The sequence below is a fragment of the Cryptomeria japonica genome, chromosome 7, assembly GCF_030272615.1.
Source record: "Cryptomeria japonica chromosome 7, Sugi_1.0, whole genome shotgun sequence".
NCBI lineage: Eukaryota > Viridiplantae > Streptophyta > Pinopsida > Cupressales > Cupressaceae > Cryptomeria > Cryptomeria japonica.
In genome coordinates this window covers 297,319,784-297,463,962 of record NC_081411.1, presented here as the reverse complement: position 1 = coordinate 297,463,962, position 144,179 = coordinate 297,319,784, and the positions used below count along the sequence as shown (strand labels likewise).

The 144,179-nt window shown below is 35.0% G+C and overlaps 1 protein-coding gene across 7 annotated transcripts; it reads left to right on the top strand.

Moving 5' to 3' along the window:
• Nucleotides 1–53,807: 53,807 nt before the first annotated feature.
• On the top strand, nt 53,808–126,102 carry LOC131048595 (uncharacterized). Of its 7 annotated transcripts, none has more exons than XM_059207994.1 (14): nt 53,813–54,125; nt 56,727–56,818; nt 118,554–119,072; nt 119,183–121,768; nt 121,870–121,935; nt 122,029–122,147; nt 122,249–122,503; nt 122,590–122,682; nt 122,776–123,516; nt 123,602–123,977; nt 124,082–124,156; nt 124,514–124,579; nt 124,712–124,989; nt 125,120–126,102. In XM_059207994.1, exons 3-14 carry the CDS (start codon nt 118,787–118,789, stop codon nt 125,918–125,920), a joined length of 5,742 nt encoding a protein of 1,913 aa, XP_059063977.1. In that variant the 5' UTR covers nt 53,813–54,125; nt 56,727–56,818; nt 118,554–118,786; the 3' UTR covers nt 125,921–126,102. The 7 variants fall into 7 exon arrangements, 6 of the variants coding, with proteins under 6 accessions (XP_059063977.1, XP_059063973.1, XP_059063974.1 ...); XM_059207990.1 differs by having other exon boundaries at nt 56,722–56,818; XM_059207991.1 differs by lacking the exons at nt 53,813–54,125; nt 56,727–56,818 and adding exons at nt 64,462–64,694; nt 67,149–67,270.
• Nucleotides 126,103–144,179: the final 18,077 nt, after the last annotated feature.

The following is a 144,179-nucleotide window of genomic DNA, read 5'->3' as shown; positions in this document are numbered from 1 at the left end:
TTAATTCAATATTTTAGAAATTTAATCAAATCATATTCCATGATTGTAATGTTTTATATCATAGATTTTTTTTGTTTATATTCATATTGTTGATTCCATGGGCAAATAATCAATTAACTTTATAAAAGGGCAGCCACTATATATATATATATCAAAAAAAGGCATGTCTGCCAAGTCAATACAAATATTACAAAAATGTAGCATATGCCATGTCCAAATCGATATAAAATAAAAATGTAGAATATATCTACATGTATTGGCCATTCTATGACCACAACTAACACTATATGATCCTAAACTTGTGGTGGATCATCAAAATTGAGCCTCTTCGATGCAGTATGGGGCTCTGTAGATGGCTACAAAACCACAATTCAAAAGCCAAGTTAGAATTATTTTGTAGAAAATAGTTCACAATTAACAACATAACTATGCATTTAACTATAGTTTCTTTGCAATTGAAATGTAGATTACCTCATCAGCTAATCTCGGATCTAATGTCTTCACTCTCCTCTCCTTGTAAGTCTTAGGAGTTTTCTTGAAGACAAACTTAAAAGGATCCATGTTATGCTCTAACCGTGAAGGGGGCTATTGCAAATGTATATTTAATACAATGTATTAACATAAATACATCAAAAACACTTAAAAGCTATAATATAGAGAACAATGACGTACCGGTGCCTGAGATGCTTCTCAATGGACTGAGGATGGCTCACCATCGATGGAGAAATTATCGCTATTACTTATACAAAAAATGATCAAAGATTAAATAAAATTAATATAATGATAAGTATTGTAGGTTAAAAACAATTAATGTAATATATCAAATAAAAGTATGCCAAATCTTGAGTTGCTTCTCTAGTGCACAGAGGAGGGCTCACCATTGATGAAGCAGCTATGGATATTTCCTGTATGAAAAAATTATGAGATTGTAATTTAGCACGAGTTCACATGTACACATGCATATAATCATGAAACCAAGAAAATGAAGTAGAGATACATACCTCTGCCCTCTCTTGATCCTCGGGTGAATCAGGTGCATTCAAAAAATCCACATAGCTCAATGGTCATTGTACATGTAAAATAGACAAAAAACACTAATCAATCTACAAATCCCAACTAAGACAATTTCAACATTTTCAAACAATTGTACAACTAAAAATATGTCCAATTACCTTCTTCCCACATTTTGGCGTCGTCAAAGAATTATTTTGCTTAGGACGAGGCCTAGACGCGGAGGGGGTACCCTAAAAAAATAAAATTAACATGAGATATTAGTACAAATAATATATTAAACATAACTTTAAAAATCTAAAATGAAATGACTTGCATATTCCATCAAAACAATACATAAAAAAGGGTGTACAAAATATAATATTGTATAGCCTTGTAGGCCAAAATCGATCGCCGAGAGTGTGATGTCATGAATCTGGGACATTTGGTCCCCTGTCAACACCTACAAACCAAAAATTGGACCAAGCATTAAAGATAGTTATTATTTCTTGTAATTTTTTTGAATTCAAAGTGTACCATTCTATTTTAACATGTTACAAAAATTATACCTTAGGCGTCGAAGTTGCAGCTGTAGTTATTGCGAGAGGAGTATGGGATACCACTCCTGCATCCTGAAATGCATATTATTTGTATAATTTTAAATCGATGTATAAATGAAAAATTCATTTATGTAATTACAAATTTAAAGTGACTGAAAAATAAAATGCTATGAATTCAAATCAACACACCTATGTCTGTGGCTGATGGCCAAACAACATGTCCATCAACTCATTTGTCAGCGCCACATCCTCAGTCGTGCGGGTCTGACATCTACTCCCGCAAATCATGCATGAATGAGATGTGGATCCATCTGCAGTGGCCACATCATCCATCCCTATGCATATCCCCAAGAAATTGACACACACATGTTGAATGGGCTCATTGTCGCCACCTGGAGCAACTAATGGCTCATCATCCAATACAAAAGGGTGTGCTAACTGTGTCCCATGATAGATGATGGCACAAGTCAATGCTATGGCCTCTTTAAGATTCTATAGCTCCATCAATTCTTTTAGCTCTACTGGGACAACCTGATGCACCTTGGGTTTGGGTGCTAGGGGGCGACGACTCTCTGGGGTTAATTGCCTACAGGCTCTAGGTCTATCTTGGGTAGAGCCACCACTTCTACCATGGAACTCTCTCATGTCAAAATAGTTTGGCCGCACATTGAGGACAAACCCATAGTATACTTTTCTAAAAAACTACAATGATACCTCATAATTATTACAAGGTGGATCATCAAAGACCATCCACTACCTCTGTCAAAAAAGATTCTTCATCTGCACAGTGGTGCACCAATGTATGGGAAACCTCTTTGCATTAAGAGGTAACAACTGACTAGTTTTAGGATCAACAAAAAGGGCACATATTTATTGTTTACTAATATTTTTATTTTTCACTCCCTCGTATGATAACCCACTAGCATAGTATTGATGACACATATCCCTAAAGTTTCCCCATTTTGTAATTTGTGTGGAAACGGTTATGGCACCACTAGCTAATTTTTCTAGGCTAGTGGCAAGGGATTTATGATGCTCAAGATGAGATGTTTTCAATTTATTAATTAGTCTATTTATTTTAGACGTGTTTTGCCCTAACTGATTAATCAATTTCTCCTATGTATCAGGTGGAAGGTCAAAAGGAGGAGTTGGAGGTGTATCTTGTGCATTTTGTTCGTGGTTTTCAGGAGGTGCATCTTTTTGTTGTTGTTGTGGATTATCATAATCTAGTTTTTGAAACAAAAAATAAAAAAACCTAATCAAAATAAATGAAATTAAATTCAAAACGTAAAAAAAATTGAATAAAGGAGGAAGAAAAACAAAAATTAAGCAAAGCTAACATTGATCCATAGCGTTTGGTGGAGAAATGTGGGAGCCCGTTCGCGGTTTTGTGAGGAAAATGAAGGAAAAAATGTTGTGGTCGCGGGGAAAATAAGACCCAGTCATTGTTTAAAAAACTTTTTTTGATAGGTACCACGTACGCAGTTTTCTAGGACTAAAAACCACAAACATGGTCACTTTCCTAAACACACTGCGTACGCGGTATCTTTTCTTTAGGCTCGGGGACAACCGACCCAAGCGCGTACACAATCATTTCAAATTTTAATATTGCATACGCGCTGCTTGTTTTTTCATGTTTTTTTAGGCAGTGTCCACTTTTCTGACCACCATCTTTATGCACATACTCATATAAAGACTGAATACTAAGTGGTTGATTGATTATGATGATTTTTTCCCTCTCAATTGTAATTTGAAACGCTGATTTCGGGTAAAGTGTTGAAAATGAAGACAAAACTGAGAAAATACTGAGCTACAGATGCAAAATTTAGTTGTACACTCAGATCTAAGAAATATGAGTTGATTCAGGTCTACCCTACAGAAATGCCCCAAAAAAGTAGGGACCGTGGCGCTACCTCAAAGTACTCTGAATTTTTTGCACATCGAAAAGGGTTTTTCCGTCTTTGTGTGTGAAGCTTATTTTCAGAAGCACAACTATGCACCTATTTCATGCACACAGAAATAAATGGAAATAGGTTGGGAATAGGAGCTTGCCTTTGGTCAAACCTTGATTTTGGAATTAACCATGAAATTGAGATAAATGTAAATGAAATGACTGAAAGGAAATGTTCTCCTTTTGAGGGAGATGCTGAATTGTGACTGAAATTGAAATGATTATACCTCCTTGTGAAGTTTTGTTTGCCTCCACATGGAATTAGGGTTTCATGAAATAGGATGTAGATCTCCAGTTCAATACTTGATCCTTGACTTTATTGCTACTCCAAGGCTTGAAGGGAAACTAAAAATGCTACATTTCTCTTGAATGCTTGATTGCTTGTGTGTTTGAATGCTTGCTCATGTGATTAATGTTTGTGATAGATGTTCAAATGAGAGGGGAAATCCTCTTTATACCTGCATGTTAGGTTAATTGTCTAATTTTATAAAATGAGCCAACATGGAGAAAGAAATCCTGATCAAATTTGAAATGGGCAAAAGGGTTTAAGTTGGGCCCAAAATGAGGACGCCCTGGTCCTACCCTATTTTAGGACAGGGATCAAGTGTAGAACAAGTACAAAGTTGAAAATTTTGGTATTTGTGATGTGCATGAGCATAATTGAGTCTTCAATCAAGCCAAGGGGTGCAAACACTAAGGCGAAGACCCAAATATGGTTGAAAATTGCAAGGGGTGCAATTTTGTGATGCTACATTTAGCCCCCACTTTAGCAAGAGTATGAAGTCAATCATACTCTCGGTAAAGTTCAAAGGGTTCAGATTGAAAGACTTTCACCAAGTTGTCAAGGAGGTAACATACACCAAGCCCCCTATGGAATTTAGGATCTCACAACTTCAATGACAAGGTAAAATGGAAGATCATGAAAGAGAGAAAGAGAGAACCATGACTACAACTAGTAAGGTTCTCTTACTATGAGTCATGAAAATAAGGATGCCAAAAATTACAAAGCAAAAGCTAAGTAACTTTAAGTATCAAGATGTGTAAGAGAGAGAATCATTGAGCGGGGTGTATGTCAATTGCGTACGCCTTATCGGGAGCAATTGCTTTAAGGTAGGATACACCCAAAAAGACAAGCACGTTATCACAATAATTTATCCCCCAAGAGAGGACAAATAAAAGGATAATGACCACAAAACACAAAACAAAAGGTGGTTTCACCTAAATTTGGAGTAAATGTACTTTTTATGATAACTCATGTATATTATGTATATGTATATATGCATAGAATTGTCCTCATCCCCCAAAGAAAGGAAATCACCATGGAAGAAGGAAACACGTGTGTCTTTTGAGACAACATGGGAGAGACCAAAAGAGATCTCAATGCTTTGCATCATCCTCAAGTAGGAAACACTAGGGACAACATAGAAGAATGGAGAGACAAATAGAAGAATGTCACAAACAAGCGAGAGAAGAGAGAGAGAGAATATGTTGGCATTATTTTCGTTACATTATCATTGATGTCAATAGGTTTGGCAAGGCAACTGGTCAGTAAGAAGTGGCGACCGGTATAAAAGAGTGAGACATATGATAGCATCACACATGAGAGTGAGAAGAAAGAAGGAAGGCTACTGGTTCACATGAATTATGTCTTCTACCCATTACCAAGCTTACCGGTAAGGTAAAAAACCTGAGATGTACTACTCGTAAAGAGGCAATTTGTTGGTCATACCGGTAAGATGAACTAAACCAATAGGCAACCTTGGTCGACAAAGAATGACAAACCGATATAGGAATCCAAGAAAATGTGAATTTTGACAAGCATGATAGCTGGGTGCCAGGTGGAGGTATTGCACAGGTCAGTGGAGTATGCATCGATGCAATAATCTGTGAGTAGGTCAGATTTAATAAGGAACTCGTTAGTCACGAAGGATGCTAGAGATTGTGGCTCAAGGAAAGGCAAGATGGAAAAGAAACTACACTGATTCTACAAGAAGATTTGATCTTCATACCTGTTAGGTGAAGGGAACAACAAATCCATTAATAGCGAGTCACAAACAAAAGCAGAAAAACATGGTGCAGACCTCCCAAATTAGAAAACACACATTAGATTGTCCAGCTCTGTAAGTGATTGATAGATGTCATGAAGATCCTATCCTTGAAAAAGAAGATCAAATTAAATCATATTTGGATCGAGTTAAATAAGGAAAACCTAACACGATAATTTTTTAATGCATTCTTGGTGGGAATATACGAATATAAATACATGAGCTCAAAACAAAAAAGTATTGATGGTTGATGAGGAGAAGAAGATTGAAGAGAGCTGGATTGCAGTGAAGAATCATCTCCCTTAGAATTTATTCTAAGTAATTTGCAAAGTGAGTCAACAATAAAACTGGTGAGAGGGTTTAATCGACAGTGTTGAGTACCGGTATAACTGCAGCAGGTCCAACATTTGAGCAAACCGATGAAATGTGGTAGAGAAAGGCGGCATCCAAGTGTGACACAGTGAGTTGTGAGACTGTGAGAGAGGGAGAGAGAAGAGAGGCCAAGAATCAGAAAGAGTGGTCTCATAACTGGTAGTGTGAGATCCAGTAGAGAAGAAAAGACTGTCAACCAGCAGTAACCTATTTGATCAAGAGTTGCAGAACTCATTTGCAACAAGAAGCTATAACTGTATATAAATTGTATTTCAATATACGTCACCAAGTTGGAGATTGGTGCAGGAGTTGGTGCTCCTTGGGTTGGTGCCCTAAATCAGTAGGGGTTGGTGCTCCTTAGTTTGGTGCCCTAAACTTTGTAATTCAGTGTTTCACTTGTGAGGCTAGATTGGAGCAATAGTCTCCAGCAACATTTTCCACCGAGGTTTTTCCCATATTGGGTTTTTCTTGTACATCCGGTGTTGTGGGTTGCATTTATATGATTGTCCTTTTTGGTTTCCTCATTTGCTTTACTATTTTGATTCTTTAGTGATTAAGATAACAACAGGTATTCTAAAGTTGCTTTAAAAGTCAAAAAGATTAGGAACCACTGATTCACCCCCCTCTCAGTGGTACTTTGTCTTCAACAATTGGTATCAAAGCCTAGGTTCCCAATTATTTATAAACGTTGGGTAAATTCTAGACTTAGAACACAATGGCAAGAAATGAGTTTGTTTCCTCAAAAGCCCCCATGTTTGATGGATCCAACTATGCTTTCTAGAGCAGAAGAATGGAGACCTATATTTCCTCCCTTGGTTTTGATATGTGGATGTCTGTCAAGAGTGGGTTTGTTGTCCCTAGTATTCCTCCCACTGATCTGGATGCCAAGAAGGAGTATAAGAACAATGCAAAAGCCAAACATGTCATCTCTAGAGGGTTGTCTGATAATGAGTTTGTCAAGGTCATGAACTGTGCATCTGCCAAGGAAACCTAGGATAAATTGCAGAGGTTATTTGAAGGAGATGCAAATGTCAAAGAGGCCAAGCTACAAGCACTAAGGGGCCAAATTGAGGGCATCAAGATGAAGGATGATGAAAATATTGCAGGACTACCTTCACAGATTTGATGAAACTGTGAACACCATCAAACGACTTGGAGAAGATATTGCAGATGAGATCCTTGTCAAGAAGGTGCTTAGGTATCTTACACCTAAGTATGATACAAAGGTATCAGCCATAGAAGAAGCCAAGGATCTAAAGATATTTACAATGGATGAGCTATTTGGCTCACTAATAGCCTATGAGATGAGAACAACCAATGATGCTTCCTTAAGGAAGGAGGCAGCATTCAACACCACCCAGAAGGGCAAAGAAATAATTGTCCATAAAGAATCTAGTGAAGACTTTGATGCAGAAGTAGAAAAATTTGTCAGAAACTCAAGAAGGTCAAGCTTGTTGCAATAGATGAGAAAGGTCTCCTAAACAAATCCTTAGATGAGTCCAGTCAAGTTATATCTAACTTGAAATTGCACCTGGAAGAAACCAAGAGGATATGTGAAGTTACATCTTCTGATCTGATAAAGAAGGAAAAGAAGCATAAAGATTCAAAAGAAAAAATAGTGAAGCTCAAAAGGGAGCTTGAAGAAAGTAAGGAAGAAATAAAAGTAAGGAGCAAATATGAAGGCAACACCGAAGCCTTAGACAAGATGTTGAGAAAATAGAAGCAATCCAAAGATACTGATGGCTTAGGCTTTAAAGAAGGTAAAAGTTCAAACAAAAAAGACACATCCGGAAAGGAAATAAATTTCATCTCTTCATATAAAGGTGAAGAAAAGAAGACATTCACTGTAGGCAAGGATACCGGTAAAAAGACATGTGCAGATGTTGTAAATCACCACACAAACCAACATACGCAAGGAATGAACCAGAGACCACACTCATTATACCAACATGAAAATCCAAGGAGAAATGAAAGAGTTGACCATGAAGGATTCACCAGAGCTAACAACATAAAGAGAAGACCTTCGATGAGGTAGTCCTTTGTAGGACTAAGGCAACATAACCGGTATGTTCTTGACTTTCATGGTTACTGTTACCGGTGTAACAAATTTGGGCATAGGATAAGCGACTGTACATTAACCAATAAACCCTCTATGAGTTATGAGAGTAGAAATCCATTTGATGCACTTTGGGATATGAATGTTCTTTGTTATCAGTGCAATGGATATGGTCATAGGAGTTTTCAATGTAGGAAGAATAAACCAGTACCCTACAATAATTTTAAAGGTTCATCTTTGAATGAAAATGTGAAATGCTATAATTGTCAAGGTTTTGGACATATAGCAATGTTTTGTAAAAATAGAAAGATCAAGCAGAGGAAGACAAATCCTAACCAAGAACCTGTAGTTGAACCAGAGTACAAAATAACAACTGATAAGAAGAAGGAAACCAAACCAGTATGGGTTGAGAAAGAAAAAGAAAAGGCAGAATCAAGTCTGATCGTAAAGACTGCTTTGCATGCTGAAAGGAAAAAACTATGGGTTGTAGATAGTGGCTGCTCCAATCACATGACCGGTGATAAAAATAAATTTATCAAACTTGAAGACTGGAATGGTGGTTCTGTAAGATTTGGAGACAACTCATCCATCAAAATAAAAGGAAAAGGTACTCTAAATATTGATGGAAAATTGAAGGCACATGATATATATATTATGTGGAAGGCCTAAAGCACAATCTACTAAGTGTGAATCAAATGTTTCACAAAGGTTATAAATTCAGCTTTGACTCAACCGGTTGCTAGATAAAGAAAGACAGTACAAGTCAGGTTGTGGCAAAGGGAAAAATAATAGATGACAATGTTTACAACTTGAATAAATGTTATGAGTCCCGATGCATGATAGGTCAAATTGATGAAAGCTGGTTGTGGCATTGAATATTAGGCCACGTAAACTTTGATAACTTAGTTGCAGTAAGAAGAAAGGGGTGTGTGAGGAATATCCCACCCATCATCAAACCGGTAAGCACATTTTGTGATGAATGTGTGAAAAGAAAGCAGACTAAGGTGAGCTTCAAGATAAAGGAGCACAACACCTCAAGACCACTTGGGATTGTGCATACAGATCTGTGTGGTTTAACTAGGACAAGAGCACTTGTCAGTGAAAGATATTTTATGCTCTATATTGACAATTACTAAAGAATGAAATGGGTCACTTTCCTACAAGATAAGTCACAAGCTTTTGATAGATTCAAGATCTTTAGGAAGATGGTAGAAAAGGAAAGTGGGTGCAAGCTAAAATGCCTAAGATCCGACGGGGTGGAGAGTTCACATCAAATGAATTTGAAGATTATTGTGAAAAACATGGAATTAGAAGGCAATACTTATCCCCTAGGACACCATAACAAAATGGAGTAGTAGAGAGGAAGAACGAGACAATCAAGGAGATGGCCAAAACCATGTTAAATGAGGCCAGTCTTCCAGACACATATTGGAAGGAATTTGTTCATACTGCTACATATACTTTGAACCGGGTTCAATTAAGAACAAACAACAGAATGACACCTTATGAGCTATGGTATGACTAGAAGCCATCAGTCAAATACTTCAAAGTATTTGGAAGTAAGTGCTTTATCAAAAGAGATATGGATTATCTAGGAAGTTTTGATTCCAGGAGTGATGAAGGAATCTTCCTTGGTTACTCATCAAATAGCAAGGCCTACAAATGCTATAACAAAAGGCTAAGAAAAGTCATTGAGAGTGTGCATGTAAAAGTTGATGAGGATATGCACAAAGTAAGTCAACCACAGGTAAATCAGTATGATGATTCTGGTGATGAAGGTGAGGAAGCTCAAACAGACAATGAACCAGAAGAAGCATCCAAGAAGGCTCCCAACCAGTATGTGTAGTTGAATCACCCAGAAGAGCAAATTCTGGGAAATAATAATGATGGTGTGCAGACTAGAAGAAGACTTATCTGGAATGATGAACCAATCAAATTCTGCCTCATGAATGAAGTAGAACCTAAAACATTCAATGAGGCCAGCAAGAGACATGAATGATTGGATGCCATGGAAGAAGAACTGCAACAGATTGAGAAGAACAAGACTTGGGAATTAGTTCCTAGACCGGAAGACAAGAACATCATGGGCACCAAATGAGTCTACCAAAATAAGATGAATGAAGAAGGTAAAATCGTTATGCATAAAGCTAGACTAGTGTGCAAAGGATACTCTCAGGTAGAGGGAATTGACTTTGAAGAAACAATTGCACCAGTAGATAGATTAGAAGCAATTAGGATGTTTCTAGCCTTTTCTGCCTACAAGGGTTATAAATTATATCAGATGGATGTAAAATCTACCTTCCTAAATGGAAATTTGGAAGAAGTGTACATGGAGCAATGAGAAGGTTTTTTGTTACATGATGATGAAACATTTGTGTGCTGGTTGAAGAAGGTCATATATGGTTTAAAGCAAGCTCCTAGAGCATGGTATTCAAGATTGGATCAATACCTGAAGGAGCAATGATTTAAAAAGGGGAGTGCTGACAACAATTTATACATAAATAAAAATAGAAACCACATGATGATTATGGTTGTGTATGTAGATGATATTATTTTTGGAGGTAATAAGGACATCCTATGCAAAGAATTCGCTGATCAGATGCAGACAAAATTTGAAATGTCAATGCTTGGTGAATTGACATACTTCCTTGGTTTGCAGATACTACAACAAGATAAGGGAATCTTTATCTCACAAACCAAGTATGCAAAGGATTGTTGAAGAAATTTCAACTGGAGGATTGTAAACCGATAAGTACCCCCATGGTGATCGAAAGAAAATTAAGCAATAATGATGAATCACCGGTGGTGGATTAGACATTGTATAGATCCATGATAGGCAGTCTATTGTATCTAACTGCCTCTAGACCAGACATAGTACAGGAGATGTGCATGGTGGCCAGATTTCAAGTTGCACCTAAGTAGTCACATATGAATGTTGTAAGTAGAATATTTAGGTACCTACAAGGGACACTCAGTTATGGATTGTGGTACCCTAAACAAGGGGAATTCATCTTGGAAGCATACACTGATGTTCATTGGGCAGGATGCATTAATGACCGGAAGAGCACAAGTGGTGGTGCATTCTTCCTAGGTGACCAGTTGGTCTCATGGCATAGAAAGAAGGAGGACTCGGTCTCTCTATCCACTACTAAAGAAAAATACATTGTTGCTACTACATGCTGCTCTCAGGTGCTTTAGATGAAGCGGACCCTCAAAGATATACAGATAGAAATCACTGACCCTATTCTCATCCAGTGTGATAATTCGAGTGCAATCAACATAAAAAAGAATCTAGTGATGCATTCCAGAACAAAGCACATTGCTATCAAGTATCATTTTCTTAGAGAAAAGGTTGAAGGACATGAAGTAAGGATGGATTATGTCCCTACTGGAGAACAAGCAACAGATATTTTCACCAAACCATTGCCGGTAAGTACTTTTGAATACTTAAGACACGATTTAGGAGTTGTGTCATATGCCTTATGCACTTGAGAAATGAAAGATTTATATGGTTTAGGGGGAGTTCATAGCAGCATCTATAACTCTTGAACCACATTTTAGTATTGGCTACAATAACTGGTAGCAGGTATCGATCAAAGGGGGAGTGTAGAACACCCTTTGTCATTGTGTCAAAGAGGGAGAAATGTACCAGTATGAAGTGTCTTGCAATAATTTGACATCAATGTCAAATGGGGAGATTGTTGGCATTATTGGCATTAAGTTATCATTGATGTCAACTAGTTTGGTAAGGTCACCGGTAAGTAAGAAGTGGTGACCAGTATAAAAGAGAAAGACATATCACAACATCACACATGAGAGTGAACAGAAAGAAGGAAGGCTACTGGTACACATGAATTATGTCTTCTACCAGTTAGCATGCTTACCGGTAAGGCACAAACCCGAGATGTACTACAGATACAGAGGCAGTTTGTTGGTCATATCAGTAAGATGAACTAAACCGGTAGGCAACCTTGGTCAACAAATAATGACAAAATGAAATAGGAATCCAAGCAAATGTGGATTTCGACAAGCATGACAGTTGGATGCCAAGTGGAGGTATTGCATAGGTCGGTGGAGTATGCATCGACGCAATATTCTGTGAGCATATTGGCTTTAATGAGGAACTCTCAAGTCACGGAGGATGCCAGAAGATTGTGTCTCGAGGAAGGCAAGCTAGAAAAGCAATTGCACTAATTCTACAAGAATATTTGATCTTCGTACACCTGTAAGGTGAAGGGAACAACAAAGTCATTAATGGCGAGTGACAGAGAAAAGTAGAAAAATGTGGTGCAGACCCTAAATTAGAAAATGCACATTGGATTGCGCAGCTCTGTAGGTGATTGATCGATATCATGAAGTAACTATCCCTAAAAAGAAGATAAAATCAAATCATATTCAGATCGAGTTAAATAAGGAAAACCTAACTTGGTAGTTTTTTAATGCATTCTTGGTGGGAATCCATGAATATAAATACATGAGCTCAAAACAGAGAAGTATTGATGCTTGAGGAGGAGAAGAATATTGAAGAGAGCTGGAGAGCAGTGAAGAATCATCTCCCTTAGAATTTATTCTAAGTAAGTTGCAGAGTGAGTCAACAAGAAAACTGGTGAGAGGGTTTAACCAACAGTGATTGAGTACTGGTATAACTGCAACAGGTCCAACAGTTGAGAAAATTGGTGAAGTGTGGTAGAGAAAGGCGGCGTCCAAGTGTGACATAGTGAGTTGTGAGACTGTGAGAGAGGGAGAGAGAAGAGAGGCCAAGAATCAGAAAGAGTGATCTCATAACTAGTAGCATGAGATCCAATAGAGAAGAAAATAATATCAACCAGTAGTAACCTATTCGATCAAGAGTTGCAGAACTCATTTGCAACAAGAAGCTATAAGTGTATCTAAATTGTATTTCAATATACATCACCAAGTTAGAGCTTGGTGCAGGGGTTGGTTCTCCTTGGGTTGGTTCCCTAAAATTTGTAATTCAGTGTTTCACTTGTGAGGCTGGATTGGATCAGTAGTCTCCAGCAGCATTTCCCACCGAGGTTTTTTCCATATTGGGTTTTCCTCATACATCTGGTGTTGTGGGTTGCATTTTATGATTCTCCTTTTTGATTTCTTTATTTTCTTTACTGGTTTGATTGTTTAGTGCTTAAGATAACAACAAGTATTCTAAATTTGCCTTAAAAGTCATAAAGATTAGGAACCACTGATTCACCCCGCTCTTAGTGGTACTTTGTGTTCAACAGAATCTATGGTTCTAATGAAGCTAATCAAGCATGTCATCCGCCCCTAATCTTGTTGATCATTATTTCTGGAAGGTGAACAACACGCAATAGGAGCAACATCAAGCACAGTAGATGGAGTAATCAGAAGTTTCAAATAAGGACCATGCTCTAATGATGGATCACTTTGTTCATTACTAGGAGCTAGGATTAATTCTTTCGAAAATTATTTAAATAAATCACTGTCAACATCAACATATTCATATTCATCATTAGAAGTATTAGGATCAACATTTTCATTATTAATAACACTCTCACCTATTTCTTCATCAATATTAACAAAAATAGGAGCTCTAATAGGAATATAACTTGAACCATCATTTGTCTTAAGCATTTTGCTTCTTGGAGAATTAGGTTTAACATCCTCATTAGGAGAAAATGGAATCAAGTCAATAGTAGGTGTTTTAGGAGAAGAAATGGTTTGAGAATCAAGTTCACGAGCTCAAGCATGATGTCTCTATCAGCATTCTCTCGCACGACGATTTCATTTAGTTTTAGTTGAAGGTTGTGAAGGTTTAGGTTCATCAGGTATAGGTTTATTTTCTTTTTTTAAAGAAGGATGGTTGGGTTGAGGTCTTTTAGGTTGAATAATAGGAGAGGTTGGTCACTTCTCTTTGTAGGATGTAGGAGGTAGAACCGCACCATATAAAGGAGGAATGGGAGGTGTGGGAAGGAGACCAGGTCCATCATGAGGAGGAGGAATAGGTCTACTCTTAGGAGGAATAGATCGATGCTTGGGAGGAGGAGCATTTCTATCCTTGGGAGGAAGAATGGACTCATCCTTAGGAAAAGAAATAGTTTTTTCCTTAGGAAGAAGAATATCTCTTTCCTTAGGAGAAAGGATACTCTTCTCTTTAGGAGAAGAAATAGGTACCTCTTTGGGAATAAGATTATTTCTTTCCTTAGGAGGAAGAATAATCTTATCCTTAAGAAGAGGTATATGATCATCAAGAGGAAGGCTAAGTGTTGGATTTCTAGGTTTACTCTATGATAAAATCATCTCATTTTTCCATTTTTGATATGATTTAAAGAGAGCATCACTTCTAGGTTGAAGAGGTTGGAATTATTTGGACCAAAAATAATCAAGACAAACATCTCCATTGCTCATCATATTTTGGTATATGCTATGATTAACAATTATGATTTTATCATTATGAGGATTTCAAACACTTATGAATAGTAGAAGCGATTGCTTTCATGGAAGAGAGCCAAGGATGCCCCAAGTTCACATGAAATTGATTGGATGTAGGAATGATAGAAAATTTAACATCTAAGCATTTAGTGCCAACATCAATAGGAAGTGTGATAGAACCAATAGAAGGACAAGAGAAGCCATCAAAAACTTTAACTAACACATCAGTATCATCATATATCACTCGATGCAATTGCAAAGTATAAATAAATTCTTCAGTTATCACATTAACCATGCAAGTTGGATCAATAAGCACTCATCAAGAGGGTATGCCTTTGATTTTTGCAGATATATATAATGGGCTATCACTTGCTTCAATAGTCTCACTAGGATCAAATGTAATGCACAAGTCCTTAGGAGGTTCTTTTTTTTCTACAAGGTTCGCCATATTATTAGATTCAAAGCCAACATCATTAGGAGAGAAGGAAAGACAATTGGTCTGAATCACATTAGTAGAATGGGAAGGTAAAGGACAAGAGGTCAAAGAGGAAAAATGCACAACAACTCGCATTGGAAAAAAATAGAGCGCGTGGGCATGAGAAAAAGTGCTCCTCTGCGGTATTCATGGAAGAAGATGGTCTTGAAGCTCCACCTGAGATTAAATTTTCTAAAAATAATAACAGGCATTCTCTTGTTAAATCTATCAATAGAAATTTTGAGGGGATAGAACAGGATACCCATAACTTGGGAAGGATGGAGATAGTCTTCCCTCCCCCCGATAATTCCCCCAATTTACCCGATTCTAATCAATTTTAGGTGCTTGCTATTCAACCTGAACAAACAAAGGATTTGATTGATTCCTTGGATTCCTGAGGAGAGGGATATTGCCCCCGCCCTTGTCAAGCCAGTGATACTACGATGTTTACCCCTCCCAAAGCTAACAAGTTGATTAATCCTGGCAGTCTTTTTTATGAGATCGTCCCTATTGACCCAACGGTTGGTAATTCCAATCCTTACGACACTCCCACTCTCACCAAACTTGGAATAACTCAGGTAGATAACTCGCATGATGGATCCTAATTGGGCATTCATGAGTCCAAAGTAGAGATTGACTTAATTTCTAACTAGTCTATCACTAATGGTGAGGGGGCCTAGGAGAGAGGAGCTTTGGATGAGGAGATTTAAAAAATAGAAGCTAATACGAGGAGATAAAGAGGAATACCTCTAGGATCCAAGAGTAAAAACTCTCCTCTGCATAATAAATCCAACTATAAATCTAGCATGCCTAAGTGTTTTAGCATCTTCCAAGCTGCCAAGGAAGACAATTAAGATTTTGCTAACCGTGAAATGCATTTCATGGAATATTTGGGGGATGGAATCTCCCGACAAGAAATATATTGTTAGAAGAATATTAAACCAACATAAAGAATTGGATGTTGTTATGCTTCAAGAAGTCAAGGCCATTAATTTATCATTGGATGTTAATTTGAATTTTGTTTTGAAAGATGCTCTGAAGTTTTGTACCAAACATGAAAAGGGGAAGGGGGGAGCTATGATCCTCATCAATCCCAAATGGAAAGACTCAATTGTGTGTTCCACAATATCCCCATGTAACAAAGAAGTCTAGGTTTCTGTTAAAAATGGTAAAAACACTTTTAGTATTTGTACAGTTTACACTCCTAATGATTATAGGGAGAGAGCCAATCTATGGCAATGGCTTGCATCTTTATCAAACATCCCATGGATCATGGGAGGAGACTTTAATATGGTTGAGCACCAAGAGGATAAGATGGGAGGTTACAAATTGGATTGGAAAGGCAGAGAAAAGATTAATTGGGACAACTTGAAAGGGATGAAGAGATTGTATGATCCATTAGAAGGTATGAAATCTTCCCACAAAGGAATTTGGTTTCCCTGGTGTAACTACCAAAAAGGGCATAATAGGATCTACTCTAGACTTGACAGATTTTATGCTGATAACGATTTCTTTTCTTTTGCACCCGATCAACATGGTTGCCCAGTGGGGGTCTGACCTTCCTCTCTTTGTGACAATCACCCCATTATTTCCCAATTTCTGTTTAGAGATGGTATCAAGGATCAGATTGAGGGTAATAACAAATTTATTCTGAACACAAAACTGTTAGAAGATCATGATGTTCTCATCGCTATCCACATTGTCTGGCTCTTTAACAAATGGAATTCTCACTCTAATTCCTATATTGCAAGATGAAATGCCTTTGTGATTGGTTGACAAAACGTACTTAAGATTGTGGGCAAAAAGAAATCCAAGGATGTGAGGCAAATATAACCTATCCTCACCTCCAATTTGCAAAAGGCAAAAGAATAGATCCAAAATTATCTGAGTAGTGATGTCCTTTCCTAGTTGGTGGCTATGGCTAGAGATAAACTTAGGAAATTGCAACATGACAGAGCATTAGGAGCAAGGGTGAGAGCCAAAATGCATTGGTTGTGGCAGGGAGATAAAGGTTCTAAGTTTTTCTTTAAGTATCTTAAGAAAAAACAAACTAGAGAAAGAATTGATAAGTTGAGGGTAGAAGACAGAGAGATCTCTAGTGGGGAAGGCATCATGGTAGAATTCCTGACCTTTTACAAAAATATTTTCTCATATAAGGACTCACATACCTCTCTTCTTGCCAGGGAGAGACGTCTCTCTCTCATTCTTAAGCGTCTTTCACCTGAGGAAAATCAGAGGCTAAATCATCCATTTTTAGTGGAGGAAATCAAGAGATCCATTAACTCACTTCACAATGATAAGGCCCTAGGCCCTGATGGACTCTCCATTTAATTCTAGAAAGCTAATATCAAATGGATTGCAGATGACTTGTTGGAAGTGTATAAGGAAGCCATTGAGAAAGGTTCCCTTGGGGCTGATATTAATAGAGGCCCTATTAAATTACTTCCTAAAGAGGGGGATAAGGCTCTCATAAAAATTTGGAGGCCTATCACTCTCTTCAACGTTTCCTATAAAATTCTAGCCCAAATGCTAGCTATCAGACTGGAAAATATCCTTCCTAGACTTATATGTGCCACTCAGGTAAGCTTCACTGAAGGCAGATACATAATTGAAAACCTGATCACTAGTTGGGAGGCAATAGAATGGGCCAATAACTCAGGTCAGATGATAGCTATGTTTCTTCTTGAATTTGAAAGGCCTATAACAGGGTTGAATATAAATTCATCATCATGATGCTTGAAGCATTTGGTTTTCCTGAGGTATTTTGTCACCTTATCCAGGTCCTCCTCAAGGATGCCCATGCACAAATTGAAGTTAATGGTTCCATCTCATAGGCATTTCAGCTTAGTAGGTCTATTAGGCAAGGATGTCCTCTTTCCCTCACCCTCTTTTTAATTGCCTTAGAAGATTTGTACTACCTGTTAAGAGATGACACCTTATCTCCTAAAGTAAAAGGAATTACTCTACTGGATAAATCAGATCTACTTAACATACAGTTTACAGATGATACTGCATTATTTCTCGAGCTATCTAAGAGAAACATGGATTATTTATCCTTCAAACTTAAGATGTTATGTGATGCATTTGGTGCAAAAATTTCACAGTCTAAATCTACCCTACTTAGTTGGTCTGATCACCCTCCTGATTGGCTTGCTCCCTATGGGTTTCAATGGGGAGGACCTAATAAGATTGTCAAATACCTAGGGATTATGTTCTCAGTCTCTCCTTATCTTAAGGATATGTGGAGTTGGATCAAAAGAAAGATTGAAAGGAAACTCACCAAGTGGAATAACCACTACCTCTCACTAGTAGGGAGAATACAAGTTTGTCAAAAAATTATCTTCTCATATAGTATCTACTGTATCTACTACGCATCGGTGTTGATATTCAGTAATTACCAAATTAATGATATTCAAAAAATCATCAGGAATTTCCTATGGTCAGATGGAAATAGGAATATAAAGGTTTATTTAGTTAAGTGGCAGTGGTGTTGTATGGACAAGGCAATTGGGGGATTGGGGATGAAGGATCTTAAAGCTCAAGGGACTGCTTTAGCAGCTAAATGGATTTTCCATGCATTGGAAGGAAATGAGCCATGGAAGATACTTATTATGAATAATATCAAGTTGGGTGCTCCCAAAACTGCTAAATCCTAGAAATCCCTTCCTCTTAGTGACCTTTTAACTAGAAGTTTCCCTGTCTCTACTATGGGCTCCTCGGTGTTCAAGTCAATTTGGAGGGCATGGGAGAGCGTTAGGCATAATATAGCTAATAGTTAGGCCATTAGGGATGATCTCATATGTGGGGAAAGGTCAATTTGGTGGAATTTATTCCATAATGGTAAACCCCTAACCCTTACTCAAGGTTGTTCGGCCATAAATTGGGCTAACAGAGGCATTTGTTGTTTCAAGGATATATTTTTGAATAATGATCTCATCTCATGGGATGACCTCTCTGGTAAGTATCACCTCCCTGCATCCAATAAGAGAACTTATAACATCATGTATAACACATGTGTTGCTTTGCAGCTTCCCAAAAGATGCGTAAGTATTGATAACAGGTTTGTAGACTTCTCTTGGTTTGACGACACTAAGCTATGTAAGTTGAAATTCATTTCTGTTTATAACTCTCTTATGCACAATGATAACATTATTAAGCACATTAATTCTTACTAGTATTATGACTTAACACCCATGCAATGGGGTAAGTTGTTTAAAATGTTTTGGAGCAGCCCGTTGGCTCCCAAAAAGAAGACATTCAGATGGCTACTAATGATTGATAAGCCTCCTATCAGACCAGATCATAATAGAGATGTTATTTTTACCATATGTAAAGTTAATGAAACTACTAGACATATATTCTTTGATTGTATCATTGCTAAGGAAATCTGGTTAAAGTTTGGATTTTCACTTCCATTGCATGTTAGCCCTCTTGATATTGTTACTGGTTATATTAAAGGAATTAAAAAAGATAGCAATTTATTTTGGAATCTGTTATCTTGCAAAATTCTTTGGTATATATGGAAAATCAGAAATGAAGAAAGGTTTCAAAGTAAAGAGAGGGTCCTTACTAAGTCTTGTCATAGACTCACACACTACTTTGTCTCTTCACAGGTGGATTTAGTGGTCAGGCTGAACAAGGAGAAATTATGGAGTTTTTGAATGGCGGCCACACTAGGATCTTCATTCACAAGCTCTCTCATGGATACACATGGCATAGAATAAATGTTGAGGGTACTCCTTTTGTCAGCACTCTGGACGCCCTTCTGGAGGAAATAAGGGGCAATAAAGCCCTGATTCGTCAATAGATGATATACTCAGCCAGGATGAGAGATGATCAAAGGTTGGTTTGGATGGAAGGCCCCTTGGGATGGGTCGCATGGATGTAAATAGACAATAGGATCCACATACAAACAGTCTGACATGTTAGCATGGTTTTTGAGGTTTTTCACTCAGTTATATTCTCAGATATGTACTCTTAATTTTTGCTCTATAATCAATATTTAAAAAAAATGTACAAAACTCATGATATCATCCAGACTAGTGCCTTACAAACATATTTAATACAAATAATGCTCATTGTTATGGGGCTTTCTTATCTATGTAAGAAAAACAGACAAGTTTGATGGAGATTTGATAGAGTTTAAATCACAAAGTGCACTGCACAAGCATTGCTTTTAAAATGTTTTTTTTTTTTTTTTTGTTAATGTTTGGAAATCTTTTTATGATATTTATCTTAAATTTTTAAGAAAAAGAATAAATGATTATACTTTTTTCTATTTTAATTTTATTTTTAAAATTTGACATCTATAAAATATTTTACATAAATATTTATTAAAATTAAAAATATGCTAATGTTTTTACTCTTAAATTAAAATTTTTAAAAATATAATTATATATAAGTTCTCCTTCAATGTTTATCCATTGCATTTTAAAGATTAAATTATATTTACCTAGACATGAAAAAGCCATGAAAGCCATTCGAATTTTTTGATTCAACACAAAATGATTTTTACTCTTTTGTTTCTTCATTGCTTTTTTGAGAAAGAATTTTTGATAAGTTGTTTTAAACCAGCAATAAATCAAACTTAAAGTGAAATTTAATTAAGAATTTGAATTTTGAGATGTCATTCATTTGTTGCTTCTCAATTAGATTATGTAAGCCAATTTTTATCATCAACGTTTAAAATCACATTGATTCATCATCCATATGAGATGTTAAGGAAGAGAAATTTAAAGAAAGAATAACGAGCACTTGCATCAAAACAAGGGGCAAGGGTTATGCCAATAGTAAAATATATTTTGAATAATATATTAGACAGTACAAAATAGCTTGGTGCATTTTTCACAGTTCAAACAAAAATAATGACAATGGAAAATAAATCACAAATAAATTTTTGAAAGATAAATGAATTCTTTTGGCAATTTATAGAGTCATTCCATTTCAACATTTGATAGATAAAATAGTTTCTTAACATGTGTTTTTTTAATCTAGCATTTGTTGTACTGCTAAGGAAATTTATCAAATTGAAGGGTAAAGGAGAAATGGTAAATTATAAACCTTGAACCTTAACTATAAATGTGAAACATTCACATATAAACCTTACGTACAACCATAGATTCAATGAACCATGCATATACCACAAGTGTTAATTGTAAACCTTGAATCTTGTCTACCATAAGCCTTAAACAACACATCATAGGATATAAACTCCCCCCTCTCTCTCTACATATATAATCTTAAACAATATATTATAGGATATAATCTCTCTATATATCTTGAGACTTCAAACACCAAATTATAAGTAAATGCAATTTTTCAAAACACAAATCTTAAATCCACCCTAAGCCTAATTAAATTATAATTTTATTTCAAACTTAATAATTACCTTGATTTCACTCTATACTTGACCCTAAATTATATTATTATTTTTACGATTGTAATATTATTATGTTATAATTAATATTATTTTATTCTTATATTTTTTTATATTATTTCTATATTTTTTTTTGCTCGGTAATAATTTATATTTTATTGAAATTCAAAATAAGGTTCACATAGTAAACTTTATCCAAACACAGAATCTAGAAAAGCTAGTACCGTAATAAAAAGTCCACCCCACCAAAACGGCTTTAAACAACTAGCTACCCATCCACCTAGAATCACCCAAAGATACTAAAACCAGATTAAAAACCACCATACAAAACAAGGCACATTGCCCGTAAAAGAAGAAAATGACAACTCACTGAACTTTCCTCCGACGGTTGCCTCTCGCCACCCTGGCTCCATTGCTCTCTGACGACCTTACCGGCCTTGGCCATAATATTTGTCTCGGCTCCTGCTCTGCTTCTGCCTTCGCTTGCACAATGAAATCCTCCAGGTCTTTGATTTCCACATACAGTTTGAGGGTGTCCCAGCCCCTTCTGGCCTCTTAAGAGCGGTGATATCTGCACATTGTCACCTTGCACTCTGTCCTCTACTCACGGGCATCAAAACCCACTCTCGGTTGTGCCCATTCCAAGAAGGAATCCAAACCTATCATATAGTCCTTGTGAATGATTGTCTACATAACTTTCTTCACCATTGGCGTGTCCTCACCCAATTCCAGCCCCCAAGCCATAACAAAGTAATAAATATCCATTCTAGTTTTAAAATGGAATTTGAGCTGGCTAAAAGCCCCCTCAACCACATAGGCTACGCTTTGTGCAAGCAATTCATCATAAAATTTGAACAACTTCTGAAACTGGCCAATGTTAATGTCTCCAAAAAAGGCAAAAACCAGTTGCCTACTTCTTAGAGAGAAATCAACCTCCATATGAGCTTCAAGACCATAACCCTACAGAGCAAAATGGCATACGAGAACTTCATAGAAATCTGTTTCTAGATTAAAAGCCTTCATACCAATACTTCAAAGAAATGAAAATGAAATAAATGACTACTCATGCAATAGTAAAGGCATCACAAACAAGATTCCATGAAACACTCAAGCGCCACCATCCTTTCATTGACTTCTAACATCGTACACTTCATTCATGATGTCATTAATAAGAATGTCTGGTTCCACCTCTAGTCTGACATTACAAAAAAATCCTCCCACCTGAAATCACCCACTTCCGTAAAGGTGAGAGCCCACTTGGATAGAGTGTCTGCTTCGGCATTGCCAACACGTTTAATGTGGCTTTATTGGACTTCCTCAAAATTTTCCAACTCCTCTAGGATATTATGGATCCACTCTTGTAAGTGCCATGTGTCTAAACCTTTCTTCATTAAAGAAAATTTGATAATTAAAGAGTCACCTTCTAAGTGCACTTTCCTAGCGCCAAGCATCTTGCACATCCTAATAGCAAGAAGGGGTGTTGTTACTTCAACCAAGTTATTCGAGCCATTTCCCAACCTCTTGGCCCCAATGGCCAAAGTATCCCCTTTCCAATTCCACATTATAACTCCTTCCCCCGAAGGTCCCGAGTTGCCTTTAGAAGCCCCTTCAAAAATTTCTTTCAACCAACCCTCCAATAGTCTTTCCCATTTCACAGGCTCCTCAACTTGGTTGGTTTGAACCCAACTAAGCCCCTTAACGGGCATTATTTCTATATTATTATCTTAATATATTTAATATTTTATATCGTCATATATTAATTTTTTTTTAATGGGAATATATATTTTTATATTATTTCTATATTATTATCTTAATATATTTTATATTTTATATCATCATAAATCAATTATTTTGTTTTGATGGGTAATGGGCTGAAGCCGATAAGGTGTACATACCCTACCCCCTTTGGGATTTGAACTTGTGATTTCTCTTTCAAGAGCACAAGTTCTCCACCACTATGTGCATCATATATTAATTATATATTACTATACTAAACATATTGATGATCAAATATTAGTAAAGTAACAATTTAATAAATTACAATTTATTTTTTATATGAAAATATGTTAAGAATCATTAAAAAATTAACAAACAAATATTTTTAAAAATAACATGAAAAGTAAAAAAATTAATTAAGATGACAATCTTTTGAAATTAAAATAGAATAACTATTTAATTAATGAATATTTTCTTTTCTTTTTATTCAATAACATTTTAAAATTTATGAAAATATTACATAATTAATATTTTTGTACAAATTTTGATTAAAAGAAAATTAATATTATTATTTTACACACATATAACCTCTTTGCTAAATTATGAAATGGCTTTCAAGATTTGTGCTTTTGTAAATAAAATAAGATTATGGTTTTTCTATTTTTTTTATTTTAGAAGAAGCAAACAATTAGCTTGTTGCTTGCATTTCTAACTCATTCTGTCAAACACTCACATGCCTTTTGTCTTTGCTTCCACATTTTATCTTATTAGTACTCGTTGTTAGGATAATACTATTGCAATCGGTTGGACCAAATTTTCATTAACTCGTTATTTTTTTTAATTTTTTTTTTATCGATAATCGCTTTGGTCTGGAGCTACGAACCAGTGGGGCCACAGAGAGGGACCTCATCCCCGAGAATATTTCTTGAATTATGAGGTATTAACAACTCTAATTTACTATCTGGAATCAACTCATTATCACTTTGAACATCCTTATCTCTCCATGTACACCTTATCTCTCCACTTCTACTCTCCATTTGATCATCTTATCACTCTGCATCCTTATCTACTCCTTATCGCTTCGCTTATCACACCTTATCACTCCATGCATGCCTTATCTCTCCACTCTTTATCACTCCATACATCTCCCCTCCTTATCTCTCCACATCATCTCTCCTTATGTCCCCCCCTTCGCCACATCATCCACCTCTGCTCCGTGCAAACAACTCCCCCTACACCGCAATGTATCTTGCCTCCAACTGCACGGGCCACCAAGCACAACTGCCACCCACTGCTTCCTGTTTGCATGCGTAAACCAACCAACACCTACGTTCATATTCAGAGGGGTATTAACACCCCCAAATCAACACTACCAGCTTGGGAACGCCTGGGCACGAACATCTGCGTGGGCCACTAGAGATGTCATGGGGACATCCACTGCAACAAGCAAGGTTCGAGAGTTTCGAACCTGGAACCTCCATATTGACACGAAGTTGCAACTTCCGTTGCACTGCGGGGTCATCCCCCATTAACTCGTTATTATTAAAGTATTTTTCCACCAATTATTTCTATGAATTTTTTCTTTTCAATGGTTTTTTTTTAATTTTTCAATAGTCAAGATGCATGATTTTTAAGTTTTCAAATTAGAGAAATTGTTTTTCTTCAATCTAATTGGCTCAAATAATTTGGATCTTATTACGAGATTTCCTGGATCCACTTTCTACATGATTTTTTTAAGGCAAATTTTTAGGTTATCAAAATAATATTTAGTTCATCTCATATATATCATTTCAATAAAATAGCATAATAAATTTTACCCTATTATTGAAATTATTCCCAAATCCACTTTCTACATGAGTTTTTTAAGGCAAATTTTTAGGTCATTAAAATAATATTTAGTTCACCCAATAATATCTAGGTCATTAAATTTTTAGGTCACGAGTTTCACCTAATACTCATATGTGTTGATTTATTTGGTTCAATAATAGCATAGTATCAATTCAACTAATAATATATATAATGCATATTTCATGTTAACAAAAAATATTTATACTATAACAAATATATATCATTTCAATAAAACAACATGCCAAATTTTGCCTTCATTATTGAAATTATTCTAGATTTTTAGGTCATTAAAATAATTTTTAGTTCACCTAATAATATTTAGGTCATTAAATTTTTAAGTGATGAATTATAATAATATATATTATGCCTATTTCATGTTAACAAAAAATATTTTTACTATAACAAATATATATCATTTTAATAAAATAGCATAACGAATTTTACCTTATATGATATTTAGCTTAATCATGTGCTCAGTTTTTTATATTAAAATATATTCTAATTAAAATAAGATTTTAATCTCTGCAAAATATATTAGACCTACAGACTTCTGGTTTTGATTTTTTTTAATAATTTTTATAAAGTTAAGATGTATGATTTTTAAGTTTGTAAATGATAGAAATTATTCTTCTCCAATCTAATTAGTTTGAAAATTTTGCATCTTATTACCGGATTTCACGGATGCACTATTGAATTTTTTTATGTATGTTAACATAATATTTGGTATGTTTAAATTTTCTTATGAAATTTATTTTACACATCCACCAAATAAATATTTAACAATTAATTTTGACTTGAATCTTTTATCTTTTAAAATTTATATAAATAAATACATAAATACACACACACACACGTGCTATATATATATATATATATATATATATATATGTAGCGTCCTAAAATTGCGACACTTGCAATTTCGACTGCATTTGGGTCTTCACGATGGCGACGCAACACTGAACCTGAATGGAGACCCCGAAACCTGTTTATGACATCAAAAACTGCATTTTTCAGCACCCTGGCCTGATCCTCCTTGCACCCTGTTGTCCCTGGAGGTGGGACCATGGTGCCCAGCGCCCTAGTCCCTGGCCCTATTTTGGGCCCGGTCTCTTATGGGGCTTCGAGTCTTTTAGTTTGCAAATTGGAAAATAATGTTTCCTGGTTGGCCTAAGGTCGGAAAAATCAGTCTTTCAACCCTAATTGACAAATATATAAACTACATTTCCTCTCCCATTTTGGTAGATGAAAAGAGGAAGGACATATGTGTACAAGACGCGGAAACGATATTCAAACATTCAAGCATTCAAGCATTCAAGCATTCCTTCAAGCAATTGAGCATTCTAAGTCTCCATTCAAGGCTAAGTGTTGCATTCAAGACAAGGATTCAACCATTGAAGAGGAGATCACATACCACATACAACATACAACATACAACAACATTTACACCTTCGCATGTAAGAATACAAACATTCTTACAACAAGGTACTAGTACTTGTTTACATTACAATCATTTACATTTACAGCATTTCTCATTTCTTGGTTAATTCCAAAACCGGGGTTTGACCTAAGGGCAAACCCCTAATCCCTAACCCCCCAATCATCCTCTCTTTTTTGTGTGTAGGTTGCAGGTACGTGGCTTTAATTGAAGATCTGGAAACCTTGTGCAGAGACGAACAGATCCCCCTTCGTTTCGCGGATTTTTCGGAGGACCGTGTGCACGTCGGGCGCCATCGTCCCATCAACTTTCGCTCAAATTTGCAGGACAGCATCGTCTCGACATTTTACTGCTAATTCCAGGTCCGCAGCTTCATCCTATATTCCTATCTCTGTTTATAAGCGAATCTTTCTCACTTTACATGCATTCCTAGCTCAATCCTTCTATCTACATTCTTTACAAAAGAGGGTAGCCTTGCTGTCATAACCCTTGAAACTCATTTAGAATCCAATCCTGCATTGTGTGGGATTGGATCTTGTGGGTTTCAACCCCTCTTTTGAGTGTAAAGTCTCTCCTAAGTGAAAACCGTCAACCCTAGTGACCTCCTTTCTCTCTCCTTAGAGTGGTGGGGGGAACACTTAGGGTTCGATCGCGATTTTCCGCTTTACAATATATATATATATATATATAAACTAATTATATAATTTTTATTTATTTTTTATCAATAAAAGGCCAAGGCCAAATAATTTTATTAATTAAAAAAATAGTTACATTTACACCTCCATTCAATGTGGGCACTGGTAGGAAAGAATCGACGGAAGAAAACCTCCGGTCTAGCCCAGATCCCTCAAGGATTAGAAAAAATATAAGATTTAAGTTACAGAAAAGGAGATAAAAGATCACAAAGGGATCTTGTCCAAAATAGTCGTAGAGATTGCATGTGAAAATCCTTTGTGTAAAATTGAGCAGTAGACTACCCATCTCTTGGGGTGATCCTACTACTTGTAAGCAGCAACCCTTTCTTTACTTGAAAAAACAGGGTGAAGCATGCTCTGCCCTGTAAGCTGCACAAAATCTTGAAATATTTCTTACTAGAATGTTAGAAAAAAAGAAAACCAAACAAAGCTCAGCTTCTAATCCAATCTAAATTAACCACTGAACATACCTGCCTGGATGGTCACCCTGTTATGATACAAAACTTAAGATATTGGTCCCAAAAAAACTCCAGAAACATAATGCGTGGTCAATGATCAAGACCCATCGGAGATTAAAAGAAAATCTCAATATATATTCACGAAGCAAATTCCATAAATATTTCTGCACAGAGAGCGCGGGGAGCTACCCTCCACCATAGAATTTAATTCAAACAAAGAGCCTTCCAAGCCCTAATTGAGTGTCATGGGAAAGCTTAAGTGAGATGAAAAAAAATTATCAGATCGACCCTAATCCTACTGAGATTATTCTGGAGATAACTAGGAAGAAACTAAATTTGAAAGAAAGATGAATATTGAAATATACATCTGAGTCTATTCATCTTAAAAGTTTGAGTAAAAAGGCAGGTTTTTATGAATATATATGAACATATATATATATATATATATATATATATATATATATATATATATATATATATATATATATATATATATATATATATATATATATATATATATATATATATATATATATATATATATATAGAAAGCCTGAAGGTAACAGAGACCGATAATACACAGAGAAAAAGATGTTGCAAAGCAAGAACAAATCTTAACAAGATCTCAAAGCTAAGTTAAAGCATCCCAATGTCTTTATGGCCTGTAACTTTTGAAGATCAAAACAAGAGGCATACCACCAAAAAAGATCAAAACTACACATAAAGATCCCTGAAAGCAAAGACCTGGATGCTTGCCTTCTAGAAGGAGCTTCAGCCCTTCTAGCATAGATAGCACAATGGGCTACCATCCATCATAGGTTTCGATTTAAACAGAGATCCCTTCATGCCCTGAATGAATGTCATGGGAAGCTTTAAGAGAAATGAAAAGAAACATCCAAGCGGGTCCAGGCCTAAAAATTTAGAAATAACTAGGAAGAAACAGAATTTGAAAGCCCCACATTTTTGTATATACATAAGCATATATACATATATCTATATAAATATGGATATATAGTTGTATGTCTATATATATTCAAAATATAAATCACAAAAGCAGCAGAAAGGCAATACTGCCTAAAGTTCACTGAGAAAGTTTTAGCAGAGCATAAACGTATTTATGAGACATCTCTATCACAGAGCTTTTTAAGCTAAGTAAAAATATCCACATGAAATTGTTATGTTACTGCTAAAAAACAAAAAAAAGGAGTTCTTCGATAACACAACAGAAACTTGGAGGCTTGCCATCCCGAAGGAGCTTCAACCTTTCTTGCCTGGCCTGTGGGGAGGCTTGGAGCTAGAGCTCTCTAGTTTTGATGATGAAGGGCCAACAGGGGTATGTGGGATTGGCACATTATCATGGATTACCGTGATATTCTTCACCTCCAAATAGTTAATCAACCATTTCTCATGAGGAGGTTTCTTAAATCAAAGAATCCAAGAGAGGAAAAGGAGATTTCTGCTTCTAACAGGACGAAGAGCTTCGAAGGCCACAGGGTCATCGATTACCAAAATGGGGTAGCGAGGAACTGGGTTATTCATTCTAATAAGGATATCATAATCCCGAGGTTTGAAGCTGTGAGTTCCTCATCTATGTTGATCACCACCCTCTCTAATTCACCGAGGATATCTTTAATGAAGACCTTCTTGCATAGTTTCACCACAATATCCCTATCTTTCTCAAAATGCATTGCAAGGGCTAAAAACATTATTGCAATGTCCAGGTTTGTTCTAGTTCGGTACTCATTCATGACGAATTCCTTCCCTAGAAATTTCATTACAGCTCCAGAGATCAGAGGGTTTTGTTGGAGGAGAATGCCTTTCATTCTCTCATCCTTCATCTCGCCTACGAAAGCCATCTGGCATTTCAACCCTAGAAGCCTAAGAGTGGTATCCATCGAAGTTTAACTGAGAAATGACAAGGAGGACCAGCTTGGCATTATAAATAGAACTCACACTCTTAATGCTTCACAATGAGCAACTTCATAATGAGTTGATACGATGCAAGGAGTGCAATCTTCAAGGATCAAGGTAATAATTACCACCACCTAAAGCCATTAGGCAAAGGGTACCTCTGTTGGTATTTTGGTATGGTTTTGTCATTGATGTCAACACCTACTGAAAACTAGCACTTTGAGATCCAACAACATTCACCGGCAAGCAAGTAACTATTGCATAGTTACTGGTATATGGTTCACCGGCAGGATATAATGTTCACCGGTATTTGGAATGATATGGAAGACACTTGGTAATGTCGAAGACATCGTGTGGACACTTTGTTTTGAAGAATTAATCATTGGTATATTCATATTTGCATATTTGCTTTTACCGGCAAATAGGTCCAGGTTATCTAGGGTTACACTGGCAGGTTTATCTTTTCTAGATCAGCATGGCACGCTATGGAGATGATTTATTATTGATGTAAATGCATTAAGCCAACATGTTTAATCGGTTATTGCATCAGATATTATATTGTTTGTAAAGCGATTTTATTGTAATATCTTGTAGAGCCAACCTACTAAAATTGGTCTTAGGGTATGGTATAAATGTAAGATCTTATTTGTAAGATCAAGTGTGGAATGCGAAAAAAAGAATTGAGTGAAGGAATATGCGAGATTAAGTAGAGGTATACACGAAGACATCATTTGAAGGTGAAGCTAGGTTTCTGTAGAAGCATATCAGCATTACATGGGTACTGAATCCAGCATATGAAGATGCTATTTTGTGCAGTACATTCTTATTGGATTTAACCATCCAACTGTAGTTAGTGTGACTCCCATTTTGTGATTGAGCAGTGAGCTCTAGGCTGTTGGCCTTTCTGCATGTGTAGACCCCATTTATGTACACTTACTATCTGCAGTAGTATCATCTGATTGTGGGTAAGGTTTTCCACAGTGGTTTTTCCCCTTACAGGGTTTCCACATACAAATATTGGTGTTATGTGTCGTGGATGACTTTATGTTTATGTTTCATGCATTAATCCTTACCGGTATAGCAATTTACTGTTAACACTGTCTACCAGCATGCTTAACTGGTTTACCGGTATTAAGTATCAAGTTGGTTAATTAGTTTTTGGTTTGAATTCATTTGACAATTGATTCACCCCCCCTCTCAGTTGTCTCTGAGACCTAACAATTGGTATCAAAGCTTAGTCCTCTTTTGCAGAAGTTTAACAACTTGAGGAGATCCAATGTCTACTAATTACTTCAGGAAGGACAGTCCTAAACTTGATGGAACCAACTATGGGATATGGAAGATAAGAATGGAGACACATCTAAATTGCATTGGTAAAGACATCTGGGAAGTTACAAAGAATGGTTATACTGCTACTGTAGCTGGTCAGATTGCTCCAACTACCTTAGCTATAGATGAAGAGAATGATTGCAAAGCAAGAGAAGCACTTTTGAGCGCATTATTAGATCAACAAATCATGGGATTATCAGATAGGTCTACTGCTAAAGCTATTTGGGATCATTTGGAAACACTGAATGAAGGAGATTCCATAGTCAAGATTGCAAAACTTGAAAGCTTTCGAGTCAGGTATGAACATTTGAAAATGGAAGAAGATGAAAGGATTTCTGCTTTTATGGAAAGAGTAAATGAAATTATTTTGGGTATTAAATGTTGTGGAGGAACTCTGAGTGAGGATGAAATTGTTTCAAAAATATTAAGAGGTTTGCCACCGGCATATAAAATGAAGGTTACTGCTATAAATGAGTTGAGAACAATGCCTAATACATCAGTAACTAGGGATACATTGATTGGAAAACTTTCAGCCTTTGAAATTGAGGAATTTGGTCCTGTTGCTACTATAAAAACTGATTTGGCCTTTAAAGCATCAACATCATCTGCTCCATCATTTGACAAATCAGATTGGAGAGCCTTTTATGCAAGAGAACTTGAAGAATCCAGAAAGGAGAATGAAGAGCTTGAAGAACTTAAAGCACTATTTGCAAGGAAAATGCCAAAAGGTCCAATTGGAAGTAAGTATGAAGGTAAATCACCCTTTAAATGTTTTAATTGCAATAAGATTGGTCATATGGCTTCAAGATGCCCTGATAGACATGCTAGACTAAGAGAAGAAGCTAGAAGAACATACAAGCCTAATCCTGAATATTAGAGATACAGATTTAAGAAGAACAAAGACAAATCTTGTTACATTGCTGATGAAGGTGTGACTGATGATTCTGATGAGGATCCAACAGACAATGGATGGGTTTTTGTTGCTATAACAGAAGATCAACCGGCACCTACTGCTCAACCGGTAGAACAAGCCCTAGAAGCTAAAGTTGAAGCAAAGGATGAATGGATCATTGACTCGGGATGCTCACATCACACGATTGGAGACAAAGGTAAATTCTTAAGATTTCAAGAATACAATGGAGGTTTAGTAAGATTTGGAGATGACAAAGCCTGTTCAATCAAAGGTAAGGGTTCAATATCTCTTGATGGTAAGCATAACACTGACAATGTCTACTGTGTTGAAGGATTAAAGCATAATCTTTTAAGTGTTGGTCAATTAGTTGAGAAGGGATTTCAATTACAATTTAAAAATGGAAAATGCAAAATCATGAATAGAACTGGTTTGGAAATTGCAACCGGTAATCAGACTAGAGGTAATATCTTTCATTTAAATAACAATGAAAAGGCATGCTTGATTGCACATATAGATGAAAGTTGGTTATGGCATAAGAGACTATGTCATGTAAACTTTGATTGCATGGTAAAAATCAGTACTTCTAAGGCAGTAAGAGATCTACCTAAAATTGTGAAACCTTAGAATACAATTTGTAAGGAATGTCAATTTGGAAAACAAGTTAGAGCTAGTTTCAAAAGTATTCCAGAAAAATCCAATAATGCTCTTGATTTAATTCACACTGATTTATGTGGTCCAACTAGAACTAGAAGCTTACAAGGTGATAGATATTTCATGCTAATTATTGATGATTATTCTAGAATGTGTTGGGTTACTTTTCTCAGAGAAAAATCAAAAGCACTTGGAAAGTTCAAACTATTCAAAGCAATGGTTGAAAATGAAACCGGTAAGAAAATCAAATGTTTAAGATCATATCAAGGAGGAGAATTCACATCTAAGGACTTTAATACATTCTGTGAAGTGAATGGAATCAGAAGATAGTTATCAGCACCTCGGACACCACAGCAGAATGGAGTTGTTTGAAAGGAAAAACATAACTATCTTGGATGCAACAAGAAGTATGTTATCAGAAGCAAATCTACCACATGTGTATTGGAGAGAGGCAGTTAGCACTACTATCTATACATTCAACAAAGTTCACATCAAAGGTGAAACTGGTAAGACCCCTCATGAACTATGGTTTGGTAACACTCCTACTCTTAAGTATTTTAGAATTTTTGGAAGTAAATGTTATATTAGAAGAGATGAGTATATTGGCAAATTTGATCCTAGAAGTGATGAAGGAATATTTCTTGGTTATTCATCTAAGAGCAAGGCATATAGATGTTTTAATAAGAGATTGCAGAAAATTGTTGAGAGTACAAATGTAAAGATTGATGAACAATTCAAGGGAACTTCAATGTATATAGACTCTGAACCGACAACAGAAATTATGACAAATGAACCTACACTGAATCCACCAGTACAGAATGAAGATCCAGTTACTCCGGTATCATCAGAAGATTCCACAGTAATTGAAGAACAACAACAAACTAAGACACCCCGGTATGTAAGATTGAATCATTCTGAAGATCAGACAATTGGAAACAAATTTAAAGGAGTTATGACAAGAGGAAGATTGGCAAATGAAGAGGTATGTCTTATTTCTCAAATTGAACCATCATCTATCAATGAGGCATGTGAAGATAAATTTTGGATTAAAGCTATGGAAGAAGAATTAGGATAAATTGAGAAAAATAATACTTGGACATTAGTTCCCCAGCCTAAAGATAAAAATGTAATTGGAACCAAATGGGTATTTAGAAACAAACTTAATGAAGATGGTAAGGTTGTCAGAAATAAAGAAAGACTAGTGTGTAAGGGATATTCTCAGAAAGAAGGAGTTGATTATAATGAAACCTTTGCACCGGTAGCCAGAATTGAGGCAGTTAGATTATTCTTGGCTTTTGCAGCTCACAAGGATTACAAAGTTTATCAAATGGATATTAAATGTGCATTTTTGAATGTAGATCTTGAAGAAGAAGTATATATTGAACAACCTGATGGATTTTCTTTGACAGATGACAATGATATGGTTTGTAGGTTAAGAAAAGCTCTGTATGGATTGAAACAAGCCCCAAGAGCTTGGTATGCAAGGTTGGATAAGTATCTTTTAAAGATTGGTTTTACTAAAGGAAATGCAGATAGCAATTTATATTAAAAAATAACTAATGATGACATCTTGATTATTGAAGTATTTGTTGATGATATAATCTTTGGAGGAGAAGATGGATTATGTAAGGAATTTTCTATTAAAATGCAGCAAGAATTTGAAATGTCTATGATTGGAGAAATAAAATTCTTTTTAGGTTTGCAGATTTCACAGACTAATAAAGGTATATTTTTGAGTCAATCCAAGTACTTAAAAGAATTGCTGAAGAAATTTGGGATGGAGAACTCTAAACCGGTAAGCACACCTATGACTACAAATGACAAATTATCTCGAAGGGATGAATCTACACCTGTTAATCCAACTAGATACAAATCAATGATAGGAGGTTTACTGTATTTGACACAAACCAGACTTGATATTATGAATGCAGTATGTATTGTTTCTAGATTTCAAAGTAATCCTAGGGAAAATCATGAATCAGGAGTGAAAAGGATTTTCCGGTACTTACAAGGCACAACAAATCTTGGATTATGGTATCCTAAAGATGAAAATTTTGACCTATGTGCATACACAGATGCAAATTGGGCAGGAGATGTGGATGACAGAAAGAGCACCACTAGAGAAGCATTCTTTCTTGGAAAGAGATTAGTTTCTTGGTTGAGTAAGAAACAGAGTTGCACATCTTTATCAACAGCAAAATCAGAATATGTTGCAGCAGCAACTAACTGTACACAGGTATTATGGCTTAAGCAAATGTTGAAAGACATAAAGGTAAAATGCAAGGAACCCATTACTATATATTATGATAACACTGCAGCAATTGATATATCTAAGAATCCGGTATTACATTTTAAAACTAAACATGTTTCTATCAAACTGAATTTTCTAAGGGAAAAAGTTGAAGAAAAGGAGATAAAACTGGTTTATGTGAATACTAAAGAACAACTTGCAGATATTTTCACAAAACCTTTGCCTAAGGAGACTTTTGAATATCTCAGAGATCAGCTTGGAGTCATACCACCACCGGTAGAGACTTAGACAGTTGATGATTGTCATCAATCGACAGAATTAAAAAGACAAATCTTTTATTCTGGTCTTTGATGAGGAAGCTACTTCATAGGGGGAGTAGTTGGTATTTTGTATAAAATTAATTTTTGTAGCTTTGGCATTTGATGTCAAAGGGGGAGAGATATCTATGGAAAAACACATTATCTTTTGAGGAGAGATTGGTATTGAAAATAAATCCTTGGATAAACTCATGTTGCTCCCAGGGGGAGAAATTGAGATTGTTGGTTTTTGGTATTTGGCATTTCTGTTTTGGCACTTTGATGGTTTTTCCATCTTGTGTTGCCATCAATGCCAAAGGGGGAGATTGTTGGTATTTTGGTATGGTTTTGTCATTGATGTCAACACCTACTGAAAACTAGCACTTTGAGATCCAGCAACATTCACCGGCAAGCACTATTGCATAGTTACTGGCATATGGTTCACCGACAGGATATAATGTTCACTAGTATCTGGAATGATATGGAAGACACTTGGTAATGTCGAAGACATCATGTGGACACTTTGTTTTGAAGAATTAATTATTGGTATATTCATATTTGCATATTTGCTTTTACCGGCAAATATGTCCAAGTTATCTAGGGTTACACCGACAAGTTTATCTTTTCCAGATTAGCATGGCACGGTATGGAGATGATTTATTATTGATGTAAATGCATTAAGCCAACATGTTTACTTAGTTATTGCATAGGATATTATGTTGTTTGTAAAATGATTTTATTGTAATATCTTGTAGAGTCGACCTACTAAAATTGGTCTTAGGGTATGGTATAAATGTAAGATCTTACTTGTAAGATCAAGTGTGGAATGCGAAAAAAAGAATTGAGTGAAGGAATATGCGAGATTAAGTAGAGGTATACACGAAGACATCATTTGAAGGTGAAGCTAGGTTTTTGTAGAAGCATATCAGCATTACATCGGTACTGAATCCAACATATGAAGATGCTATTTTGTGCAGTACATTCTTATTGGATTTAACCATCCAACTGTAGTCAGTGTGACTTCCATTTTTTGATTGAGCAGTGAGCTCTAGGCTCTTGGCCTTTCTGCATGTGCAGACCCCGTTTATGTACACTTACTATCTGCAGTAGTATCATCTGATTGTGGGTAAGGTTTCCCACCGTGGTTTTTCCCCTTACAGAGTTTCCACATACAAATATTGGTGTTATGTGTTGTGGATGACTTTATGTTTATGTTTCATGCATTAATCCTTACCGGTATAGCAATTTACTGTTAACACTGTCTATCGACATGTTTAACTGGTTTACCGGTATTAAGTATCAAGTTGGTTAATTAGTTTTTGGTTTGAATTTATTTGACAACTGATTCACCCCCCCCCTCTCAGTTGTCTCCGAGACCTAACAACCTCAACTGTCAAATCATTGAGGGAACATCACCTCGGCTTTGCAAAGAGCTGTCAAGAAGATTTGATGGAGAAAGAGAGTTGATGTATGATGTCTAACCATAACGTCTCATACGTCTGCTGCAGCTTGCTAAATATAGGGGTTCATTAAGGAGAAATAGAGATGGGGATAGTTGGGTAAGATTTAGTCCTAGAGGAAGGCAGTATCTACATGAATAATAATACCTACATATCCGTGACACATATATCTGAATGCGAGATATGCCAGCAGGTTTATATACCCATGCTTATTAATGTATGGTATTGCCTCCTTCTAGTCTTAAAACTTATCCAAACGAAGCAAAAAGACTACATAAGGCTAAATTTAGGAGTAATAAAGTCATTAGGAGAAAAGGAGACCTGTGGTGAAATACCTATATAAATGCTTAAACGTCTATATATAAGAGGGTTATATCTGAATAAGTGTGTACACACACACACACACACACACACACACACGTGTGTGTGTGTGTGTGTGTGTACATATATGTATAGGTATATATATGTATATGTATATACATATGTACATATACAGATATATGTATATGTACATATGTATATATACATATGTATATAGATATACATATATATACCTATACATATATGTGTGTGTATATATATATATATATACACACACACACACACATATATGTATATATATGTGTGTGTGTGTGTGTGTGTGTGTATATATATATATATATATCTGAACCATATGTATATAGATATGAAAAGGTAAGAATAAATATACATAAAAATATATAAATGTATATATATTAAGAAGTATGATTCTAAGTATATATAAATATGTATAAGAGACATATATACCTACAAATATATGTGGGATATGTATAAAATAAGGATTTAAGCAGATATTCAAGGATAAAAATAAATATATATATATTTATATAAAAATATGTATCTCAATATCTATATGTAAGAATGTAAAGATCTATAAACTTCCAAGAGACTTATATATATATGTGTGTGTGTGTGTGTGTGTGTACATACATGTATATACATATATACATACATGTATGTATATATATATAGATACATGTATGTACATATATACATACATGTATGTATATATATATGTATGTATATATATACATACATGTATCTATATATATATGTATGTATGTATATACATACATGTATCTATATATGTACATGCATATACATACATGTATGTACATATGTACATACATGTATATATATATACATATATATATACATACATGTATGTATGTATATACATACATGTATGTATGTATATACATCTACATATACATGTACATATATACATACATGTATGTATATATATAGATACATGTATGTATATATATACATCTACATATATATATATATATATATATATCTATATATATATATATATATATACATATATATATATATATATATATATACATATATATATATATATATGTAGATGTATATATATAGATATATATGTATATATATACATACATGTATATATATACATGTATGTATATACATATATATATATATACATGTATGTATATACATATATATATACACATGTATATATATATACATGTATATACATGTATGTATACATATATACATACATGTATATATATATATGTATATACATACATGTATATACATGTATATATATACATACATGTATGTATGTATATATATACATGTATGTACGTATATATATATATATATATATATATATATATATATATATATATATATATATATATATATATATATATATATATATATATGTCTCTTGGAAGTTTATAGATCTTTACATTCTTACATATAGATATTGAGATACATATTTTTATATAAATATATATATTTATTTTTATCCTTGAATATCTGCTTAAATCCTTATTTTATACATATCCCACATATATTTGTAGGTATATATGTCTCTTATACATATTTATATATACTTAGAATCATACTTATATATATGTGTGTGTGTGTGTGTGTGTGTGTACATATATATAAAATAAATATATATCTGTCAAGAGAATATTAATACATGCCACGGGGATGAGAGTTTATCTAACCCGGTTAATGCTGAAAAGGACCCTAGACTGCAAGAGTGAGAGATTATATATATGTGTGTGTGTGTGTACACACACACACACACACATAGATATAGATACATACATACATACATATACATACATACATACATACATATATGTGTCTGTGTGTGTGTGTGTGTGGGCACACACACACACACACACACACACACACACACACACACACACACACACACATATATAGATGTCTGAATCAATGTGGGTATCTATATATGAAAATTCCCAGATGAGAATATTCAAAAATATTATAAGAGGAGCCTCTCTTCGGGCTTGAGGATGGAAGGACTAGATGGATGAGAAGGAGAGGCATATATATCTAAGGTTGAGTATTTGTGTATTAATGTCAAAGGATTAAGCCTTACTACCTGAGTTTATGTCTGGAAATGTAGATATATGGGCATACTTAAATGTATATATGTCTGAATGTTTATACATATATACAGAGGACCAAGGAAAGATCTACTTGTGGGGGATTAATGCAAGACAACCAGAGTCTGGGCAAGAGAGACATAAGGGGATGGAAGGAAAGACAAGCTGACGAACACTAGGGCAAGAAAACAAAAGAAGGGATGGCCTTAGGGTGGCTCAGAGAGGAGTTTGATGCCATCCGCTCCCATGTTGGTTAGCTCATTCGCTCTTTTATTGCCTTCCCTATAAATATGATTGACTGTAAACCTGTCAAAACCTTTGCATAAGTCAATAGCCTTTGACAGCAAAGTGTTTAGTCTCCAGTTAGGCACGCTGCCTTTCCTTGGAGCATTGACAATTATAGCCGACTCTCCTTCAATATCCAAGTTTTTAACTCCTAGTTTCCTACACAAGAGCAGACCTTCCACCAGGGCCATCAATTTCGCCCAATTGTTGGTTTTGATGCCAATCGGGGAAGCAAGGGTGGCTATTTCTTTGCCTTCCCAATTATGAACAGAGCATCCTATCCTTGCTTGCCCTGGATTGCCACAGGATGCCCCATCAAAGTTTAATTTCACCCATCCTTCGCCTGGGGGCTGCCATCTACATTCAGCTCTTGATGGAAGACTTGCAATAGGGCCATCCCCTACAAAGGGAGGGAAGGATAAGCCCTCCCAACGTTTTTTCATCTTTTCATCCTAATAAGTTATAGAGGCATTCTTAATTATGCCTGATGAAAGTCGATTGCTCATGAGTTCAATGATAGCTGACTCTATCCTATTAATGATTTTGAGAACCTCTAGTTTTTCATTCTTAAAGAGACTTCTATTTCTTTCCTTCCATAGTTCCCACATTATGGAATATGGGAGAGCTATCCATAAACCTTCAAAGAGACATCCTCGCCTAAGTTGAGGCCAAGCTTTGAGTATTCCAAAGATGGTATGGGGTAAGGCTGCAGACCATTCAAGTTTGTTGGTGAACCAGACCCAACATTGGTGAGCAAAGGGGCAATTGAGGAGGATATGATTGGTGTCTTCTTCGTCTGCCTCGCAAAGAGGACATCTACTGGGGCCCTCATACCCCATTCTCCTAAATTTGTCTGCAATTAGGAGCTTGTTCTGAATCACAAGCCAGGAGAAAATACCAGCCTTAGGCAGACAGTATCTATCCCAACAAAGTTTCAAGGGAAGCTTAGTCATAGGTCTTATAAATGCTTCGGAGATATGCGAGTATCCATCCTTGGAGTTGTATTCCCCTCTTAAGGAGCCATCCCAAACTAGCTTGTCCTCATTATGACCTAAGGCTATGTTCCTTGATTTGAGAATTGCCATAAGTTTATTTTTATCCCCTTCCGGGATATCCTCATCTTCCTTCTCGATCCACTGCCATCCAACCCCTTCCTCTAAAGGGGAGATATAGTTGATTAATAGGGGTCCTCTATGTGACTCAAGGAGGTTACGGGTGGCACCAAAGTCATGGATATTTTCAATGCCTTATACCCACCCCATGAATCAAACCAGAACAGGGCTTTATCCCCGGACCCTAGGTTCCAAGTAAGTCTGTCAGAAATAATCCTCCTACAATCCAGCATGAAATTCCATAGGCAGGACCCTCTGGGAGGATTGGTTTCTCTGAAGATTTGGATATGATTCCTTCCACTAAGGTATTTGTGGTGCAACATTCATGCCCATTTGAGGTGGGGGGTTCTGAACATTCTCTAGACCAACTTGGCACCCAAGGCTCTGCCCCGATCATAGAGGTTTTTAATGCCTACTCCTCCTTCTTCTTTAGGTTTGCATATCTTGTCCCAAGATATGAGTGATATTTTTCGGTTATCATTAGCACCTTGCCAAAAGAAAGTTCTGAGATGCTTGTTGAGCTCGACAAGTTTGGAAGAAGATAGATGTTGGATCGCTGACAAGACCGATCTGACCAAGGTTGCCCTACCTGCAGATCAAAGCTATTTTCCTTTCCAAGTGTTAATCTTAGACTTGATTTTATCCACCAAGTTGTCCCATAATTTTGAAGGTCTCCTTCCCTTGTCAAGGGGAATGCCTAGATATTTACAAGGAAGGGTTCCTTGACTGATCTCCAGGACATTGCAAATCTCCCTTCCTAAAAAGGGGTCTATATTGAACATAAAAACTGCAGATTTAGCCAGATTCACCTCTTGACCCGAGGCTAACATATAGGAATTGAGGATGCCTTTGAAGGCACTCGCTTCCCTCGCACTTCCTTGACCAAAAAGCATCGTGTCGTCAACAAATTTCTGGTGGGTGAAGGGAGGGAGGCCACTGGTAATGGGGATTCCTTGGATCCCTCCCTTCTCTTTGGTCTTAGAGATGGATCTTCCTAGGGCTTCAGCCATGATGATGAAGAGGAAGGGGGACATAGGATCTCCTTGCTTGAGCCCTCTTGAGCTGCTGAAGAAACCTTCTAGAGAACCATTAACCAAAATAGAGAATTTAGAGGTGGATATACATTCAAAGATTAGGTTGATCCAGGATTTGGAAAAGCCAAAGGCCTCCAAGCATTTACATAGGAAGCGCTGGTCAACTTTGTCATATGCTTTACTAATGTCTAATTTGACTATTATGCTTGGGGCTTTGTTGAGATGGACCAAATGAATAGCCTCTTGGGATATAATAACCCCATCATAGATTTATCTGTTCGCTACGAAGCCGATTTGTTCTTCACTAATGATAATGGGGAGAAGATTCTAGAGTCTGGATGCTAGGGTTTTGGTTAAGAGTTTATACAAAGTGTTGCAAAGGGCTATTGGTCTGAATTCATTGAAGCTTTCAGGATTCTCTTTTTTGGGGATGAAAGTGAGGAAGGTATTGTTGATTTCTTTAAGAATCTTACCAAAGTTCCTCACACCTTCTAAGGCTTCCGTGATCTCTGTCCCCATAAAACCCCAACTTTTTTGGAAAAAGATGGTGGGGAAGCCATCCGGGCCCAGAGCCTTATCCGAATACATCTTCATAAGGATAGATTTAACCTCCACCTCAGAGAATTTCTTTAACAGGACTTTATTGTGGTCGTCGTTAATGAGTTTTGGAAGATTCTTGATGATATTGAGTTGGCCTCTAAGGTTGGAGCCTTTAGTATTGTTTAAGATTTTATCAAAGAACATTACTGCCTCAGAGGCAACATCATCCGGTTCAGATAGGATGGAGCCCTGGCAATTCTTGATTTTAGAAATTCGATTAACCCATCGCCTCTGCTTTGTACTATTGTGAAAAAACTTGGTATTCCAGTCCCCATCACTCAACCAAGTCTCCCTAGATTTTTGTTTCCAGAAGATCTCTTCACTTGACAGTATCTTTTCATACTCAGAGAGTAGTGATTTTTCCTCAAGGAAGAGATGTTCATCCATCCCCTTCTCTAGAACCTCAATGTTAACATTCTTAAGATCATTTTCTATTAAGAGTTTTTTATTGAAAATATTTCCAAAATTTATCCTATTCCACTCTAAGAGCTTCCTTTTGATAAGCTTTAACTTGCTTGCAACAATAAACATCTTTGATCCTGAGAAAATAGAGCTACTCCACCAATTCTCAATGAGGTTTAAAATGCTATCATCTTTGAACCACATGCTCTCAAATTTGAAGGGGCATTTTCTAGGGGAGTGGTCAGATAATAAGTTTAGTTGGAGTGGGAAATGGTCAGATCTTGATAAAGGGAGAGGCTCTGCATCCAAGGTGTAATTAAGCTTTGGGAGCCCCCCATGGATAAAGAACCTATCTAATTTTTCAGCAATGTTACAGAAACCAATCCTTTTGTTGTTCCAGGTGAAGGCATTCTCTGCCGTTTGGATTTCCAACAGGGAATTCCTATTAATCCAATGATTGAAATTTGCAGCCGCTGGAGGGAGTTTTTTGCTGCCTCCTCTTTTGTCTTCTACCTTAGTGATGGCATTGAAATCTCCACCAACGATGCATACATCATTTGGGAAACTTCTAAGGAAGGACTCAAGTTCCATCCACACCCTAGCCTTATCCCTATTCTGAATAGGGCCATGAACGTTAATCAATTTGAATCTTAGGTTATTTTTATAGCTTACTACTTCTCCTCCTATCCAATTTTTCTTAATCTCTAAAGATGTAAACAAGATGAATCTAGAGTCCCAAATGATAGCTAAGCCCCCTGAGGCCCCTATGGTAGGGGAATGCTTGATCTGTCTTACACCTAGTTTTTTCTCAAAAAGGACAATCTCAGAGGAGTTCATTTTAGTTTCTTGGATTAAAATTATGTTTGGTTTAGAATCAGAGATGCAGCGCTTTAAGATGCGTTGTTTGTTAGGGGCATTCAGACCCCTAACATTCCATGTTATGATTTTCATGGCTCTGTGGGGAGGAACTTCCCCTCCCCTGCATTAAAAAGAGTAGATATTTTAGACTGACCCCTTGCTTCTCCATCTTTTGATCTTAGTTTAGCAAGGGATCTCCTACCTCTTCTCTTACTGAGTTTAGCACAATCAGGAGAATCTTTACTTCTTTCAGAGCTAAGAATGCCTAGAGTGTTAGGATTATCATTTTCTAAGTTATCTAATGCTATAAAGAGTTCATCTGTTTCTAAGTCGATTCTGGCAATATCCACTAGATTTTTGACATAGAGATCCCTTTGTCTTTCCAATTCCTCATCATCATAGATTTCATCAATCAGTTGATCCATAAGGTCGTTTACTACTTCATCCCCTACAAATTTGGCAATGATGTTAACTTCCCTAGCCACTCGATCACTCTCGGATTCTACAATTGTATTAGAAATGGCCTTCAAAGGTGGAGGGTGAACCCCTACCTCCTCAAAGGCCTCCATACTTGAGACTTGAGAGATTGGTTGACCTTGCAAGGATGCCATTCTTGATACCAGGGAACGCCTATCCATCTCCGTTGATTGCGCAGAGGAGGTTAGTTCCATTAAAGGGGGAGACCTCGAGGGACTCAGCCTCTCAGGTGGGATGAGAGAACTAGATGATGACATAATTGTTAGTCCGAGCTGCCCCTTCCGAGGGAACAAATCACTGATTTCACCTTCTTCCAGGTCTCGATCCCTAAGCCATGAGTCAACTATAGGTGGATTAATAGTTGGCAATGGAGGAAGAGGGGAACGAGAGGTCTTAACAGGAGAGCTATGAGGACATAGGTCCGTAGTGAGATGATTAGGGTTAATATTAGTCGTATAGCCCTCTGAGGTGAAACCCCCTCCTTCCACAAATTTGAATGGGGCGCCATCAGAGTTGAGAAACGATTCAAGGAAAGGTTTCTTAGAGGGGATTTTCCTTGGAATAATATCTTCGAAAGAGCCATTATAAAAGGGTAATTCTAGGGTTAAACAAACATTATCGCATTTCAAAATTATGGGCTCTAAAGATTTAATGTTAATATTCATGTTAACGATCAAAAGTTGGTTAAAGAAGCTAAGGGCTGATTTTTTAACTTCTACAAATTTACCTATTTTGTTGCCTATTATTCTTAAAAAATCATTATTTCGCAATTCTATAGGAAATTTATCAAGTGAAATTGCTCTATTAACCATGCAGGAATTAAATTGAGATGGAAGAAAGAGGGGTTGCCATTCCCAGCAATCAAACCCAAGACCCTTGAATGATAATATGTCCCCGTTTAGCATAAAATTTCTCAAACCCTGATTACCACATTCAATAGCTAAGAAATTATCAGGAAGGATATCAATTTTTACTTGGTTATTGAAAGAAGACGACAACCAGTTAGCAATTCATTCTAATGGGATCCCCCAACCTTTCCATCGAGCAAAGATCATTCGATCGTTGCAATGCATTTGATACCTGGCCTGAGTATGGGTATCAATTTCAATGACCATCCCGTTAGGAGTAGCTGGAGGATTTGAAGGTAAATCCATCATAGGATGCTTAACTTCCTTTGAATTGTGATGATTCATGAGAGAGTAACGGCCTAGGGTTTCCATACCCTTTGATAATTTACCCAAGAGTTTTCGTGGAGGAAAAATATGGCGAGCAAAGGAGCTATTTGATTGGTTAGGTTTTACAAAACCCTCCTCCCGACAATGATTGGAATTCTACTTGTGGCAATTTGGTTGCCCTAATGCCCTTTTATTTCTGTGGCTCACCAAATGCCAATTCCGATCCCAGCCCTTGCAGAGAGGAGGGGGAGCCTTAACCGTTTCAACCAGAGAGTATTTTGTTTTTGCAAAGAAGGCCTCTTGTTCGCGGGTCTGTGATATGACCCTGCCAGGTTCCTCAGTCCCGAAGTTATTAGCCAAAATAGAGAAATGATTTGCAAAGCCTCTATAAATTCCCCGCGGCAGATAAGAATGCCCAAAAATGGATGTCGATGCATTGCATCAGTTTTTCGCTCACAGAGCCATCGCAGTTTTTCACAAAATCATTCCTTTTTCTTTTTCTTTGTCCGAACGGGTATCATGATACTAGAATGAGATTGATAATTAGAAGATTTGTACTAATTATATAATTTTAGTTATCCTCATATGCAATAAATTAATAATGTAGTACTAATATATATAATAATAAATTAATAACTAAAAACAACATAATAATAAACATATAAAAATTTATACAATAATGTTATAATATATTAATAATATAATAATAGAAATAGAATATTGTAAGAATCCTAATGTTTGTTTATATGAATATCTCTAAATGAACTTTAACATATTTAACCTAAGCCTAACCTAACACCAACTTTAAACATAACTCTAATTTAACCATAATTCAAACTTAATTTTTGAAGTGTATTTAGTATATCTTAGCTAATTAGCATATATTAATAATATAATAATTAAAATACAATAATATAAGAGTCCTAATGTTTATTATTAGTTCCTGCCATACTATTACAATGATGCAATTTTTTCCTCTAATTAATTTGACCAATCACTACATAGAATTAATTTTATTTAAATAAAACTACTACAGCTTAAGATTAATTTTTATTTAAATAACTATCAAAATTTTATTTTACTCTTTTCTTATTGATTAATGTAAGTAAAAAAAAATCAGTTTTTCCATTTATTTTTTTACACTAATGTATTAATTACACTGCAATAATTACATAGTCTTAAAAGTCACGCCACAAATTCCGTGGAGGCAATTTGGAGTACATTAATCTTGACCCATACGCAAGCTTATCATAATTTCATGGGAATAAACTTGCTCACATGTAGAAAATTCACTCAGCTTTAACCATTTTTCCTCCGAGGGAGATTCTGGTTGAGTGAACATTTTAAGTACATCGCAATTATTAGGGGAAGAGCACTAGTAGCCGTCATAGCTAACTTTGCACACCTATAGATCCTAAACGATACATCGGATTTCAATTTTTTTTTTGGTTGTTTTCGTATGCGACTTAACTGCTTAAAGCTATTGATTAGACTTTTGGGTAGTAACGATTCGATCTCTATGGGTCATTATGCATCGAAAGGTCAAAAGGTGGTCATTTCAAAGTGATGACTGATACTTCACCTCTTTTAAGCCAATACCCACACATGAAAACACCAATACATGTTTATTATATGCCTAATAAATAATATATTTATCATATATTTACAACACAAAAAAAACGTTTTTAAAATATGTAATGAATATTATAAAAATATGTTTGAATATAATAAAGTTTTTAATGGGTGGTCGAATATTTAGTTGACCATCCATGACCGCCTTCCCACGTACCGCTCACGGCCCCACATGGCACAAATTATCGCTACCTACATTGCCCTAAAAACTTACGTAAAATAAGTTTACAGGGCGGATTTTCGTCTGATTTTTTCTCCCCGTTGCGGTTTCTCCTCCCCGTCATCGACACTCCGTCTCTGCAATGCCTCGGCTCCATCTTTGCAATGCCTCCTTTCGGCTCCAAGTAACGGTCACCGCTCTTCCTTCATGCGTTATCGATGTCCAGTGATGGTTTAGCTCCTTTGTAGCTGCATTATGCTTTGTCTATTGATGATTTCTTTGTATGTGGGTTAGGGTTTCATTTCAATGGTATGTTACAATTTAATACTGTCGGAATCCTCACAAAGAATGGTTAGGGTTTCATTATTTATGATTTCATATTATGGGTGCGTTGTTAAATTGTGTCTCTCTATTTATAATTCCAATATAATTACAGAGAGTACACAAAAAATTGATTATTGTTTATAATTATTCAAAATCCCTTCATTATTTATCATTTTTTTTATGGGTGGGTAGTTAAATGGTGTCTCTCTGTTTATAATGTCAAAATAATTACATAGAATGCAACAAAAATTGATTATTGTTCATAATTATTTGAAACCCCTTCTTTATTTATCATTTTATATTTATGGGTGGGTTGTTAAATGGTTCTCTCTGTTTATAATGACAAAATAATTACAGAGAATGTAAAACAAATTGATTATTGTTCATAATTATTTGAAACCCCTTCATTATTTATCATTTTATTTTATGGGTGCGTTGTTCAATGGTGTCTCTTTGTTTATAATGCCAAAATAATTACAGAGAGTGCAAAAAAAATTGATTATTGTTGATAATTATTCGAAACTCCTTCATTATTTATCATTTTTTTATGGGTGGGTTGTTGAATGATGTCGCTCTGTTTATAATGCCAAAATAAATATAGATAATGCAAAAAAAATTGATTATTGTTCATAATTATTCGAAACCCCTTCTTTATTTATCATTTTATTTTATGGGTGGGCTGTTAAATGGTTCTCTTTGTTTATAATGCCAAAATAATTATAGAGAATGCAAAAAAAATTGATTATTGTTCATAAATCTTTGAAACTCCTTCATTATTTATCATTTTATTTTATGGGTGCGTTGTTCAATGGTGTCTCTCTATTTATAATGCCAAAATAATTATAGAGAGTGCAAAAAAAATTGATTATTGTTGATAATTATTTGAAACCCCTTCATTATTTATCATTTTTTAATGGGTGGGTTGTTAAATGACGTCTCTCTGTTTATAATTCCAAAATAATTACAGAGAATGCAAAAAAAATGATTATTGTTCATAATTATTCGATGTTTCATTTCAATGCTTTGTTAGTTTAATAATACCGAAATTCTTACAGTATAATAATGTCGAAATCCTCATAGAGAATGGCAAAAAAAATGATTATCTATTTGTTTTATTCGAAACCCTTTCATTATTTATCATTTAATTTTATGGGTGTGTTGTTAAATGGTGTCGCTCTGTTTATAATGCCAAAGTAATTACAGAGAATGCAAAAAAAAATGATTACTGATCATAATTATTCGAAACACCTTCATTATTTATCATTACAATAATGTGTATGCCTGACATTGGCTATAAGGTTGGTGTCCTCATATATGTGTGTGTGTGTGTGTGTGTGTGTGTGTGTGTGTGTGTGTGTGTGTGTGTGTGTGTGTGTGTGTGTGTGTGTGTTATTGTTGACATATAACAACCTTCTCACATACACGTTATGGGCCACTTGGCACCAATTATCACCGACTACATTGCCCTAAAAACTTTGAGAAATGAAGATTTTTTGAGGCATTTTCATTGTTTGCTCTGCCTTCAATTTGTTAATGTACTCACTGTAAATAATATTATCAGGTATACACTGTATTACTTTCAATAAATTTCATATGAGAAATACAACATCATTCAATTATTAGTCATTTGAGAAATGAATTTGCATCTTAATACAATATCAACAATATATAGTTTTAATCACATCACAGTTACATTTTTCACTCCTGCATCTTGTGCTTTTAGTTTATCTCCTTGATATATAATGTCTCAAGTTCTGTACCTATATGGTTATTGTTCACACACACACACACACACATATATATACAACACCATTTTATTTTGTTTAAAGATGTTCAATGATGGATTTGTACTCATTGGTACCTGCAAAAATTGATTTGTTTTTTCATCATTTATCTCAATGGCATTGAGGGTTTCATTTCAATGATCTGTCTTTGTATATATATTTATACAGGCATACACTGTAGCATTTTTATTTTGTTGAAAGATATTCAATGATGGAATTGATCAATGTCTAATAGAATATCAACAATATCCAGTTTTCAATCACATAACAGCTACATATTTTACAAGTTTTATGCCTATATGGTTATTGTCCATATCTATGCACACACACACACACACACACACACACACACACACACACACACACACACACACACACACACACACACACACACACACACATATATATATATATATATATATGAAGAAACACACACAATAGCATAATATGTTCTATAATGATGGCTATTTCGAGTTTTGTGGATATATGGTTATTGTCTGTATAAATGTGTAAATGTATATGGACAATAACCATATAGCCACAAAACTTGTTGTAATCAACAACATATTCCTTGTTCAAGGGTGCTCATTCAGATTGGTACACTTTGAATAACTAAATTCCTTCTGCAGTCAATGTTAAATGTTCTAAATAAATCTTTCAGTTTAAATTATATTGTTTTCAGTAAACCAACATTTCTTTCAAAATAGTCACTGTAAATAATATTAACAACCATATTGGATGTCCAATGATGGTTTATGCTCCTTCGTAGCTGCATTATGCTTTGTATACTGATGATTTCTTTGTATGCAGTTTACAGTTTCATTTCAACGCTCTCTTACAATTTAATGTGCCTATATGGTTATTGTCCACACACACACACACACACATATATGTGCGTGCACGCGCGCGCGTGTGTGGGTGGACAACAACTTTATAGCCACTATACAGTCACTGTAAGTAATAGTACCAGTCATACACATTATTGTAATGATAAATAATGAAGGGGTTTCGAATAATTATGAACAATAATCATTTTTTTTTGCATTCTTTGTAATTATTTTGGCATTATAAACAAAGAGACACCATTTAACATCGCACCCATAAAATCAAATGATAAATAATGAAGGGGTTTCGAATAAAACAAATAGATAATCATTTTTTTTGTCATTCTTTGTGAGGATTTTGACATTATTATATTGCAAGGATTTCAACATTGTTAAACTATAACAGAGCATTGAAAAGAAAACTATATCGCAAAATGAAGCAAATAAAGTGGAGTCAAGTTCACACTATAATGAAGCAAAAAAATTGGAGTAAAGTTCACACTATTAATGAACAATAACCATATAGGCACATTAAACTGTAAGAGAGCATTGAAATGAAATTGTAAACTGCATACAAAGAAATCATCAATAGACAAAACATAATGCAACTACGAAGGAGCTAAACTATCATTGGACATCCAATATGGCTATTAATTAAAGTGAATATATCGAAAGAAATGTTGGTTTATTGAAAACAGTATAATTTCAATTGAAATATTTATAGCATTTAACATTGACTGCAGAGGGAATTTAGTTATTCTGTATGTACCGACTTGAATGTGCGCCCTTGAATAAGGAATGTGCAAAGGGTATTTGCAGAGCTCAGGAATATGCAATGAATTGGATTGTAATGAAAGTGACATGAATTTTTTTGTCTTATAATATAATTCGAATGTGCAATGCATTCTATTGTGGTAGCTAGCTATTTTCAAATTTGAATTTTTGTGGGAAAAAGTTAGTCATGTCATATTCAATATGCAGTCCTCCATTGCTTCGAATTGTTCAACTTTCTTCAATGCTTTGAATGAAACTTGGTTTTTTAATTTGATTTTATGCAAATTCTTGGTTACTTGGGGAGCCTTACATTAGTTGTTTCAAATGCCAATCCATTTAATGCATGAAGTTGTGAAGTGATATTTGGAAGAATGTACACTCGAGTGTCTAAGAAGTCTAAAGTTGATTGTTTTTATGTCATGTAATGTACCAATAGCTGTGCATATGTAATTGTAATTGGAGTACATTTGTACTTTTTAGCCACTTTCATAAAGTGGCAAATGTAAACATTAAGTTTAAAAAAAAATATAAATGTTTATTATTTGTGCAAGTTGTTTCGTATTAAAATAAGAAATGTACGAGTAGTTGTTTATTTTTTTAACTTTTTTGTTGTCAACTACTAATTCATTTGTGAACATGTATTGGTGTTAAAATAAATATTTACATAGTTATATTAATAATACTAATATAATACTTTTCAAGATATGACATAATTTTTTAATTATTTTTAAATTTTATCATTAAAATAAATATTTTTAATTATGTATTTTTTAAAAATGAATGGTTTTTATATCTTTAGTAAATGAAATAATATATTAAAAATTTTATAATGATTGAATTATCATACAATTATATTTTATATCATAATATAGTATAAATAATAATTAATAACAAGATTCCTATTTAATATGTTTTATGTTTATAATTACTTATTTAATACATTATATTTGTAATTTTTTATTGAATATATTTAATTTAAAGTAAATATATTAAAAAAATATTTTTTTTCAAAACTATATCAAGATGTTTTTTTTTTTTATTTAATAATATCTATGACATGAAATGTTCAACATTTTGTTGATTGAAAAAATAATAAAAAGAAAGATTTTTTATTTTTTTACTTTTGGCGGCACTTGTTTTTTATATCTAAATAATATTTAGTTAGGTTATTAGAATAATATTTAGTTCACCTAATATATCATTTCAATATAATAGCATAATAAATTTTACCTTCATTATTCAAATTATTCAGGGATCCACTTTCTACATGAGTTTTTTAAGGCAAACTTTTAGGTCATTAAAATAATGTTTAGTTCACCCAATATTATTTAGGTCATTAAATTTCTAGGTCACGGGTTTCACCTAATACTAATATGTGTAGATTTATTTGGTTCAATAATAGCATAGTAAATCAATTCAACTAATAAAATTAAACTAAATGAAATTATTAATATACTTTTTATAATAACTTAAATTTAATCAAATCAATTTAATTAAATAATATAATTTAACAACTTAATAATTAAATCAAATAAATTAAGTAAACTAAACCAATTAAATTAAATTAAAATAAATAAATAAACTTAAATTCATAAATTAAAATATTTTAATATTATAATATTATATAAATAGTAAACTTAATTTAGTATTTTATTCTAAATAAATAGAATGCTAGACCTTAACCTAATTTAAGACTAAACCAAAATAAACACTAACAAAAAATCAAATTAAGCCATAAACAAACCCATAACAAAATTTTAAACCACAACTCTAACCTTGCACCAAATTGTACATTAACAATTAACCTAATAATTTATCTTTAAATTTGACAATTCGACTGTAATAATTATCTTAAATTTTAGCAATTTGACTCTAAACCAAATTGTACCATAATATTAACATTATACTAATTAAATCCTAACCATAAACCAAATTTATCATGTATAAATTCTGTAAGATAAGAAGTTTATATAATATATGAAATAAATATAGTACAATTAAAATATTAAAGTATATATTGATTAAATTAGTCCATATCAATTTTACACATTATCATCATCAAAAAGTGGTAAATTAGTCAACCTAAGTTTAATTTTTAGCCATCTAATTGAATGTAATTAACAACATCCTTTTGTGAGTGCATTTTTTTAATTTATGAAATGTCATGAATTTATTGTGCATCTTTTATTTTATTTAATACAATATTTTCAAGAATTTAATTTAATTTTTTAAGAAACTTAAATATAATCATATAATCATAATAACATTATAATATCTATATGTTAACCTTTTCAATTATAAAAAAATTTAAAAGAAAAAATATATAACAAAATTATCATTAAAATATTTTTATTTTTAATAATTTTTATTACTAAGTAATTTATTTTTATTTTTATTATCTAAAAATTTAAAAATTATATTTATTTATATTAAATATCAATTAGGAATATTTTTTTAAATTTTTTACTAAATATGATTTATCAAATTTTTTAATTGATAAATTTATTTTTAAAACTTAAAATTAAAAAAATCTTTTAATTATCTTTAATAATTATTAAAATTTTAAATAAAAAGCTAAACATAATAGTATAGATATGAAAAGAGTAAAATAATTATAAAATGTCAAAGAAAAACTAAAAATAATGATCTTACATGTACATGCTATTTTGTTTTAAATATAATGATTTTTAAACAAATTAGTATAGGCATAATAAATCTTTTTAAAAATGATCGCTGGTAGCGGATGGAATGGAAACGTTAAAAAAATTAAACGAGAACGGAAACGCTAAAACGGTGGACGTGAAAGGCAAATTCAAAAATAAGAGGAGGATTTAAGATGGTTGTGGGCCCGACCACTTGAAATCAGCGTTTCGAGTGTGCCGGCAACGTCACCTCACCATATTGTTTGTACGAGCTTGGTAATAAAAGCAGGTAATAGACGTGTCTGTACGAGCTTTCATGTCCTCGTTAATGCAAATGCAGACTGAATTTGATTGATTTTTAAATGCCCGCCGGAATCCGACCTCAAAAAATATTCCAGCGTCTTACAGTAGATGAATCCGATGGGCATTCCCACCATATATAGCCTATTGGCTAATTAGGCTGAACAAACACACTGTCATTTTCCTCTCCACCCATTTTTCCCAACAATTGTCGAAATTTCTCTACAACTTTTTACCAACTGGCCACGTGAAAATGTCCTCCCTTGTCGTTGACAGACGAAACTATAAATGAAGTGCACTGTGTACTTACTCGTTGCCAGCTAAGATTGAAAATGAAGCGCAGTGTTTTCCAGGTGAAATGTCCTTCCAGTAGTAATTGAGCATTAAATGACGTTTAAATATCTTATTAATAAAATACGGCATATGGAGAGTGGGTATGTAATTGTTGTCGACTGCTCATTCGCTTCTACACAAACATCATATTTCTTTTTTACTGTTTGCCATGTGAAATGTCCTTCCTCTATTAATTGAGCATTAATGATATTTATCTTCAAATCAAAATACGACATATGTAACTGCTATCGCTAACTCATAGACTTAGATGTACACAATCAATGCCACCATGGATTATTATCCTGAGCGACTTTTCGTACTTTACCTTCACTGCTGCGCATTCAATTTCCCAGTTTTACTGTGGGCAGTTTAGAAAAGGCTTGTTTGGGCAGTTTAGAAAAGGCTTGGTATTCAAAATAAAAACAGTAAGAGGAGCGGAAAAGGCATCCGTCGTACAAAAGAAATAGACGTGGATGGATAGATCTCACAGAGGCTAGTATCCTGTTTGACATGAAAAATTGATGTGGTTTACAGAAAATTGCTTTACGTTTAGTCATATACATGAACATGAAAATTTCTTAAGCTGGATACGACCCTTCTTTATTAGATGCTGTTCCTCATCACAGTTACCACTTCATTCAAGCTCAAGCCAGGTTAGACGTTTTGTTATTCCAATTCACTCTGGCGGTTTTCAGAGTATTCTGCAACCATCTCAACGAACATTTGGTAGTGCCGCTTACTGGAACCATTTTTCAGCTCAGCAGTCCTCCGGGTATGTTTTCACAGTTCTGATATTTGCAATAGACTAGTAAGAGTATTCTACTGTGCTCATTGTCTATATATGTCATGCACCGATACAACACGCTATCCCTTGTTGTGCTTACAAAACGATTTACTCTGTCAGTTATAATTTCAGATTGCTTACAAACTAGCTGGCCTTAGGTAATTTTTTTTTGTTTGTCTCGCTCCTTTTGCCAGGCAAACCCAAAGTGGGAAATAACATAGAGATGGCACCAACGTCCTACCTCGAGAGGTTGAATTTGCGGCCTCCTGTGCATCTCACCCAGTAGCTCTATTTTCCTATATATTCTCGACTTATCTAGTCGTTCGTCTTAATCATGCTCGCTTGAATTTGGGTTTGTTTATTGTGAAAAACCCTTTGGGCATGGTATATTAATCATCAAGGATTATAGAGAGGCTTTGTTTCATCTCTACTTTTATTATACTATATTGTATGGATATTAGTAATACTCCTCTCGATTGAAGTTTGTACAGTAGGTTTCACTTCATATTTTCTGAGAAAAATTATACGTCAAATCTAGAAGCTCAAATCTTACTTTCAAGACTTTTGAGTAGCACTTTGTTAAAGTGTATGAAGAATGATGCAAATACAAATATGTTCATATCATTTTATGGTAGCTTTGAAATGAAATAATTTATGAATTTATACTAGTATTCTATTTTATAGAGGGTCTACAATATCCAAAGTGTTATGATAGTAAAGGGTATTTTCAAGCTCCTCTTCATTGAGTTTAGTTTGATTCTATTATTTGTGATTTTTTATGACATTTAATATTTTTTTGATAAATCTTTATATTGTGAAATGTGATATATTCTCTTTTTCTATCTAATGATAATATTATATAAATAATAAATTTATAATTTTGAGTTTTTAATATTATTTTTTCAATTATTAATGATATATGAACACTATATTTGCACTAATTTCAGTTTTTAAAAAAGGTTTGAAAGTATGTTATACTATGATCTTGAGTGTTTTAAATTAGAAGAAACATAAGTAGACTATTAGAATTTACAACTGCATTGCCATTTCCTTTCTCACTATTAATCTTAATACTACAATCTCTGTCTACGATGTTTGTTGTTTTGCTCAGCTTTGCAATGACTTCTGCAGCTGTTCTAAATCTTTATTTTCTACCTTCAAGATTCGTATCTTGAAGAGGCACTCTATTGTATTTTTTCCTTTTGATTAATATATACATTTTTCCAATAAAAAAAGATATTAATACTTTTTTTTATCTTTCACTTTAATGTTTTCAATGATTCTTGTGAATTTATATTTTTTCTTATTGTACAATAAGATTTAAAATGAAAAAAATAATAATTATATCAATTTATATCAATTACCTTTTCTAATAAACTTAAAAGGATTTAAACAAATTTAAAATATAATAAAATAAATATTAGAAATATACTAAAATATAAAAATCAGATAAAACATTATAAAACTTAAAAGTAAAAAAAAGTTATTTACATTGAATTGAAGAATCGTCTTTAATGTACAAACAATAATATTTGATTCTTACATTAGATTATAAAGAGCCTTAATTATATAAGTTCTCTTTTATGTACATCCGTCGCATTTTTAAAATACTGGAGTGTGTTTAACATTGAAATAGCTGGTCTAAGGAAGTACACTAAATTTTTTTTCTGCCTTTCGTTTCTTAATTACTTTCTTAAATAAAGAATTAATCTTCTAATACAAAAATAAAAATGAGAAATTAAATTGAACGTGAAATTCTACTAAGAATTTGAATGGTAGTTAAGGCGGTCTTTACAGGAAAGGGAACTTTTAAGGGAGAGCGGTTGGGCTGCACAATCGTAGTGTCATTTTACCCTCCGCCCTTTCTTAACAACAATTTTCCAAGTTTTCTTCCAAACTTTCTTCGAAATCAGAGGGCACTGTCTACTTACGCACCGTCCTTAACCAAAATGAGATTCTTATTTTAATTTAATTTTCGTTTTCCGTGCCACTTTTTAATGCTTTTAGGAAAAAAATTAGCCTAAAGCCTACCTTCACCCTGTTCAAGCTACATGGCTAATGAGGCTGATATTGACATGAGATGGTTTACCTGCCATTTGAGGTTGTAAGACTAAGATATTGACTGAATATGTAGACCTGCAACATTGACCGTAGGTGCGCAACATCCACTCAACCACAGTTTATAGGCCTAACTTTTTGTACGATGCTCAGAATTGAAACTTGTAAGACTGCCAAATATGAAATACGGAGCTTAGAGCTTTCTAAGCATTCAAGATAAAATGTCGTTTTTACGAAAATAATAGGAGAAGAGTACCAGTAGTTGAGTATGTATCAATTGTGAGGGGTTGTTGATATCTTTTGTTTCAAAAATTGAATAAATAAAACTTATTGTTTGAAACATAAAATATCAATTTTTGTTAGGAGATGTACAAAATATACTAAATGTCACAGGTGGTGATCACAATAAGATTCTTTCAGTTTTTACAAAAAGAAAAAAAGAAAAAAGAGAGGATTATCTCAGCTCATACAATTATAATCCAACTTAATGCAGACTCAGATCGGGTGATACATTTTATCTTTCCAGTTCAGTTTTGCAGGTTTAACGACATTGTGCAACCATCTCAGTAAACATATGGTAGTGACGATTACTGGCTCTAGTTTTCAGCTCAGCAGTCATCCGGGTAAGTTTTCATAACTGCACTTTGTATTAGTGATATCAATTTTATTTTGCTCCTTTTTTATATATGTCATGACCTGCTTCACAGTTAACTCCCCTGCACATACAGTTTCCTTTGCTTCCTCTCTGTCGATGCGTCTACCCATTCTAGCATTGATTATCCAAGCCATTCGCACCTTCACTTTCCCTCTATTATAGGGTGTTCCTTGCGCTTCTCTCTTGCCTCTCGACATTCATTCAGGCTACACCCATTTTTTTCCATCCACACTCGTGGTCCACTCACCTTTGAACCTTGGTGTTATGCTTTCCTTTGCATGACAACAAATCGCCTTTCTTACAGTCTCCCCCAAGGTACCCCATTCACGGGTGGTTTCATCTAGTTTCCTTCAGATCTGTACCAGCATATGATAGCCACCAAGCATGCCAACCAGGGTGAACTACAAGAAAAAAAGATGGAGCTTCCGTGCATACGTCCATGCAATCAGTAGATGACCTTAACTGACCCTCAAAACCTAATAATTGCCCATAGAACAGCCAATGTGACAAACTACAAGGCATGATGCACCCACACATTTATGGCACTGGCTACCCAGGCAGCAAAATGGCATGGAGCATCCCCATAGCGACTGACATTTACTGCATTTACTTCCTTTGCTGATTGGGTGTCCTGTCCAACAAGTACAGAAATCCTCCAGTTTTAGATGTTAAAAGCAAAATAGTTAGATGAAAATTTTTTAGGTGAAAATAAAAATAAATCATTGTTTAATTTTTTAATGTTAAAAGCAATTTTTTTATATACAGAAATCTTTCAGTTACAAAACATTTTGGGATGAAAATTTGCAAGGGGTTCATGGCAAAATAATTTGTGTAAAGTAAATGCTTTTCAACTCATAAAATAAATCTTTTTATTAGAAAATATTTAGAGTATAAATACAATTGCACATTATTTAAGAATTCTTAAAATTGAAACTAGTTTTTATCAACATTTTATATATTTCAGATCATATTTTATAAAAATAATGTCTTTATATCATTTTTGATATTTTTAATAAATAAGTTTAAATTATTAAAATCTAATATTTGACAATTTAATTTTGATTAATTATTTCTTATGAATACTTTCTACTTAACTTTGCATTAAAAAACAAACAGAAATAGTACATCCTTCACGATGTTGTCTTGATTCTTGAGGTAATTTATGGTTGTTAATAAATGAGACATTTAAAAAGCAAAAGTAAATTTACCTTAATTGTGTATTAAAAATAATTTCTTTAAATAATCTGTCTTATTATAATACTAATTAAAGATTTATAAAAAATAGTTTTGAAATGGAAAAGATTTAATGAAGAGGTTTATAACAATTTTACACCTTATATATATTGAATTGTATATGATCTTTAATAAATCAATAATATTTTACTCTTAAATTAGATTATTAAAAAAGGCTTAATTACGCGATTACCCTATGTGAAAAAATGGTCCCACTTCAAAGATCAAGGGCCTAAAATTTTCTACAAGCTTGCAACACGATTCAATGAATCGCTACCTTACATGTAAAAAGCCACCTTCAACATGCGATATGAAGTGGGCCATAGTTTTTTCATTCTACGCATTTTTCTCCGGATACTTTGCGAGATAAGACTAATCTTCTTAATGCTACACAAGATTCTCTTCCATTAGAGTCAACTAATCAAGAGAAAACCTACTCATTTTTCAAACTAACAAAAGCCAAATACTTTCAACATTTTCTTTATTGGTGTGGAAAGATATATCTCCAAACTTTCGTAACACTGGCCGTCGAATGTATCTGTAATACAAGTGGATCTTGAGCTTCCTTCCCAGTTGCTCTGTCATTGATCTTTGCACTGAAAATTACATGAATTTCAAGAGAGGGATGTATAATCAAAGATGAGCTATGTAAATTAATAATGGTGAAATTGAAAGAAGGAACTAATAACAAATTAGCAAGATCAATCTTGTAGAGATTAAAATTGTTTTACCTTTCCTTAGACTCTCACTGCAAATCTTTCAAGCAATGTATTCAGGGTGAGGACGTCTCCATCACGCAATCTGTTCAACGATTGTAGTATTTCGTTTATACCGCCAATTGCTTTTGTCTGAAAGTTTCAGAAGCCTTTTTCAACACCTTACAGCAACGGGCATTCTGTCAATAAATATCGTGTTTGTTTGTACTTCCACATTTTACATACATGTCTACTAGAGCATATTTAACCTTCCTTTGATCAAATCCCGTGTCTGGTATGTATTCGATTAATCGTACCCTGTTCTGCTACAAGAAGCTAACGCGGCTGGCGAAGAATTCGGATTTACACCTGTGATAGGCATTTGCTCAACAGTTTGTAAAGCCGTTTCAACAAATCCATTCTCTGCGATTATTGCAATCAGACTAATCTGTGAGATGACATCTCCTAAACCCATTCTATTGAATAGTTTCACTCGCCTTGTTTGTGTCTCCACTTTTGCTTTTATGCCAAACAATGCCCTTCTCCTGTCAAACATCCGCCTTCATTACGCTTTGATGTTTTTTTTTCTTCTTCGTTATTACTGGTAATCTGAGACCGCGTTCATTAATATAGAGTAAGCCTATTTTTCTGATTTGTTTCATCTAGAAATGCCAATAATCTCCATTAGAACCTTTGACAGTATTTTAAATAACGGGAACGGTACATAAAAATGAGAACAATTACTTTTGCTTAAGTATTGTCCCTTCGTTATTACTGAACATCTGAAGCAGTGCGTATTACTGTATTGCAAGCCTATTTTCAGATTGTTTCATTTTAGATGCACCTAAAGAACATTTTCTTGTGTTAAAGTGATGGTAGAGATCCACATCTCTGAGAACGAATTTCTACAATTTAACATTCATAGCATTCACGCCTGAAAACAAATACTATTTGGCAACCAATATTTTTCGTGTAAAAGGGCTCCACGTAAGAGGTTGAACACTATTAAAATTATGGGGAGGATAAGGACTCGTGCCCACTTCATCCTCCTTGCTATTCTCATTTTTTTTCTCATAAATTTTAAACCACTGGAGTTTATTTTTAAATCTACTTCCTTATCCCCTTAAATGTGCATAGTTCAAATAAATCCATCCACCTGTAAATGCCACATATAGGTATTTCAAGGTAGAAAGAAAAGGGACATAGTAAATGAATAAAGTAATTTTATTGTAAAATTTTAGGTGAGGAGGGTAGGGCTCACCCAGAATTTACATAGGAGAAATCTAATTTACTAAATATTTAATTTTTTTAAATTTTTTTTATAAGAATTAGGTATTTTTTCTTTAGAAAAAAATGTTATAAGAGAATAAACAATTAGTAGTTTATTTGTTAGGAAATTATTAGTATAAAGTAGATAATTATTAAATTATCTTATTTTAAAGAGGATTTGTTGTTTAAAATGTAGGGTTCTTATTGTCTCAATGCATGTATATTTATTGTTTTGAACTTTAATTGTATTGGGAAATTATAGAGATTATCAATTAGTTAGAAGCATTCAGAAAATATTTTCTTTACAATTATGCATATAAGATTCTCACTAATCAAAGGAAGAGTAGCTATCACTCTCCTTCAACTCTATCTTCTCTCAATATCCCTCTCTATTCATATTTATTTCTCCCTTTGCTCATATCTTTGTATTGCAAAAATAACATGAACTTTTTAGTAATAGATCATGATCATCTTCTTGATTCAAAGATTGATTTAATTTTTATTTTAATCTCTATAAATGCTCACAGTCAAAATTTAAAATGAAGGGCACTATGTACTCACTTGTTGCCAGCTAAGATTGAAAATGAAGCGCATTGTCTTTCATCATCCTTTGATCGTAGACCTGTAACATCCGCTCAACTCAAGTTTCTAGGGCCTAACTTTTTGTACGATACTTGCAAGACTACCAGATATGAAATATGTAGAGTAGGAATAGAGCTATAGACAAGGGTTTCTCATGATAAAACATGGTGTGGCTTTTGCGTGACCAAAATTAAGACTTGACTAAATGAAACACATTAGAGGCTAGAATGAACATAAATTACTTTACTTGATTCTAGCTTGAACTCCCATTTTATCTCAGATCGTTGTTGTCATAAGAACCTTAAACCGCGTATGAAATTATCCCAACTTAGGACAAGTTGAGGGCAGTTGATGCAATCTATCGTTACACACGCACACTAGGCGGAAGGAAATGGCATATACCATACAAAGAAATAGACATGTTCATGGATGGATCCTCATCCAAATACGACTCCAATTGTCACTATTCAACCCACCACATCATGCTCAGATAGATCGCATTGCCCTGAATTTTAGGGCAAGAAGTGAATTCCCATATAATTGTAGGGGCTTGCTAGCCCTTAAAATAGTAGAGGGCTAGAATCCCCTATATAATTGTAGGGGAGCTTACTCTAGCTTATTCTAGCAGGTTTATCCATAGAATAGTAGGGCATTGATTAATTTAGAATTAATAAGCTTGTAATTATAGTTGCTAAAATCGAGAACTTTACTATTCATGAACACTAGTCAAGATTCTAGAACTATTTTAGTTACTCTAGCCCCCTACTACTCTAAAGGGCTAGCAAGCTTCTTAATCTATTGCTCGCATTGTTATTCTAGCTTACTCTAGCCCATATTGCAGCAGGTTTATTAATTCACTTCTCGAATTTACGAATGAATTATGGGCCCCCCTACAATTCGGTTAGGCGATTATAGAACTATTTGAGTTACTTTAGCAAACTGATACATTAGAAGAGGGATAGCCCCCTACAATAATCTACCTCCAAGTTATTCTCGCATATTCTAACGTATTCTAGCCCCCTAATATTCGGCAAGGGCTAGCAGGTTTATCCATAGAAAATAGTAGGGCTGAATTAATTGACTAATTAATGTAGTGGGGCCTACTCTAGCAGACTGATTAATTAAGTTGGGGGGAGGGGGGAATTATAGAGAAGGGTTATATTGCCTCCCACCAATGACACTATTCTGGGGGTGGGCCGAACAACCTCAACATTTCCCACCCCGATTATCCACGTCATGAACAAAGGCATAGAAATTGCTTCCAAGGGCAAAAGCCCTATCAGCAGTAAGTAATGGAAGCACCTGAGTCAGCGCCAGTCAAGCCTTAGATTCTGAGCTGTCAATATTTTGTTCTCGACATGTTACGTCACTATCTCCTCCCACTCGGGAATGATTCTATGATAGGGTGGGTGGGAAACTATAGTTGGATATAGATCGAGAAAAACAATCTTTCAAAACTATTGGCCTAAATGCACCAACGAATAGGTCAGGGCCCTCCCACACGATAATTGAACAGGGTGGGTGGGAAGCCCCTTCTATCTCCCCCCACACATGATAAAGGCCCACCCCAATGAGAATTGAATAAAGGGCCGATGCGAAAGCAGGAATGTTTCGGTAGCCAGCCCATTTCTAGATATCCTATAGCTCCAAATGCAGATGCCTACTCCCTTTTCTCCCCTCCTTCTGTGAATGAATCATTTCTGATGGCATGGCTTAGTCCAAGTCGAGCTTTTTATACATAGGTAGAGTGAATCTATCCCTTTGAATGCCCTTGGGAATGAGACTGATTGGGACGTGAAGTTGAGTGCTCCTCTTAGCCTCTTGTACCACTCTTTGTCTGAAGCGAGAAAGCAAATAGCGCGATCTTTACCTCATATAATTGTAGGGGCTCCAGCTATCTAATCTATCTCATATAATTGTAGGGGCTCCTTCTATCTCCCCCCACACATAATAAAGGCCCACCCCCAATGAGAATTGAATAAAGGGCCGATGCGAAAGCAAGAATGTTCCGGTAGCCAGCCCATTTCCAGATATCCTATAGCTCCAAATGCAGATGCCTACTCCTTTCTTTTCTCCCCTCCTTCTGTGAATGAATCATTTTTGATGGCATGGCTCCGTCCAAGTCGAGCTTTTTATACATAGGTAGAGTGAATCTATCCCTTTGAATGCCCTTGGAATGAGACTGATTGGGACGTGAAGTTGAGTGCTCCTCTTAGCCTCTTGTACCACTCTCTGTCCGAAGCGAGAAAGCAAATAGCGCAATCTTTACCTCATATAATTGTAGGGGCTCCAGCTATCTAATCTATAATTCCTTTCTATTCCCAATCGTCGTTTATGATCCACCTAGACCAGAAAGAGCGAGAAAATACTCTAGTGCATCTATTGACACAGAGAACGAAGTTGCTTGATCAAATTCCACTGATAAATGACCTGATGCATCTTAATTACATTTTTGCATCACTATATACGTGGTAGAGTTGCCTCCATTCCTAGCTGAGTAGAAGGGATTCGATCCGGTAACAAAGAGGGACCCCCTGCTACCACCTCGAGTAGGTTTCACCATGGTTCCCTCCCCTTTCTCGAAACTGAGAGGAATGAAGTAGTTTGACCTCCGCACCCTATCGACCCACCTAAGGTTTAGTCTTTGGTTCTTTAATTGCAAGGGCTTTCTAGGACTGGAAGGCTCTGGAGTTGGCTTTGAACTTGTTGGAGAGTTCGGACTGGAACAAGCTATGGAGGCAAAAGGGATGCTCATAAGGAAGTTGTCATTGTCTCGGATGCTGGTGATGATGGTAGTTATGCCCTTTCCTTGTAGGTATAGGTTCGACGATGTTTTGACAGGGGCTTGACAAAGCCATAGAATTGTAGGGGGCGCCTTCCGTTGGTGTCATCTCACGTGCGTTGGCAGGCCCTACTATCTATAGGCGATTGCCCCTACAATTTTATGGGCCCCTACAATTCTATGGGGGTTTGATGACTTAGATGATAGTATTTCTTTACGCCCGGTTCATTGTTTGTTGTTCTAGATTTGCCTGTCCCTTACGATGCCACTAATTATTAGCACTACCCCTACTATTTATAGCCTATGGTTATGCCAAGGTATATAGGTTTTCCAAAGCATATGTTTTAACCTGGTGCAAGTGTTCCAATCAGTGATGTTGCCTTACTCGTTACAAATCCATATTCATTTCCTTTACCTTGTACCATATTCGTCATTGACTCGACCTCTGGGGCAAACCTTATAGAATGGGATATAGAATGGTCAAACTAAAAGGTGATAGGACAACACGACCACCCATAGACAAACAACAACAACCCATATCCTTTTCTATATGCGGAACCGGTTGAAGGTCTTGTTTTCATGGCATCCCTTTGTTCGGAACCATAGACAGTCCTTGTCCCTATTTAATAGCCATAGTAGAAGAGGGAGTAGAAAAGGAAACAATGGAAAACATGGGCTACGAAATAGACAGTTGAGCATAGGCATAGGTTAAGGCATAAATGACATAATGGGTAAAGGCACCATAGGAAGGTCACACGCAGATTCACCAACATTTCACTCCTCAGTATCCCTTCCAGTTAGAGTTGGTCCAAATCCCTTTAAAGTTGGATCCATTTGTGTTGATGCGATAAGATGCTACTGGTAGCTAAGCGTTTGAATCTTCTACTCTGCAGGATTGCAAGTGGCCTTCAACCGAATAAATCAAATCAATTTGTAGAACTACAATTGATGTCAACTCGGTCAAGTACAATTGCTACTTTGATTAGGCGCTGAGCTATGCATGGACGCCTAACATGACACAATCATTTAATGATGTGGTTTACAGAAAATTGCTTTACGTTTAGTCATATACATGAACATGAAAATTTCTTAAGCTGGATACGACCCTTCTTTATTAGATGCTGTTCCTCATCACAGTTACCACTTCATTCAAGCTCAAGCCAGGTTAGACGTTTTGTTATTCCAATTCACTCTGGCGGTTTTCAGAGTATTCTGCAACCATCTCAACGAACATTTGGTAGTGCCGCTTACTGGAACCATTTTTCAGCTCAGCAGTCCTCCGGGTATGTTTTCACAGTTCTGATATTTGCAATAGACTAGTAAGAGTATTCTACTGTGCTCATTGTCTATATATGTCATGCACCGATACAACACGCTATCCCTTGTTGTGCTTACAAAACGATTTACTCTGTCAGTTATAATTTCAGATTGCTTACAAACTAGCTGGCCTTAGGTAATTTTTTTTTGTTTGTCTCGCTCCTTTTGCCAGGCAAACCCAAAGTGGGAAATAACATAGAGATGGCACCAACGTCCTACCTCGAGAGGTTGAATTTGCGGCCTCCTGTGCATCTCACCCAGTAGCTCTATTTTCCTATATATTCTCGACTTATCTAGTCGTTCGTCTTAATCATGCTCGCTTGAATTTGGGTTTGTTTATTGTGAAAAACCCTTTGGGCATGGTATATTAATCATCAAGGATTATAGAGAGGCTTTGTTTCATCTCTACTTTTATTATACTATATTGTATGGATATTAGTAATACTCCTCTCGATTGAAGTTTGTACAGTAGGTTTCACTTCATATTTTCTGAGAAAAATTATACGTCAAATCTAGAAGCTCAAATCTTACTTTCAAGACTTTTGAGTAGCACTTTGTTAAAGTGTATGAAGAATGATGCAAATACAAATATGTTCATATCATTTTATGGTAGCTTTGAAATGAAATAATTTATGAATTTATACTAGTATTCTATTTTATAGAGGGTCTACAATATCCAAAGTGTTATGATAGTAAAGGGTATTTTCAAGCTCCTCTTCATTGAGTTTAGTTTGATTCTATTATTTGTGATTTTTTATGACATTTAATATTTTTTTGATAAATCTTTATATTGTGAAATGTGATATATTCTCTTTTTCTATCTAATGATAATATTATATAAATAATAAATTTATAATTTTGAGTTTTTAATATTATTTTTTCAATTATTAATGATATATGAACACTATATTTGCACTAATTTCAGTTTTTAAAAAAGGTTTGAAAGTATGTTATACTATGATCTTGAGTGTTTTAAATTAGAAGAAACATAAGTAGACTATTAGAATTTACAACTGCATTGCCATTTCCTTTCTCACTATTAATCTTAATACTACAATCTCTGTCTACGATGTTTGTTGTTTTGCTCAGCTTTGCAATGACTTCTGCAGCTGTTCTAAATCTTTATTTTCTACCTTCAAGATTCCTATCTTGAAGAGGCACTCTATTGTATTTTTTCCTTTTGATTAATATATATACATTTTTCTAATAAAAAAAGATATTAATACTTTTTTTTTTAATATTTCACTTTAATGTTTTCAATAATTCTTGTGAATTCATACTTTTTCTTATTGTACAATAAGATTTAAAATGAAAAAAATAATAATTATATCAATTTATATAAATTACCTTTTCTAATAAACTTAAAGAATTTAAACAAATTTAAAATATAATAAAATAAATATTAGAAATATACTAAAATATAAAAATCAGATAAAACATTATAAACTTAAAAATAAAAAAAAGTTATTTACATTGAATTGAAGAATCATCTTTAATGTATAAACAATAATATTTGATTCTTACATTAGATTATAAAGAGCCTTAATTATTCTCTTTTATGTATATCCGTCGCATTTTTAAAATACTGGAGTGTGTTTAACCTTGAAATAGCTGGTCTAAGGAAGTACACTAAATTTTTTTTCTGCCTTTCGTTTCTTAATTACTTTCTTAAATAAAGAATTAATCTTCTAATACAAAAATAAAAATGAGAAATTAAATTGAACGTGAAATTCTACTAAGAATTTGAATGGTAGTTAGGGCGTCTTTACAGGAAAGGGAACTTTAAAGGGAGAGTGGTTGGGCTGTACAATCGTAGTGTCATTTTACCCTCCGCCCTTTTTTAACAACAATTTTCCAAATTTTCTTCCAAAAACAATTAGCCTAAAGCCTACCTTCACCCTGTTCAAGCTACATGACTAATGAGGCTGATATTGACATGAGATGGTTTACCTGCCTTTTGAGGTTGTAAGACTAAGATATTGTCTGAATATGTAGACCTGCAACATTGACCGTAGGTGCGCAACATCCACTCAACTACAGTTTATAGGCCTAACTTTTTGTACGATGCTCAGAATTGAAACTTGTAAGACTGCCAAATATGAAATATGGAGCTTAGAGCTCTCTAAGCATTCAAGATAAAATGTTGTTTGGGTTTTTTACGAAAATAATAGGAGAAGAGTACTAGTAGTTGAGTATGTATCAATTGTTGTGAGGGTTGTTGATATCTTTTGTTTCAAAAATTGAATAAATAAAACTTATTATTTGAAACATAAAATATCAATTTTTGTTAGGAAATGTACAAAATATACTAAATATCACAGGTGGTGATCACAATAAGATTGTTTCAGTTTTTAAAAAAAAGAAAAAGAAAAAAAAGAGGATTATCTCAGCTCATACAATTATAATCCAACTTAATGCAGACTCAGATCGGGTGATACATTTTATCTTTCCAGTTCAGTTTTGCAGACATTGTGTAACCATCTCAGTAAACATATGGTAGTGATGATTACTGGCTCTAGTTTTCAGCTCAGCAGTCATCCGGGTAAGTTTTCATAACTACACTTTGCATTAGTGATATCAATTTTATTTTGCTCCTTTTTTATATATGTCATGACCTGCTTCACAGTTAACTCCCCTGCACATACAATTTCCTTTGCTTCCTCTCTGTCGATGCGTCTACCCATTCTAGCATTGATTATCCAAGCCATTTGCACCTACACGTTCCGTCTATTATAGGGTGTTCCTTGCCCATTTCCTTGGCTGGCTTCTCTCTTGCCTCTCGACATTCATTCAGGCTACACCCATTTTTTTCCATCCACACTCGTGGTCCACTCACCTTTGAACCTTGGTGTTATGCTTTCCCTTGCATGACAACAAATCGCCTTTCTTACAGTCTCCCCCAAGTTACCCCATTCACGGGTGGTTTCATCTAGTCTCCTTCAGATCTGTACTAGCATATGATAGCCACCAAGCATGCCAACCAGGGTGAACTACAAGAAAAAAAGATGGAGCTTCCGTGCATACGTCCATGCAATCAGTAGATGACCTTAATTGACCCTCATAACCCTCATAATTGCCCATAGAACTGCCAATGTGACAAACTACAAGGCATGATGCACCCACACATTTATGGCACTGGCTACCCAGGCAGTAAAATGGCATGGAGCATCCCCATAGCGACTGACATTTACTGCATTTACTTCCTTTGCTGATTAGGTGTCCTGTCCAACAAGTACAGAAATCCTCCAGTTTTAGATGTTAAAAGCAAAATAGTTGGATGAAAATTTTTTAGGTGAAAATAAAAATTAATCACTGTTTAATTTTTTAATGTTAAAAGCAATTTTTTAATATACAGAAATCTTTCAGTTACAAAACATTTTGGGGATGAAATTTGCAAGGGGTTCATGGCAAAATAATTTGTGTAAAGTAAATGCTTTTCAATGCATAAAATAAATCTTTTTATTAGAAAATATTTAGAGTATTAATAGAACTGCACATTATTTAAGAATTCTTAAAATTGAAACTAGTTTTTGTCAACATTTTATATATTTCAGATCATATTATATAAAAATAATGTCTTTATATCATTTTTGATATTTTTAATAAATAAGTTTAAATTATTAAAATCTAATATTTGACAATTTAATTTTGATTAATTATTTCTTATGAATGCTTTCTACTTAACTTTGCATTAAAAAACAAACAAAAATAGTACATCCTTCAGGGTGTTGTCTTCATTCTTGAGATAATTTATTGTTGTTAATAAATGAAACATTTAAAAAGCAAAAGTAAATTTACCTTAATTGTGTATTAAAAATAATTTCTTTAAATAATCTGTCTTATTATAATACTAATTAAAGATTTATAAAAATAAGTTTTGAAATGGAAAAGATTTAATGAAGAGGTTTATAACAATTTTACACCTTATATATATTGAATTGTAGAATCATCTTTAATAAATCAATAATATTTTACTCTTAAATTAGATTATTAAAAAGGGCTTAATTACATGATTACCCTATGTGAAAAAATGGTCCCACTTCAAAGATCAAGGGCCTAAAATTTTCTACAAGCTTGCAACACGATTCAATGAATCACTACCTTACATGTAAAAAGCGACCTTCAACATGCGATATGAAGTGGGCCATAGTTTTTTCATTCTACGCATTTTTCTTCGGATACTTTGCGCGATAAGACTAATCTTCTTAATGCTACACAAGATTCTCTTCCATTAGAGTCAACTAATCAAGAGAAAACCTATGCATTTTTCAAACTGACAAAAGCCAAATACTTTCAACATTTTTTGTAATGGTTTGGAAAAAAGCGACCTTCAACATGCGATATGAAGTGGGCCATAGTTTTTTCATTCTATGCATTTTTCTCCGGAGACTTTGCGTGATAAGACTAATCTTCTTAATGCTACACAAGATTCTCTTCCATTAGAGTCAACTAATCAAGAGAAAACCTATGCTTTTTTCAAACTGACAAAAGCCAAATACTTTCAACATTTTCTGTAATGGTTTGGAAAAAAGCGACCTTCAACATGCGATATGAAGTGGGCCATAGTTTTTTCATTCTACACATTTTTCTTCGGATACTTTGCGCGATAAGAGTAATCTTCTTAATGCTACACAAGATTCTCTTCCATTAGAGTCAACTAATCAAGAGAAAACCTACGCATTTTTCAAACTGACAAAAGCCAAATACTTTCAACATTTTCTGTAATGTTGTTGAAAGATATATCTTTTTCATATCTTCAAACTTTTGTAACACTGGCCGTCGAATGTATCTATAATACAAGTGGATCTTGAGCTTCCTTCCCAGTTGCTTTGTCATTGATCTTTGCATTGAAAATTACATGAATTTCAAGAGAGGGATGTATAATCAAAGATAAACCATGTAAATTAATAATGGTGAAATCGAAAGAAGGAACTAATAACAAATTAGCAAGATCAATCTTGTAGAGATTAAAATTGTTTTACCTTTCCTTAGACTCTCACTGCAAATCTTTCAAGCAATGTATTAACACATTAGAGGCTAGAATGAATATAAATACTTTACTTGATTCTAGCTTGAACTCCCATTTTATCTCAACTTAGGACAAGTTGAGGGTAGGTGATGCAATCTATCATTATACCCCCATTCACTTTGCCAAGTTTTATAATGGACGGTTTAAAAATTACTTGTTAGGTAAGCTGCATTATTAAAAACACACACACAGACACAAGGTGGAAGGAAAGGGCATCTACCATACAAAGAAATAGACGTGTTCATGGATAGATCCTCATCCAACAGAGGTGTTGTCCTACCATTTCGACCAATCTAACATGAAATAATGATGAGGTTTAAAGAAAATAATAACATCATTAAGTCACACACATCAATGACAAAATCTCTTTGCCTTTAGTCACATACATCAACATCAAATTTGCTTTAGCTAGCCCCATCCGCATCCATCTGCACTTTAATGTTAGATGGTGATTAGAATAAGATTCGTTCAACTTTCACAAAAAAGAAAATAGAAGATTCTTTCAGTGCATATAAATGTACACCAACTGAATGCAGGCTCAGATCTGATGATACATCTTTCAAGTTTAATTTTGCAGTTTAATTAAATTCTTTTGGTTGGAAATGGACTCATCATGAGAAGTCTTCATACTTACATTCTCTTTTTCTTTAAGGACTTCCCTTCTACCTTATGTTAAGATGTTATATTTAGAATTTATAGAATATTTTAATTTATAAAATATTTTAAGTGCTTTAATGTGGCTAATATTTATATTTTATGATTTTGGTCATTATTTATGTTTATTATTATTTTTTTTGGATTTCTTTTGAAGTGTCATGTTTAAAAATTATTTAATTTGTTAGCAATTGTTTTAGATATCTTTTGATGGTAACATTTTTCATTGTGTAGCTTGCAAACATTGTTGTCACCCACATAATTCTAGGGACTTAGGAATACTCTCAATCCACCATCAAGACTTGCAACTTTGTGCTAACTTAATTATCTAGTTCCTTGAAGGTGAGGAAGCTTGGAATATCCTCATTCAACATTGTATTTTCCATGGAGTACCAACTTGGTGTAGCTTGCAAACATTTCTGTCTCTCACATAATTCTACCTAGATTTAGGATTTCTCTCAATCCACCATCAAGACTTGGAACTTTGTGTTGAATTAATTATTTGGCCTCTTAAAGGTGAGGAAGCTTCGAATATCCTCATTCAACATTGTATTTTTTATAGAGTACCAACTTGGTGTGGCTTGCAAATATTGTTGTTTCCCACAATTGTAGGGATTTACGATTACTCCCAATCCAACATCAAGACTTGAAACTTTGTGCTAAATTAATTATTTGGGCCTTTGAAGGTGGGGAAGCTTGGAATGACCTCATTCAACATTGTATTTTCCATGGAGTACCAACTTGGTGTGGCTTGCAAACATTGTTGTCTCCCACATAATTGTAGGAATTTAGGATTACTCACAATCCACCATTGAGACTTGGAACCTTGTGCTATATTAATTATTTGGGCTCTTAAAGGTGAGTAAGCTTAGAATGTCCTCATTCAACATTGTATTCTTCATGGAGTACCAACTTGGCATGGCTTGCAAACATTGTTGTCTCCCACATAATTGTAGGGATTTAGGATTACTCCCAATCCACCATCAAGATGTTTAACTTTGTGCTAAATTAATTATTTGGGCCTTTGAATGTGGGGAACCTTGGAATGTCCTCATTCAACATTGTATTATCCACGGAGTACCAACTTGGTGTGACTTGAAAACATTGTTGTCTCCCAAATAATTGTAGGGATTTAAGATTACTCCCAATCCACCATCAAGACTTGGAACTTTGTGCTAAATTAATTATTTGGGCCCTCAAAGGTGGGGAAGCTTGGCATGTCCTCATTCAACATTGTATTTTTCATGGAGAACCAACTTGTTGTCTAGCAAGTGGAAAAGCCTTAAGATCCATTCTATTCTCATTATGGACCCATTTAAGTATAGACAAAATTTGTTTTTAAACAAATCTAGAAGTCTTGCGAAGCCATCAAGTCCAAGTTTATCTAGGTTTGTAATGATGTTTGTAATGGTATTTCTATTAATAAGTAGTTTGTTTAGTGGTTGCTAGTTTTGCATCTCAAGATTGGCATTTGGATAAAGCCCCTTTGGATTGATATTTGAATTTTTATAATAGACACAATTTTAAAATATACCTTCTACTAACCACCCTTTGCCACTTCAAAGTTTCTTTTTTTTTATTTAAAAATATATTTAATTATTCATAAAAATAAATAAAAAACTAAATAAATAAAATCATGGTTAAAGTTACACATCTTCCTTAAATTTTCATCCTAGAATAAAACATAACTATTTTGAAAATACATTAAAAAGGATAAAAATACATTTTTGTTTAATAAACTTTGCAATGATAAAATGAAAGGAATAATAGGCATGCATACTACTTGAATCTATTAATTTCTTCTTTCAAATATTAGAAAGTAAAAGTTTGTACTTAATTATGATTTGAATAATATTTTTAAACAGATATTTGTACTGAATTTTAATTCATAACTACTAAATAGTTATATAAAATTATCTTATATTTAAATTTAAATTATTATGGTTTTGATATTATGAAGACACAAAAATTATTAAGATGTATTATTGCACTATTGTATTGTGATTCTTTCTATCAAGGTTTAAACCCCCCACTAGGGTGTCATTTGTTAGTGTGATTAAGCACATTTCCTAACTAGTTATCGGTTAGCACCTATTCACAGATGTTAAGTTTACTTAGAATGTCTTAGTTATCACATGACACAATCATTTAATATTGTTCATGTTAGTTATCTTAGGTATCCTCATATTAGTTTATTTATTTAATTTTGTAATTGGGTAGTTGTAACTACTCTCTCCTCACTTGCCTTTATAAGCAAGCATATTTGTACATTGTAACATATCAACTCATAACAATTCATTTCAGGTGCATCTCAAGCATTCCTTCTTGATCTCCATTGTTCTTCATTGCTCAAGTTACAACACTATCATGTGTGATTGGATAGTTTCTTGGTTGATCAATTGAAATATGTGCAAATTTGTGGGATAATAATTTCTTCGATACCTTACTAGGTGTTCATGTTGGAGATTAGGTTCATTATATGTGGCCTCATTGGTTCATAGATCCAATAAAAAATATTTACCCCCTTTTAAAAAAATACTTATACATGTAGAAGTCCTGTGAAGCCATCAAGTTGAAGATTATGTGGGTTACCAATGACCTTTGCAATGGTCTTTCTATTAATTAGTCTAATTGGTGGTCACTAGATTTTCCTCTCAACATTGGCTTTTGGATAAAGCCCTTTGTGGTTGAGCTTTAAATTTTTGTAACAAAGTTAAAATGTTGCTAGATTTTAACAACAATCACCAAAAATTTCTATATTAGACTAAGCCCAAATTAAAATTTTAGCTCTTCAAATATAATTCTGAGATATACCAAACAATTATTCATCTCATTCCTCCCCATATGGTTCACTATATTTGGGTTGTGACTTTCGATTCCTATGAGGAAAGTGAGAATGGTGGTTAAGATAGTAAGGGCCGCTAAGAAGATGCTTGGCGTAGGAATGACTCAATAAAGACCCCATTTCTTCCAAGGAATAAGTAGGACAGTGAGGAAGTCGAAAGCAAATAAGGACTGCCAAGTGGAGTAAGAGGGTTGTAGAGAACAACCTCTCTTAGGCTTTGGTGTAGAAATGGCTCTGATAGGCTCTACCTCCCTCCCAAGAATGGGATGAGAATGGCACAAAGGTTGACATGAGCCGCCAAGCAAAGCAAGTAAGTCTCTTAGGCTTGGTGTAGAAATGGCTCAAGGGAAGTCCCCATTCCTTCCAAGTATAAATAGAGACTAATATAAAGTCAAGTAATGTAAGGAATGAGAATGGCATAAAGGTTGACCTAAGCGGCCAAGTAGACCAAGTCTCTTAGGCTTGGTGTAGAAATGGCTCAAGGGAAGCCCCCATTCCTTCAAAGCATAAAGAAATGTAGAGGAGATGGCTCAAGGAAGTCAGTCTCTCTCAAGATTGGGTTAATTGGCTCAAGGAAGCCAGTTCCTCTCAAGATGGACAGAGATGGCTCAAGGAAGCCAACCCCTCCAAGTGGTAATATATGCAATAGAGACTAGGTAGTAATCTCTCTAACATTTATCATTACTTTAATTTATATGATTATATGTTTGGTACTACTAATCTATATGCAGGTTTATCCATGAATGAAGACAAAAAAGGAGGAAACTTGAGGACAAGCAAATTCAAGAGGGGGAGATTGTCATGTCCCCATTCAATACTTACAGAAAATAAGAATTGATGTACGATTGAATAAGTTTTGATTAAAGATTTAAACTTGTTATTAAAAGAATATCCTTAATGCTAATCAATACACATCAATATCATGAGAGGAAGTGATTGGTTAATGAAATGATTGCTATGAAGACAGGATCAATAGAAAACAATATGGAAGGACAATCGACGAGTGAGGAATCGGTAATAAATATTCCCCAAGTGTTAATAGGAATAGCAGTTTGTAAGAAGAATGAAAGCCAAGCAATAATCAATCGATGATCATGAATATCGATCATACACATGATTGTTAATGATTAATAGGTAAAGCTATGATATGCAGATCAATAAAGTGACTAAGATGTTGATAAGCATTAGCAAATATTAGTTCGAGACAATGATCAAGAAGATGGCAACCATGAACTCATTGCATTCTGAATCTTATAAAGGCAATACTCTCGATATATGATTAGAAGATTGGTCACCATAAGAATCCTCGAGGCACAGCATCCGACAAGAAGAAAGGGACTAAGGACAACAAGCATACACATTATCGATTAACAACATTAGGTAGACAAACAAATCTCAGTCATGGAAAATGGAGAATTATACAAGCCTAATTAAGAATAATGAATGAAACGTGTCGATAGAAGTAGCAATCTGGTTAGCATCAAGCAACACCCTGAAGACGTGATACCCCTTAATTATATTCTCAGGTCAATAATCAAGGATATCGAATTGACTAATCGATGTTTAGTTATAACATATGATGATAACAACAGTTGTTAAGAAATCGTTAATAATCGATTATGGGTGGCAGCGACTAGAATAATTATATAATCAACTAATGCAATTTGTATAAATGGAAACAATGTGCATTTGAAGAGACATAGGACTATCTTTTGAGCGCATTGTATCATCTCAATTTGCAAGGTATATGGACGCGATCTATCTCATTCCATGAGGCATCGGGGAAGGAAGTTGGATATACTACTTTGTACATTTCTGAGGCCCAATATCGTTTACAAATTGACCAAGGATTATTCATATCAGTTACAACATTGTGTATCCATAAAATTAGAAAATAAACATTCATATTGCCATTGCCATTGTCAACATCGACTTTTAGTTCAATTGCACGTCTTTATTGTCTTGTTTGATTAGCAAGTAATTTACACCCAAATACATATTGACAACAATTCACTCCAACATAAACTTAGGCAGCCCGTGGATTGTCCAATACCAAGTAGTGTATATTTGTATTCTTATTTACAAATATCTAAGCTTATTGTAAGGATCAATCATTAATTAACCCATAATTAATATATTGTCTAATAAGGGACATTACACCCTTGACCATTGTTCATTAGATGGATAAAATAATACCATCAAGAAGCCCTTTTGGTTTTCCACCAAAGTTCAAGAATCTTGGACTTTTGTAATGAATTATTCAAGTTGTTTAGGTTTGACCCATTTTCGTGGTATATGGTTTTGCTACTAAAATGACCTTGGCTCCCTTATGAATTTATCTAGACTTGACACACTTTAAGGGTAGATATTCTTTTTAGCATTTGTAAGGGAAATTTTCTACTATTTTTATTAGTTTTATAGCTAAGATCATTTCTCAATTTATATTATTATTTGCTACAACATGTTTATATAGATCTAGGTGCAAGTTAACAAGGTTGCACTTGAAATTTCTCATCTATACATGCTTGTAGATTAGTGGGGTAATTTTCCATATATAGCTGCCAAAATGGCTTCTCCTTGTACCTCCTTCTAAGTTCACAACCCTCCATGTTGGTTTAGATTTGTCTATAGCTATTCTATTAGAGGAGACCATAGATGCCAACCATGTGGCTCTTAGCCATCTTCAAGAATCAGTGGGGGTCATACTATCTATGGGTAGTAACAACATTCTAACATTTAATTGACTTCTTCACAACACATGGGTGTGAACCTTTTCTTTTGCTTAAGTTTGGAAAATTTCCTTAATTTATTCTAATAAAAAATTCTTTTAGTTTGCTGAACTTTGTCAAGTTTCCTTAATTTGATCTAATAAATTCTTTTATTCACGCTTAATAGCCTACGGATGATGATCAAGAAGAGGATTCTTCTACTAGTTGGGAAATAGTTTCTAATGACTTCATCCTTGCTAATGTATGGGGGTCATCTAGATGAATATGTTTCCCCCTAATGATGTATGCCACATTACTTAATAATTATATTAATTTTTATTTAGACTTTACCCACTAAACTTTATTTTAGGCATAGACTTTGAAAATACACGTTCTACCAACCACCCCTTCTCAATAAGAAACACATTATTTTTTCTCGTAATAAAAAATTACATATAATCATTATTTATAAAAATAAAATAAATCTAAGCAAAGTTATATACACACTTTAAATTTTTCATCTTAACAAAAACTTAATTATCTTGAAAAATGTAAAAAATGATAAAACTGCATATATCTGTGTGTACATGTATATATATGTACATACATATATACATGTGTACATATACATACATACACATATGTGTGCATGTGTATATATAGACATACATATATATGTGTGTGTATATATATATGTATGTATGTATGTATGTATATGTATGTATGTACATATATATATATGTATGTATGTATGTATGTATGTACATATATATATGTACATACATACATATACATACATACATACATACATACACATATGTGTGCATGTGTATATATAGACATACATATATATGTGTGTATATATATATGTATGTCTATATATACACATGCACACATATGTGTATGTATGTATGTATGTATGTATATGTATGTATGTACATATATATATATATGTATGTATGTATGTATGTATGTACATATACATATGTACATACACATACATACACATACATATGTTGACTTTGAGTTTGTGTATGGTAGGATAATATCCCTTTTATAGATACCAAAGTGGTGTCTCCTCCTACCTCCCACAGAGTTCACTCCTCTCCATGTGGGTCAATATGTATATATAGCTATTCTATTAGAGGAGACCATAGCTCCCAACCATGTGGTTCTTAGTCATCTTCAATAATCATTATGGATCATACTATTTGCGGGTGGTTACAACATTATCACCTATAATTGACTTCTTCACAATCACATGGGGCATGTTACTTTTATTTTGCTAGATTCTAGCAAGTTTGCTTAATTGGATCTAATAAATTTTCTTATTCATGCTCAATAGCCTATAGATGATGATCAAGATGAGAGTGCTCTTATTAGCTAGGAACCACTATCTTATAGCTTTATCCTTACTAATGTATGGGGTCAACTAGATAAATATGGTTCTCCTCAATGACTAGACTCACATTACTTAATAATTCTATTCATTTTATTTTTACATTTAACCCACTAAACTTTATTTTAGACATATAATTTTAAAATATACCTTCTACCAACCACCCTTTGTCACTTAATTTTTTAATTTTATTTAATAAAAAATTATATATAATTATAAATAAAAATAAATAAAAAACTAAATCAAATAAAATCATAGTTTTTTTATTGGCAATAATTTATATGCTTTTTTAGCTTTAAAGTCCATTTTTGTATTGCTGAAAAACGGTGAAAATCAAGGGTTTATTTCCCACCACAAAAGAAAATGTAAATCAACTTATTTTTTTCCTGATTTTGATATCCGTTATAGATGACATATATATACACTGTATCAAAATAAAATAAAATTGATGTATATTTTCTTTGTTATAGCATTTGGAAGTCGAATATACTGGAATTTGACAATTTTTGTCTCCACCACAATTTGTCTATTCAATTTATGATAATCAAAAAACAAAAAATACCTTTTTGAAGAAGACTCTCTCCTCTTGTGAACCATATTTTTTTCAAACTTTTTTGAAGTTATTCGATATTTTTTTGTTTTTCAAACCAACCTCTCAACGAACAAAAGAATACCTAATTGTAGTATTTTTTATATATATATACTAAATGTAATCAAAACATTATAAAAATTAAATGAGTAGAATCGTGACTTCGATCTCTACAAAAAGGGTATTTTTATTTTTTTTAATAAATTTAATTTACCTATTGAATTTTTTTGCAGAAGTCAAAAGTTTTAGAAAATCAACATTTTTGTTGATGTGGCTGGCACTTGGCATTCCACATAGATAGTTTCGGCTGTAAAGGTTTTGACCCGTTTTCAGCCTTCAAAACCCTTACGAACGGAACTATGGAGGCCAACGCGACCAATCGCTTCAACCCCATATAAAATAATGTGTTTTTCTAATAATAATCAATTTCAATCAAGTGGGAAAATAATAAAAATGATTTTTGAATAAAGTGGCACAATTTGTAGATTCCACCTTCAACATGCGATATGAAGTGGGCCACAATTTTTTCATTCTATGCTTTTTTTTCCAATACTTTGTGTTCGTGTATGTGGACTCCTGCTGGACTCCACTAATCTTCCCTGCCTCCGTAACTTATCTACTCCAACCACCGTATTTACTTCTCCTTCTCGTATCTTCTTCTACTCTGTCTTTTTTTTATGCATCTATATGGTTCGAGTTCAAGGCGCACATTCCAGAAATGTCTTTTATTGCTGTGAACAAGGCTTTGTATTAAGTGAGCAGAAAATGTGATACTCTATTTTTTGGATGAATGATTTTGTAATGTCAAGAGAGCACTGGCAGCTCTGTTTAATATTAAGGCATAATATAAACTGTTGTATACTCTGTTCTTCCTTATTGTTCTTTCTCCCCTTCAAAGTGGTATCAAAGCAGGAAATTAGAGCAAGGTTTGTGGATTGTTGAAGAGTGTAGAAGCTTGAACTGGAGTAGGTGATTGCTGGAAAAATCTTTTCTGCTATAGCAAGAAGACAAAGAAAAACAAAGAAAAGCAGAGGCAAAGTTTTATTTTGAAAAATTATGGCAGGAACAAGTGGAAGTATTTCACAACCACAGATTCCAATTTTTAAGTGGAGTATTAAAATTAAAACTTTATTTTGCTCCCAGGGCATTTGGAACTTTATTGAAAATGGGTTCCCTGAACTAGCAAATCAACAAGCATATGAAGCATTTTCACAAGCTGAGAAAGATTTGCCAGAGGAAAACAAGAAGAAAGATGCAAAGGCACTATTTTTCATTCAACAAGCAATGGAGGAATCAATCTTTCCAAAGGTTGCAGCTGCCACAAGATCAAAGCAAGCATGGGACAGTTTGCAAACAACATACCAAGGCACAGGCAAGGTAATAATGGCAAAATTACAAATACTTAGAAGGGATTTTGAAAATCTGCAAATGAAGGACTCAGACTCAATAGATTCATTTTTCACTCATGCAATGTCAATAGTAAATCAGCTAAGGTCCTATGGAGACACTATTGAAGATCAAAAGATTGTAGAGAAAATACTTAGAAGTCTGCTGGCAAGTTTGATGCAGTTGTAATAGTCATTCAAGAGGCCAAAGATCTTTCTCAACTATCAGTAGATGAATTAATGGGGTCACTTTTAGTGCATGATCAAAGAATAAATCGATCAGGGGACATCATCATTGGAAAATGCATTCAAGACTCAACTTTCATTTGGGAAAACAAGAGGGAGATCAAATCACAACAGAGGTAGAGGAAGTTTTACACCAAGGGGAGGAAGAGAAAATATACAATTTGAAAGTACAAGACCAGCATCGAGCCCACATGCCCATTCTACACCAACAAGAGGAAGGGGGAGCAATTATTCTCATAGCCATCATCAAGGAGAAAGGTATGCTAAATCAAACATCCAATGTTATTATTGCAATAAATTTGGGCATTTTGCATTGGAATGTAGAAAAAAATAATTTGATATGAACAAGCAAAAGACACACTTTACAAATGAAAACTAGACAAACACTAGTGAGCAAGACACCATATTGATAACATGCAATGTAGCACAAGAGAGTTCCAAAGAAGTATGGTTCCTAGATAGCGGTTGTAGTAATCGTATGAGTTGTAATAAGGAGATGTTTGCAACAATGGATGACTCAGTAAAATCAGAAGTAAAATTGGGAAATGATCAACGAGTTTCAGTCATGGGCAAAGGGTCAATTAACATAAGAACTAAGCAAGGTGAAGAAAAGCATATTTCTGATGTATATTATGTTCCTGGATTGCAACACAACCTCATAAGCATTGGATAACTAGTGCAAAAAGGATATAGAATATACTTTGAAAATGGTGAATGTGTGATTCTAGACAAGAAACCAATCAATAGGCTGATTGCAAAAGTAGAAATGACAAAAAACAGGATGTTTCCATTAAGAATTCAAAGTGAACTATTTGTAGAACCACAAGGATTACAAAAGGTTGCTGAATTAGCTTTCAAACCCTCATATAAAAATGAAACTTGGTTATGGCATTTAAGGCTTGGGCATTTAAACTTCAAAGGGTTACAGCTGTTATACAAGAAGAAAATGGTATATGGGCTGCCACCAATAGAGCCACTTAAGACCACATGTGAGAGTTGTATATTGGCAAAGCAACATAGAAAACAATTTCCAGTTGGAGAGTCTTATAGGGCAAAACATCCACTTGAGATAGTACATTTAGACCTTTGTGGACCTATGCAAACACCTTCCATAAGTGGAAAGCTTAATTTCTTGACATCTATTGATGATTTCAGTAGAAAAGTATGGGTTTATTTCTTGAAATATAAATCAGATGTATTTGCTATTTTTAAGGAGTTCAAAACAAAAGTTGAGAAAGAAAGTGGATACTATATTAAAACATTGAGAACTGATCAAGGTGGAGAGTACATATCAATTGATTTTCAGAATTTTTGCAAAGAAAATGGCATAAATAAACAATTTACAGCAAGGTATACTCCTCAACAAAATGGAGTAGCTGAGAGAAAGAATAGAACAATTATGGAAATGGCACGAAGTATGATAAAAGCAAAACATCTACCAATTGAGTATTAGGCGGAAGCGGTTGCATGCTCGGTATACATATTAAATAGGTGTCCAACAAAAGCAGTGATAAATAAAACGTCAGAAGAAGCCTGGAGCAAAAGGAAGCATAACATAACACATTTAAGAGTTTTTGGTTGTGTGGTATACTCTTTAATACCTCAAGAGTTGAGAAAGAAACTAGATGATAGAGGAGAGAAGTGCATATTTGTGGGATATAGTGAACAATCCAAGGCTTATAAGTTGTACAATCCTATCACAAAGAAGCTGATTATAAGTCATGATGTTGAGTTTGTTGAAGATGAAGCATGGGATCGCAGCATAGACAAAACAACTACAGTTGCAACGAGTGTTCCACAAGAGAATGAAGAGAATGAAACTTAAGTTGAGAATCCTACTATACAAGCAAATGTACCTACAACACCTTCTAGAGCACCTAGCACTCCAAATGCTACAACACCAGCAAGTAATAACAGCAGTGAATCTTCTAATCCAACCCTTGCATCACTAAGATCAAGATCCATAAACACTTCAAAGAAGACACGTAGTCTAAGGGAGATTTATGATGAAATCCAAGAGGCTGAAAATGATGATATATGCACTAATTTTGCATTCCTGATACAAACTGATCCAATTTACTTTGAAGATGCTATTAAAGATGACAAATGGATTGCAGCCATGGATGAAGAATCCAATCCATTGAAAAGAATCAAACTTGGGATCTGGTTGAGCTTCCTAAAGACAAAGATGTGATTGGAGTTAAGTGGGTTTACAAAACAAAGTATAATGCTGATGGAAAAGTAGAGAAACACAAAGCAAGACTAGTGGCTAAAGGCTTTGCACAACAACTGGGTATAGACTACAATGAAACATTTGCACCCGTGGCAAGATTGGATACAATAAGAATGGTCTTATCTGTTGCAGCTCACAACAAATGGAAAGTTTTCCAAATGGACGTTAAATCAGTATTTTTGAATGGTATTTTAGAAGAAGTGTATGTAAATTAGCCACCTAGTTATGAAATTTTGGTACGAGAACATAAGGTATACAAACTGAAAAAGGCCCTATATGGTTTGAAGCAAGCTCCTAGAGCTTGGTACAACATGATAGATTCTTATTTTGTGAACAATGGTTTTGGCAAGTGTGGCAATGAACCAACTTTGTATGTCAAAGAGAATGATAAAAAAGAAATCTTGATAGTTTGTTTGTATGTAGATGATTTGATATTCACAGGTAATATGTCCATTGACTCATTCAAGACAGCCATGAAAAAAGAATTTGATATGACTGATTTGGGGCTCATGAGATACTTTCTTGGCATGGAGGTAAGTCAAACTGATCAAGGCATTTTCATATGTCAAAGCAAGTATGCTAATGATTTGATGAAGAGATTTAAGATGACAAATGTGAATCCAACACCTACACTCGTTGCTTTGGGTTTAAAACTTAGCAAGGATGACAAAAGTCCTAGTGTTGATGCAACTTTATTCAAAAGATTAGTTGGCAGCCTCATGTATCTAACCGCCACAAGACTGGATATTATGTATGGGGTTAGTCTGTCTTCTAGATTCATGGATAAACCAAAAGAATCACATTGGAAAATTGGAAAAATAATTTTAAGGTATATAGCTGGAACAAAGAGTTTTGAGATTTTATATACAACTTTAGATGACTACAAACTGATTGGATATACAGATAGTAATTGGGGAGGTAGCATGGATGATAGAAAAAGCACTCCTGGGTATATCTTTCATCTTGGTTCCGGTGCTATCGTTTGGGCATCAAAGAAACAACCCATTGTCACCCTCTCATCAACTGAAGCAGAGTATGTTGCAGCCACATCAACAGCTTGCCAAGCAGTATGGATGAGGAGAGTACTTTCAGATTTGGGGCATCAACAAGAACAACCTACTAAAATCTATTGTGATAATAATTCTGCAATTGCCTTATCTAAAAATCATGTCTTTCATAAACGGAGCAAGCATATTGATACAAGATATCATTTTATTCGAGAATTGGTGAACAATGGTGACATATATCTTCAGTTTTGCAGGTCCAATGAACAACTAGCAGACATTTTCACAAAGCCACTTGCAAAGAATGTTTTTGAACACCTCAGAGAAGGAATTGGTATTGTAAACATATATGGCAGTGAAGATTAAGGGGGAGTGTTGGCGTACGTGGACTCCAGCTGGACTCCACTAATCTTCCATGCCTTCGTAACTTATCTATTCCAACCACCGTATTTACTTCTCCTTCTCGTATTTTCTTCTACTCTATCTTTTTTTATGCATCTAGATGGTTCGAGTTCAAGGCGCGCATTCCAGAAATGTCTTTTATTGCTGTGAACAAGGCTCTGTTTTAAGTGAGAGCAGAAAATGTGATACTTTGTTTTTTGGATGAATGATTTTGTAATGTCAAGAGAGCACTGGCAGCTCTGTTTAATATTAAGGCATAATATAAACTGTTGTATACTCTGTTCTTTCTCCCCTTCACTTTGCGCGATAAGACTAATCTTCTTAATGCTACACAAGACTCTCTTCCATTAGAGCCAACTAATCAAGAGAAAGCCTACACAATTTTCAAACTAACAAAAGCCAAAAACTTTCAAAATTTTCTGTAATGGTGTAGAAAGTTATATCTATTTCATATCTTCAAACTTTTGTAACACTGGCCGTCGAATGTATCTGTAATACAAGTGGATCTTGAGCTTCCTTCTCAGTTGCTCTGTCATTGATCTTTGCACTGAAAATTACATGAATTTCAAGAGAGGGATGTATAATCAAAGATGAGCCATGTAAATTAATAATGGCGAAATTGAAAGAAGGAACTAATAACAAATTAGCAAGATCAATCTTGTAGAGATTAAAATTGTTTTACCTTTCCTTAGACTCTCACTGCAAATCTTTCAAGCACTGTATTCAGTGCGCGGACGTCTCCATCACGCAATCTGTTCAACGATTGTAGTATTTGGTTTATACAGCCAATTGCTTTTGTCTGAAAGTTTCAGAAGCCTTTTTCAACCAGTCGAATTTTCTGCACCTTACAGCAACGGGCATTCTGTCAATAAATATCGTGTTTGTTTTTGCTTCCACATTTTACATAGATGTCTACTAGAGCATTTTTAACCTTACTTTGATCAAATCCCCTGTCTGGTATGTATTCGATGAATCATACCCTGTTCTGCTACAAGAATTCGGATTTACACCTGTGATAGGCATTTGCTCAACAGTTTCTAAAGCCGTTTCAACAAATCCATTCTCTGCGATTATTGCAATCAGACTAATCTGTGAGATGACATCTCCTAAACCCATTCTATTGAATAGTTTCACAATGCCCTTCCCCTGTCAAAAATCCGCCTTCCTTACGCTTTGATGTTTTTTTTTCTTCTTCGTTATTACTGGTAATCTGAGACCGCGTTCATTAATATAGAGTGAGCCTATTTTTCTGATTTGTTTCATCTAGAAATGCCAATAATCTCCATTAGAACGTTGACTGTATTTAAAATAACGGGAACGGTACATAAAAATGAGAACAATTACTTTTGCTTAAGTATTGTCCCTTCGTTATTACTGAACATCTGAAGCAGTGCGTATTACTGTATTGCAAGCCTATTTTCAGATTGTTTCATTTTAGATGCACCTAAAGAACATTTTCTTGTGTTAAAGTGATGGTAAAGGTCCACATCTCTGAGAACGAATTTCTACAATTTAACATTCATAGCATTCACGCCTGAAAACAAATACTATTTGGCAACCAATATTTTTCGTGTAGAAGGGCTCCACGTAAGAGGTTGAGCACTCTATTTAAATTATGGGGAGGATAAGGACTCGTGCCCACTTCGTCCTCCTTGCTATTCTCCTTTTTTTTCTCATAAATTTTAAACCACTGGAGTTCATTTTTAAATCTACTTCCTTGTCCTCTTAAATGTGCATAGTTCAAATAAATCCATCTACCTGTAAATGCCACATATAGGTATTTTCAAGGTAGAAAGAAAAGGGACATAGTAAATGAATAAAGTAATTTTAGTGTAAAATTTTAGGCGAGGAGGGTATGGCTCACCCAAAATTTACATAGGAGAAATCTAATTTACTAAATATATAATTTTTATTTTATTTTTTAATAAGAATTAGGTATTTTTTCCATTTTTTCTTAAGAAAAAAATGTTATAAGAGAATAAGGAATTAATAGTTTATTTGTTAGGAAATTATTATTTTTAGTATAAAATGGATAATTATCAAATTATCTTATTTTAAAGAGGATTTTTTGTTTAAAATGTAGTGTTCTTATTGTCTTAATGCTTGTATATTTATTGTTTTGAACTTTAATTGTATTGGGAAATTATTTTCATAAAATATTTTCTTTACAATTATGCATATAAGATTCTCACTAATCAAAGGAAGAGTAGCTATCACTCTCTTTCAACTCTTATCTTCTCTATATCCCTCTCTTCATATTTACTTCTCCCTTTGCTCATATCTTCTTATTGCAAAAATAACATGAGCTATTTAGTTAATAGATCATGATTATCTTCTTCATTCAAAGATTGATTTAATTTTTATTTCAATCTCTGTAATGCTCACAGTCAAAATTTAAAACGAAGGGCACTATGTACTCACTGTTGCCAGCTAAGATTGAAAATGAAGCGCATTGTCTTTTATCATCCTTTGACTGTAGACCTGTAACATCCCACTCAACTCGAGTTTCTAGGGCCTAACTTTTTGTACGATGCTTGCAAGACTACCAGATATGAAATACGTAGATTAGGAATAGAGCTATAGACAAGGATTTCTCATGATAAAACATGGCGTGGCTTTTGCGAGAAAACAAATATTTTCGGAGTTACAAGTGTCATGTGCCTAAAATTAAGACTTGACTAAATGAAACACATTAGAGGCTAGAATGAACATAAATTACTTTACTTGATTCTAGCTTGAACTCCCATTTTATCTCAGATCGTTGTTGTCATAAGATCCTTAAACCGCGTATGAAATTATCCCAACTTAGGACAAGTTGAGGGCAGGTGATGCAATCTATCGTTATACCCCATTCACTTTGCCAAATTTTATAATGGATGGTTTAAAAATTACTGGTTAGGTAAGCTACATTATTAAAAGAAAAAAAACACACGCACACTAGGCGGAAGGAAATGGCATATACCATATAAAGAAATAGACGTGTTCATGGATGGATCCTCATCCAACAGAGGTGTTGTCCTACCACTTCGACCATTCTAACATGAAATAATGAAAATAATAACATACATTAAGTCACACACATCAACGACAAAATCGCTTTACCTTTAGTCACATACATCAACATCAAATTTTCTTTAGCTAGCCGCATCTGCACTTCAATGTCAGATGGTGATTAGAATAAGATTCATTTAGCTTTCACAAAAAAGAAAATAGAAGATTCTTTCAGCGCATATAAATGTACACCCACTGAATGCAGGCTCAGATTCGGTGATACATCTTTCCAGTTTAATTTTGTAGATTTCAGGGCATTGTGCAACCATCTCAGTAAACATTTTGGTAGTGACACATATTGGCTCTAGTTTTCAGCTCAACAGTCATCCGGGTACACTTTCATAACTACACATTGCATAGTAATATCATTTTACTTGTGCTCATTTATTATAATGTCATGCCCTTCCCTGTTGTGCCCTGCTTCATAGTTAATCTCCCTTGCATAGACAATTTCCCTTTCTTCCTCTCTGTGGATGCCTTTTTCCACTCTGGCATTTCTATTCCAACCTTCACCTTCCCTCTATCACAGGTTGTTCCTTCTCCATTTCCTTGGCAAGCCCTTTTGTCTTGCCTTTTTAGTTTTTAACATTTATTCAACTTACCCGCATTTTCTCCATCCACACTCCTGGTCCACTCACCCTTGAACCTTGGTGTTATGCTTTCCCTTGCATGATAATAAATCGCCTTTCCTTACGGTCTCCCTCAAGCTACTCCATTCAAGCCCTCCATTCACACGTGGTTTCATCTAGTCTCCTTGAGATTTGCACCATGTCCATAGGGTAGGCACAAAGCAAGACGACCATGATAAAATAGAGAGCTAGAAGGAGAAAGAAGATAGATCTCTTGTGCATACGTGAATGCAATCAGTGTATGACTTTTCTCAATAGACACTCTTAATTGCTCATTCAACAACCAATGTTGACAAACAACAAGGCATCATACACCCACACAATTATTTTGTGCATGCTGTCAGAATGGGCTTAGCTAAATCTCATCCTAAAGATCGACTGAAATTGGAGAGTAAACCTAGGCGGTAGTTGGAAATGGACTCATCATGAGAAGTCTTCATACTTACATTCTCTTTTTCTTTGAGGACTTCCCTTCTACCTTATGTTAAGATGTTATATTTAGAATTTATAAAATATTAAAAGTGTTTTAATGCAGCTAATAAATATTAGGTATATTTTATGATTTTGTTCGTCAATTATGTTTATTATTTTATTTTTTTTGGATTTTTTTGAAGTGTCATTTTTAAAAATTATTTAATTTGTTAGCAATTGTTTTAGACATCCTTTGATGGTAACACCTTTCATTGTGTAGCTTGCAAACATTGTTGTCACCCACATAATTCTAGGGACTTAGGATTACTCTCAATCCACCATCAAGAATTGCAACTTTCTGCTAAATTAATTATCTAGTTCCTTGAAGGCGAGGAAGCTTGGAATGTCCTCACTCAACATTGTAGTTTCCATGGATTACCAATTTGGTGTGGCTTACAAACATTTTTGTCTCTCACATAATTCTACCTAGATTTAGGATTTCTCTTAATCCACCATCAAGACTTGGAACTTTGTGTTAAATTAATTATTTGTCCTCTTAAAGGCGAGGAAGCTTGGAATGCCCTCATTCGACATTTTATTTTTTACGGAGTACCAACTTGGTGTGGCTTGCAAACATTGTTGTCTCCCACATAATTGTAGGGATTTAGGATGACTCCCAATCAATCATCAAGACTTGGAACTTTGTGCTAAATTAATTATTTGGGCCTTTGAAGGTGGGGAAGCTTGGAATGTCCTTATTCAACATTGTATTTTCCATGGAGTACCAACTTGGTGTGTCTTGCAAACATTGTTGTCTCCCACATAATTGTAGGGATTTAGGATTACTGTCAATCCACCATCAAGACTTGGAACCTTGTGCTATATTAATTATCTGGGCTTTTAAGGGGAGGAAGCTTAGAATGTCCTCATTCAACATTGCATTTTTCATTGAGTACCAACTTGGTATAGCTTGCAAACATTGTTGTCTCCCACATAATTGTAGGGATTTAGGATTACTCCCAATCACCATCAAGACGGTGAACTTTGTGCTAAATTAATTATTTGGGCCTTTGAATGTGGGGAAGCTTGGAATGTCCTCATTCAACATTGTATTTTCCATGGAGTACCAACTTGGTGTGACTTGCAAACATTGTTGTCTCCCAAATAATTGTAGGGATTTAGGATTACTCCCAATCCACCATCAAGATTTGGAACTTTGTGCTAAATTAATTATTTGGGCCCTTGAAGGTGGGGAAGCTTGGCATGTCCTTATTTAGTATTGTATTTTTCATGGAGAACCAACTTGTTATCTAGCAAGTGGAAAAGCCTTGAGATCCATCCATTCTCATTATGGACCCATTTAAGTATAGGGAAAATTTGTTATTAAACACATCTAGAAGTCTTGCGAAGCCATCAAGCCCAAGCTTATCTAGGTTCACAATGATGTTTGTAATGGTATTTCTATTAATAAGTAGTTTATTTAGTGGTCACTAGTTTTGCATCTCAAGATTGGCATTTGGATAAAGCCCCTTGGGATTGATATTTTATTTTTTATAATAGACATGATTTTAAAATATACCTTCTGCCAACCACCCTTTGTCACTCCAAAATTTCTTATTTTTTGTTTTAATGAAAAATTATATATAATTATTCATAAAAATAAATTAAAAACTAAATCAAATAAAATCATAGTTAAAGTTATACATTTTCCTTAAATTTTCATCCTATAATAGAACATAACTATTTTGAAAATACATTAAAAAGGATAAAAATACGTTCTCTTTTAATAAACTTTGCAATGATAAACTGAAAGGAATAATAGGTATGCATACTAGAATCTATTATTTTCTTCTTTCAAATATTAGAAAGTAAAAGCTTGTACTTAATTATGATTTGAATAATATTTTTAAAGAGATATTTGTATTGAATTTTAATTCATAAGTACTGAATAATTATATAAAATTATCTTATATTTAAATTTAAATTATTATGGTTTTGGTATTATGAAGACACATAAAAAATATTAATATGTATTATTGCACTATTGTATTGTGATTCTGTCTATCAAGGTTTAAACCCCCACTAGGGTGTCATTTGTTAGTGTGAATAAGCACATTTCCTAACTAGTTATTGGTTAGCACCTATTCACAGATGTTAAGTTTACTTAAGATAGCTTATCACCCTAAAATTCTATGGACTCACCCTACAATTCTATGGGACCATTTTTTAGCCACATTAATTCACTAATGCCATTTGCTGCATTAATTCACTAATGCCATTTTCTTATTCTAGCAAGCTAATTAATCTACGGCTTGCCCTACAATTCTATGGAGCGCATTAATGAACACATTAATTTTAGATTAATTAGTAAAGTAATAAGTTTTCTATAATAAGGGCTAGAATTGAGCTCGCCCTACAATTCTATTGGGGCTTACTCTAGCAGGCGTCATTAATGTCAATTCTAGCCACTATTTAGCGAGCTTCAATCAAGCCCTACCCATAGAATTGTAGGGTTATTCTAGCAGGCATACATTAATTGACTTGTAGATTAATGCACCCCAGCCTTCGCCCAATTCTATGGGGGTAGGGTGAGAAACTTGCACTCGATAGTTGTCCTACTATTCTATGGGGGCCCCATACTATTCCCCTCAAATTCTATGGGGGGTTCGCCCTACAATAACTATAATGGCACTTGAGAGGTGTATATATAGATGAATATAGATGCGTCACTATTTGCAAAGGTTCATAACGGAACGATGCTAACTGGTAGATTCATCCAACACTTCTCTCTTGATGTCATATCAAAGCACGCACCAAACGTAGAGTGAACTTTCTTTCTCTCCCTCAGAGCTATGATCTCTCAAAGGATCGGGATACGACTCCAACTGTCACTATTCAACCCACCACATCATGCTCAGCTAGATCCCACTGCCCTGATTTTAGGGCAAGAAGTGAATTCCCATATAATTGTAGGGGCTTCCTAGCCCTTAAAATAGTAGAGGGATAGAATCCCCCATAGAATTGTAGGGGAGCTTACTCTAGCTTATTCTAGCAGGTTTATCCATAGAATAGTAGCGCACTGATTAATCTAGAATTAATAAGCTTACAATTATAGTTGCTAAAATCGAGAACTTTACTATTCATGAACACTAGTCAAGATTATAAAACTATTTTAGTTACTCTAGCCCCCTACTACTCTAAAGGGCTACCAAGCTTATTAATCTATTGCTTGCATTGTTATTCTAGCTTACTCTAGCCCATATTATAGCAGGTTTATTAATTCACTTCTCGAATTTACGAATGAATTATGGGCCCCCCTACAATTCGGTTAGGCGATTATAGAACTATTTTAGTTACTTTAGCAAACTGACATTAGAAGAGGGATAGACCCCTACAATAATCTACCTCCAAGTTATTCTTGCATATTCTAGCGTATTCTAGCCCCCTAATCTTCGGCAAGGTCTAGCTAGTTTATCCATAGAAAATAGTAGGGCCGAATTAATTGACTAATTAATGCAGAGGGGCTTACTCTAGCAGGCTGATTAATTAAGTGGGGGGGGGGGAGGATTATAGCGAGGGGTTATATTGCCTCCCACTAGCAACACTATTTTGGGGGTGGGCCGAACAACCTCAACATTTCCCACCCCGATTATCCATGTCATGAACAAAGGCATAGAAACTACTTCCAAGGGAAAAAGCCCTATCAACAGTAAGTAATGGAAGCATCTGAGTCAGTGCCAGTCAAGCCTTAGATTTTGAGCTGCCAATATTTTGTTTTGGGCATGTTACGTCACTATCTCCTCCCACCAGGAACGACACTAAAGTATGGTGGGTGGGAAACTATAGTTGGATATAGATCGAGAAAAACTATCTCTCAAAACTATTGGCCTAAACACGCCAACGAATAGGTTGGGGCCCTCCCAACCGGGAATTGTACTGGGTGGGTGGGAAGCCCCTTCTATCTCCCCCCACCCACAATAAAGGCCCACCCCAACGAGAATTGAATAAAGGGCCGATGCGAAAGCAAGAATGTTTCGGTAGCTAGCCCATTTCTAGAGATCCTATGGCTCCAAATGTAGATGCCTACTCCTTCCTTTTCTCCCCTCTTTCTGTGAATGAATCATTTCTGATGGCATGGCTCCATCCAAGTTGAGCTTTTTATACATAGGTAGAGTGAATCTATCTCTTTGAATGCCCTTGGGAATGAGACTGATTGGGAAGTGAAGTCGAGTGCTCCTCTTAGCCTCTTGTACCACTCTCTATCCGAAGCAAGAAAGAAACTAGCGCGATCTTTACCTCATAGAATTGTAGGGGCTCCAGCTATCTAATCTAGAATTCCTTTCTATTCTCAATCGTCGTTTATGATCCACCTAGACCAAAAAGAGCAACAACATACTCTAGTGCATCGATTGACACAGAGAACGAAGTTGCTTGATCGAATTCCACTAATAAACGACCTGTGCATCTTAATTACATTTTTGCATCAACATATACGTGGCAGAGTTGCCTCCATTCCTAGCCGAGTAGAAGGGATTTGATTCGGTAACAAAGAGGGACCCCCTTCTACCACCTCAGGTAGGTTTCGCCATGGTTCCCTCACCTTTCTCGGAACTGAGAGGAACGAAGTAGTTTGACCTCTGCACTCTACCAACCCACCTGAGGTTTAGTCTTTGGTTTCTTTAATTGGAAGGGCTTTCTCGGACTGGAAGGCTCTGGAGTTGGCTTTGAACCTTTTGGAGAGTTCGGACTGGAACAAGCTATGGAACCAGAAGGGATTCTCATAAGGAAGTTGTCATTGTCTCGGATGCTGGTGATGATGGTAGCTATGCCCTTTCCTTATAGGTATAGGTTCGATGATGTTTTGACAGTAGCTTGACAGAGCCATAGAATTGTAGGGGGCGCCTTACATTGGTGTCATCTCACGTGCGTTGACAGGGCCTACTATCTATAGGTGATTGCCCCTACAATTCTATGGGGGTTTGATGACTTAGATGATAGTCTTTCACTATTTGTTGTTCTAGATTTTCCTGTCCCTTACGATGCCACTAATCATTAGCACTGCCTCTACTATCTATAGCCTATGGTTATGCCAAGGTATACAGGTTTTCCAAAGCATATGTTTTAACCATGTGCAAGTGTTCCAATCAGTGATGTTGCCTTACTCGTTACAAATCCATATTCATTTCCTTTACCCTGTACCCTATTCATCATTGACCCAACCTCTGGGGCAAACCTTATAGAATGGGATATAGAATGGTCAAACTAAAAGGTAATAGGATTGCACGACCACCCATAGACAAACAACAACAAACCCATATCCTTTTCTATATGCGGAACCGATTGGAGGTCTTGTTTTCGTGGCATCCCTTTGTTCGAAACCATAGACAGTCCTTGTCCCTATTTAATAGCCACAGTAGAAGAGGGAGTAGAAAAGGAAACAATGGAAAACAACAAGGGCTACGAAATAGACCGTTAGAGCATAGGCATAGGTTAAGGCATAAATGACATAATGGGTAAAGGCACCATAGGAAGGTCACACGGGGATTCACCAGCAGCATTTTGCTCCTCAGTATCCCTTACAGTTAGAGTTGGTCCAAATCCCTTTTAAGTTGGATCCATTTGTGTTGATGCGATAAGATGCCACTGGTAGCTAAGCGTTTGAATCTTCTACTCTGCAGGATTGCAAGTGGCCTTCAACCAAATAAATCAAATCAATTTGTAGAACTACAACTGATGTCAACTCGGTCAAGTACAATTGCTACTTTGATTAGGTGCTGAGCTATGCATGGATGCCTAACATGACACAATCATTTAATATTGTTCATGTTAGTTATCTGAGGTGTGATTATATTAGTTTTATTCATTTAATTTTTTCATTGGGTAGTTGTAACTACTCTCTGCTCACTTGCTTATATAAGAAAGCACATTTGTACATTGTAACATATCAAGTCATAGTAATTCATTTCAGGTGCATCTCAAGAGTTTCTTCTTGATCTCCATTGTTCTTCATTGCTCAAGTTGCAACAATATCATGTGTGATTGGATAGTTTCTTAGTTGATCAATTGAAATATGTGCAACTGGGTAAAAGCACAAAACTATGTAATTATAACTAAAAAATTAATTTTAGTCAAACATATGGCCTATAGAGATTCATTATAGCTATATTATATATGGGCCACAATTTTTCCAATTGGAATTATCTACTAAATGTATATTTTATATCACTTTGGGTCTAATTATCAATTTTTTTTTGTTGTTGAAAAAATCGATGTTTCAACAACTACTTTTATAAATAATATTTTTTTGAAATGTAAAAATACCCTTTTATAGATCTATAAGTGAAGTTTCCAAAATATGTATCTTTTAATATTTTTTTAGTTTTTATATTTTATATTTTATTTTTATTGAAAGTAGGTCATCAACACTAAAATATAAGGTTAATTATCTTGTAAAGAGTTATATTTTAGTACACAACTTTTTGAATTTATTGAAAAATATATATACATAAAAAATAGTTAAAAATATAGTTTTGAACTAAAGTTTCAAGTTATCAATATACACAAAAAAATTGAAGAAAAAAAGGTAAAATCTACTATATAAAGTGTGATGCCTTGTGTAACTTCAATTTTAGTATTTTATCAGTAACTAAATTATAGTATTTACTTTATAAGAAAGTATATTGAAACAATTTTTTAATTTTTTTTAAAATTTCAAACATAAAATACACAAAAAAATCCATTTTATTAGTTTATATCATTTCAAAATTCAAACATATATTTCACTTTCTATTGATTCAATTTAAAAAGTTGAATCAACATTCGCCATTTCTTTTATGAAAGTGTGACACCACTTTGTGCTATTACCCAATTTCGTGGGATAATAATTTCTTTGACACCTTACTAAGTGTTCATGTTGGAGATGAGGTTCACTATATGTGGCCTCATTGGTTCATAGATCCAATGAAAAATATTTACCCTCAGTTAAAAAAATACTTATACATCTAAAGTCTTGTGAAGCCATCAATTCGAAGATTATGTGGGTTACCAATGATCTTTGCAATGGTCTTTCTATTAATTAGTCTAATTGGTGGTCACTAGTTTTTCCTCTCAATATTGGCCTTTGGATAAAGCCCTTTGGGGCTAAGCTTTAAATATTTGTAACAAAATTAAAATGTTGGTAGATTTTAACAACAATCACCAAAAAAATTCTATATTAGATTAAGCCCAAATTAAAATATTGGCTCTTCAAATATAATTTTGAGATATATACCAAACAATTATTCCTCCCATTCCTCCCCATATAGTTCACTAAATTGGGGTTGTGACTTTTGATTCCTATTAGAATGAATTGAATTGTTATCTTGTAATGTCATAACATTGTGACCCTAGCAATTTTCGACCATATTAGGGTCCTCACGCATGCAAGGTCAAATACCCTAGCCTAATCAGAGACTGGAGACTAATCAACCCTCAGAATCTGCTTCTTCTTTGGCCTCCGCACCACCCTGTCTAGACTCGGGCTTGGAGAAAGGGGTAGGACAGGGGCGTGGCGCCCCTATCCACCCTAGGATAGGGGCGTGGCACCCTTATCCTCTTAGGATAGGGGTGTGGTGCCCCTGTCCCTGCCCTATTTTAGGGTAGGACCCTTCCTAGCCCTACATTGGGTGGAAAAATTCCCTGATGTCGGCCTATGATGAAAATGAGTTTCGTTAACCCTAATTGGCAAGTATTTAAGTTTCATTTTCTCTCTCATTTGGGTAAGTTGGTTAGGTTGGATAAGTTGAATGAAGTGAAAATAGGCGATCAAGCGTTCAAGAGCATTCAAGCATCCCTTTCAAGCATTGAGCATCTCAAGACTCCCTTCAAGGATAGGTGTTGCATTCAAGTCAAGGATTGAACCATTGAAGAGAAGATTCATTCTAACATTTGATTCCACAGAAGCTTCATTCCACACTCCGATCTCAAGTTATTAGCAGTTCTTTGTCACTTTTGCACTACATAATTCAATCAATTCTTTTTCCTTTCAAATAGGAAGAGGGGATTAACTTGTCATTCTCATTTCACTTAGAATTCTATCTTCATCATTGGAAGTTGAATTCAGTGAATTTTCCTCTTCTCTTCCAATCTAATTAGGTGAAAAGTGTTTGAAGGGAAATTTGTAGTGAAACTCTCATCTCTCCTTGGAGGGAAAGGATATTTTTCCTCTTGATCTCTCATTCACACATTTTTCACCCACTAATACATTTTGGTGAACCCGACGTTTTGCATGCTTTCCTTTGAACAAAATTTGCATATTTTACATTTGCAAGTGTAAAATTTCTACAAAACTTAGTGGTTAAATCATTAAAAACCCTAGTTTTTAAAATTAAAATTGAGCTTGTGATTTGTAAAAATTGCTTGTGGTTATCTTAGATCTGAAAAAAAATTTGTTTGTCAAATTCAATTTCCTCATTGTCTAGTTCAATTTGCAATTCAAATTTACAAAATTAAGCGGTTACTTGTTAAAACCCTAATTTTAAAAATATTCTTGAACTTGTACAAAAGTTGGATTTCCATTTAATTTTCAGATTTCTGATTGTTCTTAGATTTGTTTTCATTTCTATAATTCAAATTTTCAATTTTCCTCCTTTTTCCCAATATTCAAATTTCAAAATTAAATGGTTAGGTCATAAACCCCTAATTTTCAAATTTAATTGGATTTTGTGCAAATTTCAATCAATTTTATTCCAATTCAAATTTCTAAACATTTTCCAAGGTGTCCCTATCCATTAGGTTTGACATTATTCAAATTTGCTATTCAATCCCTTTTTTTCATCAAAACCCTAATATGGTCCTATTTTTACATTCGAACCTTAATTTTGCCCATCTATACATTGTAAAATTCGTCAATTTTTTGGGGTTAGCTTTAAAATCATCGTAATATTCATCCCTAAAAATTTTGAAAAAAGTTGGTCGAACCATGTGTGTTCCCACGATAGTCGGCTTTTTTCCTGAAATTTCGGGAGACTGTTATGACTGTGTTTACTAGCCTGAATCCAAAAGATTGGCTGACTTTGTCAATTTTTGATCCCTCTAAAATTGGAAATACCTCTAAAATTCAACATTTCAAATTTTCAGAATTTTTTTAAAATTAAAAGGTTAATTATAGTTTGCCCTGATTTTAAAAATTCTAATTTTAAAATTAAGTGGTATTCCCTTAGCCCTAATTTTAAAATTTCAGTTTCTTTTTATTTTTTGAAATTGTGTCAGTATTTTTGTAAATTTTACATTAATCAATATTATAAGCTTTGTTCCAAAATTCAAAATTCAAATTTTCCCTCCAGTGCATGAGTTTCACCACTATTAGTCCTACCTATACTATCCCCGTTAGACAAAGCATTAGAATTATGGCCTCCAAAGGTTTAATTACTGAGGAGATGGAGCTTACTTTGGGTGACTTCTTTAATGAGGATCATGCTAATTCTTCCCATCCTAATCATGTGCCTATTCACCCCATTGATGAGACCCATGATTAAAAAGAAGCTTTCACTAGGGTCTCTATAGATCAACTTTCCATATTGGACAATCAATTTTATAACTTTCAACAATGGATGTCCCAAGAATACCCTAATAGTGAAGCTCTTCCATTAATTGAAGGCCTTAAGCATACGATTCAAAGTGATAAGAACAGAATTGATATATTACACGACATTGCACATATTGTTGACTCTAATGTCATGCCTATCAAGAGTTGTGCTGAAACCCTAGGTTATTCACAACCTCCAACACAAGTCAATCCTTCAATTCCTTTGACTACTCTTATGACTATTATTCCTACTTTTACCTCCAACATCATGGCTACATCAACTCAAAATGTCATTCCTACAACCATTGGTCAGGGGGCAATCCCTCTAATTCATTTAATCCTCCATCTTTACCTATGTCTTCCATAAGTATTCCTACTATTCATCAACCAATCAATGTGACACAAGGGGGCAATTCCTTCAACAACTTTGTTCCTCCTCTAAGTGTCCCTTTTACTACCCAATCATCACCTATGCCTTCATTATCATAATATCCCACCACCTTGCTCTTAGTCCATACCTTCTTTCAATAACATCACACCACCTTCTCAATCGTTTTATGTCTCACATAGAGGGGCGGGAGCGGGGGCGGGGGGAGGTAAATCAGTGCAAGCAAAAAGATAATAAATCTGATAACAACTTTCACCAACTTAAAAATTAATAAGCATGCAAGAAATATAGCCACATAAGGAAACATCCAACAAAGCATGTAAACCATAACACAATGATTTTTTAACATGGAAAAACCATGGTGGGATTAGTACCCACAGGGATCTTCTATATGCAATATAGAGATTTGACCGGTTAAGGTCATACAACCACCCTGTTAGGGGCACACTCGGTTAAGAGTGTTTTAGCCCGGTTAAGAGCTATACAATAAGGCTTGTTAGGACCCTGCCCTATTAGGAGCTACCCACGTTACTGGGATTTACAAACACAAGCTAATGTGTCACCTGGTTAGAGGATTTCACCTTCGGACCTACTAGGATTCTACTGCACTCTATTAGGAGTGACCTTGTTAGAGGATTTTCTTGCTGCAACTGTTAGGAAGACAACAAGTGCAATTGATATGAAGTTAGCACCTCTGTGTCTGTTTAGATTCGCTTCTGCTCAACTTCTATCATCGATTAGACATCAATACCTAACTTTTCCTTCAACCGCATGATCAAATTCTCACTCTTGATACATGAAATCATTCAACTTACATCTCCTTATAAAGAAGTCCGTTAGGTCGGTTAAGAACCTTGGAACAATTCTCTAGGTTCATGGAATCTAGTCGCCTTTTACATTTTCCCGCTCATTACACTTTTCTTTTATTGGAAAAAATATTCTAACTTAAAAACATAACAATAAATCTATTGGTTACCGATCAAACTAACTCTACTATACCAGTTCTCTGTTCTTTTTGACTGTGACTGGAAAATCCATCATAACTCTTTCAATACATCGAATCTATTGATGCGGTTTGGAACATAGGTGCATGTTCCTATCTCCAACATTCCTGTAAAACCGCAATATCTAACTCTTCACCAATCATTAGTACTAGTCACTTTATCATCGCTCCATTCATGTTTACTAGTTGACAACAACTTAGTAGTTTTGTTGTCTAACTGATTGCGCTACCGATTAGGCTATACCAGTTGGTCTAGATGACCTAGATGACTAAAAAAACATGGTTTCCATCAATGACAACACAAATAGATTCATCAAAAAACCTATTACAACTATATCATCATCATCATCAAGTCAACACTTAGGACACTTTTTTGGTCCCCCATCTTGGTGTACTTACCTGTAGAATTTTCTTTTCTCTTGAACATTGTTTTTGTCTGCTTCCTCATATGACATTCCCTGCATATTGTATTGGTAGGCTTGATAATATTCACTACTTTGGTCTATTAGACAACTCCCTCCTTTGTCTTCCTTTAGATGATAAATATTTCAATGTCCTTGTACCTTCTGCAATTAGTCTTCCAAAGCTTCCTTTTTCTTATTTTACATCCATTCTCATGAAATGCAAGTCTGTATCCTTTGCTGCACATTTGACTAACACTAAGAAGATTATGTCTCAATCCCTTAACATAGAGAACATCCTCTATTTTTTTCTTTTCATCGATGGTTATAGTTCCTTTACAACAAATCTAAATAGCCTCTTCACCACCAAACTTGTTTGACCCACCATTTGACTTTTCAAGATTGATAACTTCCCTTTTTCACTAGTCATGTGATTAGAGAAACCCCTATCATTCACCCATGCATTTGGTTCTTATTTTCACATTTTTTAACATTATCATCTTTTACAACTATAAACAATGCTTCATCATTTGAATCATCACATTGTTCTTCTTTAAATGAGTAGCTACTTTCCTTGGAATATAAACTTATTTTAGGTTTATTCCACTTAATTTTATCATCTCATCTTCTATTGTTATCTTCTTTAAAAGTACTTCTAGATGCATAGTGACCAATTATCCACAATTAAAACATTTGAGATAACCTACCTTTATATTTTTCAATGCTTTTCTTCAACCTCCTTATAAAGTTTGCCTTTGCATTATCCAGTTCATCATCAAGATCAGCATTGTCTTCCACTCTCTTACTAGATTTCAAAGTAGATTTCTTCTTCGAATTATCTACTTCAATATCTTTCATATCAAAGGCAGTGAGTGCTCCATATAAATTATCCATAGCTTACTTCTTAGGAACAAATGATTTGGGAAGGGTTCTAAGTACCTTCTTTACTACCTCATCTAAATCTAATTTACCACCAACACCTTTGATTTCACTAACCACTTTAGTTACTTAGTGCATATAGCTATCAATAATTCATCTTATGACATCCTTCGACTCTCAAATCTGTTTTTGAGGTTCTCAAACATTTTTTTTGCTTTATCTTCTTATCTCCTTCATATATGTTGTTGAGCTTCTCCCAAACTTATTTGGTAGATTTTTAGTCTGTCACTTTCAAAAGCTATGTATCAGACAATCCACTTAAGATTGCATTTCTTTCTTTTACATTGTTCTCATTCATTTTCATTTAATCTAGAGTAGTACATGGAGTAGAGGGAGGAGTATAACTATCTATAATAGAAGCTCTAAATTTTGAATCCCATAGAGTTCAAATATGATTCTATCCTCTTTTTCCAAAATGAGTAGTTTGTGCCATCAAGCTTGATAATCTTGTAATATCCATCTTGTGCTATCCCAAACTTTCCTCAATTGATTAAGCTTCTTCTAGAGGAACTTGGCTCTAATAGCTATTGTTGAATACCCCTTACGACTAAGAAGGTGGTGGTCAGTCAACCAAACCAAATACTTAAACTTTATTTTCGCAATTCGCAATCAATTTAACCTTACTCTTTGTACTATGGTGAAAAGTGATGAGGGGAGATCAAGTGGAAAGCTTTACTTCCCTCAAAAGAGGCATGAAAGTTTCAAAAAGGATTCCCTTCAATTTTTCACACACATTACATTTAAAAGAGGGGTTGAATTCATTAGATCCAATCCATAATGATAAGAGATTGAATACTAAGTGAATTGTAGTAAAGTTTGGAAAGTAAATTAACTGTCTTTTATAATAGACTAGTTGAATTAGGCAAATTGAGACTAAGTGTAGAGATGACAAAGAAATAATTATATCTTGAGATAGAGATGTGGGATGAAGTTGTGCCCCTGGAATTAGTAGTAGAATGTTGAGACGAAGCTTCCTTGCAAAGCTGAGCAAAAGTTAGAGGGACCATGTGCAATTTGCACACAGTCCTTCGAAAAATCTGCACACCAAAAAGGGTTTTTCCATCTCTGAAAATGAAGCTTAAACCTGCAATTACATCGGCACACCTGCAACCTTTGTAGATGAATTTTCTTGAATGGATATGTGAAATAGGATATCTTGAATGTTGATAGAAATCTCCTCTTCAATGGTTGAAACCTTGACTTGAATGCAACACCTAGACTTGAAAGTAGACTTGAAATGCTCAATGCTTGAAGGAATGCTTAAATGCTTGAATGCTTATGATCGACTACTTATCATCGACTTATCCACCTATGATCAAATTTTGCAAATAGGAGGGGAAGTGCTCCTTATATACTTGCCAATTAGGGGTATTTAGGTAATTTTGCGTCTTGGGCTGACATAGGAATACTTTTCCAACTCAACAATTAACAAGCCCAATGAAAGCGAGGACCAAAGGGGGCCCAAAATAGGGCTACGACAAGGGTACCACACCCCTTTCCTGCCCTGATTTAGGACAAGTAGCGGCTAAAAGATAGTGCACCATGATGGAAAATGTAGGTTATTGATGATCTTTAACTTACCCCTTTCTCTTGATGAAGCTCGTAAAGGCATTATTAAGTGTAGACCTAAAGAAATTATGAAAAAGGGCATTTTGAGCTCCACTTCAAGAATTTTAACCATTAAACTAGTGATCCTATAATGAAGCCCTCCTTCATAATTGGTCTAAGAGGAAGAGGATAAAACCCTTTACTTTGATTGTACAATTTTACATCTATTGGTAGAAGATAAAAACACACTTTTTCAAACCTTAGAGGATGGGAAAGAGACTTTCCTTCCTTGTGTACCAACTACATCAAGCCCTATATCAGCATTCTCTTCATCTATATGTGAAATTCATTGTAATGAAGGCGTCCTTCATAATTGGTCTAAGAGGAAGAGGATAAAACCCTTTACTTTGATTGTACAATTTTACATCTACTAGTAGAAGATAAAAACACACTTTTTCAAACCTTAGAGGATGGGAAAGAGACATTCCTTCCTTGTGTACCAAATACATCAAGCCCTATATCAACATTCTCTTTATCTATATGAGAAATGCAATGAATGTAGAAGGATAGTCCTTGGAGGAAGCCCCATCCTCAAAAAGTCACCTTGAAATAAGTTCAAATTTGAAATAATATTAAGATTGTTAATGGGATTCAATGATACCACTAAAGACCAAGTCTTGCTAAATGTAGGACTTTAACATCATAAAAAATGAAACCATATCATATATATTTCAAAAAGATATTAAACAACCATTTTTTATAACTATATATTTATCAATAAATAAATAAATAAATGATGCTTTCTTTATTAATATTGACACTTATTTAAGTTAGAAATATTCTTATATATTATTATAGTAAATGTTTCTACACATTTTTTATTACTAGGAAGAAAAATTTTCCACTCAAGGAAAAGTAAATTGACTTTATGCTCGCTTCAACTTTTTAATACCCGTGGAATTTGTGTAAACTTAATTGAATTGAACAAGGCATAAATAAAAGGTAACCGTCTTGGCATGTAAAAAATAAGCAATGTGCATAGTACAAACTACATGATGGTAATGGGAAAGGAAAAAGTGAAAGTAGGGATGCATGTCACTTTAGTTTATTGTTTTGTTTTCGAAAGTACGCATGATTTTTATTTGTGAAATATCAACAATTTAAATTATTTAAATTAAAGATAAAATTGAAGGTTTTTTTTATGTTGTCATGAAATGATATTTTTTTAAAAATTAATGTTAATAATTATAAAAAAAATGAATAAGATGAACGGCTTTAACAAAAGTTTATTACATTAATAGAAGTTTAATAGTATTAATATTTTATTATCTATATTTTTATATTATTTGATTGCATAAAATAAAAAATCATTTTAAATTTAACTTTTAAATCTTTTATTTAATTTAAATATAATAGTTTATTAAATATAATATCAAATTAAATAATCCTCCTAAACATTTAAATATTTACACTTATTTTTAAATAGAGAAGTTTAACCCTCCATTTATCACATTTAATATTACTAAACTGGATCAAAGTGAAGTTTATTAGCGCATAGATCAAATGCCATTATTTACCAGATTAGAAAAGTTGAGGTAAAATGAAGTTTTATACCTTTTAAAGAGCTCAAAGAATAATAATTAAAGCAGTGTGAAGAATCATTTAAACACTGGCATGAATTCACGCGCGTTAGTCGCATACATCAATGTCAAAATTGTTTTAGATGGTGGGTATCATATTTTTCACTTTATTCTCGGATGGTTGGCATCATAACATTCTTGCTATGCATATAATTGTAAACCCAACGTAGTGCAAGCTAAGGTCAGGGCATGGGATACAATGTATCTGATTACACCCATTTCACTTAATTGTAGTTTTACTTTTTCGAAAGGCTAGCGATACTAATCATTTGATACGTAAGTTACAAGGCTTAGCTAGTAGGAATTGTAGTTAAAAAGGAATATGTTACCGTTTCACAAACTCGAAAATGCTGTAATAGTAGTTAGGAACTCTTGGGGATTAAAATATAGTTCTTCATTTAACTAAATTGAATTGTGATGTTCATTTGAAGTTTCAAAGGGGGAGACTCATTTTGGATGATTATACTTGATTTTCAAGACTTGATGTGAAAAAATTATGTTCATTAATTTGATTAATTTGGCACAAGTATCAATTTTATGTTAATTTTTCATATACATAATCAAATCAAGAAACATAAAATTGATAATGATATGGATTATGGAAATCTATTAGCATTTGTAAGTTATAAGTGTTTCTACTAAAAGCATTTTTCTTAGGAAAGCGATTCACGTAAAGAGGGTCTAGAACCTTAGACCCATATGACATGGCTCCTAGTTGTCAATATGACCAAGAGTTGGATGCCAAATAAAAAGTTAAATAAAAAGAGATTTGATGGGGCTAAGCCCCCATGACCAAGGACATAAGGGATTATGACTAGAGGCTTCGTTTAGACTAGGCAAGTTGTAGATCATGTATATGACCATGGGTTACCACCTAGATCAAAAATAAATAAAGCAACTTGTCTATCCTAGTTTGAGTGGGAGGGAAGACTTTATCCAATAATTATGGGGCTACGAGGGTATGTGGAGAATATATTGGAAGTTTTGGTGTGTATATATTAGTCACATTCTCAAAGACGATGCTTAAATAAGTTTAGGTTTGAAAATAATTTTAAGATCATCTTATAAAATCTTACAAACATATTCTAAAAAGACAAAAGAAACATACTTCTCTTTTAAAATAAAATAATTATCATATAAAAACTAAAAATATCCATCTTTCCTTATGAAAATATACAAACCTATACATTTTATCAAATTATTTATTAAACTAATTAAAATTATTAACTTATTATCCTAAACATTTTATTTGGGCTAACTTTAAGCAATCTTTATTACTAGGTAGATGATTCCTTGTGTAAGAAAAAGTAAATAGCATTATTCTCCACCTAAAAATTTTATCCCCGTGGAATTTGTATGAACTGAATAATCTTGAAGGCATAAAGAAAAAGAAAAAGTGCATTATCATTGAAGTAACCATCCTCACAAGTAAAGAACAAGTTCGTACTTCAAACTTATGATGATAAAGGGAAAGGAATATTAAAAGAATGCATGCATGGGATTTGAACTTATTCTTTTGTCTTAAAAAGTTTACATGATTTCTTTTTAATACTAACATTTTAATGTGTGATTTTTTAATTAATATTATCAATGATATAATAATTTGTTTTCACTATAAAATGTTTAATAAAAATTATTTTTTTAATTTATTAATAATTATTATAAAATAATTTTTTTTAGTAATCTTTTTAAAAATATGGTAATATATTTTAATTACTTACTCATATGAAAATAAACTATTGTTTTTGAAAAAAAAAAAATCATAATAATCTATTAAATGTAATATCAAATTAAACAATTCTCCTAAACATTTAAATATTTATTATTATTCTTAAATTAAAAAATTAAAAAGTTCACCCTTTCTTTATCACATTCAATTCAACTAAACTGAATCAAAGTAAATTTTATTCAACACAAAGATCAAAATACATTATTTAGTAGATTAGAAAAGTTAAGGTAAAAGAAGTTTTATAGTTTTAAGAGGTGAAGAATAAATGTTAAAGCAGTTTGAAGAATCCAAGCCGTGGCATGAACCACGTAGGTTTAGTCACATGCATGAGCATCAAATAAATTTAGATGGCCCCGCCCTCGCTTTGCTTTAGTCTCAGATGCTGCCTGTTCATCATTACATTCTTCCCACACTGCGTATAAATAGATGTATCCCCGTTGAGTGCAAGATAACATGAGGGCAGCTGTTGTATTCTGTCTTTGCACTATCATTGCTTTCACTTTTTCAGTTTGGTGGGTATTCTTCTTCAATCATCTCTACAAAAGTTTGGTAGTGGAGCTAAAATTTCATGACCAGCAGTTGTCCAGGTACACAATATTTTCCTATCTACTTTTTGCAGAAGATCAGTGATTTCAGCTTAGTTGTACTCATTTTATATATATGTTGGTAAGCTTAGGTAGTAGGAATTGTCAGTATGCCGGAATAGAGTATGTCACTGTTTTACTCACTTTAAAATGCCGTAACAGTAGACATGAAATTGTCAGTTTGTTGATTAAAAAGGTTTTCCTTGTCCGTTGTAATTTTAGATGAGTTAAAAATTAAATGCTGTCTAGAAATTGCTAAACTAATTGCTGCAAATATTTTTTTCTTTTACCAGTTGTTCTGCCTTGGGATGTTGGATTCTGCAACCTCCTTTATGTGTATCACCCGTAGTTCTCATGTGTTAAGATTAAATTTATATTGTAGGCATGCAAATGGGTAGTTTACTCAACGATCAAGGAAGATGTTTCATTTGTACATGTAGAACCTGTAACTTTATTTTATTAGTCTGTTAAGTAGTTTTATTTTATTTTATTTTTTGATCGATAAAAGGTTGAGGTCAAAGAATTTTATTAATTTAAAAAATAGATAGATTTACATTTACACCTCCATTCGGTGTGAGCACCTGTAGGAAAGAATGGAGGGAAGAAAACCTCCTGTCTAGCCCAGATCTCAAGTAGCTTTATTTTATTAGTCTGCTAAGTATTAATTCAATAATCCCATAATATATGTAATAGCTAAATTTCTATTATTTCAGGTTATGAGTATGTGTATCTATACACCTCATCCTGAAATGTGTATTTTTATTTATTTATTTATTTATATAGCTATTATAAAAGTAAAAAGGGTGCAGTAGATAATGAAAAGATTAAGAGGGTTAATACTGCATTTTTTTTTCTCAACCATTTACTCAAAGAATAGTTTTAAACACTTTCATATTACATACATATTTGTTTCTTTATATTATTTTCTCTATTACAATAGAATAAACTTTTTTCTTAAGAATAATTAATAAATGATGAATGATAAATTAATGATGAATTAAGGGTCAACTATTAGAAGAATAATTAGGGGAATATATTTTTAGTGTCTACACTAGACATGCAACCATTAAATATTCTACCAAATTCTTTATTAAACTAATTAAACTAATTAATATATTATCCTAAATATTTGATTTGAACTGATGCTATGCATACTTTATCACTGGATAGACTAATTTCCACCATTCCTTGGTATTATGTTCCATTTAAAATTTCTATCCCCATGGAATTTGTATGAATAATTATCAAAGGAATAAAGAAAAAGAAAAATGCAATGTCATTGAGTAACCATCCCGTCAAGTCATACTTGATGATTCAAATAATTATCAAAGGGATAAAGAAAAAGAAAAATGCAATGTCATTGAGTAACCATCCATCAAGTCATACTTGATGATAAGGAAAAGTTATAGTAAAAGTAGGCATGCCTATTATTTGAGCTTACTCTTTTGCCTTTAAAAGTGTTAATGATTCTATTTTCTATATATATATATAATTCATTTTTCTATTTTTAAATGTTATATAGAAAAATTTATGATTTTTTTCAATAATTTTTTGTAAAAATTAAAATTAATATAAATTTGATAGTATTATTTATATTTTTATTATTTAATTATATAAAGATAAAAAATTATTTTATTATGATTTTTTTTAATCACAATAATCTATTAAATTTAATATCAAATTAAACCTATAAACATTTGTTATTATTAGTTTTAAATAAAGGAGAGAAGTTCTTTCTTTATCACATTTAATTTAATTGGATCAAAGTAAATTTGATTAGGACATAGATCAAAATGCCTTATTTACTATATTAGAAAAGTTGAGGTAAAAGAAGTTTTATAATTTTAAATAGGTGAAAACTTAAATTATACCTTTGAAAGAGGCGTTCAAAACAATTATTAAAGTAGTAAAGCAGTTTGAAGAATCCAAGGAGTCACGTAGCTTTAGTCACATACATTAAATTGTTTTAGATGGCCCCGCCCTGGCTCAACTTTAATCTAAGATGGTGCCTGCCCATCATTACATTCTTCTTTCACTTCATTTTGCAAACCAACTTCATGTATTTATGTGACTGTTTATGAGCATTTTCTGTTTAAATTTAAGTAGCTAGAGTGTTCTCATGTAAAATTCTAATTAAGGGAAAAAGGATATGTTATTTTAGTGGAGCAACAACTGCTTAAAAAAATGAAAATAAGCTTTGAAAAAAAGGGGGCTATCACCATATTTTTTTTCTCTCCTATTTATTTCTAAAATTTTATTTCAAATACAAAATAATTTAAAAAGATTGCATAAAAAATAAAAATAAGGAACCATTTGACTATCCATGAATTGCTCTTTAAAAAGTTGAACAGCTGCTGCTAGCCAAAATAAGCTATACAACAGCATAGAGATATAGATATACCCTTAACTGCAAAAATAAACGTATCATAATATTCTCATTCAACCATGTGAAGGGAACTTTCAGAGTAGCAGTCATCCAGGTACGCAATATGTTCCAAACTACTTTTTGCAGAAGATTAGTGATTTCATCTTAATTATACTTATTTTCTATATATTTCACTAGGCTTAGCAAGTAGGAATTGTCATTATTCTAGAAAAGAATGTCACTGTTTTACTGACTTAAAGTTGATGTAAAAGTAGATGGGAAATAGTCAGTTTGCTGATAAAAAGGTTTTCCATGCTTCTTGTAATTTCATATGAGTTAGAAACTAAGCGTTGAGTCAAGAAATTGTAAAAGTAATTGCAAGAAATAATTTATGTTTGCGTCACGCGTTTTGCTAGACAAGGTCGAGGGTTTGTTTACTGTTGAATCTGCTTTCCATCTGCTATCGCATATTGACTGGCAAGCTTATATAATATTTATATTTATTTGAGTCCATCAGATAAGAGTGTATGAATATGGAGGTGACTGAGAGGGCTTTTTACAATTAGTTTCAGTTCAGATTTTGAGGGTCATTTTTAAAAGCATATACAGACTCTTTTACACACAGTATGACTTTAAACTTTTCCCAGTCAAAACTTAAACCATAATCTGGACTATTCATAATTTTGTATCGATAAATATAGCTTGATTTATCTTCATCTTCATCTACTGTTGCATATCCAAGCTAAGTTTTTGGGTATTTTTTCATTTATCTGAAGCAGTGCAGTCGTGACTCTTGTGAATTCAATGTTTATCACGCTCATAGTTATTTTCTCGCTCAGTTTGATATTTAGTTTGCATGTCTCGCTCGGTTAGATTTTAGTTGAGTTGTGTTGTAAATGTTTTTGATTAAAAAAGCAGTTAAAACTGGGGGCTGACTCGAAAGAAACAGACAAACCATTACCAGCACGCGTTGCAGTCACGCGGCAGTCAGCCAACCCCAACTCTAATAATAAAAAACAAAAACTCCCTGCCGCTATTGGATAACCCGAGATTGAAACCAATCTCGTCCAACAAGAGCCATAACCAACAGTAAACCATCATAATGTTAATACTATAACAATTGTTAAAAGTAGCAATATTACCATGGAAACAAGCGTTCGAGCAACAAAAACTAAAGAAAAAAGGCAGGAAACCAACCATACAACCTAATTATCAGCACCCATGTGCTTAGAGAGCATGAGCCCTGTCTAGTCATCAGCCAGAAACTGGAATAGTTCTGTAGTGGTGTCGCTTCCCAGCCCTTTCAGATCCGCTTTATCCTGGTGGAGCAAGCACAGAGAGGTAGCTGACAAGTGCATCACTTTGACAACGAATTTCCCAATCTTGTTGACATAGGACTCTAGGTGCTCCAGCTTTTTCTTAACACCATTTAGATCTTCAGAGATAGCCTTGCCTCCGCCTCTTTCTTCTCCCCTTCATCAACAACAGTCTTCCCGTCGTCAGAGTGTCTACCATCCTCCTCTAAGGTGTGGGGCAAGGGAGTGTTGGATTGAGGGGAGGTGTTCTTGATATCCTCATTGATGGTCTCCGAATCAGGGACATTGGTGCCTAAATTGGAGGAATCTGAGCCCTCCGTGGCTTCCAGATCCTCCTCCCCCTTCTCACTTTCCGCTTTCTCATAATCCTCCTCTTCTTCATCGGCATAATGCTTTCTCATGACCATTTGCTTCATCCTGGACTTGTTTATGTGGGATATGCGTGGGGTGATACCCTTCTAAGCATCAGACTCAACAAGGAGGATTTTGGGCTCCTTTTTCGGTTTCTTGGAGGTGGGTTTCACAGTAGAAGGGTTGCATTAATTTTTTTCCCCAATTTTAAGGGGGCAGAGGGGGCCTTGGTCAGGGGATTGAGTCATCGGCTTTTTCGAAGACTTCTTGGAGCCTTTTTAGAGCCTTCAAGGGAACCCAGAATAAAGGGGGCGGGTTGAACTGAGATAGGTTTAGGAGGGCAGAGGGCCTTATGAAAGTTGTAAAGCCTAAACATCAACCCCTGGTGGAGGATGGTAAAATTACCCTCTTGGCTCATACAATTGCGAACATCTTTAATAGTAGACTCGAGCATGCAGCAAAAAAAAAGGAAAAGAAATGGTGTCATGGTTGCGGAAGTGGTTTAGCAACGGGAAGTGATAATAGTAGAATACACCATACCTTCCCTTGAGGGTGAAGTATTTCATTATGATTTTGTAAACCTGATCCCACGGGTAGGGTAAACATTCCTTGTTGAAGCCCCCACGTAATATGGTCGGTTCCTCGCCCTTTTTGAAGAAGCGTTTCATGTTGTTTTCGTCCGCAACCCCACTAGTTTTCTTCCATTTCCTTCCTTAAGTGGAGAGACACGTAACCTGGGCGATAACTTCTTCATTGATTTCAAATGAAATGTCCTCCATGACCACCGTCCTATCCTTCCAATTGTTGACAAATTGTATGGAAAGGTCTTCGTTGAATCCCTTCATGGTTTCCATGAACAGGATGATTCCTCCTTGCTTAGCATACATCCAGTCGCACGGGTCATTGCGAAAACAGTCATCAATTATGTCCGGTTCAACCCGGACTAAATCCTCTCCCATGCCAACTTCCTCCAGAGTGAAGTTGAGATACAGTGCAAGCCTGAAAGGAAAAATGCAGAGAGGAAAACCAAAGCTGGAGTTAAGAGAAAACAAATGGTAATTAGCCAAAATAATGTGCAAGGTGTAATAATGATTTTTGGTACAGTTTCCCAAGCCCTACGTCTGCCAGCTTCGAGAAGCATGCGAAGGGACACCTCTAGAGATCTCCGCCAACTTGCAAAGATCATCATTATGGCAAGTAGTAAGGTTCCATTTAATCTAATAATTAGGGTCCTTGTTGTTATTAATGATCAAAAGTTGGCACTCCAACCCCTCGACGATGCAGAAATAGGTGGCCAACCAAGTCAGCATCAGGTAGAGAAGGTGGGGACCACTAGAAGCCAGCAAGGCGAAGCCCGCCCAATTTGAGTTTGAAATTCCTGCAAACAGCATCGCATAGCAGCCAACCCAAAGCAACCTATTGAATAAAGGAAAATGGCACGTCATTGCTTGATAGAGGCGATTTGTTCGTTCCCAATAAGGTCCTTCTGCTTGTCAGTGAGAGAATTTAGGTGCCTCTAGCACCTCATTCCTTTTATCTCTAGTCTCGTCGCAGCCAGAGAGTCCGCCACCCCATTCTCCTCTCTATAGATATGCTGAATTTGAAAATCTTCCAGCTAGAAAATCATGGACCAGATGTCTTGGATAACATTTTTATTCTCCAGCAGATCCCTGAAGCGACTTTAGTAGCCTCAATAATCAGGTTAGAGTCCCCTTCAATGATCAGTTTTTTGGTTTTGGTGCCCAGGGCCAGCTTAAGCCCCCCAACAAGAGCAAGGGCTTCCACCATGTTGCTCGAAACAGAGTCAAAATTTCCTGCATAGGCCAAAACTAGGTCGCGCAGGCTATCCCTAATAATTCCTCCCCCTACTGCTGAACCAATACGAGCAGCACCATCAAAATTGAGCTTGAGCCAAGGAGGGGGGGGGATGACCATCTGGTATTGAGCCTCTCCATCTTTTTTGAATTGTCATATCGAAGGAAACTATCTGGCATCTTCCAATTTTTAATCCACCTTCGGTCCAAGGCCATAGGGCTGGCATTTGGGGTTCTCCACTTGTTGATGATGGCATTCTCCCTGGGGTAATTCTCAGCTAAGTCAGTCATCGTGTCAACGGAGCTGCTGGTGCCATGGAAAATCCTATTATTTCTTTCCTTCTAGATATGCCAACAGACATAGGGAGGAATGGGTCTCCAAAAAAGAGCAGACATGGGGAGGAATGAGTCTCCAAAAAAGAGTGACTGACGGGTGAGCAAAAGGGCACTTCCAGTTGTTGGTAAACTGCTACAAGTCTTCCGAGAAAGTCCAAGCCAAATTGAATTTCTATAGAACTTTGTGCCAAATCCCAGAAACAAAAGGGCAATGGATAAAGAGGTGATTTATGCTTTCCTCCGCACAACTATACATAACACATTTGTTGGCGAGCATAAATCCCCTCCTCTTCAGATTAAAAATAGTAAGGACCTTCTCGTGAAGGGTCGTCCACCAGAAGAAGTTAATTTTAGGGATGAGCTGAGAGTTCCAAACTTCTTTCCAATTGTAATAGTCGTTGAAGGAGGCAACCAAGAGATTGTAGGCCGATTTAACGCTGAAAGACCTTGAGGGATTCGCGGTCCAAACAAGTTTATCAGTGTGAGTGAAACAGGGGATCCTGATCCCCCAAAGAAGGGATTGCAGCCCTTCAGCCAGATGAATCCATTGGGCGGTATTTCCCAGACTATCAGCAAGCCTTAACCAGCAGCGGGAGGGAGAGATGTAGTTGCTCACAAGGGAGCCAATCGAATCCTTCAGAGGGATTATGAGACAATTGAACCAGGAGGAGGCAAGGGATCTATCCCCAATCTAGTTGTCCTCCCAAAATCTAATTTTTTGACCACTTCCAACTGGCCACTTTAGACCTTGCTTGAGAAGTTTCTTGATCTTAACAAAGTTGTTCCAAATTTTAGACCCAAGAGGGAACTCATTGGAAGATAGGAGGGAGGGCAAGGGGGTGTGGTTGAAGTACATGGCCCTCATAATCATGCTCTAGTCCATTTTGCCCTTCATAGGGATCCATTCGATTTTAGTCAACAAGGCTTTGTTCATATCAGAGATTTTTCTAATTCCAGGGCCACCCATGCTCTTTGGTTTGTATATCTTTTCCCAATTGACTAAGTTGATTTTGGTCTTCTCCTCCAAACCCATCCACAGAAAGCTTCTTTGGATTCTCTCAAGTTTTTCAGCCATAGAATTGGAAATCTTGAAAATAGAGAGAAAGTAGACAGGGACACCTTGAAGGGAGGCCGCCAGAAGTTGGAGTTTACCTACACTACTCAGAGTTTTTCCAGTCCAGCTTGCGAGTTTATTTTGCATTCTTTCTAGGATTGATTCCCAAAAGTGAGGGGTGACCTCCTTAGTAGTGAGGGGGAAACCCAAGTAGGAATCAGGGAGATCAGTAGCACTACAACCTAGGATTTGGGTAAGTTTACCCTAGAGAATTATGTCCGTGTTAAAGAAGTAAACTTTGCTCTTGCAATAGTTAATCAGTTGATCAGAGGCATGGGCATACTCTCCCAGTAGATGCTTCCACTCTTTAGCCTCTATTACAGATGAAAGGCCGAAAAGGAAGGTGTCGTCCATAAATTGCTGCATAACCATAGGGGGGAGAGTGGAAGCAACCTTTACCCCCGAGTTTCTATTAGTCCCGATTAGATTGGAGAAATTCTTACTTAAGACTTAAGCTACCATAATGAATAAATAAGGTGAGAGAGGGTCTCCTTGACGAAGCCCCTTCCCAACCTTGAAGAATCCCCAGGGGGTGCCATTGACAATCATCGAATAGTGAACGCTTTCCACTGCCATCCTGATAATATTATAAATCTTCCCTAAAATCCCATCTTAGAAAGGACCGCATACATGAATTTCCAATTAACCTTGTCATAAGCCTTAGAGATGTCAAGTTTGAGAGCCATACCTAGGTTGCGACTTTTCTCCATGGAGTGAATGACCTCATGAGTAGTAATGACAGCATCAAGGATCTGCCTGCCTGGAACAAAACCTCTTTGAGAGGGACTGATGCATTTATCAAGCAAGGGTTTGATTCTGTTGACAATAACTTTAGAGAAAATTTTGTAAACAGAGTTACATAGGCTAATGGGCCGATAGTCAGAAACAAGTTTCGGATCAGGAACTTTGGGCACCAAAACAATGAAGGTGTTATTCAACTTCTTCAGGAGTTTACTAGTGCGAATGAAGTCCTTAGTAGCATTATTGAGATCATACCTCACAGTTTCCCAAAAAGTCTGGAAAAAAGCCCGGGGGAAGCCATCAGGACTAGGGGCCTTAAAGGCATCCATAGAAAAAATCGTTGCTTTGACTTCCTCATCGAACACACGGCTTATCAGCGGCTCATTATCAACATCATCCAGGACATGAGGAATGAGATTGAGGAGTTTATCACTGATTTTAGTAGGTTCCCTCATCCTATCATTCGAGTAGGCATTAGCAAAGTGAAGAGAAGCCCATTGACCAATTTCATTATGCCCCATCGCTTCCTCATTTTTGTCATTCAGGATGGACCAGATAGTGTTCCTCCTTTTATGCTTTGAGGCCGATCTTTGAAAGAAAGAGGTGTTTTTGTCCCCCTCAGCTAACCATTGGATCCTGGATCTTTGCTTCAAGTAAATTTCTTCAAGATTCATGATTTCTTTCCACTTTTGTCTCCATCCCTCTTCCTTCGTATGAGTGATCCTAGAGGAAGTCCCCTCCGCAATGGTCCTCTGGAGGTAGTCCAAATTGGTTTCAACCTCCTTTTTTCTCTTGAAGATATCCGCAAAGGAAGAGAGGCTCCAGGATTTCGCCTCCCTTTTGATAATTTCCAACTTTTTAGAAATTCTGAACATAGCCATCCCTTGAATAGTGGAGTTCCACCAGTTTTGTATACATTGCTTGAAATGTGGGTGGGAGTGTCACATAATCTCATACCTAAAGGGTGAGGGACCGGAGGTCAGCTTGTCAACCCAGGAGAAGAGGATCAGGGAGTGGTCAGAGATAGTGCACGGGAGAGATAAAAGCGAGGAATTAGTTCCAAAGTTCCATTTGGCAAAGATCAGAAACTTGTCCAGCTTGACCTAAATCAGATTGGAGCCTTTTCTATTGTTAGACCAGGTGAGCTGGTTCCCTTGGAGGTCAAGATCAAGTAATTCATTATTTCTGATGAAGTCAGCTAAGTCAAGCATTCTCTCACTGTAGTTCGTTAGGCCTCCAATCTTCTTTGAAGGATAGAGGGGGGTGTTGAAATCCCCGACTAGCATAAACAACTCCTCCTTATTGTTAGTCAAGAAGGTAGTGATTTCCTCCTGGATCAAAGCCCTTCCGTGTCTGGTATTAGGAGCATAGATATTAAAAAAGACCCAAGATAAGTTATTCATAGTGAACCTGGTGGAAAGAAAGTTGTGAGAAGAGCCAACTGCAAAACCGTTCAGCTTGCTCTTATTCCAAAGGGTAGCAATTCCTCCTCAGGCACCATTCGTCTCTCCATAATGAAAGACAACACCCGGTCATAAACTATCGACAAGCATAGCAAAATTTTGGTAACTCATTTTCACCTCCTGGATAAGTATAATATCAACTCTATTGGTGAGTATGCATTGTTTAAGAGCATACTGCTTTTGGGGGCTATTTAAGCCCCTTAAGTTCCATGAGAGGAACTTCATTTCTTACTCTTTTGTGTTGTCTCCATGGTTAATTTCCTTCCACTAGCAATTTCCTTGGCCATTACCTTAGTTCTAAGGGTCCTCTCAGAGGGTCTGCCTAGTTTAGAGTCGTTACCCACATGCGCCTTCTTATTTCCCCTAGTTTTTCTTTTTGGTTCCTGCCATTCCCCCTTATCTTTGTCCGCCGGCGAGGACTAGACTGAATGGCTACCAAAAGAAAGAGTAGTAATATTCCCAAAGGATCTTGTAGTAGACGAGGAGGTCGGGTCCAACCCAAGCCTAGATGTGGGCAAGGCCCCAATGCAAGTGCTCTAGATATTCCTCCCCCAACTTCCCTTTGGGTTGGGTAGTAGATTCACGATTGCTGGCAGAGTGGAGGTAATGAGTCCTATCTTCTCCATGCTAGTCGCCTCCGCATTGGGACCTTCTTGATCAACCTTCGCTTTGGGGATCTCTCCTTCTTCTAGCTACAACCCCAAGCATCTCCTCGAGGGGGTAGGGGTCTTCTTAGAGTCAGGGGTAACTATCATGTTAAGAATACTCAGCCAAGAAGGGGTAGCCCTCCTTAGAAATATCTTGAGGGCCTGCCTTTTCTATCAAATCCTCGGTCTGACCCACAAAGTTTTCGGACGCTGGGGGGTTACCATTCTCGGTTGTCTCCCTAATAACAATACTCGGGGATGACAACTTCTCATTCATCTTTTACCTCAGGAGGTTGAGTAGTCAGATAGCCCGCAATAACATGGCCACGTTTACCACATTTTTGACAATACAGAGAGGCGTTCTCATAGACTATTGCCTGTGTCCATTTACCCCATTTGGATTTGAGGGCAATGAAGTTAGGGAGGGGGTTGTTAACAGCATACACAAGTTTGGACTTCTGCATTGTCACATTGTCGACAACAACAAATTGGTCGAACGAGTTACCAATCCACCTGAAAATGGTATCATCCCAAAATTCCAGGGGGAGGCCAAGGAGTGTGATCCACACCGACGCCAGTGTAAGGAGGTCCGCACTTGGGTCAAACCCCGACTTCCACTTGGAGAGAGTAAGGCAGTGCTTACCATCAGACCATGTACCAGACATAACATAAGTGAAGTCTTCCTCTGCAGTAAATCTAAAAAGGAAGAGTCCGCCAAGCATGGCAGAGATAGAGACACTACCTTTGGTTTTCCATCTAGAGCCCGCCCATCTTCTAACCATATCTATAGTGGGTCTGAAGGCTAGGAACCTTCCAACCAGGCAAAGGTGGAGGGATGAAGCAATATTATCCATGATACCATCGGGGAGGCAAATCTCGGGGCCCTCCTCACCATTAGTGACTTTTGGCTGCAACGTCAAACTTTCTAGCTTGGAGTTCCCCTAAAGGGCACCTTTTCAGGAGTTTGCTTGATCTTGCCTAGACAAAGGACCCACCTCCAGAGTCTTAGGGTCCTTTTTGGAAGAATCCAAGTTGGGGGCCACCAGAGGATGCTTCACGAGGAGGGGGGCCTCATGCAGGATCTTGTTGCAAGCAACAACAAAGGGAGCCCACCCATCTCCTTGGGTGCGCAACACAAGAGCCAAATCCAAACAAATCTGCAAGTCAACCGGAGGAGGGTCAGGTACCAGGGAGGACAAGCCCTCCCCAGTAGAAACACCAGGCATAGCAGGAATTCAAAAAGTTGCAGAGTGGGAATCGATATACAGTTGTGTTGTAAATGTTGAGTACCAATAATAATATCTATAAAATGTTATTTTCTACATTTTTTCATCTGAATTCTCTAGATAATAGATTGATAAATAATGATATTTTCTCTCATGAGTATAAGGCTTTCTATGAAACTAATGATATTTAAAAATATTTCGATAGTCAACAAAATTCAAGCATACACATAGATTTGATAATGATGGCTAGTTGATGTATTTGATAATGATTTCTATTTGATTTGCATGCATTGGAATGGGTATTGATCAAATAAGCTAGATTTTTTTTTTGGCTTGACTTATAGTTTTGAAGGAAAATTGAATGATTGTTTCTATTAGAATCATTGTTCCTTTCTTGATATTAGATGATTCAAAATAAATGCAATGAATGTCTTGTTATACATAACTATAAAATCATATCACAAATGTATGTGAAAAATTAGCATAGGATTGAAGTATAAGAAGGGACTAATAATCTAAATATTTGGTTATTTTATATTTTTTTTACATTTAAATGGATCAAGGTCATAACTGTAAGGATTATCTCACATTCATGAACTCAACCTAGGTCAAACAAATAAAATCTATTTGATTTATATAGTTAAGAATTGAATTAATGATAAATTGATAATCCAATTGAATTTCAATATTGTTAGATTGTGCGAGCCATTAGACCTAAATAGATCTAATGGCAAAGAAAGTTGACACAAAAAGATTATAGTGCTCACGGCGAAGATTTGTGCAACTAGCTCCACAATGGTGAGTTGATAGCAAATTAGGCCAAATGAACTCTACTTGAGTGAATATGCACATAAGGGTGGGTGTGACAGTAGATAGGGAAATATAGTGGGATTGAGATGAGCTTAGTATAATGCATGCATGAACACAAATAAGGGTTGTGATAGGATAAATCTAAACTTTTGTGAGATTTCAAATACATAGGTTGAACAAGAACATTGAGTAAGAGATTTGCTAGAAGCACAAAAATGAAAGGGAATGAGAATGTATGGGCAAGAAGATGATTTAGGAGTTTGAATTTATTGTCTTCAAGACTATGTTGAGGGAGCAACAAAGTGCTATACCATTGTTTTGCAAGTGTACTCTAAAATTTCTATCTATTTGTTTAATTATTTGTGTCTATAAATCTATTTAGTAGTTCAAGTAGATATCAAATAGAATATTTAAATAGAAAATAGAAATAGCTCTTTATGTAAAAATTAAATATAAATAATTTATTTGTGTTTAATTTTTTTAAAACTTGTATGTGACATTAGTTTGAAAAATGAAATACTGATTCAATAAAAGGTAAAGTTAATGATGATTAAATTAAAATAGTTCCAAAATATAAAATAAATAATTTGTTTGTCTTTTTCATCTAATTTTTTACCTATTTTTATGCTAATAAGTCCGTGTAGAAATTTTGATACATATTTAAAAATAATATTCATATATATCTTGCAAAAGAATATATTTCTGTAATCTAAACTAATTAAAAGAATTAATATAATTATACAAATTAATATTTAGATTAATTAATAATTATATAAGTGAATATATGGTAATGTTTATATTTTAAACTAACATAGAACATAATTATCTAAAAGATTTTGAAAGATATTAATTTTTAATTATCTATGCATCTTATTTAATATATTAATATAAATATCTCAAATTCATATTCTTTATCAATTTAAAATAAATATAATTAAAATATCTAAAACAAGATTTTAAAATTTATTTGCTCTATAATTTGAAACATCTTTTATATGCAAATGTTAATTTTTATATAATTAAAAAATTGATTGTATTATTTAAATTTTTATCCATTTTGAAATATTTGTATATGATTTATTATATCACTTAGGATGCTTTCTAAGATCATTTCGACAATATTTTATTTTTTTCCCTATTTTGTCCTTAAAATATCTATTAACATAGAAAAATTAACAGATTATTTAGTAAGGAAAATACTCGTTCCGTTTTTAAAGATTTCACGTGCCTGACAAATATTTTCCTTTTTTAATGTGGTAGGCAACGAATCTTCACACGTAGACGGAGAAGCGCATAAATGTTTGTTTGCTTAATGCATATGGTGGTGCAATATTCTTAATTTGGAGGAAGCGATTCCACCAAATTGTGGATATCTTTTTAAGTTTAGATTGCTTGGTGAAAAGGTTAATTTGGCAAAATAAGGGTAAGTAGACCTTGACCAAACATTCACTAGCAAACACATTCAAACCTCAACATAATAAGGCGAAGTTGCAATGACTTCGGAAATAGAGGCCGTGCCATGTTGTATAATGGAGTTGGTTGAGAGGAGCTACTGCACTAAACCAGGCTGGCGTTTAGCAACTTTTCAGGAAGCAAATGAGAACCTTCAAATGATAAAACAACAGGGTCTTCTCAAGGGAGGGGAAAGAGCTCGTCTTCTGGACGGCTGGATAAGTGGCTCATCATATTCAAATGACATCCAAATGAGAGATGAGTTCAGAAGCTGTTTGGGACACATGCTCATCATACAACTCCACCCATCCATAAGCTATAGCGCGGGTATATTCTTTTCTTTATATATCTTATTCTATTTTCAACTCACATTCAAACGATTAGTGAGAATATTGCTACTCTTGTGCACTCAACTAGCGTTACAAATTCTTCTTCAGGTAACTCAAATCATTTGAGAAGCATATATGCAGATGTGAAAGTCGACCAAAAAGGAAGAGAAGCGGCATTATTTTTGTGTTCTGAAGACTGGAATTATGAAGTTGTGTACTGGTTGCTCAACTTTTGGGAAAAAAAAGAAATTTTTGAGTCAGTAGACGTGAGAGAGGGCAACATACCTTTCAGCAATAAAACCAAATTTGTAGAGATGAACAGGCGGATATGCCATATTGGCAGAATACTTGGCGAAGAGGGACTCGCCGGTCGGAAAGCAGCGAAGAGAAAATTCTCCAAAGATTCAGTTGAAGAAGTGATGTTTAAAATGGTAAAGTCCTGTTGGGACAAGTTCAGTCAGGAGGATAAGAAGATCCTAGGGCAAAACTTTTTACGTCGAAGTATAGATGAATTTATTAGTAATATAATAAGGCAATGCTCGGAAGTGAATTGGTTTGAAAATTTTGCTTCAGAAGGAGACATGTCAGATGCTATCTGGCATTTTTTATGGTTCTATATTTCCTCCTCTATTGCAGCAGGAACCATACGAAGTAGTATTGGTTTACTAATCAAGGAGTGGGGCAATGATGAGTGTCAGACTAGAAGCCCAAGGAATTTTATTATATCTTCCGCCATATTATTTCATCTCTCCAGATATGAAGAAAATAAGGTGCGGAGCATTCTCCTCCAGGCATGCAAGGATGCAGCAGATGATGGGCAATATTTCAAAGCTACGCTGCAAAATCCACAATCGGCCTACTACGACGAAGCTGGAAATTACGATCTTCTCAGCAAGATTTTAATCTATGCAGTTGACAATAAGGATAATTTTGTTGTAAACAAGGTATTAGAGTGGGGCGCCCAGCCACAAGTGGACGTTGGCCCAGACCAACAGAATAGGGCTCTATATTTTGCTATACAAAACAATAGAAAAGATATTGTGAAAAGTCTTTTCGACAAATGTCGTTCCAAAGAACAGTTCGCCAATGTAGCGGATGAGGATGGATGGACCGCTCTTCATTCGGCATGCTTTACTGGTGATTTAAGCATTTGTGAAATGGTTCTTGAATACGGAGGAAGGCCGGATGTTCCAGACAACACAGGCTGGTTTCCCCTCCACCGTGCAGTTTATAATAATAGAGAAGAAATTGTGAGAAGTCTTTTCAACAAATGTCATTTGAAAGAAAAGCTGGTCAATGCAAAAGATAAAGAAGGATTGACTGCTCTTCATTACGCATGCCGAGATGCTGGCGTAAGCGTGTGTGAAATGGTTCTTCAAAACGGGGGAAAGACGGATGTTGCAGACAATAAAGGCCGCCTGCCCCTCCACTATGCAGTTGAGAGAGAGAATGAAGATATTGTCGATATTTTGATTCGGGAAGGGGACAGCGATACAGTGCACAGTGAAGTTAACCAAAAGAGGGCGGAGTTGGTTACTTGGAAAGACAATGATGGGGTGAGCCCTCTGGATATGGCCGTTAAGGAATATAACATAAAGGTAATGGGGAAGCTATTGTCGGTTTCTCAACAACTGCTAGAGACTTATTTTGATAAGGCGGACTCTGAAATACTTCTGCGTAAGTTTGCCTCTGAAGGCAATTTGGAAGCTGTGAGAAAACTCTTGGAGAGAGGAGCAGATCCACGTGCTTGCGATGAGGAGGGCCGAACAGCTTTGCACTACGCTTCCATGTGTGAACTTGGCTATAATGCAGATAAATTGACTGAGTTAATGCTTCACAAATGTAGAAGCGAAGAAGAGAGTGAAAAATGGGTGGAGAAGAAAGATAATAACGGTAAAACGGCTCTTCATTTTGCAGCTATGAAAGGACACCAATGGCTCTGCCATCAATTTTGTAACATAAACAGAGAAATCCTACAAATCAAAGATGAAACTGGGCGAGGCGTTTTCTATGACGCGGTTCAAGGAGACCACCACGATAATCCTAATATCATTTGGCAACTCCTTCAAATTAGTGGAGTAGACGTCGAATCCATAGTCGACAACAGTGGATTGACATTACTACATGTGGCCGTTTCAGAGGGCAGAATGAATATAGCAGATTTCCTTCTCAGACAATCAAAGAAGCCTAAATTGTATGTGAGGACACCAGATGTCCTCGGACAGACGGTTCTTCATAAAGCCGCTAAAGTGGGGCACGCGGATACCATAAAAGTTTTGTTGCACTGGGGAGCTCACCCTCTTCTCGAAAGAGATTGTGATGGGCGAACGGTATTCCACTATTTCGCGCAACCACAATTAACTGGAGACGATGGAAAAGCAGTTGCTGAATTGCTGTTAAAGAAGTGTGGATCCGATGAAAAGAAATTGCTTTTGCTGTGGGCCTCTGCTGCAGGGTTAGGCACTGCAGACCAACATCTAAGCGATTCTCCACTCAAAGAGTTTCTTTTAGAACAAAGGAAGCATATCACTGTAAAAGTAGGACAGGAAAACAATTTATTAAGGACAGCTGCACGTCTGGGTGATATTGACATGACCAAAGAACTGCTTTCTAGGGGTGCTCAAATCGCGGACATTAAGGACCACAACTGGAGAGAAAGACTAAAACCAGAAGTGAAAAATAATGTCCTATCAGGTATTCAATATAATTTTCAATGTTCTGCTTTATTTTATTCTTTTTTATGTCATATCAGACACCCGATATTTTGTTATTATTGTGCACTCGGTTGTATGCAGTTTGCAAGCAAATTGAACGCATTGCAGAACAGGGGAATGATAAACCAACAACATCTGACAATCTGGGTAAAATATATTCTATCTTCTTTTAAGAAGAATATAAGTTTTCTAAAATATTTTTTTAGCTTAAATCTAAATTTGTTTTTCCTAATTTTACAGGAAGAAGTGACTTTGCTTATGGTCTTGCTGCGTTGCTTCTGAACCCTTACCTAAAACCTCCTATTACGGTTGGTATATCCGGTAGTTGGGGTATGGGAAAGTCGAGTTTGATGGAACAGGTAAATTTAAAAAGCCACATTAACAAAAATAAAATAATAACCTTCTGCTTGCTCGAAATTTAAATATGTTTGGACTAATAGTTAGCTTTCGTTCACTTCAGACGGAGGGCATTTTGTTGAAGACAGCTGCACAACTGGCAGTTTTGCCATCCGAAACGACAAGTTCAAGTTTTCCTGGTTTTCAAATTTTAGAACATACAGAAAGGGGGAAAAAGAAATACCGCCAGATTAAGACAGGCATAGATTTATTGGTCGACGAGACCAAAGTAAAAAGTAAATTCTTTCAGAGTCTGAAGAATAAAATAGTCGAATGCTGCATGAAGATAAAAAATAGTATATCCGGCAAAACGTCGAAGGTAAAATTTAAATGTGAAAACTAGTATGAAGTATTTCCCTTCAACCTTTTTCCGTTAACAAAATGTATAATGTGGTTGTTTATTAGGAAGGAGATTCACTTCGTAACTTTTTAAGAAAGTACGATCCTAGATATCATCATATATTTAAATCACTAGCTGCTATGGATAGCACTGGCATGGTAAATCTCTTGCTTGAGAAAAGCTTCATTATTGCCTTTGGTTCTAATCTGGGTAATTTAATTGTCTAACTGTTTTTCAGTTTTCGTTCTCAGTTTAAAGAAAAAGGCCAACAGTCACAGTCTGTAAATGATTCTTCAAAAAAGGAAGGTGCAGAGTCCGAAATTGATTCTTTTTCACAGGAAAGTGTGCCTGCTGTATTAACTGTGCGATACAATGCATGGAAATACAGGAATGAATCAGAAGCTTTAGCAGGCATGGCAGTGGAAATCACAAAAGAAATGGAAGGAATAATGACAGATGCCCAGTGGTTGAGCACATGTTTGAGAAACACTTGGAGAAAGCAAAAACAGGTTATCTTGATTGAAATTATATTTCCATGCCTCTTTGCAGTTCTATTGGCCACCTCGTTTACTTTGATTGTATGGGTGCTGCTGGAAAGATACAAAATCAAGGAATCGGTGGAGCTAAAATACGCATCTCTTCCTCTAACCGTAGTCATTTTGGTATGGACTCTCGTAAAGAAAGTAATGAGCACTGTAAATCCAGTGAGTATTCAATTAATGAATTATATAAAACTTCCAGACCACAATGAAAAGCTTGGTTATCAGGAACGGGTAATCTCTGATATTAATTTCTTGAAAGAGGAAATTAGCAAAAACCCTATTCCCTTGTGCAAAGCTGCTTCGGATTTCATAACAGGGCCTTGCAATATGTCATTGATATCTTCGAAGTATAGTGGAGAGAACTTGACTAGGTCGAAGCCCAGTGCTAATCTTAGAACAATTGTATTTGTTGATGATCTTGACCGATGTCAGGAGTCTGTCATTCTTCAGGTAAATTTACAAGTAATATATTTTCAATCCAAATGTTTGACTGTGTCATTGGCATTGTTGTCACATAATTTTGTATGCTCCACAGGTTTTATCAGCTATTAATCTTGTATTAGCTGTCTGCAAAATTAGCGTCGTTCTTGGAATGGATAAAGACTTGATCCAACGGGCAATAATGAAAAAATATGGAGATAAATCTCTGAAAAATAGTAAGTTGGCAGATAAATATTTACAAAAGATAATACAACTTCCATTAGACCTCCCTGATCCCAGTGAAGTCCAGTCAAAGAAATTTTTGGAAGGACAGTTGGGAGTGTTTGAAAAGGAAAGGAACAAAGGCCATATGGAATCAGAAGCAGATGGAGAGGATGATTCTGTAACAGAAATAGACGAAGCTTACAATGCCCTCTTTTCTACTAAACTTGATTTTGAAAAAATATTTGGCTCGACGACTCCTATCCCAGGTGAGAAATGAAACAAAAGCAAAATTTTGAGGATTTATATATGGCTTCCTATTTAATATATGTTGCAACTGGAGCATCTGATCGGCGCTACTTGTTATTAACAGATACACCAGAAGTTACACAACAAAAACAAAAAGCTGAAACAACTATAATAGATATGGAGGTCGAAGATGGAACAAGTAATTATCTCGCTACATTTTAAAACTATTTTGATACCAAAGCTGCATCAAAGGTTTAATTCTACTCTGCAATTCATGCTCACTTAGTTGCTGTATAACAATAGAAAAACCGCAATTATTCGGAATAAATATAAATGAAAATTGATTAATAAAGAAGAAACCATATGAATTCGTAAATATTCATTAAAACTGGTTATGTTTCCTTACCAAGCTATCGGTCGTTCATCAAAATATATTAGCACTGAACATATTCTACACTATAAACAAGCTTGGTTTCATTGTTGAAAAGGCCATTCGTAGAAATTTTGTTGATAATGCCAGTGCGAGAGCTAAAAATGTTTTGGTATTTACTGACAGATGCTAGTAGCTCACAACACAACACAAACAAAATAGAAGTTCCGCCACAATCAGATACAACTGAAGGTAATTTAAGTGCGTCTAAATTATAAATAGAATAGTTAATTAATAAGCATACAAATTCCATTAGTATTTGAGTCAAATTTCATATTTAATATCCACAAATGTGCAGTCTGTAAAAATATAATCTTCATGCAGGTGACCAAAGTTTTGAAGAGTTAATTCCCATAAAGGAGCTGCTGTTTGTAAGATACAGCGAAGGAGAGCGAGGAACCTTTTGTCACTTTGAAGAAATGACTACAGATATCCGAAAATTGCCTCGAGAGTGGAAGCGTTTTCTCACCTACCATCGACTTGTCTGGAATATCTTCCTCATAAACAATGAAGCCAGGGATTTGGATGGATGGCAGGTTCAGCTTATTACTTGGATATTTGTATGCTGGGAATTTGAGGAAAATATGAATATTCTTATGGAGGTGTATATATCTGTTCTCTTTCTTACACAACTATATCTATATCTATTTCATGTCAAATTGTGTCCGTATATGTAGGTATTGTCCGCATAATCTATGTTACCACCGCATGTTGTTTTTTTTTCTTTTGCAGAATTGGGACAGACTTCGTGTTCTTAAAGGAAAAGAACCTTCATTACGAATGGTTGTGGATCATTTTATAAGTAATGAGAGGTGGATTATTGCTGACCATAAAAGTGAAAAGGAAAGAGATGGAGCTAAAGTTTTAGAGAATTCTGTAAACAAAGATACAGCACCACAACATTTGGAAGAAGACAAGAAACAGAAGGGAGTTTCCATCAATGAAGACAATCCTAAAAGAAGCAACTTGGAGCCATCAGAACCGGAAGTTCCTAAAGATCAAGTGATTGCACCGATGGAATCCCAGGGATATGTCTCTAATGATACAAATTATTGTGAAACTAGCACTAGCATACAAGAAAAGAAATTGAAGGAAGCTATGACTGAAGAAGATGTCAGTTCGGAGAAAACATTAAAACATGAACTAGATGCCCTCAAAGAAGAAATGAAAGAAATGAAAAACCAATTAGATAGAATTGAGAAGCTGCAAGCAGAACAGGCAGGTTCCCTAAAGGTAGAAATGTTTGATAGAATTGGGAAGCTGCAAGTAGAACTTGAAAAGCAGGTAGATTCCATAGTCAAGCAACGACAGGTTCGGTGGAGTGAGAAGAGCGCTGAGGAAAAGAAATTGAAGTTAGAAAATTGGGGGAGATTGAAATTCGCATTACAGAGGTATGATGTGTCAATGAAAGGGATACAAGTATTTCAAAGGTTTAGGTTTTATTGTGTGGCTGGGTATCTACCATGGCCAGTGCCTGAGAGAAAAATTGTAGATATACAAGATGGAAGTAGCAAGCATGGGACTTTAGCTTGAGTTTATGGTTTAAAGATCACTGGGATCTAGGGAAGTGCCTGCAATTCTAGGCTACTTCTAGATTGAGGGTAGATATGATAGTTGAGACATTTGATTTAAAGAGAATTAAGTTGCACACTTGTGAAAGCAGTTGTAGCCTTTTGCACATGATTTTATGGCATGTTCATATAGTCTTTTTTACACAGGATTACAATTTTATTGTTATTACTAAATTTCCTTTTCTATGATTCGGTCATTAGCAATTCTTTTTCATGTCCCTGACATTCAATAGACTAGAAAAAAACTTGTTAACTCTAAGCATCACCTTTCACGTCAACCAGAAAACTGGTAGCCCACCTCCCCTTCCAGACTTACAATGATGAGAATTTCAAAATGATTTCATATTTATCTGCATTAAAAAATTTAGAGGGATCATTCCCATCTAATAAGTACGATTCTTCAACGTTGTGAGAAACGGGGTTTAGAAAATCCACATCCATCTTGCAGTTGTAAATGAAGTAGAAAACAAGTTTGTTTATTGAGAGGGGCATTTTGTATACAGACTTGGTTGCTACACATTGGCTTTTACTAAAATAACACATGCCCCATTCCAAAAGCATTGATATGTGGTTATTACGCTTTTTCGAATTCTTCACAACATAATAATTCGATTTGTTTTTCACAAATGCATTGTGATAGAATTATAACTCTTTTAGCGTTAGAGTAATTTGCATCTTGAGTGGATTTTGAACAAACTATTGCATTCATTTTACGATATTATGTTATTTTAAAGGGATCAAATTTGATATATGATTGTATTTGTTTATTTTTATTTTTTTTAAATATAATTAAAATTTCAGAAATATTTTTATCACATGAAAGTGGAGATTTTTGGTTGGAATAAAAAATTTAATATGATTATTTTTGCTATATATTTAATTTATATTTTTTTAAAGAAAACATATTATTATTTATCAATTATGAAGATAGTAATTCATTAATCAAGATAAGGTGGTTTGTGGAAAAGTACAACCTTAGATTTTAGATGCAATGAAACCCAAACAAACATAAACAAATGACATAACCTGATCAATAATAAATGTATATTAAATTGCTTAGCCACGAGAAACGCGTAGGAGGGGGCACAGTCTTCATTTTTATCTCATACATTAGTAAGGGTAGTATTGTCATCATTAGGCTCCCAACTTAACATCTTCCTCCTCTTGATATTTTGTAGGTATATGAGCACAAACATAGGAAATTACCAACTCCATGCAAGGAAACAAACCGAAATCTATCTAGTTAGAAGAACCACTTCAATTAGAAGTGACAAGAAGTGGGTGAGAAGGTTGATACAATCCATAGAGAATAATGAATTCTCCTATAAGTGTATGCAAATATACAATACATTTATTTATCCAAGGATTGCCATATGAGTTTAAGTGATAGTACAAAATTAACAATAATAATAACACTACCAAAGCATATCAACACAAAATATACATTGAGAAATCATTTCAAGAAAAAGAATACATGGGAAAGAGGAAAATAATCTAAAAAGATAATATACACAATTTATTTGCTAGATCTCTTTTCCCTAATGAGAAATGGATTCTTCCGGGCGATTTCAATATCCCTCTCTAATCTAGAGAAATTTGGGGGTATACATATCTCTATTGATAGTAGACACAACTTCGCTAACATGATCAACTCTTTGAGCCTTTTGGATCATGATCTTGTTGGGGCCAAGTTCACTTGGTCCAACAGACGCAGTGGAGAGGATCTTATTCAGGTTAAGCTTGATAGGGGTCTTATCTCTCCTGATTGGCTTCGGATGGCCTCCTACAAACTCAATGCCTTGGCCGTGTAGGATCCGATCACTTCCCCATTTGCCTCTTGGTTTCTCTGGTGTCTGGAAGAAAGGCGTACCCCTTCAGATTTGAGAAAATGTGGTTGATGGCCCTTGGAATCCAAGATAAAATTATGGAGTGATGGAATATTGTTATCTAGGGAACAATTGTGTTTCATATAGCCAAGAAGCTCTCCAATGTCAAGTCTTATATTCAACGTTGACACAAATCCACTTTTGGCAACATCTTCAAAGCTAAAGAGAAGTTCAAACTCGATCTTGAGGAGGTTCAAAACCATATTCAAGTTTACAAGTTTGATAAAGATGTCTCAAACAAAGAAATTGCTATTTTGACTAAATTACATGACATTATCTCCAAAGAAGAGGAATTTTGGAAGCAGAGATCTAGAGCTTTATGGCTTAAAAGTGGTGACAAAAACAATAAGTTCTTTCATATGACGACTCTTAAGCACAGGGCTGCTAACAGAATAAACAAAATTCAAACCGAGCAGAGATGGGTGGATAAGCATGATGAGATTTGCTCGGAAGCCATCAGTTTTTTCTCTAAGATCCTTTCAGTGGATGACCCTCTTGATCCTTTAGCTCAGAATGAAATCTTGCAAGAGATTCCCTCCATCATCTCTTGGGACACAACCTTGGAGCTTTCCAAAATTCCCTCCCCTAATGAAGTTTGCAATGCAGTTTTCTCTTTTGAAGGTAACAAGGTCCCCGGACCTGATGGTTTCCCTCTTTTTTCTTTCAATTTTTTTGGTAGATTATTTGCTCTGATGTGGTCGCTGCTGTTCAAGAATTTTTTGAATCTCGTTCTCTCCTGAAGGAGCTGAATGCCACCTTCCTGGTCCTCATCCCTAAGAAAGTTGACGCCTGCTCTTTTCAGGATTTTAGACCTATTAGCCTTTGCAATTATATATATAAAATCTTCACCAAGATTCTAGTACTCAGGCTTAAGATTTGTATCCCCTCTTTAATTTCTAAGCATCAAAATGGGTTTGTCCCTGGGAGGTAGATCCTAGATTCTGCTATTGTGGTTCATGAGAATATCCATTCCCTTTCAATCAATTAAAAACTAGTTTTTTTTTTTAAATTGGACCTCCTGAAAGCTTTTGATAGAGTTAATTGGAGCTTTCCCTTCCAAATCCTCAGGGCTTTTGGATTCGGAGATAACTTCATCCAGATAATTGAGAAATGTGTTTCCACCCCAAAATTCTCTGTGTTGATTAATGGATCTGCCTCTGGTTTTTTCTTAGCATCTAGGGGCATAAGACAAGAGGATCCTCAATCTCCTTTCCTTTTCATTCTGATGAGTGAAGCTCTCAGTAAAATTATTTAGAGGGAGGTCAAAAATGATAATATTACAAGCTTACGACCCTCTTCTCAGGCCTCCACATGCTCTCACCAACAATTTATTGATGACACTCTCTTGATGGGGGAAGGTTTGGTTAAGGAAGCCAAGAATTTAAAAAAGACTCTGGATACTTATGAGCATGGTTCGGGGCAAAAACTTAGCCTGGCTAAAAGCTCCATCTTCTTCTTTAACACCCATGAACACAGGAAAGTTAAGATTGCCTCGATTATTGGCTGTAAAGTTGGAACTTTTCCCAACTCCTATCTAGGACTTCCTCTCTGCCAGGGCCTGACTCCTGACTCTTTTTGGGTGAATCTTATAGACAAATTCCAGAACAATTTGGCTGGGTGGAAAGGCGCTTTGCTAAGCCAAGCTGGCAAGCTCCAATTGCTCAAAGCCTCGCTTCAGAGCCTCCCAGTTTATGATATGACTTTATTCAAAATACCAGCCAAAATCGCTGATAAATTGGAAAGAATTCAAAAAAAGTATTGTGGACTGGAATTGAATCTAAGAACAGATTACTCCTTGTGGCTTGGAATCAAATTTGCCTTCCCAAATCCATGGGAGGTCTTGATATCCAGAACCTGAGAGACTTCAATCAAGCCTTGATGGCCAAGAAACTATGGAGATGTCTTAAAGAGAATAATGAATGGACTGATATATTCAAACATAAATATCACATTTCAGATATCCAAAACACTTTGGAAACTTATGATCTTCCCAACGCAACTTCTGATTTATGGAGCAATTTCATTGGCTCCTCCAAAGTTATCTTGCATGGTTGCAGATGGATGCTAGGTAATGGTACCAGAATCAGATTTTGGGATGACTGGTGGACTGGTGATGCCCCCCTATCGGACTTTGTTTGGGCTTCTCCCTTCAAAGAATTATGCCTTGGAAAAATTTGCGTCTGGGTGGCTGATTACATTAGAAATGGAGGTTGGTTGGACCTCATTTTTGTTGATAATGCTCTGATTCCTATGCAACCTTGGTTGAATTGTATTCACATCCCCTGCTCTCAAGGGGAGGATGAAGTGTATTGGAATTTCTCCTCTTCTGGGAAGTTCAAGGTTATTGATGCTTATAAGTTCGTCTCTAGAAGCTTCTCCCCCACCCTTTTGAGCGGGTATCTGGAATAAGCACTTAATTCCTAAAATTAACATTTTTTTTTGGTTGTTTATGTAGGAAAAGATCTCTACTATTTATAATCTTTGCAGAAGAGGTATTCCTCTCTCCAATAGATGCTTTCTTTGTAAAGAGGTGGAGGAAAATGCTGGCCATCTGCTGCTTCATTGTGCCTATGCCAAGAATATCTGGAACCACTTCCTTAACATCTGGAACACTGACTGGGTCTTCCCTGATACTACCCAGCGAATGTGGTTTGAATGGAAATGCCCCTCTGATAATCGGGCCTTAGGAGTTCTCTGGAATTTATCTCTTCCACATATTGCTTGGGGGATCTGGAAAGAAAGAAACAATAGAGTCTTCAGGGATTTGGAAACTCCTTCTTTTGTTGTGGCTACTAGAATTCGCATTGCTATCAAGGAGAACTTTCTCCACTCCTGCCCTAGCAGAAAGAATGACTATCCCATCCCTACTCTTTAGGTGGATTGGGATAACTATTAATCGGAGGCAAATTGATTGGAATATTGCCAATCCAATTCACAAAACCAAGCAGTGCAGACAAAATGTTATATGGCATCCTCCCCCTATGGGCTGGATCAAAATTAATGTAGATGGGGTGGCTAAAGGAAATCCTTGGTTGGTCGAGTGCGAGGGAGTGGCTAGGAATCATTCTGGTCTATTGGTTTCTGCAGTGGTGCTCCCCTTGGGCACCTAGTCCAACCACTACACGGAAGCCAGCGCTACCCACATTGGGTTACACATGGCTAAAAGAGAAGGCTTTACTAAAGTCTGGCTAGAGTTTGACTCACTAAACACTGTCAATTGTCTGAGTGGACGCACGGATCGTAGTTGGACGACAGCCAGCCTGATCAAGGATTGTCGAGATATAATTAATGAGCTGGCAGATTTCAAAATCTTGCACATATATCGGGAAGACAACAAGGCGGCAGATCTACTGGTCAGCCTAGTGGTGGGATACATGGCAACCAATTGGTGGAGTAGCAGGGATGCTTTCTTCAAAAATCTTTGTGAGCTAGCACATGATGATTACTACGTTAATCAATGATCTCTCATCATGACTTGACTGAGTTGATGGGGAAACGACTCTTTTTGGTTTTCCCTAATCAAATATCTAGAAACCTCCCCGACGACTAGATTTCTGGCCTTATTGTGTGGCTTTTTTTCTACTGTTTGGAAATTTTGTGGGTGTGGCTCATTTCTTACGACTGGTCGGTGCGTTCCTTAGTGATCCCCATTTTCTGCTATTCGACGACCAGGAGCATTATGGAAGGGGATAAGAACAGACAAGATCCCTTTACTTGCAAGAAATGGAAGAAGGACAAAGATGTGTGGCAGGAAGTCATCGATGGGGACTCATCCCCTACTTGGACTGACTTCATGGCCCTTCTCCTCTTCTCACAGAGGCCTTTGTCAACAGATGGATAAAAGGGAGTCTCAGGGCTTATGGTGTCAATTATCATATTGATGAAACCTTGGTGGCGATGATCACTGGCCTGGCTACGACTAGAAGAATATTTTATAAGGATAGGAAAACCGGGGAGGAGGACTTGATGAGTTTTTTTAACAAAGACAAGGAGCGCTCTAGAGTCACCAAGATGGCTGATGGCGGCTACAATAGAAAAGATCTCATGGCTCCCTGGGCTGACATGGCCGAGTTTATAATGAGGTATATAACTCTCGATGGCAGGTATGCCAACATCTTTTCCTACCATTTCACCATTTTAAATCATTTTAGGCATGGTAAAATCATCTTTGTTCCTTTCTATCTAGCCTCGTCCCTTGAAAATAGCCTGGAAAAACATTTGGAGAACCCTAACAACCCTGTTCTTCATGAGGGACTTATTGTCCTCATCATAGAGCACATTAAATCCCTTGAAATTTTGCCCCCTCTTTCTGAGACTAGCCTTCAGACTAATATCTAGGGTGTCTCTGACTCAGAAATGGACTTGGAAGAATGTGGAGTTCCTTTTGATGACCTTGAATACAAACTTGCAGATGAAGGGGAGATGATGGTCACCCCTGGGATGTTTAGCAGCAAGAATCCTCCAAGATGGGTGGCTAGAAAATACAAAACCACCAGCAAACTAATCTCTAAGGCCGAGCCCCTCTCTAAAAAGAAAAATTTGGCGGCTAAGGACCATAGCCCAAAGATTACTGATCAGGGAATTAAATTGGATATACCTATCAATGTCCTGAAAGAAAAATAGGGGACCATAGCCAACGAAGAGAACAATGGGATTCAGAGGATTGGTAACCTGATGAATCTGGTTATGGAAGCTACCAGAAGCCAGGAGAGCTGCTGGAAGTGGGTTGAACGCAAAATTGATACCCTCAAAATTGGGGTTAAAGAGATTATTGATATCTTCACTGCTTCCATTGAACCCAACAAACTTGATAAACTCATGATTATGACCCAAAAACTCTCCCAGGACGTTGAGGAGATGAAATGCAATCACGAACAAAGGATTGAAAAGGTGGAGCAATCTATGGCTGAGATTAAGAAAAATCTTAAGAACTTGGTTGACATAAGCAAATAAGCCATGAACAACAGTATAGAGGGGCTTGAAAAGATTAATGCCATGGTTGCTGATTACAGATCCTACCAAAACAAACCGGTGAAAGATCTTGGAGAGGAAGATATGGTTGCTGGAGACAGCAAAACCACTGGATCTACTTCCAAAACCAGAAGCAGGAGAAGCAACAAGGGTACCTCCAAATTCATTATGGAGGAGCTGGAGGAAATCAACAAGATTTCCATCCCAAAAAACAAGGATCTGGTTCTCTCTCTTAACTGAGAGATTTTTCTTTTGTTTTGTCTTGTTAGTCTATGTTTCCTTTGTTTTCGTGACTACTCGGGGATGCTCCCATGTTTTGATGTTGGTTCATATCTATTTGGCTGATGGCTGACTATTGTAAAACTTTTTATTTCGGGTCCATGTAAAACCCGTTTATCTTTATCAAAAACATATTTGTGCCTTTGAAATAGTCTTATAAAACCATTATCTGACAAGCTCAACATATAGGCATAAAGAGAGGACAAAATCATAAGTGTTTAACCAAAACTGTGGTATGATACAAAAACCTCATACCCTTCATGTAGATCACCTTTTGACAATAACAAATGATAGATTAATTCACACACACACACACACACATGTAGAGAACCTTTTGACAATAAGAAATGGTAAATTAACACACACACACATAGAGAGCACCTTTCGACAATAATAAATGATAAATTCACACACACACACACACACACACACACACACACACACACACACACACACACACACACACACACACACACACAGAGAGAACCTTTTGACAATAATAAATGATAAACTAACACACACACACACACACACATAATGTATATATATAATATATGTACACACGCACATATACGTATACATTTATGTATACATACATACATACAAAAATATTTTATTGTTGTGAGAATACTGATTCACCCCCCCCCCCCCCCCCCCCCTCTAAGTATTCCAGACCATTCAACCATCCAACACCATTTAGAGGACCTTGGAATTTTGTGGAGGTGGGTGACAAGTGTCATGTAATGACAAAAATATGAAAAGATTCTATGGTACAACTACCTATGACAACTTATGACAACTTTATGACATATTCAATGATAGAATGGACAAGTATTAAGGGACACATTTTGTATGGAGAAGACATGCACCTAAGTTGGGTAATGATAGACCATAAGAGGATCTAGTATTATTAGAGAATTATAATTGGTTCTCTTACAACTATAAGTGTTATTAGTAATGATTATTTTACAAAATTTGCAAGAGGTGTATGAGCATTTGTCATACCCCAAAATGGAAAATTTTGGGCGCCAAATTTAGATATTTGAATGGGAAGTCATTTGGAGATGTACATGTGTTATTTGCATGTTTACAAGTGGTTGAAAAAGTCTGCCAAGTGTTTCACAACACCCCATCTTTTGTAGTCATCTAGAAGCTTCTTCCTTTGTTGTATTTCTCTATATAATGTGGTCCAAGAGAGAATTATGTATGTTGTGTTTTGCAAGTGAAGTATTGTTCTACAATAATTAATTCAGGTTATGGGTTGATATTTGTAGAATCTTGTTGAAACAATGTACTACTATTGTATTGTAATTGTTATTTTAGTAACACAAAATACTATGCTTTTGTATTGTAGGGTTTTTTCTCTTGAAAAGGGTTTTCCTCAATATATATCTTGTGTTTATTGTGTTTATCTTTACGTATGTTCATTATCTCCTTCTGAGTGTATTTCTATTTCTGTAATAATTAAAAAAATTGTGAAAAAAATCACACTATCTCCTCCACTAGATTAGTGTTAAGAAGCATATTTTACACCTTATCTTCCTTTGATTTGGTGCAACATTATATATCTACACTAGATACTAATGTAGTGATATCATGATATGGAAAGAGAGTTTCAGACATAATGAACAAATAACAAATATATACTAAAAAATAAAATAAACTTTAGCTAGAGCACCTTTTTGGGTTGACTATCAACATATAAATTTAAAATATAAGATTCACCTTCTCTTTACTCCATATACGTCACATATCTAACATTGACTAAAAGATGGCATAAAAAGCATACATGGATTACATTGGAAAACAAGAGTATTAATCTATGTACACACTACTTGATATTTTTCCTCAACATGATGTTAGTCCAAGCATATTATTCTAAAAGTTAACTTATGTGTGCACACAAATTATTTAAAAAAGAGCATAACAGTATCCTTATCGAAGATTTGAGTACCTATTCAAATATTAAATGGATATACATAACTGTAGATCATGAGTTAATATTATTTTTCATCAAAAGGTAATAATGGGCTTCTAACATCTTATTGTACAACTTGAACTAAGTTATTCAACAACATGCTATAAATGGATGAAGAAAAGATACAATTGATCGTTAAAAAGAATCTCTTTTCATTTTGATAGTCTGAGTACCCCTTGATTCTTCCTTTCTTAATTTTACAGGTTTCTTTCCTTAAAACAATCTACTTTTGTAAACATGACATAAATGCTATAGGAAAATCTATTTTTGCTTCAAAAAGATTTTTATTTAGTAATTTCTAATAAAATTCTCTTATTCGTAAAACTTGGTCCATTTAATTCATAAAATTATTTGTATATACTCCTTGTTATCTTCCATGAGGTGTTATTATCATATGAAAACCCAAACTAGCACTTTCCTTAATCTGTTCCTCTACATTATCATCAAAATTTAGTATTAATATTATATACACCAATAGCTAAATTTAAAAATTGTAAGTGAGATCAATCTAATGACCTTTACAAGTATTGTATTTTTTTTAATCTTCTAATTCTGAAAAATAGGAAAAATATAAATTTTAACTCTTTTTACTTTTTTCATCTATTGATAGTCTCTTACATCCTAATGATGGATCACATAGTGTGATTTGAAACATTGATGCAAAAAAGAAACACACAATCAAATCCAGAAGTCGCTTGGTAATTAACTAATAGATTGTGAAAATCTAATAAAATTAATGTATATTCCTATCCATCATCTAATTAATAATATTTACTTAAAAAAATTTCATTAACAAAAGCATGGAACGACTTAACCACACATACTAAGCTTACACTTGTAGTTTTAAAAGTGTTAAACACTTGGAGTTGACCGACATTCTCTACATGTAATATGTTGTTTAATGTATGTGGTCACACTAAGAATACATTTCTAGACTTAAAAGTGTTAAACACTCAGAATTGACTAGCATTCTCTAGACTTAATATGTTACTTATGTTGGATATTGCGTGATATGTTATCATTGATGTCAACATATGTGAAGTCAACATGTGTTTCAATATTACAGTCAGATTGGTTGAGTTGGTTGTGACTATATATTGCATATGAGTTGATGCGGTTTAATGAGTTATGAGATGCTTATCTCTAGTTGATTTGGTTGTACTTTCAAAGGTCAGTGTGATGATTTGATCGAGTTATGAGATCCAGTATCGTAGTTGGTATTGATAGTTTTGATGAATTTGTTTGTTGTGCTCTAAAATTGTAATATCTTTGGTTGCAGATGTGTGGGATGTATTTTGGATGTTAATGTGTGTCCTCAATTCAAGTGGTTTATTATTTGGATTTCCATATGCTAATCTTTTAGTTTGATAGTCAATTATGTTGGTATTCTTGAGGTTCGGTATAATGGTGATGATGATTCTTGTAATGCGAGATGTAGTGGTTGTTGCGGTGTGATTCAAGTCATGTATGGATGTTTTTAGATCATATGCTATGCGTATTGGTGATCCACATCAATCCTTGTGCACGTTATTCAAAATTTTATTGATTCGGTGATGTTCTTCATGTTATATGATGTTTTCGATGTTGTAGCATGTTGCGGATTATTGAGGCATAATTCTTGGAGTTGTTTCTTATTTGTGGTGGTTGTTTAGGTCCAAACTATGTCTTAGCCGACATTGTTTTGGTCCACATGCATTATTGTAGCATGTGTGATTATATTTTTGTAATATGTAGCGTGTGTTGAGCCGACCTACATTGCTAGGTTGATGATGCATATAAATAAGAATTGTAATTATTATGTAAGGTATTTGAACATTGTGAAAGATATTTGTATGTGCGAATAACGATATAATCATTTGGCAGTTGAGCAAGTTTGTGAAGAAGTGTGTTGTAGAGAAGATCAGACAATGTGCTTAACCAGAAATGTACGCAGGCATGTTGTGATGTTATTTTATTAGTTCATGATTATCCGGATGTAATCTGAATGCTTTTGTAAGTTAGTGTGACTTCTTGTAAGGTAGTGAACCTTCCCTAAGGGTTGTAGCCCTTTCGGGTTTATAATTTGAGCAGTGTGCTCTAGGCAATATGCCTCAATGCATGTACATTCCCCATTGTAATATTTCACTCACTCTTAACATGGTATTATCTCTTCTTGGGTAGCTTCCCATCGTGTTTTTTCCCTTAACTGAGTTTTCCACGTCAAAAATCTTGGTGTTATGTGTGTTATTGATGTGGTGTTGCTTTATGCGCAGATAGAAGGCAGACCAGGGTTAGCATCAACGTCAGTAAAATTCAAATTTCATTCACAAAAAACCCTGAAAAGTATATTGTTTTTGAAACGATAAAACAAAAATTCGTACGACAGCCTATGCCTTCCCATACGAGTATTCCCATAGACCCGAACGACAAAACATAGAATCAAATATGGAAAGCACAAACTCGCACGAGCACTCGCAATGACCCGAATGATAAAAGACATGACTTGACAGAACTTCGTACGATGCATAATAGATTTCCGTATGACATTTCACAGAGATTGTACGGACGAGACTTGAAAAATAAAGAAAAAAATTTGAGGCCAAAGGATTGAATTCTAAGCCCCATAGTGGGCGCCAAAAATGTGTGTGTGAAAAGTGGACCTGTATCTGTATCTGGAATACACAACACTTCAATTAAGTCATTAGGTGCATGGTTAGTAAATCAATCCACAATGAACAATAAACCATCACAAAGCGACCTATTGCCTTCTAGTAGATGTGAGTTTAGTCTTGCTCTCAAATTTCATATCCAACACCAGTGACTAGACAACACCAAAACAAAGGATTTAATCTGTATGAGCATGAAATTGAGCTAAATGGATGCAAGATTAAACTAGATGAATGCAAGATTAATCTAACATGATTTAAGAAATATTAAGCTAGATGATTTAACAAATATGAAATAACTAATATGCAATATCTCAATGCACAAATCTTAATGAACCTAGAGCAAAAACAACATGATAACAATATATTCTCTAGGATCCTTAATTAGGAAATGAGAGCCTCAATTTATAGAAAATCCAAAAAGAAACCAACAGCTGAGATCAAATGATGCTGAGCGGTCAAGATTTTCCAAGAGGAAGTACAATCCAGGTGAAATGATGTGATTGACTTCTTTTCTCAATTTTAAAGGAAATTGAACTAAAATTAAGATAAAATAAGAAAAAACTGATTTATTTTCTATTTCATTCAATTTTGAGATTTAATTGTTTTAATTGTTGTCTTTGAGATATTTCTTCAATTTTTAATTTGGTTTTCAATTAATTTCTTTTTTTGATGATTTAATGGCAAATTGATTTATTTTAATTAAATATGCTAGGATATTTAATAAAATAAATAGGATAATTGTTTTAAAATGATTTACTTGAAATGATCAATTAATTAAATTTTTATTTAATTAATTCAGAGTGATTAATTTGTCATGTGACATTGATGATTTAAGAAATTAATTAATTAGGTGCTCAAGGTTGATTTTAATTGCCTTTGGTTAGGACCTTGGTGGTGTTGTCAAGATTAGGGGCCCATGGTTTAGATGACCATTTTTAGGGTATCACAAACAATCGAAGAAAAGTACTCAACAGTGTATACTTCCCATTGCTTGGAAACTTTTTCCATCTTGAGTGCTTTGGCTTGCATCAAGTTTGTCCCATACTTACCCAATAGATCCATTATATAATGCTCATAATGCCTCAATAGGTCCAAGAGGGGTGGATACTCCTTTAATACCTTTGCTCAACATTGATCTATTATCTCCATTTTCATTTCCAAAAATTTGAGACACCCTTGCAGGCTACTGATGTCTTCCCCTCTGAGTATGTCTAATGCACTTATGACACCTTCACCTAATCCTTTGATCTTCTTTAACAATTTGATTGTCTTCATAAATCTATGTGATTGGGTTTCCCATAACTCGTTGTGGACGATGAGAGAATTCTCCAAAAGGTGAGTATCTTCATATATTTCCATGGTATTGTTGTCATGGGGATTTGCACTTGATGTAAATCTAGAAAATCTGCAATCCCGTGAAACATGAGACTACTCTCAGGCTGTGGGTATCCTATTGTGAGAGTAGACCTCTATATTATTGGTCGTCTTCCTTTTTTATCACCTAAAACTAATTGAAACTCTAACTGGAAAAGGGATAGGAGGATATGCAAAAACTAAAAATTAAACTACTAGGTGATTCACCAATGGATAAAATAATCTAAAATGCTCACAAACTCATAAAATGCTCAAGTACTGGAACTATTCAATCTCACAACTCTGTTATTCATGCTTGCAAAAATGATTTGCATGAAAGGCTTTGAATTTTTCATGTATACAAAAAGGAGAACAATGAGCTTCTCACAACTTTGATTCAAAAGAATGAAAACACTAACACAGACCTGCACTATGACATAATATTCTTAGCATTCTACATTGAAGGAATCTGATAAAAGTAAAGGATAACACAATATTCTATCATAAAACTCACAAAAAATACTTGGAACCAAGAATAATGGAGAAGGAGAACAAGCTTCTTTATTGATAAATAGGAGCTATTTGCATTCCAAATCTAAAAAACTGCTTACAAAAATCTGGAAATACTCATAAGAAATGAGTTGCAAAAGTGTGAATGTCTGCTGCCACAACAAGTCCAAACTCATAACTAGAGAAAAAAGTGTGTAGAAGAGAGACTTATACAAAAGACTTCCAAAATTCAAATTTTGAATTTTGTCTCCCAAAAAAAATGTGGTGACCTCCCCTAAAAATAAAGCATGTGACTGATAGAGAACTACCCCAAAACTGCATAAAGAGTTGTCAAATTGAAGACAACCACTTAGGGTCGAATGCAACTAAAAATCCCATCAAAATAGGGATGTAACTGGCTAAAACAAGTAGATAAGTCCTTCAAATCACTCCTTGACTCAACCTTCACCCACTTGGACTCTCTAACTAAAACTAGACTACCCATTAGGTGGCCAAATCACCTAAGTTTGCTCCCATGTGTTTGCAAAGAGTTCTAGTCAACCATGCACTCTCTTTTTCTTTATCTCTAACTACTCAATTGTAACTCAGAACTCTACTTTGCCTTATTTAAAATGATTTATAATCACCACTTTAAAAAAGATTTACAAGCTTGCAAAATGTAAAGGAGTTTACAAAGGAATCACAAAAGGCTTATTGACTAAATCAAATAAGTGTTTATTAAAGACTTGTATGAATTACAAAAGGGAAAGAAAGCCATGACATAGAGATGAAAAATTAAGCTTTTCAAAAATAATTTGCTTCTATCGGGTTATTTTTTTAGGATTTGAAAACCCTAACAAAAGCTAAAAGAATAATCATTCATCTTTTATTTCATTATGCTCCTTGGCTACTTGGAGAAGGAGCCATCATGATTCTTAGGGTTTCTTCCTTTTGCTGGAACACACTCCACTGTTGTAGTTTTTGGATGCTTTGATGAATATTTTTTCATAAAAATGCATGCGGTAAGATCAAACCTTTTTGTAGATCTGCTACCTTGATAGTTTGCTCACTGCATTTTCATAGGTCTCATTACTATGTTTCAACCTTTCTATATCTCTATTTTGAATCTACAAACTATGGATGTGATTGGGGTCTTTGTGTGTTCTTTCATTCTATATGCTTATGTGGCTTTTCATGATTAGGGTTGCTTACAATCAAAATAATTCAAAGCCTAAGTGCTCGATGACCGTGATCTCCTCATTGTCCTAGGGCTGCATTATACACGTTCATGACAGTAACTTTCCTCTATTTTAGATTATCTCAGTCTCTCTCTTAACTATATCCGCCTTGTGCACTTATGGGAAATATTTTGACCCTTTGGTGATAATGTCACCATATTTTGTGAGGTTAGACTCATTCCTTGAATTTCCTAGACTGCAAATAATCCACCACTATACTTTGTTTTGACTATGAATGCTCCTTTGGAGAGCTAACCCCTGCCCCCTCAACAACTCTAATCATTTAAACCCTGTTGTAGATGTTCCTCACTGGAAGTCTCCTTGTAAATCTTCTACTATGGCATATTCTCTATTATTGATGCTATGAGAATTTTTTCTCAACATTAGGAATGATGATGGTCTTAGAGATCACACCTTTATGATGGTTAGGTCTATTATGACATATTCACCTTCAGAACAATCTCTAAGATTATTTTGTAATTACTATGCTTTGATTTTGCAATACATTGATATCTAGCATGAAGATCTATGTTGTGATAGTCTTTGTGCATCTATGATCTAAAACTTTAATGCTCTTATACCCTTCTTAACTGATCTTTTGTGACCTTTTGGTTGATCGATATTTGCACTACTATAACTAGCAACAGTTTCAATGACTCTTACTGTGTACAAAAAATGTTCAAGAATATGCAATCTTTAATAGTCTTGTGATTGATTATAATATCCTTCTTATGGTGACCATTGATGATAATGACTAAGATATGAGGAATGCTACAGGTCTGTTGACTGAGAATGGTTGTCATAGGTTGTTTTCAATGTGAAGATTGTTCCTTTCTTTCTGGAGATTCTTTCTGAGATTATGAATGCTAGAACAACTCCCTCTTTGGGTTCCTTTATATATCACTATAACAGTGATTCCTTGATGATGGTTACCATGATATATTTTGCAATGCAATCATTCTCTTTTCCTTTTATCATAGCTCTATGACTGTAACAAACTGAAAGGTAATTAGTGTTCTTAATTACTTCACCTTAGCATTAGCCCTCATATGACTGCGTCCTCCATTATAACTTATGATTGATCATAATGTGTTGTATCTAGAGTTGTTCCTTAGTGATTTTCTTGTATTCCATAACTCCACTATGGTATTATGCTCTCTAAAGGGTTGTGTGTTATTCTAATACTCTTTCTTGACTATTGATAATGAAGCAACAAAACTATAATATAGACCCATTGGACTGCATTTTCTCTCTAGATTGTATTTGTTTCAGACCTTCATGTATATGTATGTTGACCTATAACAAACTTTGAGAAGCATTGATAGTGTTCTTTATACATAACAAGGTATTATAACTTTGATTTCCCCTTAATATACCTTTGTGATTTCCACTCACCATTCACTGATTTTTGTTATCTTCAAGGAGCATTTTAAACCTTGAGATCTCTCTCTTGTTCACTATGACTTGTAATGGCATAGATCCCTCTTTTCATGGACTATTCTTATTGACTTGTAATGGCACAGATCCCTCTTTACATGGACTATTCTTATTGACTTGATTTGACTTGCTCACAGTTTACAATGTTAAAGACTTCTGCATAGTCCTATTGATTGTTATCTTCTTCTAGTAACCCCACTCTAATGTATTGGATATTGTCCCTTAACCATTGGAAAAAAGTGTTGGAATCCAAGAACACTGAGAGGGGGGGGGGTCAATTAGTGTTCTACTAGAATGGAGAAATTTAACCTTATTAATAGAACAACTTAGCAACCGGTAAACATAAAATCATATAACAATAAGCAAAAATGCAACCACAAAGATGAACACCATAACACCACAAATTTATATGTGGAAAACCTCAAAGAGGAAAAACCACAGTGAGATTGGAGACCCACAATATCTATCCACTGATCAAATGAATAAATATTACAATAAGGGGCCCACACATGTAGGAAGGTCAACAGCCTAGAGCACACTGCTCATCACAAAAGGAGTCTCACTGACTATAGAAAATATCAGACAACAATCTGGAATGAAGATTGAACTGCAAGTATAGCATCTCCCATGCCTGAGTACAGTTTCGATTAAGCTCAATACCGGAGGCCTTAAACCTCTTCCACAAACCCAATTCGATCACCTATGATCGACCAAAACCTTTGTATATGATTACAACATTGTTCGCATACATATTATCCCATATTCCATACCATACATGATCTCATCCGATCTACAAAGAGATCTTACATCATATTTATACCAAACTGGGACCTAAACAATTAGGTCGGCCGCGTAAAAGATAACACAATAAATTCATAACTTAAACCCTTAATCTAATGATCAACCAAGTCGGTCTAAGACCAAAACAACATAATCCAATCAATGAATCCAACTGGTAACGCATCAGGAGCATCAACCCACACGTTACATAAATCGGTCCATAACCTAGTAGAATAACCACCGGACCTATAATAGGTCACCATAAGCCAAATGAAACACCGCAAAAAACTGGAACACGAACATGATAACCATTAGCATCTGGATAACCTTCTAGAAGCCGCACCAACACCACTTATGCATAATATCAAAAGATCTTCAACAAAGATCTGTCGGTGAAACCCTTACCGGTAACCAAAAGGCTTACTAGAACAAGTGATAGCTTCCGGATCATCAAATCCGAAACCAAATAAATGTGATACACATTAGGAACGCATGAATAACCAATCCAAACCAATTCCACAGACCAAGTCATACCGAAGCATATTGGATCAATATGATCTTACCAACCAGAAACCAATCATTCTACTGGAACCAATCGGATACCGATAAACAACCAAAGCAGCTAGTGTTGACATCAATGTAACACATAATCAATTCCTCCAAATTTCTAGCAAAAATAATCATCCCAACTATGACTATCTTTGGTGTTGTCTTTCTTCAATGAATTTCAAAACCTATCACTTAACTGCTCAAATAATGTTACTATTTTCTCAGTACTAGGACTGATATTTGATCATGGTTGGTTGATCACTGTTTTCTTGGGTAGTTGATCTGTATTTATAAACATCTATGAGTATTTCAACAATGATTCATTTCACAAAGATCTCTTTGATTCTTTCCCTTGATATATTGAGAGTGCCATATCCTATCATCATGCCATTTTCTTATAGGCTTGATAGATGTATGTGGATTATCTTCTTGGTATCTTATTAAATAACTGCCTTTTACTGTATTCTTTCATCATTGAAGCTCTCTTTGGTGATTGATCTTTCATTGTTATTGCATATCCATGTGTTCTTTATTACTATATATGCAAAATCCCCTTCTAATATTTTAATTGCTTTCAAAACTAAGACCTCCCTAGACCTATTACCTTTGGGTA

Excerpts from the sequence above, each read along its gene's own strand:
- LOC131048595 (XM_059207994.1), top strand. The coding sequence starts at position 118,787 with ATGACTTCGGAAATAGAGGCCGTGCCATGTTGTATAATGGAGTTGGTT. Across the intron at positions 121,936-122,028 it reads AACAACATCTGACAATCTGG|GAAGAAGTGACTTTGCTTAT; the intron begins GTAAAATATATT and ends CTAATTTTACAG. Across the intron at positions 123,517-123,601 it reads AGGAGTCTGTCATTCTTCAG|GTTTTATCAGCTATTAATCT; the intron begins GTAAATTTACAA and ends TATGCTCCACAG.